This window comes from Saccopteryx leptura, chromosome 4 (genome assembly GCF_036850995.1).
Source record: "Saccopteryx leptura isolate mSacLep1 chromosome 4, mSacLep1_pri_phased_curated, whole genome shotgun sequence".
NCBI lineage: Eukaryota > Metazoa > Chordata > Mammalia > Chiroptera > Emballonuridae > Saccopteryx > Saccopteryx leptura.
The window spans coordinates 60,451,643-60,595,821 of NC_089506.1; the positions used below are offsets into that span (position 1 = coordinate 60,451,643).

The window sequence follows — 144,179 nt, forward strand, 5'->3', positions numbered from 1 at the left end:
TTTGTTTCACTATGGTTACATATTTCTAGGCAATGGTTAATACATTTCTATAAGCTATAAATTAGGTGGTAAGTCATTCTAAGTACAATATAAAATAATTTGAGCAGCAATAACAATATTGGCACAAACTTCTAAAAGGTCAGTATTGATTCATAACTCTACCTTACCTAATGTCCTATTGTCTAGTCAAATTTTATTTGTCTACTAATTTCATACACTTGTTAAATTCTAAACTTATTTTTCTCAGAGTGTTCCACTACCTGCAGGTCAGGTATGCAAGAAGAAAGGAAAGTTTCTCTACCACATGAAAAGGCTAAGGAGGTAAAGTAATGGATTAAGTGAAGGCTGAAAGGTGCTTTTGTGTATAGTTACTGTTTCCTACCTAATCATAAGTCACAATCTAATTTTTTCTAACATGATTTATAGAGGGAATTTTTCTACAGATTTAACCCTTTTGGGGGGATATCATAGCTAGCCTTCTATATCTATGAGCCTAGGTAAAGAGGCTTATAGGCTTTTCTCTAGACTCACACTCTGTCTCATTTCCAAAGAAATTACTACGAATCTGCAGGGAAAGCATGGTGCTGTTATCCCTGTGCCATAAATGATAGCACACACATCCAGAAAAGGGGGGATAAAAAACCAAATTAATTCAAAAAGTTAAAGGGGTAAGTATTGTTGTGCCTCTTCTTTCTGTGACTGTGTCAACCAGCAGTTGTTAATCTTTTTTGCTGTGATTATCTCAACCAGCAGCTGTTGATCGGCTTCCGACAGAAAAGGATGATAGGTGGTGTTAAAATATCGGTTATTAATTCACTATACATGCAAATATATATTTGTATGTGTGCTGAATATATATATTTATATTTATATATTAATTATACATCTGTAATATATAACTAATAATATAATATATAATTGTATATATAATATACATATATTAATATATAATTAATTATCTATAAATATATATATATTCAGGGCTTAAACCCTGATATTTATATATCAATATATAAAACTATTAGTTTTTTTTTTAAACTATTAGTTTTAAGGAGAGAAGAAGGGGAGACAGAGAGACAGGAACATAAATCTATTCCTGTATGTTCTTTGACCAGGGATCATTTGAACTGGTAATTTCTGAGCTTTGGGCGGAAGCTCCAACCAAGCATGCTATCTGGCCAAGGCACACATAAAAAACATTAAAGACCTGTCACAAGAAACTAAAAGGTTAAAATTAATTACATAAAAGAAAAAGTATAAAAATATATTATTTGAGGGAATATTAGAGATAGGTATATGACATCATATTGAGAAAAGTCTAAGACAATATAAAAAATCAAATACAATAATGAAAGTATTTGTTTTAAATCAAATCCTACCTAAAATTAAATTTTGTGATAAAGGAGAATGAAGTAAAGGGATTGTTTGTTCTTGACAAAAATAAAAACAATAAAATCACAAAGAAAACTTATAGTCTGAGATATGGATTTTTTTTTCCTGAGAGAGACAGAGACAGAGAGAGAGAAAAATAGACAAGGACAGATAGACAGAGAGGGAGAGAGATGAGAAGAATCAACTGAGAGTTGCGGCACTTTTGTTGTTCATTGATTGCTTTCTCATAATTCTTTGACTGGGGGGGCTATAGCTGAGCCAGTGACCCCTTGATCAAACAAGCTAAAACTTTGGATTAAAAAGCAGTGACCTTTGTCCTCAAACCAGTGACCATGGGGTCATGTCTATGTTCCTACTCTCAGGCTGGCAATCCTGTGCTCAGGCCGGTGACCCCATGCTCAAACTGAATGACCCTGTGCACAAACCGGGGACCTCAGGGTTTTGAACCTGGGTCAAGCATCCCAAGTTGACAGTCTATCCACTGCACCACCACCTACTCAGGCTGTGGGGAATATTTTTAAATGCAATTTTCAGAAATAAAAAATAATCTCAAGCATAAGGCAAATTAACAATAAACATAGTCAGCCATTGTTCCAGACAGTAAAATATTAATAAAATTGCTGATTACGGTTTTTTTATTGTCAACTCTCCCCAAACTAAATTTCAAGGATAAATAATAATAAATAATTAACATTGGTCCTATTTATACTTGGTAAAAAATAACAAATAAAAATATTAAATGAAATACGACTCAAGAAAACAGACCATACCCTGGAAGAGTTCATAATTTAATGTAGGAAAGAATAAAATGCAGACATAGAAGTTGCATTAGAACTAACAGAACTAGAATATACACAATATAAAAACTGTAGAAGGCATAGAAGGAATCATACACACACAATAAGAACAAAATTATAAAACTGATTGTTAAAAAGATGAGAGATAAGAAGACAGTCTATCCTGTGTATGAGTAATTTGTTATTGAAATAACAGGACATTTAAAATTGAAGAATATCCTGAAAGACACAAGATGCAAAATTGGGAAGAAAAAAATTAAACTGTTTATGAGTAGGAAAATATTATTCCCAGAGAATTTGTTTCAACAACAACATTTCCACCTGAATTTATTAACTCAAGTGTCTGTATATCATATATGAACATCAAACGTAAAGAGGAAATTATATTTAAATTGTAGTATGCAGCTTTAGTTAATTGTCATAAATGAGAATTTAACTTAGAGTTCAAGATTTTATCTTCCAGCATTACTAGTGTGGACATCATAAACAGCCTCTCTATATGAACCCTTTTTTGTAATTTTAAATGAATTTAACAAAATACGACTTAAGGGCACCTTCTGAACAGAACATTATATAATGGGTATTAGGACTTGGAATTTATGGCAGAAATTAACCATTCTCTAAGGCGGCTATTTTTACCTTGTGTGCCACAAGATTTTCCAAAACATGCTATATCTAACTAGTCAAAGAAGTTGACATCCTGTCCCTTAGATTGTCAAATAAAAAATGACAATAGCCAACACAGCAATAGCCTTCCAGTGTCAATAAATAAAAATTATACCTATTTTTTGTCAGATTGGCAAATAAATACATTTATGGTGTGCCACAGAATTTTAATAGTTTATGTGTTCCATGAGATGAGAAAGATTGAAAATTGTTTTTTCAAGTTATTGTACACAGATTTTCAAGAACTCTGAGAGTAAAGCATCCATGATTGCTTTAGGCTTTGTAGGAGAAAATATATTAGACTAAATTCTTAAGAAAAATATGACTCTACATCAACATACTAGAAATGGAGAAGATACCAAAGAAATAGTGGTAAATATTAAATCTACTAAACTAAAAGGAATTATGTTTAATTGCTGTGCTTATGGTACTGCAACAGATATAAATATTAAAAAAATAATGCTGTAATGGTAATGTTATAATTATGGAAGATAGGAAAACAGCTATACTAGTAGGTTTTCAGCTTTTTTGTATTGAGGAGTCACTAGATACTGCTCAATCAAAACAAAAATCAAAAATACTCCAACCAGTTCCTATGATTCATGATATTTTTCTAAAGTTAAATGGAGTTTAGAAACTATGATCTCTTGCTCTGAAGAAATAATTATAGAAACTCATTGATATCTCTTGCTTTGTATCTATTTTGTTTATAAGAAAAAAAATTATAAGTAACAATATAGGCTATTTTGTTAGATACTATCTCTCTATGAACTTTAATCTATTATATATTTAATATGTACATATATGTATACAAATAGGAAGGATTAAAATATTGTAAACAATGATTCTTTTTAAAATTTATTTATATATTTTATTTATTTATTCATTTATTTATTTATTTTTTGAGAGCAAGAGGGAGACAAGAAAGGAGATAGATGAGATGAGCCAAGTCAAAGTTGCTGTACTTCAGTTGTCCATTTATTGCTTCTCATACATGCCTTGAAACGGAAGTGTTCAAGCCAAGTCAGTGACCCCTTGCTCAAGCCAGTTACCTTGAGCTTTAAGACAGTGACCCTTTGGCTCAAGCCAACAACCTGGGGATCATATTGACGGTTCAGCACATAGGCCAATGACTTGTACTCAACCTGGTGAGCCATGCTCATGCCAACAAGCCTGCACTTGTGACTTTGTGACTTTGAGGTTTCAAACCAGGGACCTCAGCATCTCAAGTCAATGCATTATCCACTGCACCACCATCAGTCAACAATGATTCTTTAAGAGTTATAATATTTGGTGGTTGTTTTTTTCTTTCTTTTTTTGTATTCTTGATTTCTTTGCCAGTGTGGTTAAAGGGTTTTAGGGCAAAATGTATCCTCAGGGCTCAAAAATGCCCTACTCCCTACCCTTCCTCAGTCAGTATGTAATGAACTGTACTTAACCTTTAACTTGACCAAACAGGAGCCCTCCCACAGGAACCTGTTACCAACAGAGGCAGGAACAGAAACAGACCCATTACCAACGGAGGCAGGAATGAAGCAGAAGAATACCACAAGCCCAGTCTGGAGGCCTAGTAACTGGCATCAACAGAAATTGCCAGAAAAAAGCAGCAGAATGTAAAACTAACCCTCTCACACCTTCCAAGGGCTGATTCTCTTATCAGAATCAGCCCACCTACACCCAGATGTTTGCAATAAATCTTTTCTACACTTTGGCCTCTGCGTGGTTGATGCAACTCCTGCCTGTTCCCGGACCTTTCAAAGGGTACACATCATTTATTTATTTTAGCTGTGAGATCCATCCATGGTGTGCTGTATATTATCTCATTACACAAAAATTACTTAATACATTATACTATTGATGGATATTTGGAATTTAATTAGGTATATTTTTCTCTGCATAATGCTGAATAAAAACAATCAGGAAAAACTCAGTGATTTCCCACAACAAATGCTTATGTCACACTTTTGTGTCTTGGGCTCCCATTGATTAAGCTGGATCCACGACTCAGTTTAAGTCTACTCAATCGGTGACTGAGGGACCAAGGCTGAAAAAACAGCTGATATCTGGGGATTGTTTTTTCATAATTGAGGATGAGTTGAGGTGCACTTGAAGTTATGCACTAAATCTCATAAGCTTTAGCTTGGACCTCTTACACTATCAACATGCTCATGTGATATATGTAAAGCAAGTCATTTGGCCAATTTGAAAATCAATTAGGAGGTAATAGATCTCATTTGCATTACTGGGAATCCCTGAAATGTCACATTACAAAAAAAATTATGTAATTTAATTTATAAATAAGTAAGAAAAAGAAACTAATATATTCTACTTCTGGGTGATTTTCTACCAACCTTTGACTGTAATAGTCAATCTTTTAGTACTATGAATAATGCTAGTATAAACATTCTTATATAGGTCTTTTGATAAAAAATGTGAATGCCTTTCTGTTCAATATGTAAATGGAAATTGGGTTGTTGGATAATGAGTTACACAAAAATTCAGCTATAATATATAATGTCAACTTTCGAAAGAGGTTGTACCAATTTATACCAATAATTAGAGCTGCTAATATTTTATTTAGGACATTTTATTTAACATTCAAAAATAAGAGTAGTCTACAATTTGTTCTTCATAAGATAGCTGTTTTGTTTTAATCAAGATAAATTTGAGCTCATTAAAAGAGTGGAGAATGTATTCTTTGGAAGAGTTTGTATAATGTCAGTCAAGTTTTCAATCATCTTATCATTATTTGGGTTACGTGCATCTGTATCTATTGCTTGTTGTTTCTTTGGATTTTTAGTTTTATGGTTCTTGCTTGCCTGGTAATTGCTGAATAAATGTTACACATTATTTCTGAAAAAAATGTAAATTATTAGTATTTTATTTCCTCCAAAGAGGATTTGGTTAATTTATAGCTCACAGTTAGAGAATGTCCAAAACACCTTAATTCTGTCCAAGGTTGTCATGTTTCATGGCTATTTTTCACTGTGACAAACTAAGACTTGTTGGAGAAATGGTTGATTTGAGGGTTGAGGCAGTAAAAAGTAAGCCTGAAATAACTCATGCCAAAAAGAAATACAGTGATTAAAAATATGATTTCATATATATAATTCACAATTCAATGCTAAAAAAGTGATTATTCCTGTTAATGGAAACTGAGGGTCAAATGCCTTCTCTAATGACTAGTTTAATCTCTAGTCTGATTTAAAATGTCACTTTTCCTTCTTGCATTTACTCATCCATTTATTCAATAAAATTTATTGAGTAATTTTTGTGTGCCAGGAATGATATTATCTGTGGGAAATATAGAAGTTTAGGCTGCTCTAGAGATATTCAGAAGTAATTTGTTCATTTTGAAATTACTTAAAATATATTACTGTAAAAAAACTCTGATTTTTGGACAAGACACAAACCATATATATCAGGATAGTAAAAATATAGTTAGATCATAGCTGGAATGTTACGGGGTTACCTTTAGTTTTAATTGTGTGGGTGGGTATTCAATTAGAAAGCATATGCTATATCAAGAAAATCTAGTATGTTTGATGTAATTCTCAATCACCACACTAGAAGGCTTGACTCTTTTAGCCTGGCCTTGGGGCAGAGAGCAGGGCCTTGTTCCTGTGGTCATCATGAGCCAAATCCATTTTGCTGGACTGCTTGAGGCTACCTGCCAGGATGTGTGCACTAAGATCAAACCTATGCTAAGCTTGCCCATGGTCAGGCTGGGTTTTGTGCCCAACAAAGCCCAGTACTTCTGGCCATTTGAGAACTGCTGAACATGGTTCCTTCCAGGAATAATAATAATAATAATAATAATATCAACACAGAAGCTATAATTCTAAGTAATTAAGTACATTATTATTTCAATTGTGATAAAAATATTTAGGAATGTTGTAACTATCTTAGATTTTTTTTAAAAATAGAGACATTGATAAGAGTGTGGTGGTTACGGGGGGAGGGGGAATGGGAGAGGGAAAGGGGGTGGGGAGGGGCACAAAGAAAACAAGATAGAAGGTGACAGAGGACAATCTGACTTTGGGTGGTGGGTATGCAACATAATTGAACGACAAGATAACCTGGACTTGTTATCTTTGAATATATGTATCCTGATTTATTGATGTCACCCCATTAAAAAAATAAAATTATTAAAAAAAAATAGATATAATTTATATGTGTCTTGGAGCTGATGGCGCCTATTAGTAAACATCTAGACGATTTTAAAGTATATTGTTCTGCAGCCAAAAGGTTTTATGATGCTATTGTAGGTTAAAGGTGTACTTATATCTATTTGGAAATAAAAGATAAACTGGAAAAACCTTGAGAATTAGTATATATTCAGTCAACTGTAGAATTCAAGAAACATTTTTAAAATATCATACTGTTGAATCTAGTCTCCATCTAAAATAATTTTAGATTCCACTAAAAACAAATCCAATAACATCTTATTATGAACATTAAAATAACAGTTTTTATAAATATCCCCAATTTTATCTGTATTTTATTCCCTTTAAAGTATATAATAGTGCTAATTCAACACTGATGAAGAATTGTTCTTAATAAAAATACTTTAACCATTTCAATTATGAGAAATAGTGTGTTCATTCCATGTATATTTTATATTTTTAAAAGAAAGTTACGAGTCTGAGACTTCTGCTTTTCTGATCTTATAACTGCTTTCAACAAGACTACACAGACCACAGTTGATTTTACCAGAAATTGACCTTGATCCAAATCAGAACAATTGGATTATTTTTGTCAAAATTTGGAATTGGTAAAAATAATTAATTTAAATCATTTTTATTTACTTGAACCGAGGACTCAGGAATTCTTTAATGGTGAAGCTGAAATGTTTTCAATAAGAATATTAAAGAAGTAGAACTCTGTTCCCAGGAAAGAGGGTTGAATTAGATACACAAAAAAGCAAAGGTGTTTCTGGCTTGGTAGCTCAGTTGGTTAGAGCATTGTCTGACATACTGAGGTTGAGGGTTTTAACCCTTGTCAAGGAACATACAAGAGCCAATCAATGACAGCATGAATAATTGGAAAACAACAGATCGATATTTCTCTCTCTGTCTTTGTTTCTCTCCCTTTCTCTCTCTAAAAATCAATTTTAAAAAACCTGCTTAAAAAATGTGTATATCTGTGTCCATGCAAGTTAAACAAAAGCAAATTTAACAAAAACTTCTATTAGCTTCCTGAAAAACCCCCTTCTCCCGTTGCCAGCCTATAAGATTCCTGCTGACAGTTCTTGGTCTTTAGTTCTATAAGATACTACAGAACCTCTATGCTCAATTTTAGTTTCTGCTTCTGCTCTTTCAAAATGGTGTGCTGTTACATGAGAAATCAAAAAAGTATCTTGCCTTTCAAATTAGAGACTAGTATAGAATATGAAAGGAATTGTTACATAATAAAGAAACAAAAATAATGAGTATATTCTTAGCATGGATAATAATGTGTTAAAAGTACTGTAGATAATTTCTGTATCAATCAAATTATATTATTTGCAGTAAGACATTGTACTCTATTACTTAATTTCAAAGTTATTATTTAAATAGTTTTGAATATAGCAACTTTTTACAGATAAGAACATTTTTTTAAAAGACAAAAAAGAAACTAAATTTATTATGAAAAATTTCAAATAAACACAATAGTAAAAAACATAGTTCAATGAATTTCCATATACCCATCATCCAGATTTATTTATTTATTTATTTATTTTTTATTAATTTTACTAGGGTGACATCAATAAATCAGGGTACATATGTTCAAAGAAAACATGTCCAGGTTATCTTGTCAATCAATTATGTTGCATACCCATCACCCAAAGTCAGATTGTCCTCTGTCACCTTCTATCTAGTTTTCTTTGTGCCCCTCCCCTCCCCCTTTTTCTCTCCCTCCCCCCTCAACCACCACACTCTTATCAATGTCTCTTAGTCTCGTTTTTATGTCCCACCTACGTATGGAATAATACAGTTCTTAGTTTTTCTGATAATGTTATCAAGATCCCACCATTTTGTTGTAAATGATCTGATGTCATCATTTCTTATGGCTGAGTAGTATTCCATAGTGTATATGTGCCACATCTTCTTTATCCAGTCATCTATTGAAGGGCTTTTTGGTTGTGTCCATGTCTTGGCCACTGTGAACAATGCTGCAATGAACATGGGGCTGCATGTATCTTTACATATCAATGTTTCTGAGTTTTGGGGGTATATACCCAGTAGAGGGATTTCTGGGTCATAAGGTAGTTCTATTTTCAGTTTTTTGAGGAACCACCATACTTTCTTCTATAATGGTTGTACTACTTTACATTCCCACCAACAGTGGATGAGGGTTTCTTTTTCTCCACAGCCTCTCCAGCATTTGCTATTACCTGTCTTGTTAATAATAGCTAATCTAACAGGTGTGAGGTGGTATCTCATTGCAGTTTTAATTTGCATTTCTCTAATAACTAATGAAGATGAACATCTTTTCATATATCTGTTGTATTTCATATATCTGTCATTTGTATTTCTTCCTGAGAGTAATGTCTGTTCATGTCCTCTTCCCATTTTTTTATTGGGTTGTCTGTTTGTTTGTTGTGGAGTTTTATGAGTTCTTTGTATATTTTGATTATTAGACCCTTATCTGAGCAGTTGTTTGAAAATATCATTTCCCATTTACTTGTTTGTGTGTTTATTTTGTTGTCAGTTTCTCTTGCTGAGCAAAAACTTCTTAGTCTGATGTAGTCCCATTCATTTATTTTTGCCTTCACTTCCCTTGCCTTTGGAGTCAAATTCATAAAATGCTTTTAAAACCCAGGTCCATGAGTTTAGAGCCTATGTCTTCTTCTATGTACTTTATTGTTTCAGGTCTTATATTTAGGTCTTTGATTCATTTTGAATTTTAGTACAAGGGGACAAACTGTAGTCGAGTTTTATTCTTTTGCATGTGACTTTCCAATGTTCCATTGGTCTGAGTGTCTATTTTTCTGACAATACCATTCTGTTTTGATTGTCATGGCTCTATAATATAGTTTGAAGTCAGGTATTGTAATACCCGCAGCTTCATTTTTTTTCTTTAGGATTGCTTTGGCTATTCGGGGTTTTTTATAGTTCCATATAAAGCTGATAATTTTTGTTCCATTTTTTAAAAAAATGTCATTGGAATTTTGATGGGAATTGCATTAAATTTGTATATTGCTTTGGGTAATATGGCCATCTTGATTATATTTATTCTTTCTATCCAGGAACAAGGAATATTCTTCCATGTCATTGTATCTTTTTCGATTTCCCTTAACAGTGGTTTGTAGTTCTCATTGTATAAGTCCTTTACATTCTTTGTTATGTTTATTTCTAGGTGTTTTATTTTTTTTGTTGTAATCATGAAGGGGATTATTTTTTTTTTAGTTCGTTCTCAGATGTTTCATTGTTGGCATATAGAAAGGCTATGGACTTTTGTATATTAATTTTTTATCCTGCGACCTTACTGTTTTGGTTTATTTTTTCTAATAGTCTTTTTGTAGATTCTTTAGGGTTTTTGATGTTTAGGATTATATCATCTGCAAAAAGTGATACCTTTACTTCTTCTTTTCTGATATGGATGCCTTTTATTTCTTTGTCTTGTCTGATTGCTCTGGCTAGAACCTCTAGCACCACAAGAAATGAGAGTGGAGAGAGTGGACAGCCCTGTCTTGTTTCTGATTTAAGGGGGAAAGCCTTCAGTTTTGTGGCATTTAATATGATGTTAGCTGATGGTTTATCATATATGGCCTTTATCATGTTGAGATATTTTCCTTCTATACCTATTTTGTTGAGAGTCTTAAACATAAATTGTGTTGTACTTTATCGAATGCCTTTTCTGCATCTATTGATAAGATCATGTGGTTTTTAAAGAACATTTTCTAAATAAATTTATCCAGGTAAATTTTTAATGCAGTGATATATTTATAATAAAAATTCATATTCAAATAAGTAAAATAATGAGATAAATTCTAGAAGTACAAACAAATCTGGTCAATAACATAGAAGATGTGTATTCATTTCTCTGTAAAATTAATACAATTTAAGTATATGATAAAATAAATTAGATAACTTACATGATGTTAAATCAAATGCAGCATGTATTTAGAAGGGAACAATACATATTAATCGTCATGAGAAACATTACAATGATTAAATTAAACATATGATATGAACATTTCTTTTAGACATGTTGAATAAAACTTCCATTAATTTAAAAAATATAAATCATTGATTAAATGATTTCTACACACTTCCATTTTAAATAGTTTTATAACCATTAATACCATATCCTAATTAAGACATCCTTTAAATCTCTATAATAGTTGCCTCAGAGTTAATGTTAAATTTACTAGAGTTTTAAATAATAAGTTCATGTGATAGGATTTTAATGTACATTTAAGAAGTTAATATTTGAAAGAAGTAATCGTTGCTTCTATGTTCAATCAATACTAAGTTTTTGCATTATACTTCGTTAAAAATTTTACTATTTCTAGTATTTAGTAAATATTTGTAAGTGTTCTTTATGAAAAAGGATATATTACCTTAGTGAAACTTCTTTACTTAAGAATTATTTATACTCATTCATCTCAATATAAAATATGACTGATATAAATTTGTTCTACTTCTTTGTAAAATGTAACCTCTTATGACTTTTACTTTATCACTATTTTTTCATGCCTTATCCTCAAAATGCAAAATTTGCAGATTATATAGTTTATACTTATAAAAATAATAATATTTTAAAGAAATTGGGGATATCTGTGAATCATAAACTATGTTGACAAACTGGAGAACTAAATGTAAGCCCTGGGTCTCCTACAAATTGTCTGTGTTATATTATCCATTCATGCCAAAAGCTCTCTTTAGGAATCTGTTTCTTCATCTGTACAATAAAGAACTTCCAAAGACTGAGTTATCTTTCATCGCTTAAAAGATAAAAACCTATTACTCACCTAGTTGAATACATTTTTTATGCTGTTAAAAAAGGTGTATGTAATCCATTAGTTCAATCATGTTCTGAATTAGTTTTTCAAACCATCATCAAACATATTTAAAATAAAACTTGAAGAACATACTTTAATTAAATTCATTTTATATACTAAATTTTTTGTATATGTAACTTAGAAAAGGTACCGTATTTTCTGCTCCATAAGACACACTTTTCCCCCACAAAAGTGAAGGGGGAAATACCCATGCATCTTATAAAGCAAATGTTCATTTTTTTTTAGCTTCTGAGGAGCATTGTCTATAAACATATGTAGAATGAGTGCCAGCGAGAGCGTAATTATAACCGCCACGGTAGCGGTAGCGTGTAGAACCCTGGCATCTGCTGAGTGATCTCCTGGTTCCGGATTTCACAATTGCATGCAGCTCAGGAGGAAAGGCAAGCAATGTTGTGGTTGTGTGGGCGCATTCATCCAGCATCATCCAGGGCAGATGTGAGAGGCACGCTGCAGCAGTGGACGGCTGCGCTGCAACTGCTGGAGCTCTGTGTGGGGTGCTGACATCACTTGTTGCCCTATTTATGCTTGACCAGTTTAGAGCACATATTAGCAAAACCACAAAAAAATAGAAATTAAAGAAGTGTAGACTCATCAAGCTGTAATTCCTGGGGGTTTTACCAGCCAGTTACAATCTCTCAACATTTCCATCAACAAACTGTTTAAAGTCTTCATGCAAGAAGAGTGGACCAAATGGATGGCTGCTGGTAATCATGATTTGACACCAACTGGACGAATGAAGAGACCCACTGTCACTCAAGTTTGTGAATGGGTGAAAACATCATGGCAGTCAGTGAAGAATTAAACTGTGGTATGGTAATTCAAAAATGTGGCATTAGCAATGCCTTAGATGGCACTGAAGATGGTATCATATATAAAAATATCAAAGAAAGTGATACCAGTGATTATGAGCAACTGAGTTTCTTAAATTCTGACACTGGTGATGATGAGTTCCTGGGGTTCCTGGACAACTAGATGAGTATTTGAAGATTAAAGTTTCTTCTCATTTGTTAATAACAGTGCTAATGGCTGTTAATGCTGCTGAGCTTATATTGCTGAAATATTACTGTGGTATATTTTATTAAATATTTTAATATACCATTTGTTTCAGAATATTTTTTTTCTTTTTTTCTTTCTTATAACCCTAGGTGTGTCTTATGATCAGGTGCATCTTATGGAGTGAAAAATATGGTAATTTAATATTGATATAAAAATCCAACTAATTTTTAAAACTCAGTTGGTTCATTTGTAATTTTATCACTAAAAAGATTTGAAAATAGTCTGAAGGGGGAGGGAAGGAAATATATAATTATTGTCATAAGACAAGATACTCAGCAGATAATTTCTATGCAATATTTTAAAACCTGTAAGCCAGAAAATAAGAGCAAGAAAGACTTTGCAACTAGAGTAGAATAAACAAAGGAAGAACATAAGTTTCACAATACACTTATGTCCTTTTGAATCCAAGTGTCCAATTCAAGATGCCATGTCATCATGTCTCTTAAGTATTCTTTAGTTGGTTAACATTTCTTAGTTTTCCCTTGATGTTCATGATTGCATAAATATTACATAAAATGTTTCTTAGTTTAGATTTATTTAATATTTTATCATACTGGTGTTGGTTTATGGATTTGGGGGAGAAATACCAGAGAGATGGCATGTTCTCATGATGGTATAAAATGTAGAGAAATGCCATGATATTAGCATGACTTACTATTGGTGATGTTAACCTTGATTGCATGGAAAAGCTGGTGTTGGGTTTCTTTATACAATTTCCCCCTTTCTAGATACTATAGTTATTAGAAGCAAGTTACTAAATCCAGACCATGGAAAAGAGAATAAAATTGGGCTCCATCCCTCTGAAAGGAGAAATATCAAAGAATTTCAGATACTTAAATACCACTAGATTATTAAATGAATATTCCTGAGTGACATTTTTTGGTTGTGCAAATTTCTTGTTTTTCCTTAAAGTTTTGCCCACTAATATTATCATTCACTTGTGGATATTGCCTATAGCAGCTATTACTGTATTTTACTATGCACATACACAGATAGTTATAATTATTTCAAATTCTTTCTATCTACTTGTATTAAAATAAACACAATTTCACAGATATTTCTATGCATAATCCACTACCCTGGGTACTTCCATATCATATCATAAGGTTTGTTCACTCTATCATAACTTCTGTCTCAGACAGCACAAAACCTGGCACGTATTGTCAACAATTCATTTATTTGTGTAGATACATGAATTGTTAACCCTATTACTGTGAGAAATAACTTAACCAATTAAAGAATAGTCTTTAGCTTCTTTTTGCTTTTTAACTTTACAGTCTGTCAAAATGTCTTTTTCTAGAGTAACTTAAATTAACTTTTCTTCCTTCTCCCACTCCTTTGGATGAGATTATGTCACACATTTATAATACAGCTAGTTTCATTTGTCAGCTTCTGCATTTGCTCCTGGAATTTTCTAATATCTTGGTTATTTTATTTCAATATGTGTAAGGTTTTATGTGTTTATGATATATACAGCGGACCCTTGTCTATCATGAGGTTAGGTTCCAGAAACCTCTGTGATAGGTGAAAATCCACGAAGTAGCAACCTTATATTTATTTTATTATTTATATATATTTTAAGGCTTTATAAACCTTCCCCACACTCTTATAAATACTTCTTATACTCTTAAACACTTTCTGTACTCTTAAACCTAGGAAATTTTAACAACACATAAAATTATATATAGGTACTCACCAGTGAATATAAATGCAAGTCTTTGTCTACTAATCTGCTATATGCTATGTATTTTATTTTGATTTATTATTCTCTTAATATGTTTAAATTAATTTTTTTATATTGTTTTCAATTTTTTAGGCTAGAAAATGCTTCTTTTACTACAGAAATAATTAAAATAACAAATATATAAAACTACCTATATACTGCAAAATCCTGCGATATAGTGAAAAATCTGCAATACAAAATTAGATATATACAATTAAAAAATCTGTGATACAGTGAGACCACAAAATGTGAATTGCAATATAGCGAGGGATGACTGTAGTTCTATGGGCTTTAACAAATACATAAGGATTATTATTATTTTCTATATTGTTGTAGCTATACTCATCAATAAGTTGGAGCAAGGAAGAAGAGTTATGGGCAAATTGGTAGCAGTGAAAACAGTTACAAAAGCTATTTGCCACTAAGTGTGGGAGAAATGTGATTTTAACAAGAATGACTTTCTTTGGATTTTGTATATGATTAATATTATTATCTTTTATACAATTTTAATGTGATTATGAGATACATTTTTATGAGATTTTTTATGATAGATTTTTAAAAATTACAATAAAAATTTTATTTTTTATTCTGAATATAAAAATATCTTAAGGGTAGTATGTTAGATATAACTTCATACTATGTGTTAAGATTAATGTGTATTTCAAAATAGAGCTAATATACTTAACAGATTAACTGGTTGTTAGACTTGAGGTAAAATAACAATTTAAGAATAAATCTAAAGTTTTTATTGTAAGTAAATGGCAGTCTCACTTAAAAGACCTGGTAAATATCTTTGTAAATTTAGTAATCACATTTTGTTCCCTTATACAACAAAAACAAAAATTATATAAATAAAATAATTTTAAATTAAATGTTTATTTTTCTAAGTAGATGTAAAAAAGAAAAACATCCTTATTTTGTAAGAACTTATTATCTCAAGAATTTTCTTCTATAAATATAGAATAATGAGCTTGATGTGATAAAATTCCATTTAATAATTTTATTAACAGTAGAGGGTTCTCTTATATGTAATGTTTGCAAACCTTGCTCTTAAAAGTCATGAAACATAAATATAATTTAATTAGAAAGCAGAAAAGGTACTAATATAGTACTTTGAAAATATGAAATTCTCTTAAGATTTTTTTTCAAAGACTAAACAAATATTATTATTTTTTTCTTCTCATTTAAATAAAAACTGAATCTGACGGACTTGAGTTAATAATTTTCTTTTCTTAATCACTATTAAACCATCAAACATGAATAGAATAGCAGAGATCTGTTTGTAATCTAGTACCTACCATTCTCAGGTCGCTAGTAAACTATTGCCTATTTTTTCATTTTCTTATCATTTATAGTTCTCTAGCCTGTATAATTGGTAGCAAAGTTTAAGATAAAAATAAAGTGTCATATAACAACCTGCCTTATTGTTTTAACTATCCATTTTATTAATTAATATTGTTAATATTTACTTTCAATTATATAGTAAATATTTGTAAAGTTTTTCTTCATTTGATTCTTTCTTGAGATAGCTAATTTTACTCAAACCAGAAAAAATATCTAAAATATACTTATTTCTTTAAGACATTAAAATATATTTAACAATAAATTAAGAAATCTTCAGTTCAACCAAGCTTTTGAATTATCTAAACTAATTTTAAAATTTTTTGAACTCTGAGAAAGTGATTTGATATCAGGACATTAAATTAATAACTAAAGGTTAACATGGTTTATATAACTATAGTCTAAATAAATCCTTTTGAAATGAAAATCATGTGAGAACAATAAATTGTTACAAATAAAAAATCATGTCATGGTAACTGTAATGAAGAAAACAGAAAAAAATAGAAATTAAAAGGATGTTTTTTTGTATTCTATACTATAAACAAGGATACTTTAAATGTCACTTTCAAGAGAAATATTCATTCTGCTAATTAAATACAACATAGATATATATTCTTGAAGAATAAGTAATGCTTTTTGTCAGTTAATTCAATTAAATTACAGCACCGTTATTGGAAAAACTAAAGTAAAGGTGAGGGTCTATCTAGTATATTACTTTTAAATTATTTATATTTAAACTAGAAAATATATCTCTGTTCTAAATTTCATTTTTTTTTAAAAAATCTGCCTCATAAAAATAAAACATAATTGTCTGGGAGAGAGTATAATATTAAACATATTGAAAATACAGAAATTAATATACAGAATAAGTTCTCAGATAAATTATTGTATTATAAATAAATGACTACAAAAAATTTATCAGGGTAGAATAAAACTTTTTTTCTACTTTTTTATTTGTTTTTTTGGGTTTTTTTTTGTGAGATATAGACAGACAGACAGATAGGGAGACACAGGAAGGGAGACAGATGAGAAGCATCAACTCAGTCATGTCTAGGTCCCACACTCAAGGTAGCAAACCCAGCACTCAAGCTGGTGAACCTGCAATCAAGCCATATGAACCTGTACTCATGCCAGTTTGTCCCCCTGCACAAAAATTAATTCAAAATGAATCAAAGACCTAAATATAACAGCTGAAACTATAAATTACATAAAAGAAAACATGAGTACTAAGGTCATGGACCTTGGACATAGAGAACAATTGATGAATTTCACCCCAAAAGCAAGGGAAGTAAAGGCAAAAATAAGTGAATGGGACTGTATCAAATAAAAAAGCTTCTGCACAGTAAAAATACTGACAACAATACAAATAGACAGCTAACTAAATGGGAGAAAATATTTGCCAACAACAGCTTCAATAATGGGTTAATATACAAAACATATAGAGAACTCACAAAACTCGGCAACAAAAAAGCAAACAATTCCATTAAAAAATGGGGAGAGGACCTGAACAGACTGTTCTCCTAAGAGGACATACTAATTGCCAACCAATATATGAAAAGATGCTCATCTTCACTAGCTCTTCAAGAAATGTAAATCAAAACTATAATGAGATAACAACTCACATTTTTTAGATTGGCTATTAAAAGCAAGACAGATAATAACAAGTATTGGAGAGGTTATGGTGAAAAAGGAACCCTCAGTCTCTGCTAGTGAGAATGCAAATTAGTAAAACCACGATGGAAGAAAGTATGGTGGTTCCTCACACATTAAAAATAGAATTACCATATGACTCAGCAATCCTTATACTGGGTATCTACTCCTCAAAACTAAAAATGTTGTTTTGTAAAGACACATGCATCCCCATGTTCACTGCAATATTATTCACAGTGGCCAAGACATGGAAACAACAAAAATATCCTTTAATAGAGGATTGGATAAAGAATATGTGGTATATATATAATGAAATACTACTCAGCTATAAAAAAACGATGACATAGTGACATTTATAACAACTTGGATGGACCTTGAGAACATTATACTGAGTGAAATAAGTAAATCAGAAAGAGCTAAGAACTGTATGATTTCACACATAGATGGGATATAAAACTGAGACTTATGGACAAAAATAAATTGAAGTTGTTACCAAGGGGAAGGGAGCATGGAGGAGGAGAAAGGGGACTTGAGTAAATGGGAAGTATGTAAAGAGGGACAGATATAAGGTGACAGAAATAAATTGACTTTGGGTGATGGATATACAACAAAACCAATAGTTCAAATGCTATAGAAATGTTCACCTAAACCTATGTACATTTATTGATCAATGTCACCCTGCTAATGTTAGTTTTCTAAATAAAACTTTAAAATTAAATAAATAAATAAATAAATAAATAGTGGAATAATGAAATCAGGTTTGTGTTTAAGTATGTCATTTAATAAATTCATTTTTTGTAACTAATATTTGTTGAGTGATTATAATATCCAATGCATTATGAAGTGATAGTTTTCAAACAAAGAGAAGCACACCAAATGATAGTGAAAGGGGATAGAATATGTCATTCCAAAATATATCACTTTAGCATAAGTATTATTTTGAGCTAAAGGCACTTAAAAAAATAGATGCAATAAAAGCATACTAGGAGATCAAAAGTCCCATGTGAAAGATGCTTTTCCTGCACCAGGAAAAAAAAATGCATTCTTTGACAGGGAGTCAAAAGAAAGAGAATTCTATACAAAAAGACTTCATTAAAATATTTCTTGATTTCCTTTACCCTCTAGTATATATTTAATTACATTGTGCAATTGCCTTTTTTGTTCAACTCAATAGAAAACATTTACATTTTGACACTTCTTTGGGTTCTATTGTTTATGAGGGCTTAAATACAAGGAAAACATATATCCATATGCTTTACTCCTGTTAATCAGTGTTCTATCAGTTTAATTCTCATTCCATGCTGTAAAACCCTAAGAGGGTGGCGAGACAATTTTGTCTCTTCTATAGTAGAAGACGCTTAAGACTAATGTAATGGTCATACTGGAAATCATTGTGATATATTTCCTATCTAACATCTGCTTAAATCTGCTAAACAAGTTTTAGCAAAACTCTTGATATTTCAAGAAATACACCATCATTTTATTTTATGTTATTTTTTTAGTGAGAGACAGGGAGGCAGAGAGACCAACTCCCACATGCATCCTGACTGGGATCCACCTGGCAACCTCAGTCTGAGGCTGATGCTCTGCTCATCTGGGGCTGTTGTTTTGTTGCTCATCAACCGAGCTGTCCTAGTGCCGGTAGCAAGGCCATGGAGCCATCCTCAGCACCTGGGGCCAAATTGCTTGGTCTATTTGAAGCATGGCTGTGGAAAGGGGAAAGGAGAGATAGATAGATAGAGAGATAGAAAGAGAGAGAGAGAGAGAGGAGGGAGAGGGGTGCTGAAGCATATTATTGCTTCTCCTGTGTGTCCTTACCAGAAATTGAACCTGGAACTTAGACACACTGGGCTGTCACTCTACCACTGAGCCAAATGGCTGGACCTACAATCATTTTCAATCAATGCTAGGTCATAATTGCCAACAGAATAGATTTTTTGCACCTAAATTGAAATAGGAGAAACCTGTTTATTTGCTTTTTATTTTTGGCTAATCTTGTTTCTTTGCCTTTAAATTTCTGCACCAGATTCAAAATGTTTTTAAATTATTTCCTTTCCAATGGCTCATCTCTCTTTTATACAGGAAAGAGAAATGCATATTCTAATATAAGATATATTGGAAAGTACCAAGAAAATGTTTAATATCCCTTCATTTTTTACTTACTTACTCAACATTATGTAAGTATGAGATTCAGTGTTCCACACTTTGGGTGATATAATGAGCAGGACAGATGGACACCTGCCATGGAGGAGTTACATTTTGATGTAGGAAACAGAAAATAATAAAGAAATGACTCAAATAAATAGAGAGTATTTAAGTGCTACGAAGGAAATATGATTCTGTGGTACAGAATAACAAGGAGAATGGCCTCCGGGAACGCATGACATTTCAGTTGAGACCTGCAGGATGCTCCAGGCCAGGAATGCCAGGTGGCAGGGGAAAAGAGCAAATAATAAATGTAAAGGCTTTGAAATTGGGAGAATGTGGCATGTGTGTTCTTACAATTGCCAAAAGCTATTGTGATCATAAGAGAGCAAGTGAGTTTCAGAGTTCTAAGAGATGAAGTCAGTAAAGTGTGCTAGATCATGTAAGGATTTATAGGTCCCTGGAAAAGGTTGTAATTGTTTTATGAGTAGAATATAAGAAGAAATTATTGAATTTGAGCTGGGAATAACATACTTTGGTTTTAAAAAAAATATTCTTTCATATGTGAAGTGGAGGGGCTGGAGAAAGAGCAGAGAAACCAGGAAAGAAGCCAGTACACTCACTTAAACAAAAAACAATAGTGGCTTTACTAAAATTGTGGAGATAAAAAAATGAGAATGCCTCAGAGATGTAGTTTGAAGATGAAATGAACAAGATTTGAAAATTGATGGCACATAAATGTCTATGAATTTGAGGATAAAATTTAGGTCTGGTTATACTGACTTCAAGAACAAAATTTCTTTTTCCTAACTTATAAAATTAATTTTCTTAAATCTACAGTGTAGATTTTTCTGGGAAAGACAACAGCAATGGCATATGGAGATCTCATGTTGTAAGGTTGGTGGTTGTGGCCATACACGTTCACATTGGAATTGGGCTGACAGTAGAGAATGGGCCATTCCATTATTAGAGTCTCACAATAGTGGATGATCAAGCAGGCAGAGAAAACAGCTTCTTTCTCTCAGGGCTGATAAGCAAATATACTGAAGAAAAAACCCTCCTCTGGCAAACAATAGCAAAAAAGGACCAGTCCCCAGGGGACTGCAATTAACAATTTGCCACTCTAAAGGCAAGAACCTTCAACCTAACATCTTTATTATATGCGGCTTAAGTGTCTGTTTGTCGCTGATAGCTTATTGGTTACTTGCATAACTGTACTAGCCAATGGGGTGAAGTTGCCACGGCTGAACGCAAATCGAGCGGGTCAGGGGGAAGGTGAACATTTGTTTGCATTGGCAATCATTTGTTTTACATAAAAACTACGTCTTAATGTAATTTCTTTTAAGAATGCCTCCTAGAAAATATAGCACTGAAGAGGAGAGAAAAGGAGCTAAAGCTGCTCAAAAACGGCTTCTTGACAAAAAGAAACCATTGAGCAGAGAAAGACAAGGCTTGCTTCAGTCGCAGAGCAAATGCATCTTTCTCGGCAAAAATGAGACTGATGAGCATAGAGAAACAAGGCTTGCCTCAGATGCAAGACAAAAAAAGCCTGTCTCGACAAAATGAGTCCCTTGAACAAAGGCAGGAGAGAAATGCAAAAAAATGACAGAGTAATGCTGACCGAAACGCAAAAAGGATTAAAACAGTTTCAAATGGAGAAACTTTAATTTTTGAGCATTCCTCTGGTGACATGAATATTAAATGTGAACACTGTCAGTCCTTAAACTTCAAGTTAGAAACTAATCGATTTGACCGTGGCAAGAAAGGATTTTCTCAATGTTGCAAGTACGGAAACATTGTAGTTCCACTAATTGAGAATTATCCACCACTCTTGAATAAATTATTGACTAATCAGCATCCAAATAGCAAACAGTACATGGATAGCATTTGATCCATTAATAGTTCATTTGCTTTTGTGTCCATGGGAAACAAACCAATTGACTTGCCTGGACCAGGACTTTATTGCTTTCGACTTCATGGTCAAGTTTACCATCAAACTGGAACTTTGCATCCTTCTGACGGGAAAAGAAAGTTTGCTCAATTATATATACTTGATCCCTCAGTTCGGCACATTTAGAATGAAATAAAAGAGTTCCTGAGACCTTACTTAATGAAATGGGGGAATTATTTCAAGACATTAACCCATTTTGAGCAAAGGGATGTCCTCGCCGCCTGCCCTGGGTAATTCAGTTTGAATAAGCAGATACCTTTGCACAAATCATTTTAATTACAATTTATAATATCTAGAACAGCGGTCATTTCATATGACCGCCAGGCTTTCTAGTAGACTATAAACAAGTGGTGCTTCCCAGTGCTCATCCACCAATCAAACAGATTACAAGTGAGCAAGCCTAACATGTTTGTTTGCCCAACACATGCCTACCACCATATATTAATAAACATCGTGAAGGACCAATGATATCCCAAAACACTTCAATTGAAATAGGAATTGGAACAAAGTATATCCTCAATGAACTACAAATGATTCTGTTGTCTACAGTGTGGAAAATAGACTGCAAGAGATAGCTTACAGTTTCGGGGGACAGAGACATGGTGGACTGGCAGTAAGCTGATAAGGTCCTTGCTGCCCATCCACCCACTTCACTTGCTTGATTAGGTTGCTAGAGGCTGTGGGAGATTATAAACTGACAAAGATCCTTGCAGTTTAATGTTTAAGTTGCTAAAGGCTATGCCCTTCCCCACACTTCCATGTTAGCTGTGATGTTGATGGTTTCTACTCATCTCATCCCCCATGTCCCTCAAAGAGATAGGAGGCAGTTTTCTTTTTACACTTTGTTTTGTGATGTTAAGCTGTTATGCATGGTGGAGGGTTTTCTGCACTTGGGAAAATTCTTGGTTTGCTTCAGAAATTTGACTTTGTATCTGAGTTCTCTTTGTTTTGAAAATGATTTTGCTCTCTGCACTATAAATAAAGTGTTTTGGAGGTGCACGCTCACTCTTGCAAGCTAATATGCTTGGCAAGGAGGTCTCTGAATCCCATCCTTTTTCTTTCTGTGTTTATTTTCTAATTCTCCACAGTTTCCACTTGAAACCTTCAAAATTACATGTCATGCTGGCTTACAACACTATAGTACTAAATGAATGAAACAGAAAAGAGAGCAAGAGTTAAAAATAATTTTTTTTACCTGAAATAACAATGACCTATCTCAGAAAGAAAATAGAGAAATTTGGGTAGACCCTATTGATAGTCCATAAAATTTCAAAATAAAATCTGAGGTCTAGCCATGGAAAAATGGAAATCTCTTTTCTGGGAACCTCATTCCTTACAACAGCATATTATGAGCCTACCATGACTCAATAAAAGGCTTCTAATTTTATTCTGATAAAATTTTTTAATATTAGCATGAAGTCTATTTAATTAAATAAAAAATTGATTTCTCTAATAAGTTCTCTCATTTGTAATTTTCTTTCTTTTTTCCCCCCTAACATTTGTCTGCATTGACTTTTCTTTTTTTCCTAGATTTCTTTTGTTGTTATTATAACTTTTAATTTTGGAGTGAAATGATTCATTCATTTTTATTATTTATTTTAATTAATAAAATTATAAAGTAATTGATATACTCCAGGCATAGATTTGGTCAAATAATTTAGATATTTCTTTGTACTTTTCTCATGGTTGATACTTTTTAATATTCTATTAAAACCACTTTGATTTTTTCATTGAAACAAAAGCTATCCTCTGAGAGTATATTTTTTATATTATTAATATTTATGGCCCGACTTGTTGTGGTGCAATGGATAAAGCATTGATCTGAAACACTGAGGTCACTGGTTAGAAACCCTGGACTTGCCTGGTAAAGGCACTTATGAGAGTTGATGCTTCTTGCCCCTCCCCTTCTCTCTCTTTCTGTCTCTCTCTTTGTTTCTCCTCTCTAAAATAAATGAATGAATAAATTAATTAATTAATTATTTTAAAATTTAATATTTTTGAATCAATATCTTAATTTTTAATTCTATTTAAATCTTTATATAATTTCTAAAGATTATTTCTGATATTTTTATTTTTAATTATTTTTTTTAGGTAAGTTTTATTCTGAAAATACTGTGAGGTGTATATTCATGATGATTTAATATCACTTCACTTCTTTAAATAGTCTAGAAATATCAAGCTATCATTTAAAATATATTTAAAAGTCATACAATTATACTTTCTCCCCTACATTTTCAGTCATTTGCTCCTACTTAATATTGCTAGTATACTGTGTTATATTTTTCTTCCATGGTTTATGGCTTGAGACAATTTATTATAAATTTTTTTCCATTATATTTCCTTGGGGAATACATTCAGAAGGATTGATGGGTCACATGGTAGTTCTATTTTTAATCTTTTTAAGAACCTTCACTTTTCTTTTTTTTTTTTTTTTTACAGAGGCAGAGATAGACAGGGACAGACAGACAGGAACGGAGAGAGATGAGAAGCATCAATCATTAGTTTTTCGTTGCGCGTTGCGACTTCTTAGTTGTTCATTGATTGCTTTCTCACATGTGCCTTGACCACGGGCCTTCAGCAGACCGAGTAACCCCCTGCTGGAGCCAGCGACCTTGGGTCTAAGCTGGTGAGCTCTTTGCTCAAGCCAGATGAGTCCGCGCTCAAGCTGGCGACCTCGGGGTCTCGAACCTGGGTCCTTCCGCATCCCAGTCCGACGCTCTATCCACTGCGCCACCACCTGGTCAGGCCCTTCACTTTTTTTTAAAGCATCTTCACAATTTTATATTCTCATTACAGTGTATAAGGGTTCTCTTTTTCAACATCCTGGCCAAACCTTTGTTTTGACAACAGTCATCATAACACATGTAAGGTGATAACTCACTGTGCTTTTTTGTTGTTGTTGTTTTTATTTTTTTTCAGGGACAGAGAGAGAGTCAGAGAGAGGGATAGATAGGAAAGGAGAGAGATGAGAAGCATCAATCATCAGTTTTTCGTTGAGACACCTTAGTTGTTCATTGATTGTTTTCTCATATGTGCCTTGACCGCGGGCCTTCAGCAGACCGAGTAACCCCTTGCTCGAGCCAGTGACCTTGGATCCAAGCTGGCGAGCTTTTTGCTCAAGCCAGATGAGCCCACCCTCAAGCTGGCAACCTCGGGGTCTCGAACCTGTGTCCTCCACATCCCAGTCCGATGCTCTATCCACTGCTCCACTGCCTGGTCAGGCCTCATTGTGGTTTTGACTAGTATTTCCCTGATGATAAGTGATGTTGACCATGTTGCATGAATTTGTAGGCTATTTATATATGTTCCTTGGAAAATTATTCTAATCAGGTTCTTTGTTTTGTTTTTGTTTGGCTATTGGTCATATGTATTTCCTTATGTGATTTGTATATTAACTCTTTTTCATATATATCATTTGCTAATATATTCTCTCAGCCTGTACATTGTTTTTTCATTTACTTGATTGTTTCCTTTACTGCTTGGCCTTGAGCTTTGGGTGTCGTATCAATCATTGCTAAGTCTATGTCAAAGTAGTTGTCCCCATTGTCTTCTTCTTAGAGATTTACGGTTTCCTGTGTTAAACTTAATTCTTTAATCAATTTTAATTAGGTTTTTGTGCATGGTGTAAGGTAAATTTTCAGATTTATTTTCTTGTATGTGGATATCCAGTGTTCCCAACACTATTCATTCTGTTCCATTGATATATGTGACCTTTTTTATGCCAGTACATTACTATTTTGATTAGTGCAGCTTTGTAATATAATTTTTATGTCATTTATTTCTGCTCTAATCTTTTTTCTTTAATTACTTTATTTATTAATTTTAAAGAGAGAGAAGGTGGGGAGGAGCATCAACTCCCATATGTGCCTTTACCAGGGAAGCCCAGGGTTTTGAACCGGTGACCTCAGCATTTCAGGTCAATGCTTGATCCACTGTGCCACCACAGGTCAGGCTATAATATAATTTAAAATCAGGAAATAAAATGTCTCTAACTCTGTTTTGTTTTCAAGATTGTTTTGATTATTCAAAGTCTATTGTAGATGAATATACATTTTTAAATTATTTTTTTGAATATTCTTTTTCAAATAAAAACCAAAGTTATAAACATCACTCATATATTATTTATATATTTTCTAGTATTCAGCTTCAATAATTTAAAAGTATAAGTACTATAAAGTAACCAAAATTACTTTGAATACTTCTTATAAAATTTAAAAAAAAATTCTAAACTTATTCTGTTTTGAAAGATAATTTTCAATTTTAGTTTTTAATTAGTTTTGGCCATCTTCACCATGACACTGTAACAGAACTTTAAAATTTAGCACTTATTATTCTAAATTAAAGAATATTATATCTTTATGTTTTTTGTATGGATAGAAACATAAAAAATCATTTTTTGCAATGTTTATTTAAATCAAAGGTAAAATTTTTTCATTCAGGGATTTTTGGATTAAATTTATTTGATATAAAAATATTAACTTACTTTAAATTTGTTCTCTACACAAACAAGCAAGTTTCAAAAGTAATTCCATCAGTTACTAAGTAGAATAATCATGATACCATACATTCATTAATAAGTTTTATAAAAGATGTGCTAACAAAAGAGTAATGCAAAAATAATTTTTAAGATGTCAACACACTTGCAAATATTACAAGACAAATCATGCACCAAATAAAGAGTGAGCCATAAGGCTAAATTTACAATTACTAGGAATCACCCTCAAAGTGTGCATTATATCTCTAGCATCCTTCTGATATATTGCTTGGAATCCTTTTACTAATTATTTCTTCTTTTTATTAAGTTTTAGACAACAAGGAGTATTTATTATACTCATTAAATTCAGCCTGAATTAGAGTCCTAAAAGATTTCTCATCAGTAACTATCATATCATTTTCCCATTACATTTTTAATATTTTTAAATTCAATAGCTAAAGGAATTTAAAGAACACAAATAGGAAGCTTAAAGACATGAAATTCTCTATTTTGAAATATCTCAATACCTTAATGTTTTCTAATGAAAGATAATCTCTTAGAGGAAAGATAATGCTTTTAGATGAGTAACTCAGGATCTTGAAAACTGTGCTGTAACAATTGAATTGAATTATTTCTACAAAAATGGTTCAGTGCTACTTTATGTACATCAACAATTTAAAAAGATTTATGTTCATAATGTCCATTTTTTCAAATTAATCTAATGCTTTTAACATTAATTTAACATTGTGAATAATTAGATTAAAAATATTTCTACTATTTTATTACAACTCTAAGAAATATTTTTTTAAAACAGAAACTTTAGTTTTTAGCTCTATAATTGAATCAACAAGTATAGTTGATAAACCACGTTCCATGCTTTCATTCAATTGCAGAAATATTAATGAAACATCAAGAAACCTGCTGAGATGATAAAGAGGTTAATTAGTTCATGAACAGAAAGTTATTTTTTTGCAACTTGTCTTTGAAAAGATTTGAAAATGCTTATCAGTATTATTAAAGCAATTGCACTAAGAAACATGTATTTAAATTCTAGAAAATATAAATTTATTCATTAACCTAATGAGAAGTATGTAAATAATTTTAGAAGTAAAATACTAAAGCTATGTATAGCAAACCACCAAATGATAATAATTATAGTAGGCAGAATATGTAATATCTGTATAAAAACATGTTAACAAAAATTTTTAAGCAATCAAAATTGATGTTTACAATCTGTCAAATAATTTTTTTTTTATTTTGTAAGCAAGAATTAGCAATCTTTCTCAAATTAAGAGGGTTTTTTTATGACTATAACATCCATAGAATTTTAATTGAAAAACACATGGAACATTCTGGAGAAAATACAAATAAATAACATTTCTTTTTTTTTTTTTTTTTTTTTTTTTATTATATAATTTTATTTTTTTAATGGGGTGACATCAATAAATCAGGATACATATATTCAAAGATAACAAGTCCAGGTTATCTTGTCGTTCAATTATGTTGCATACCCACCACCCAAAGTCAGATTGTCCTCTGTCACCTTCTATCTTGTTTTCTTTGTGCCCCTCCCCACCCCCTATCCCTCTCCCATTCCCCCCTCCCCCCTGTAACCACCACACTCTTATAAATGTCTCTTAGTTTCACTATTATGTCTTCCACTGTTGCTCTCTTTTTTATCTCATGTGCTTCTGTGGTGGTTTTTTCAATGGTGGTTACCTTTGAATAATGAAAAGGGTCCCTACCCTGTTCATTGTAGCGAACTATTTTGTGAGTACTTTTGCACTCCATCGTCCTTTGCTACTGTTAATCTCCATCTTCTCCCCCTCTTTCTTTTTGTTGTTGTCACAGTTTAAATTTGGTTTTATTGTGTTCTTCTTGGAGCTTTTACTTGTGGCTCTGTTTTTTTTTGTTCTTTGTATCTGATTGGAGAACCCCCTTTAGTAATTCCTGGAGTGGGGGTTTTCTGATGATAAATTCCCTCATCTTTTCTGTATCTGTGAATGTTTTTATTTCTCCTTCATATTTGAAGGATAGCTTTGATGGGTATAGTATTCGTGACTGAAAGTTCCTCTCTTTCAGGACTTTAAATATTGGGGTCCATTCTCTTCTAGCTTGTAGAGTTTCTGCTGAGAAATCTGATGATAATCTAATGGGCCTTCCTTTATATGTTGTATTCTTCTTTTCCCTGGCTGCCTTGAGAATTTTTTCTTTGCTGTTGGTTTGTGTCAATTTCATTATGATATGCCTTGGAGTAGGTTTGTTGGGGTTAAGAAAACTCGGAGTTCTGTTTGCTTCTTGAACTTGAGGCTTTAGTTCTTTCCACAGGCTTGGGAAGTTCTCATCTATTATTTGTTTGAGTATGTTCTCCATTCCATTTTCTCTCTCTTCTCCCTCTGATATACCTATTATTCTTATGTTATTCTTTTTGATGGAGTCAGATAATTCTTGTAGGGCTATCTCATTTTTTTTAATTTTTGAGTCTCTTTCTTCTTCTCTCTGTTGTGCCTCAAGTTGCTTGTCTTCTATTTCACTAATCCTCTCTTCTATCTGACCTGTTCTATTAGCTAAGCTTGTTACTTCGTTTTTCAGCTCGTGAATTGAGTTTTTCATCTCTGTTTGATTTGTTTTTATAGTTTCAATTTCCTTGGACATATATTCTTTGTGTTCATTGAGTTGTTTTCTGAGCTCCCTAAATTGCCTTTCTGTGTTTTCTTGTATATCTCGGAGGATTTTTAGGATTTCTATCTTGAATTCTCTGTCATTTAGCTCCAAGGTTTCCAATATATTAAATTTTTTCTCCATAGATTTTTCCTCATCTAGCTGTGTTACCTCTCTTTCTTTTGTATCCATGATATTCGATTTTCTCTTCCTTAATGGCATCTGAGGGTGGTTTTGTTGATAGTATTAATGAGATTTAATAAAGAATAAAAAGTTTAAAAAAATAATTAAAAAAAATCGAAAAAAGTTGTTTTTTTTTAAAAAAAATTAATAATGAAATAAAGAAAAATAAAATAAAATAAAAATTAAAAAAAAAAAAAAAAAAAGGAAATTATTCCCCCCCTCCTTTTTTCCTCTCCTCTCCTCTCCCCTCTTTCTTGATAAAATCTTGTGGTGGACTGTGAATTATAACAAACAATGCCTGTGATGGAGGGCCTGAATTGGGGAAAAGTAATAAAGGGGCAAACAAAAAAAAAAAAAAAAAAAAAAAAGAGCGTATGGACCCACAAAAAGCAAATAAGGAAAAAATTTGGGTCAAGAATAAAATGATTTGCTTTTAGGTGTTGGTTGTCTAAGAGTTATGATGAGAGGATTAAGAGGAAAATGGAAAAATGGGGGGACAAATTAAAAAATTACTATTGTATTTAGTGGAACAAGAACTAGATAATATGGAGAGCCAGGGATGGGAGCACTGCTAGTGAGTTAAAAAGGTGAAGTAAAAACCCCCCAGAATGCCAGAAACATAAGTTTGAGTCCCAGATAAGATAATTTGTTTGTTATTGAGGTTTGAGTGAGAGGAGATGTAAAGGAGAAAGGAAGAAACTAATATAGAGGGAGAAAAGAAAGAGAGAGAGAGAGAAAAAAAAAAAAGAGGGAACCACTAAAAGAAGAAAAAAGAAAGGAGAGAGAGAGAGAGAGTTAAGGGTTTTGGAGTGCAACCCTCATAGAGAGAAAGGAAGAGAAGAGAAAAGATAATGGGAGATGTAACACTTATGGGTAGTGTAGTTCAAGGAGAGGAGAGAGTAAGACCGGCAGAGAGTTAATCGGCCAAATTGGAGGAGGAAAAAAAAAAGTATCAAGAATGAAGATAAGAGAAACAAACGAACAAATATAATAAAATGGGATAGGTTATAAAGTCTGCAGATTATTCTTGATTTTGAGAGGTTATCTTCTTGCTTTTTCTTTTCTCTCCCTCTTCCTGGTCGGTGACTCTGTACCCCGGGTTTTGCCCCTTTGCCACGCTCAGGTGGAGGTTTGCAGTTGATAAGTCTCTATGGCAATGTCATGTATTGTGCTTTAGTCTCGTTGGCAGTCTAGGCTATTAGCATTTATAGGCTCCGACACTGAGAGAGTCCGTGTTCCTAGAGCCTTTCTCCTAGTCTTTCCTTCCTCAATTAGTAGCCTGATAATCCAGCTATGGGGTTGCTGCTGCCTCTGCCTGGATAGTAAGAGGCTCAAAGAGCTGGCAACTCCCCACTCTATTTCCACTCAGCACAGGGCTCTGGGTAAGGCTCAGTCAGTCAGAGCTGCTAGCATAATCAGGCGGACTTTCCGGCCATTCAAAGACCTCTGGCTCTGCCACTCTGTCCGGTAACACAAGCGGGTGCCCACTTCCGGGGCGCTTGGAGGAAACTCTCACTCACTGGCTGCGCGCGCAGACCAGGATATCCGGCCAGCAGTCTCACGCTCTGAGTGAAACCCCCAACCGCAGGGAAAAGTTGCAGCGTTGGAATTGAGTCTCGCTCCGTCCCCGTGCGCGGCTTTTGCAAGGCGCTGGGGCGGCCCGAGATTCCGCTTTGGCCCACAGAAAGGCCCCTGACTCTGCTCCTCTGTGCGATAACACGGGCGCGCACTGCCGAGGCACTCGGAGGAATCGCTCACTCCTTATCTGCGCGCGCAAACCAGGATATGAGGCCGGCCGCGATTCCCTCTGAGTGAAACACCCTCGGCAAGGAAAATCTCCACCGTTGGAATTAGTTCTCACTCCCTCCCGTGCGTGGCTTTCCCAGGGCGCTGGGGCTGCCCAGAGACTCTGCCCTCGGCCCACAGAAAGGCCTCTGACCCTGCCTCTCCGTGAGGCAACACGGGCACTGACTCCCGGGGCCTAGGAAGAAATCTCTCGCCCACTAACTGCGCACCAGCCAGGAGACCGGGTAAAATGGCCGCGCCGCTTGTCTTTCTTTGTTTGGGTTTGGCGCGAGTGTTAGCTTGTATTGCCCGGGTTGCTACAGGATCAGATTTTCCTTGGCTTGGATCTCCGTGCCACAGCCTGGTTCGGCCGTTTGTATTCACCCCCTTTGCCCGCCTCAGTTTCTATATTCACAGTTACCAGAGAAAGTCGCCCTGTTTAGGTTAGTGAGGAAGGCGGAGCATTTCTTACTCCCTATTTCCTTCGGGGTTTGGTTATATATTTAGCCAATTTTTCACTCAATCATACCTTTGGGTGTATTGCGAAGCATCTGGAAGCTCCAATTATAGGTTTTTCTGTTTCTGGTTGAAGATCTTGTTGAGTTTTGGGGGAGATTTATCGGTATCGCTTCCTACCCCGCCATTACTCTGACGTCATCTCTCAATAACTTATTTCTTGACAACACAATTAGATCTGCTTAACATCAAGAAGACTTGGAGAGAATATAATTAGATGTATCTTTATCACTTGATAATGATACTCATTATATGATATAAATTATTATCATTTTATTTGCATACATATAATGAATATCTTATGTCATTGCTCTTAATAAACACATCACATTTGAAATGTGATGTTGTAGGCTAAATAACATCTCCTCCACTTCAACGTATACATATCTTAATCCTCAAACCTGTCTTTTTTATAGCAAAAAGACTTTACAGATATGATTATTTATAAAATTTGTAAAATATATTTTAAAATCCCTTTTTTTATAGCACAAGGACTTCACAGATGTGATTATTTATAAAATCTTGAGGTGAGAGCGTGAGCCAGATTATCAGGTGAGCACTACATAATTGTTAGTGTCCTGACAAAAAATAGGCAGTAGAGTTAGAGGCAGAGTGAAAAGACAATGTGATGATGAAAGGAAAAAGAAGGAGAAAAGAAGATGTAACACATGGCTGCATGCAAGGAATGAGTATAGTCTCTAGAATTTGACAAAACAAATAAATGGATTGTTCCTAACCTCCAGAAGGAAATAGCTTTATTGAAATTTTGATTTTCCTTCAGTCAAGATTTCTTATTTTAGAAATCAAAATCTATGCTACTAGGTTTGTGTTAGTTTGCCAAAGTGGCAATAGAAAACTAGTACAGATTCTGGTACCAGGAGTGGGGTTCTAATCTATCAAATATGTCCAAATGTGTAAGTGGCTTTCAATAGGGTAATGAGTAAAAGCCGAATGAATTTTGAGAAGAATTATAGAAAAAGCTTATTATGCTTTTAATGAGCTGTTACTAAAAATATGGTTATAAAAGATTGCTTATTAGGGCTAGAAATAAATGAGGGATATGGTAACAAAACCTTATATAATCTTAGAGAATAACTAAATTGTCATAAACTAACTATGCTTAGAAACATAGACATTAAAGGTGTTATTAATGAAGCCTCAGAAGTAAGTGAGAAACGTAATAGATCCAGCCTATGATGTGATAAATATTTCTTAAATGACTCTAAAAAGATTTTTGGTAGAATATATATGTTAAGCATACTGTTAATTAAGAATCAGAATGAAATGTAGAACATAGTATTGGGAAAGAGAATAAGGTTGATTGTTATTGATAGATACGTGAATTTACCAGGAATTTCAAACTGCCCTCTTGATGTTCCTCTTATCTGTCAGACCTCACAGATAATCCTTATTGGATTATCGCCCCTGAGACAGAGGAATTCCAAGAAGCTGGCAAGCCCCCCAAGGAGAAGTATTCTGGACATACCAGAACTTTTGATTCAATACCCACATACTCGAAATTTTTCCTTACCCTATAACATTTGTTCCCCTATCTTGTACTGGTGCTCTTCTCCCCAGGAGAAGTGCCTGGCAGGGTTCCTTTCTTTCTTTCAATAAAGCCTGTTACTCTGGTCTTTTTGGACTCCCATGGATTCCAACAGTTATGTAGTAACTAAAAGCATGGCTAATTTGAATCCTTACAGTTCCACTAAGTAAAGTTGTAACTGATAAACTTAAATATTTGCTGAGGTTTTCTAACAAAGTTGAAGGTGAAATTTGGTTCTCTCTAGCTAATCATAATAAAATGGAAGAGGAAAGATATATTAAACAAATGTAACCAGGACTACATTTGAGAAACAATCAGCTTATACAAATTGAAAAAAAGCTAAAATTAGGTGACTCACTATAAGGAAAAGGTAATCTTAAGACAAAGACAAGGATGTGCCTGGACAACATTTTTTTCTTTGTCGCATAAGAAAGAAAAGTGTACATTATTCAATCACACAGATGGTTCTTTACAGATGTTAAGTATAAGTCTTCTATTTAATGGATTGAATCTCCTAGTTGTAATTGGGAGAGCCACAAGATTGCCAAAGATGTGGTACCAACAGACACACTGTGGCTTGGACTGAGACAGAGAAGGCAAATGAAAAAAGGTTATTAGACTCCAAAAATTCGACTGGCAGGAAACAGTCTGATAAAACCACTCAATGGCAACTTCATGAAAAAGGAAACGTGACCCATAGAGTAGAGCTGAGAGTTCAGACACAAAGCTGAAGGATCACAGTGTGGATCCTAATGCTGCAATGCATTTTCCCCAGGTTTTGAAACCAGCAAAGTATGTTTAATTGATTATTAAATATTTTTTAATCTGGTGACATGATTTTTTTCCCTTTTAATTTCTTTTTGAAAGGAACTATAGCTGGTACCCAATGCTTACAATACCGGATATATTGTTTTTTAGTTTCTCAAGTATACATTTGGCAAAAAATTCTGACCAATATAGATCACACCCAGAGTCTCACCTGATTCAAATGATGAAATTTGGAACTTTTGAGCTGATAAGACTTATATGAGGTTTTGGAATTGAGTTGATTATGTAATATTTTGAGACTGCTGGGAACCATGGGGTGAATGTATTTTGAGTATGAAATTAAAGTGAGTATTTGAGGGCCAGAGATCATACTGTAGTAGGCTGAATAATACCTCCCTGTCCCCTCCCCACAAAGATATATACATCTAATCTAGAAACCTGGTAACATGTTACTTTATATGACTAAAGAGACTTGCAGATTTGATTTATTTAAGGGCATCAATATGATGAGATTATCTTGCATTATATGGGTGAGTCCACTGTTATAAGAACAATAAGAACAATGGTAAACTTATATGTGTGACAAACTTTTCTCATGGCATCCATCATGATCATTAACAATTTTTCTTGACTATTTACTGAACACATAGAGTTCCAGACTTTTTCAATATTCTTATATCTTATTAAATTATTTAAAATGGATTATTATAAAAATAAGATAATGAATTCTTATTTAATTAATATTACCTTATATCATTATCTTATTTAAATTACAGTTTAAGATAGATATCATCACCTTCATTTATAAACAAGAAAGCAGGAACTCCCAATTACACATAGGTCTATACTAGAGATTAAGTTTAAAGAGGTTGTTGTGTTTATGTAAATGTATAAGGTTATAGAGCAATAGAGAAGGAACTAGGGAATAAGAATGTAAAAAAGCTAAATATAAACATTAGAGAATATGAATAATAATCAGTAGAAAATAAGGATGAATCAACATAAGTGACTGAGTGACCACAGCAGTCAGTAGTAGCAACAAAACAAGAGTTAAAAAAAAATCCAAGTAAGAAGACAAATTTAAAGGAGAGGCCATGGACAATAACTATCTGAATTTGACAATTAGAAATTATATATACAATGGAATGCTACTCAGCCATAAGAAATGATGACATAGGATCATTTACAACAACATGGATGGACCTTGAGAACATTATACTGAGTAAAATAAGTAAATCAGAAAAAACTAAAAAACTATATGATTTCACACATGGGTGGTTTAAGGCCAGTGGCCGCTGCCATGGCCATGCAGGTGCAGGTTCATATTGGATTCAGGAAGATGGCAAAGGAACTGTGGAGCCAGAAAATGGTGGGTCATTCCACTTATTAAAGTCTCATAATGGTGGATAAGCAAATAGGCAGGGAGGACTGCTTCCCTTTCTCTCTGCACCCACCAACCTCAGCACTCCCCAGCCTAACAGACCAGGCTTAAAATACCCCCTCTCTGGCAAGCAATAGCAAGCAATCACTCCTCCTCATGGAAGCAGGTAATCCACAATTTGCAATCTGCCTCCCTGAGTGCAAGCACTCACAGCCTTCCACAGACCACATGCACATGGCGCTGCCCTGCACCAATGCAAAATACAAGCGAGCAAACCTAAACACACTTTACAAACTTGTTTGCACAACAGAAGGGATACAAAACTGGGACTCATGGACATAGATAAGAGTGCAATGGTTATCAGGAGGAAGGGGATATGAGGGTGGGGATTTCACTACAAATGTAAGGTGACAGAAAATGATTTGACTTTGAATGATGAATATACAACATAATCGACTGTTCAAATGATGTGAAGATGTTTACCTGAAATCTATGTATTCTTGTTGGTCAATGCCATTCTGTTAAATTTAATTTTCCAAATAAATAATTAAGAAGAAATTATTGATCATAATTTTTAAGAGAAATTTATTAAACTTTCTATCAGATTCCTAGTTATAATATTAAGAAATATTTGGATTTTTTATATGCAATTAACAGAAAAGTCTCAAGTATTATCTGCCCCATCTAATAAAATACTTATTCTTCAATGTAGTAATCTTAGTTAATAAAGTCTAAAGAAAAATATACTTAACTTTAAAGACAAACAAAATGTAAAATAAAACATTTGAAATTTAATTTCCTTTATTTTTATGTTGTTTATTTTCTGAACAATGTGTGATCTACTCTTCATCAGTTTCTAGGAAAAGAAAAACTATGAGATGGTCTAACATAATTAGGACACATTTTACAGTTTTTGTATAAAATATCTTAGTCACATATGTAATTTGATAAAACTCACTGAACTGCTACTAAGAACCAAGAACAAAAAATAGAAAATACTATAGTCAGCTGTGTGTGAAAGCTCTATGTCTATTTAGGAAGATAGAAGTTAATTGTGTAGGTTCATGAAATAAATATAAAATTACCACTGTGATAAATAACTTGAAGTAAACACATCTAAATCCTTATAAGACCATTTGATAAATCATGCCTTTACTCATTAGCATAGCTGCAAGAAGTAGCAAGCAGTAAAATGTTAGGGGAGCCCAAAAGTGAAACAATTAACTTCAGTAATAGTAACTTTTTAGTTATAATGACTAGGAGATATGTAAGGGTTAGGAAATAGTTAATCTGCTTACTATTCTTTTTAAATGGCTCCCTGGCCCTTACTTTGAAATGTAGCTAAAAATTTACCTTTGCAGAAATGTCAGGGAAAGCTCACATTGGGGAGAGACATGACAATTAAGGGAGTTTAAATCATAATAGTTGTTCATAAAGTCTAGCCACAAGATTTACTATGAAAAGTTAAAGCCTATAAAATAATTAAAAACTCAATTCATAAATCTCAAATCTTTACTTTGTATCCTAAGAAATTAGGGAGTCTTTTCAAGATAATTCCCAGAGGTAGATGGTCCCAGAGGCACCAAATCCTGGCTGTTCTTGGGAGACATCTGATCCCACCTGCCTTGAAGATTTACCAAGGACACCAGATAGGACCATGCTGATTAGGCCAGTGCTACACCAGAAGGACTTGTAGAGAAGATATTTCTACAGCTGAACCCCCATTCCTGTACATTGTTATATGACTAACTGCACAGACTTTTACCTTTTTTATTTTCCCCTTAACCGCATCAATACTGGCAGCACCAGTAAAGTGTTAAGGTAGCTTTGTGGACAGGGCTCCCCTGCCCTCTCAGGGTACAGGTATTTCTGAATTAAAGACACTCTTATACACTCAGTCCAGTTGTCTATTGGACTGTGACAGGCTGCTCTGAACCCAGCCTGTTCCAGTAAAAAAAGAGTGCTTCAAAATGCATCTAATTCATAAGTATGTTTGTCATTTAAGAGGACTACTGTATTCTCTTGTAAAAACATATTTAAGATATATTGTCAGACATAAATCTTTGATTTGCATTTACCTTTTGATTTACTTTCAATATTTTACTGTAAAATTCTTTCATTTATTCCCTGAAATATTCTGAAAGAATCATGTTTATTTTTATAATAAAAAGTAATAGCAAAATATATTAAATTTGTATAATTTTACAATATACACAACTGTTGAGCTTTGCTCTTTAAAACCCAAGATGCTGTTTTGTAGATATCACAAATTACCCTCTACTGTTAATTGAAATAAGATGGTGTTACTGTTACAAACCATAATGTTACTGAAATGAGCCATGTTCAGGGCAGCTCCTCATAATCGGAGACATGAATTTAACTGAGTGTACTTAAGTGTCCCAGTACAACCCAAACTCCACGTTGATCAGGTGTCCCAGATTTGGGACACTCTTACTTAACAGCAGGGCTGGCAGCTTCTTCAAGACTACTCTTGAGGCAGCTATAAGGCTCTACTTATCAGTGCCGAGACCCACTGCCACTGGAGGAAAGACATGACCAACTCACAAGTTAGTTGCAAGAATCACACAGGCAATTTATTACTCACAAATCCTTTTGGTGTGCTTCGTGCTCCTCTCTGTTTTCTTTGGTCAGAGAGTCATGGAGACAGTCCATGTTAAATGTTGGAGTCTGGGTGCCTACCACAGCAGGGGGGCCCTTAACTTTAGTACATTTTCTGCCTGAGCCTTCTAGCAAGTGTTAATCTACAGGATGATCACAGCAAACCACCTATGGGAGAGTTCCTCGCAGGGAACCCCTTTATGTTAATCTACTGAAATGTCACATCAAGTCACCTTTAAGATGTTCCTAAGGAAGCTTCTTGTTTACGTTAACCTACAGAGCTATGGCATCAAGCCACTTTTTATCTATGTATAACTTCACACACACACGAACTGGGTCCTGTGGGAAAGGCGGAGTCTGCCTATCATATCTGTACACATTAGATTAATTCCTATCCAGACAGCATAACTTTATATACTTTCCTTAATTACTTTTAATATTATATCCTAATTATTTCTATATATATTCCATATTTTTCTATATTTTAATTTTTATAACATTCTATTACTGCAACAATAATAGTGTTTTTAATTCAGAAATACCAGTACACTGGAAGGTAGGGGAGTCTTGTCCACAAAGCTAAAATTCTCCAGCTGCTGGAAGTTTCTACAGGTTCAAGAGAAAAAGAAATAAATAAAAGTAAAAAGTCCATGCAGTTAATCATATAGCAATGTGAAGGAGGTGGGTGTTCAGCTACAGAAATAGTAGATGAAGTATTTCTTAACCCTTACATATCTCCTATTCATTACAAGTAAATAGCTGCTATTACTGAAGCAAAACATCTCACTTTTGGGCTCCCTTATCAATAATAATACCAAAAAGTAATTTATTATTTGCCAACCACTGTTCTTTATACACATTAAGTACTCTAATAAAATAATAAGGTAATTTTTAAAATGACACTAAAGTTCACATGAAGATATTGTGCAGTACATTCACCAGTCTTTTCTTGAGAATCACTATTCTACATGTGCAGCAGTAAAATAATCCCTTGAAAACTGAAATTACACATACCTGGCAATCTTTTTTCACTATTAAATGTTCCTATGGAAGAACAAGAATAATGATGCTTTATTGTCATTCAAGAAGACAAGAAATTTTAACTAGTGCCTTTTTATATGAAATGATAACATTGTGAAGTAACTTTATTCTTTTAAAAAAGCTACTATAACTGTGTGCAATAGACACTATTTTAGCTAACTATAATTTTCCACAGCTAAGAAATGAAATATCTTATTTCTACTAAGAAATTTAAGGATGTTTCCTTCTCACTGAGGCAGGTAGACCATTTTAAGGTAGCTTCTAAGGTAAATAAATAAATAATTAAAACTTACAATCATTAGGTTACAGAAGAATAGTGTAAACCTTTTATTTATATCCACTCATTTAAAATTATGAATCACATATAATGTGCCAGATGTGATGCTAGATAGTGGGGAAGACAAGATTCAGCAAGATTTTTTCTTCAAAGAGCTCTTAGTTCAAGAGAAGAAAGATAAGAAAGAAAACGGTAACACTACTCTAGGAATAATGAAAGCATGAACGAAGGTATCCTTTGCAAGTATTGTTACCCACCTCACTATTCTTTTAACACTATTTCTGTGAATAGTGACCTGTTAACTAATAGGTGACTAGAGATAAACAGCCTGTTGGGTTACAAGAATTTTAAGAACTAACTTCAAAAGAAGTAAAATCTGACCTTCAGACATTATAGCCCCTGGTTATTTGCCAACTTTCATCCAGTTATCTGAACAGACTGTGTGGACTTGCATATAGTTCCCTCAAGGGAGAGCTCTCAATGCCCCCACCAATTTTTTAATTATTTGCTTTTTTCCCCCTCCTTTTTCCTCACCCTGCCTGCCCTGAGATGCTGTGATGCTTTTTGCTATGAGAGCTCGCCATTTTCTCAAGCTCTGGGCTCTTGAATAAACTTACTTTCCTCCTGCCAGCTTCTGTCTCTTGATTATTGGCTTTCCAGCAGCAGGCAGCTGAACCTGAGTGTGGTATCAGTATCAACTAACAGCATGAAGAACCACTAACCAGCGAGGTAAAGGTAAATGGGATTTGAGAGTAATTTAAAGATGTGGTAGAAAGTATGTTAGATAATTTATCCTGTGGTGTTTATGTCTTATTCAGTGTTCATATAATTCTTCATTATGAACTCCACAAGTTTTAGTTTATCTCCCAATTATAAATTCATTAAAGCCAGAGACTCGTTTTAACTTGACTAGTTTTGAACTGTTACATTCAGAATAATTAAATGAATTTTAGACACTAATATTTTCAAAGCTTCACCTTAGGAGATTCTGATTTTTTAAGTGGATCTTTCAAAGTGGGAAACTAATTGGAATGGGAAAAAATTATGACAGAATAGTTTAGAATTGATGGACACAGAGGAGCTAGAATCCTAAAGCAAGTGTATATGTAAAATGTCGGAAAGAGCTGTTTGAGTGGAAGAGATGTTACCTGGGTAGGCAAACCCTTTCTCAAATAGATAGGTTTGCAGAAATTTCCTGAAGCAATGAGTGAAATTATATTTTGATTTATGGTTTTATCTTGCTGGGCAGGAATTTCCTGGAACTAAATATTAAGTTATGTTGACACAAACTACCTCAGTTTTCAATCTTTCTTCAACTCTGTGAACAGAGGTGGTCTTGGTTTTTAACACTTGAATGGGATTTTATATTTTTTAATGAGAATTTTAATTACTGCACCAATATGGATTTTAACAATAGCTGCATTCTAATAACACTTTTTCTTAGTAATATATAATATTGGCTACATATTTCTTTATCGCATTATTACATTTAAACATTCATTACACTTTACAAGTTGCTTGACATATTGGTTCACCAGGAGCATGTAAGAGGACCCGTTTCTCCATATATCTCAAGGCTTTATGTTGTGTTTCTTTGATTGCAATCAGTTTTCATACTTCATATTTTAAATAAATATACCTTTTATAGTTCTTTCTCTGGAAATGTATTATTGTGAATATTTTAATATATTTCAGATTTTCTTTCTGTTAGGTTTGCTAAGCAGAATCACATGAGGCCAAGGAGGTAAAACAATGGACTTTATTAGTGCATCTGAGTGCAGATGAGCTGAGAAAAAAAGACATCAGCCTCCGATAGGAGGGAGTCTGGAGATTTATAGGGCTTAAAAGTTCCTGCTGTCATGTGCGTAGCTAAGGAACTAATAAATCTTGGTTCGCTCCTTAGAATTCAAGTGGGTCATTCTGCGGTTAGTTGGTTCCAGGAACACCATAAAGGTGTTTACAGCCTTTAGGTCTCTCAACCATGTTCGTTTCTCTTGGTTTAGACCAAGGGTCCCCAAACTACGGCCCCCAGAGACCATTTATGCGGCACCTGCTGCACTTCCGGAAGGGGCACCTCTTTCATTGGTGGTCAGTGAGAGGAGCACAGGATGAGCAAAGCACGGCGTCATTCATGTACAGACCTACTTCCGGTGATGCGAGATGCACGCATCAGGACTCTGGACGCGCGTCATATCACTTGTTACGGCTAGCAGTGACAAATATGGAACCGGACATTGACCATCTCATTAGCCAAAAGCAGGTCCATAGTTCCCATTGAAATACTGGTTAGTTTGTTGATTTAAATTTACTTGTTCTTTATTTTAAATATTGTATTTGTTCCCGTTTTGTTTTTTACTTTAAAATAAGATATGTGCAGTGTGCCTAGGGATTTGTTCATCGTTTTTTTTTATAGGTCGGCCCTGCAACAGTCTGAGGGATAGTGAACTGGCCCCCTCTGTAAAAAGTTTGGGGACCCCTGGTTTAGACTGTAGTTATTGTGATCTGCAAAGTCCTAACAAAAATGGGTGATATGAAGGCAAAATGGCGCTGCCTTTGTTCTACTTAACACTTTCATTGAAGTTTGTGTGTGTTTGCGTGTTTGTGTGTGTGCACATGTATTATTGTCACAGATATTTTAAGCTTTTCCTAGCAGATTGTTTTTCTATACTTATATAGTATTGAGTCATATAAATTTTACTTTAGATATAATTAAATTTGTCACTCTTTGGTTATTCATGATTTCTAGGGTTTTTTGCCTTTTCAAAAAATCCTTTCCTATCTTGATGTAATTTTTAATTTTTAATTTTCTTTCTCATGTTTTAAAATGTTGTTTAATATATGTATGTTTCTCATATTTTACTCTTTTTTAAGTCAAAGATGTAATTTTAATATTTATTTTAATAAATGCACCTAAAGCTATGTATTTTTCTTCAAATGCTGTTGACTTTTATCCCATGAATTTTGATATGATGTATTTTTATGTGTAATCCAATTTAAATATTTAAAACCTACATTTGTGAGTTTCTTTTTAACTTCTGATATACAGAAGAGAATGTATGCATTTAATATTCATAGATGTTATTGTTTTGTTAGTTTTGTTGATGTGATATTTCTGGGTTGGTCTTTTTCATTTATATATTATCTAATTCTAAATTTACTTGATATTATCTATTCACTCTCAACTTCTAGAGAAGAACTTTATCAAGGTCTATCTCCCAACTTAACCATATTGTTTTCTCTTACTGTTTATTTCAATTCTGTGCTGTTGGGGACCAAATAAATAATCAGGGTATTTTTGCAATCTGGACAGAGATACTGGGCTCAAACCCCACCTCATTTGCATGGTTAACAAAGAGCTACACCTGATTCTTATTTATCTCACCCATGTTCTCCAGAGGAGGCTGGAAACTAGTTTCTTATTAGTTTAAAGTAGATTTGGATGGTATGGTGGGGGGTTGTCTTTGAGTTGACTTGGAAACTTAATTGAATTCCTGATGGACCACATTTTTTTCTATGAATAAAAGTGGATGTGCTTCTGGGAGCAGGGAGGGGGGATGGGTTATAGCTATGGAACAGTAGAAACTGTTGGCCGTGGCATCCTCCAGAACCCATCTTTAAGTTCCTGTTTCTCATTTATTTTAATTCCATACCTTTTCCTGTTTGGGACTCTGGTATATATATATACTTGTTGTGGCTGGACCCCAACACTGTGTGGCCAGTGTTTTATCTTTTTTTTTTTTAAGGTGAAAGGAGGAGATATAGAGAGACAGACTTTTACATGCACTCTGACAGGGATCCACCCAGCATCACCTGTCTGGGATGATGATACTTGAGTACTGAGTTATTTTTAGCACCCAAGGTTGTTGCTCTGGGGCCAACCAAACTATGCTTAGTATCCAGGACCACGTTCGAATCAATCGAGCCATTGGCTGTAGGAGGGGAAGTGAGAGATAAAGGGGAACAGGAGGAAGAGAGAAGCAGATGGTCTCTTCTCCTGTGTGCCCAAGACGTTCATATACTGGACCAAGGCTCTATCCACTTAGCCACTGGCTAGGGCAAGTGTTGAATCTTAATCCTCCTTTAAACGCCAATTGTATGAATTTAGTATTTGTTTATGTTCTCCAAAATACATATGTTGAAAGCCTAACCTCAGTTGTGGTTGTATTTGAAGTCAGATGTTTAAGGAAGTGATTAAAATTCAATGAGGTCAAAAGAACTGGGCTTACCCTGCCAGGAGAGCTCAGTTGGTGAGAGTGTTGTCTGGAAGAGTAGAGGTTGCTGGTGCAATCCCTGGTCAGGGAACATACAGGAATAGATGAAATTCCCTCTTGCACACTCTCCCTCTGTTCTTTCCTCTTTCCCTAAAATTAAAAAAGAAAAAAAAAAGGAAAGAAAGAAAGAAAAAAGAATTGGGCTCTGAAATGATACCATTAGTGTCCTTATAAGAAGAGAAATTAAAGAACTAAGTTGCACTATTTGTATGCATGCACCAAAGGAAAGCTATGTAAGAACAAAGCTAAAAGGTGGCCCTCTATAAGTTGAAAGACAACTCTCACCAAAACCTGAATAAGCCAAACTTTGACCTAAAACTTCAGGCCTTTAGAACTCTGAGAAAATAAATTTCTGTTCTCTAAGCCACCAAGTTTATAGTACATATCAGGGAAACAAGATCAGATTTATACATGAATACATTATTTTTGTCAATAAGAGTTAAAGTTTTTCAATATATTTTACTAATTCATATGCTGAAAATTTAGTCATCAATCTTTTTTTATTTTTATTTTTCTGAAGTGAGAAGTGAGGAGACAGACAGACTTTCACATGTGGCCAACCAGGATCCACCCAGCATGCCTGCTAGGGGGTGATGTTTTGCCCATCTGGGGCATTGCTCCATTGCAACTGGAGCCATTCTTGTGCCTGAGGCAGAGGCCATGATGTCATCCTCAACACCAGGGGCAACTTTTGCTCCAGTGAAGCCTTGGCTGTGGAAGGAGAAGAGAGAGATAGAGAGAAAGAAGAGAGGGAAGGATGGAAGAGTAGATGGGCGCTTCTCCTGTGTGCCTTGGCCGGGAATCAAACCAAGGACTTCCACACACTGGGTTGATGCTCTATCACTGAGCCAGCCAGCCAGGGCTTGTCATCAATTTTTAGAGCAGTATAACTTGTTTTTTCTTGGCATAATTCTTTTAGTATTTATTTCTTCTACAAATGTTCTTGAAAGCTAATTTCTACAAGTTATTTGTTTCTTCCACATCCAAAACCACAGACCTATACCTATTTCACACTCATTTCTGAATGATTTTGCATCTGAGTTTGAAAATAACCTTCATCAATGTGGCTACCTTTCCTAATCAGACAAACTAAAATAGCTTTGTCTTTGTTGTTATTATATAATACATGTTGAAGAGCACTTCTCAATCTTTGTCTCTGAAATTATTTAAATATTTCCCTACCATTCTCTTGGAGTTTCTTTTAAATGTTTCTAGGTTTATGCTACAGTCATTCAAATATAAATCCCTTAATTTCATACTTCCTTTTTTTTTTTTTTTTTTTTTACAGAGACAGAGAGAGAGTCAGAGAGAGGGATAGACAGGGACAGACAGACAGGAACAGAGAGATGAGAAGCATCAATCATTAGTTTTTCGTTGTGCATTGCAACACCTTAGTTGTTCATTGATTGCTTTCTCATATGTGCCTTCACCGCAGGCCTTCAGCAGACCGAGTAACCCCTTGCTCGAGCCAGTGACCTTGGGCTCAAGCTGGTGAGCTTTTGCTCAAACCAGATGAGCCCGCACTCAAGCTGGTGACCTCAGGGTCTTGAACCTGGGTCTTCCGCATCCCAGTCCGATGCTCTATCCACTGCGCCACTGCCTGGTCAGGCCATACTTTCTCTTTTGTTCTCTGTGCAGTGTTATTACTTTTATAAGTGTTGTCTTATCATTTTTTCCTTCACTGTGTTCAACATAAAAATTATCTTATCAGATACATTGCATTTGTTTAGCTTCTCTTTAATAAAGAGGCTTTTTCATCATCTAATTATTTAATCTGTGTATGTATACAAATATTTTTGTCTCACATGCATATGTTTTTATTAATTTATTTTTTAAATCTTTTATAATCTAACGATTTTTTAATTAAGTCTTTTATATATTATTTTCCTTAATAACATTGGTCAGTTATTTTAAAAATTTATCTTTCTACATATACAAGGTTGGCAAAAAGAAATTTACTGTTGTGACCATGTGAAAGTTTATATATTATTTACTAATATTGCATTATTATATTATATTGACTGTAAAGCCACTTTTGCCAACCCCTATATATGAATAAGATCTAGCTTATTGTCTATATATAATATATATGTATTATAGATATATGTTACACACATACATATATAAAAATATATATATACCTATATAGTTTATTTTATAATTTTTATTTGCTTGCTTATTGCTTTCTATCCTTCTGTCATGGAAGAGCCCAATTCAGACCACGTTTTCATCAGTAACTCACAATATCCATTTGGCAACTATATTGTAATTTCAGAGACTGGTGGCTAAACCCAAGTTTACTTGGCTATCTCATTTTTCCTACCACTTTTTTTTTTTTTTGTATTTTTCTGAAGCTGGAAACGGGGAGAGACAGTCAGACAGACTCCCGCATGCCCACCAGGGGGCAACGCTCTGCTCACCAGGGGACGATGCTCTGCCCCTCTGGGACGTCACTCTGTTGCCACCAGAGCCACTCTAGCGCCTGGGGCGAGGCCAAGGAGCCATCCCCAGCGCCCGGGCCATCTTTGCTCCAATGGAGCCTCACTGCGGGAGGGGAAGAGAGAGACAGAGAGGAAGGAGAGGGTGAGGGGTGGAGAAGCAAATGGGCGCCTCTCCTGTGTGCCCTGGCCAGGAATTGAACCCGGGACTTCTACACGCCAGGCCGACGCTCTACCACTGAGCCAACCGGCCACCTACCACTTTTGTGTACAAGTACAACTTTATACACGCCATGTGTGACAGTCTCAGCAATTTTAGGCTATAATTTCACTCAGAGTGTAGTTCTCTTACTATTTGTCAGGTAATCTTGTTTTTTGAAATCTAACACCAAGCTATCATCGTTTACATCTGGTGTTAATGCTCCATGAGATCTGGCTATATATATATATATATATATATTTTTAAACAGGGACAGAGAGAGTCAGAGAGAGGGATAGATAGGGACAGACAGACAGGAATGGAGAGAGATAAGAAGCATCAATCATCAATTTCTCGTTGAGGCACTTTAGTTGTTCATTGATTGTTTTCTCATATGTGCCTTGACTGTGGGGCTACAACAGACCTAGTAACCCCTTGCTCAAGCCAGTGACCTTGGGTCCAAGCTGGTGAGCTTTGCTCAAACCAGATAAGCCCACGCTCAAGGGTCTTGAACCTGGGTCCTCTGCATCCTAGTCTAACGCTCTATCCACTGCACCATCGCCTGGTCAGGCGTGGCTTAATTTTTGACCAACAATTGTGTGTACTATTTCACACTAGAAACAAATTGGCCTTATTTTGTTTTGAGAGCAGCAATATCTTTTTTTTCCCCATCCACAAGTGTCCTTAGGTTTATTCATATTAGCCAACTGGCAATGGCTCTGCTGTTCATCAACAGAAAAATGGATAAACTCTGTGGTATAATCATACAACAGAACACCAGTCAGTATAAAAAGAAACAAACTATAGATATAGGCAACAATGTGCGTGAGTCTCAAAAATATCATGCTAATTGAAAGAAGTCAGACACTATAAAATTATTAATTTTTAAATTTAAATTTTTACTGATTTTAAAATTTTTATCAAATTTTAAATATCTGAAATTGCTATAGGTTTTCAGTATGTTTTATTTATGTATTTGTTTTATCAGATAAAGCATGAAGTCTATGTGAACCTTGATTAAGATGAATGCTCACTGACTTTCTTGTAGGACAAAGCCATGACATAAACGAAATAAATTCTACTTCTTTCCAGTTGTTCACAACCTTATTAACAAAGAAAATGTCAAACATAAGATATAATGTAGAAAAACGTGAGCAACATGACCAGGTGGTGGTGCAGTGGATAGAACATCAGACTGGGACACAGGGGATTCAGGTTCGAAACCCCAAGGTCACTGGCTTGGGCATGGGTTGCTGGCTTGAGCGTAGGATTATAGACATGACTCCATGGTAGCTGAAATGAGCCCAAGGTCACTGGCTTGAGCAAGAGGTCACTTACTCTGCTGTAGCACTCTGGTCAAAGCACATATGAGAAAGCAGTCAATGAACAGTTCAGGTTCTTCAAGGGAGAGTTGATGCTTCTCATCTCTCTCCCTTCCTGTCTGTCTGCCCCTATCTGTCCTTCTCTCTGTCTTTCTCTCTGTCATACGTGACCAAAAAGGAAAACAATATTATTGTCCACATTTATCTTTTGTAGTATTTCAATTCTGTAATAAAAAGGAAATGTTACTTATTTATGTAATAATTTATTTAACGACATAGACATGTCGTAGAAAGCAATACTAAAATCTATGAACTACATATTAAATTGAATCATTTTTTAAAAATATTTTTGTATTTTTCTGAAGCTGGAAATGGGGAGGCAGTCAGACAGACTCCCGCATGCACCCAATCGGGATCCACCAGGCATGCCCACCAGGGGCGATGCTCTGCCCATTTGGGCCGTTGCTCTGTTGCAACCAGAGCCACTCTAGCGCCTGAGGCATCCCCAGCACCCGCCCGGGCCATCTTTGCTCCAATGGAGCCTTGGCTGCAGGAGGGGAAGAAAGAGACAGAGAGGAAGGAGAGGAGGAGGGGTGGAGAAGCAGATGGGTGCTTCTCCTGTGTGCCCTGGCCGGGAATCGAACCCGGGACTTCCGCACGCCAGGTCGACACTCTACCACTGAGCCAACTGGCCAGATCTTAAATTGAATCATTTTTTTCATAATTAATAATCCCTGAAATGAATTTTAAGCCTAAATACATGAATAGCTCAAAATTTATGGTCATAATATTAAATCTTTATAATAAAATTTAGCAAATTTATAACAAGCTGATAAAATAATCTGCTAAATTATTGATTTATAAGTTATATTTCCAATCCATAATACCATGAATTACAATTTAAATAATATTTTTAATTTTAAACTATTTTCATTTATAGCTTAATTTTATTTTAGTATTTTTTTAATTGTCAAACATACAAAAAAACCCTTTAAAATACTTAATTTTTTAAGTGCTGAACATTTTGTGAAATTTGTATACTTTCAAACTCAAGCATATATTATTTCTAAGAGATTGTGCTTGAATTATTGTCTAAATTGCATTTTCTCCATAGCTGCTAAGTTTGCCCTTATAATCCATTGGTCCATATAAAACATCCAAATATATCTGGTTAAGCACTTCAATTAATAATAAATAGGAAGTTACTTAGTTTTCTACCTACCATGGTTAAATATGTGTAATTTTTTTGATATTGTTCAGCACTAAGAATACAACTGTGATTTTCACTGATATATTGTATACCTGAAATGAATTTATTTTGAACAACCATACACATATTGCCATATAAATAAATAATAAGTAAATATACAACCAAAAATTAAAGCTTTTTTAATATCACAGACAAGGGAGTAATAATGTTAACACATCATTATGAAAATATTATGTATATGCACATCAAATTTAAAAATATTTATGACTATTTTTAATTAACAATTCCTACAACATATTAGCTATAAATGATGTTATTAGCCTAACAATATATTGCTATGCAAAATTAAAGTAATATTTTAGAATGCAAGTGTGCAGTAAGCTATATATGTTTGTGAATTTAGGTTAACTTCATACAAAATTTGCCTCTCTTTTCTGTATATAAAAATTTATATATTTTTAATATTAATGTATATATTTTCTCTACTGCATGACACAGTGATTCAGTAAATATTTGTTGAAAGCATATTTGCATTATTCTCTGCTGTGAATTTTTTTATGAAGTTAATATATGTGTGAGTATTTTTGTTAATAATTAAGTTGAAAATATATAATATCTTTGTTTAATATATTGTTAATATCTGTCTCTACATTTATAATAAATCTTTCTCAGGAATAGCCCTGGCTTTGAAGTTTTAATTTTGAAAGATGTCACTCTGTCCAAAAACAGCTTTCAGGCTCCCACAAGGGGCAGACCTTGTTAAGAATAACTACACTCAGAAAAACTTAAAGTCATGTCTTAGAGTTCTCCCAGGACAGATGCAAATTACTTCTTAGGTATCTTTTTTACCAAATACAAACTTACTTAGTTACTTAGTTTTAGTAGCCCCATATCAGATTATCAGAGGAACAGAGATAATTAGTTAACCAAAGATCCACTGTGCATATAGAAATGAAAAAGTTAGGCTAACTTCCCACAGCTATTTTGCTTTTTTATAGATTTTGGTCTCCATATCCTTCCTTTATATAGGAAGGATATATATATAAAAAGAATAAGGTGTAGCCCTGGCCGGTTGGCTCAGCGGTAGAGCATCGGCCTGGCGTGCGGGGGACCCGGGTTCGATTCCCGGCCAGGGCACATAGGAGAAGCACCCATTTGCTTCTCCACCCCCACCCCCTCCTTCCTCTCTGTCTCTCTCTTCCCCTCCCGCAGCCAAGGCTCCATTGGAGCAAAGATGGCCCGGGTGCTGGGGATGGCTCCTTGGCCTCTGCCCCAGGCGCTAGAGTGGCTCTGGTCGAGGCAGAGCGACGCCCCTGAGGGGCAGAGCATCGCCCCTGGTGGGCGTGCCGGGTGGATCCCGGTCGGGCGCATGCGTGAGTCTGTCTGACTGTCTCTCCCCATTTCCAGCTTCAGAAAAAAAAAAATAATAATAAGGTGTAGTAAAGGGTTAAAGGGGTCAAATATATACTGATGAAAGATTTGTCTTTGAATGTCAGGCATACAATACAATATACAGATGTATATCATAGAATTATATATTTGAAACCTTTATAATTTTACTAACTTATTTCACTCCAATAAATTTAACTAAAAAATAAAAATTGAATTAAAAAACAAATTTTGTCTGCATTCATAAGTGTATATATAATTAAACAATTATATATAATATTTATGGAAATGAAGGCATAGAGTAGAGCTTCATTTGCTTTTTTTTTTTCACCAGCTTTATTGAATTATAATTAGTTACGCAAGATGAACAAATTCTGGAGCAAAAATTGTATATATTTAAGGAGTACAACTTACTTATTATCCACATACATTGTAAAACATTCACCACAGTCAAGCTAATTAGCATATCCTTCACTTCATATAGTTATAATTTCCTTTACTTTTTTTGTGATGATGGTGATACTTAAAATCTACTCTAGAAAATTTCAAGTACACAATACCATATTTTAGACTATGGCTACATTGTTGTATATCAGAACTCCAAAATTTGTTCACCTTGCATAACTAATAACTAAAATTTAGTAAACCTTGACCAACTTATCCCTATTTCCACCCCTGTTCTACCATTCTATTCTATTTCTATGAGTTTGACTATTTTAGATTCCATATTTAAGGAAAATTATGTAGTATTTGTTTTTTAGTGTCTGGCTTCTTTTATTTATTATAATGTTCTACAGGTGTATCCATATTGCAATATGTAATCCATATGTATCCATATGGCAATTTTTTTTTCTGGCTGTTGAAAATTCTATTGTGTGTGTGTGTGTGTGTGTGTGTGTGTATACACACACACACACACACACACAAATGGGTGGGCAAATTTAGGTTTATAGTTGTTTGTGTGGAAAATAATACAATAATTTATAAATAATAAAACTAGAATAAACTATTTGCTCACAACTCTAAACTTATTTTTGCCCATCTATGTATACCACATTTTATTTATCCATTCATCTGTTCTTACATATTTAGATTGTTTTCATACATTGGCTGTTGTAAATAATACTGAAACGAACATTGGTCTTGCAGCTGATGGCCTGGATTGTAGCTCCAAAGCCAGAAGTGGTTGCTGCACTGAAGGAAAAATAGCTGTGATGCTGCCAAAGGTGGCTGTGGTTGGCCCTGGAATTGCAGCTAGGTTTGAGGCTGTAGTTTCCAAAAGTGAAAAGAGCTGCCAAAGCTGGGAGCCAGTGCTATTTTGCTACCTTGTTGCTGCCCATCAATGGTCCCAAATGCAGGCTGTGGGTTGGCTCTTGGATATAAGGTAAGAGAAGCCTTGGAACTTGAACCAAAGAGAATGGTAAATGCTGAGTTGGTAGTGCTACTGACGTAAGGGTGAGCTAGTTGGTGGTAACCAGAGCTGAGGTTGTAAAGGTGTTGCAAAACCATTCAAGATAACGAGCGGTTGTGCTGCTGCTGGTTGGAAGTATAGCACTGGGTAGGGACTGGCCAAAGCTAGTAATTATTGTTGAAGTAAGCAGGGCAGGAGACTTGAGGTTTGCCAAATTGGAATATGAGCCCATGGCTGGGGTAAAGCTGGCACCAGAAGCAGGGAGATTTGCAAAGAAGAAAGGCTGGGTGGTGGAAGTGGTGACACTAGTGCTGGTCACATTGCTCACACTAAAGGGGAAGACAGACTTCACAGCCAAGTATGTGATGATGCTGGCTGTTGAGGTTATATTGGCCTGGCCAGTGAATGGGGGGGCATGATTGTGGATGGAGTAGTTGATTGATTGAAGGAGAAGGGAGTTGACAAGGGCACAGATGTAGGTGCTCCATGCTGCCAAAAAATAGGGTTTAAATGATGGGTGAGGTGCTGGTAGTTGTGGGGAGGGCAGAGTTGGAAGATTCTATGGCTGTGGCCTTAGAAAAGCTAGATGGCAATGGGTTCTCACTTCTGGGGACCATGAAAACGGACTTGAACATGAAAGATGCTGAAGACTCAGCAGGGGGCGCAGAGACAGACTGGTTAGCAGGTGGAGTGTTCAGCATTCCAAACAGAACAGTTGACCTGGGGGTGGGGGATGGGGAAGATAGGTCTTAAGATTTGGCATATGTCTCAGCCTAAGCCACTAGGGGTGACAGAGTGGTGTGACTGATATCATGGAAGAAGTAGGAGTCTACCCCAAAAAAGTGACTGTGAATCTTGAATCTGAGGAGGTACCTGAAATGAGTACTGACCAGGAAGAACTAAGAGGGCCCAGAAGGCCCAGAGTCTTTGGAGGCAAATGGGTCACAATTGTTGTCACTCCAGCAGATCCTAGGAAGGATAGTAGGCACAGAGAATACTGCATCTTCTTCACACTCTATGAGTGGGTCAGTACTTGGGGCCAAGAGGGAGGCCGGGGAGAAAGCAGTCCTAGAAGCAGGGAGGGCAAAACTTAAAGAAAGAATATTGTTAACTGGGTTCTTCACTTGCCCTGAGTTTGAGACAGCACCAGTCTTATCCTCTAAAACCATGTTAAATCATTGTAAGGAAGCTTTCTTTTCCAAGTCTAGGTTTCCAGTAGTGGTTGAACCAAGTTTGGCAGGTGAAGTCAAGGTAAGGTGGTCCCCTCTCCTGGATGCAGTAGATAAATCTTTCATTTATATGGCATCAAACTGCCATTTGTAAATGGGGTATTCTATGTGTTCTGAGTTTTTCAATTGGTTGTATGCACGACCATTTCTCCCTGGGACTCCCTGTTGGTTACTAATGGAGTTAAAGAAATATAAGCAAGAGAAAGTTCCTCTTCTCATTTTGTATTTACTTTTGCAGGCCTCTGGCATCTGGGAGTGAGATGAGGCTGAGCTGAAGAAAGGTGATGACCTGGGATCACATCACAATTACATCAGTGTAAACAATATCTACTGACTCAAAAGCAATGCCAGGTGTAAACAACTTTATAGATGATTTCAAATACAATTTCAAAAATCAGAGTCCTTTCTTACATAGAGCATTCTAAAAAAAAAAAAAAAAAAAAAAACGACAAAAGTAAGAAACGTGCTCCAAATTATTTATGAAACAAAACAACTAATATTTAAAACAGTGACTATATTATAAGAAAGAACAATCTTCTTATTGTAAAATGTATAACCTAATTTTTTTATTTGCAAAGTTACTCTTGCATGTATTATATATCATGCCCACAGGATCCAAAGACAATAGATGGACATCTTTAGGGGCTATCATTCTGTTTATTAATCTAGAATCTAGTGGAGGCTGCTTTGATAATTGCATTGTGTGAACATAGTATAGGGATTCTACATGGCTTTTTCTTTTTCTTTTTTTTTTTACTGTGGCCTTCAAGATCCTATATAATTTGACCTTCTTCTACGTCCCAGACCTCCTTTCAGGTATTTTTTCCCTCACACCCTATTCTTTCTAAACAATAAATACATGTGTTCTGCAGGGTCTTCTCTGCTCTTTTCTGTATTTCAAACATTTTCTCCATTTTATATAGTAAACATCCTCATTATTGTATAATGCTATTAATGTAAGTAGGATTATCTACCCATGATATATAAATTATCTGTTCTCCATTCACTATCATATTATCCCAGTGTTACCCCAATTTATTGCATTTACACATTTATTATTTTCTAAAATTAACTAGGAAAGTGAGAATTAATTTAGTGAATAACATTTATTTACAGGGAAAAAAAGCATCAACTACAATGTATACAATTCTTACTGGAATTGAATGAACAAGAAAGCTATTTGGTATTCTTATGAAAGATGGAATAGAAAAGGGCTACATGGAAAAATCAATCCATGTAAGAAAAAAAGTCCAATATAAAATGTGTCATACAGACAATCTATTGTAATAAATGTGTATTAAAATAGCAATGGCACTGGAGTTATGTTAGAAGAACCAGGCAAATATTAGTAAATCTGCTCTTAAAGATACAATTGAAATAGCAGGTCCCATATGGTGTTACCATACCCACAGAGAAGTGGAAACTTTCTACTGGCAATCCTTTTTTCAAATGCTTGTTTTTATCTTTTAACCAATGAATTAGACATTTAAGATCCTAATTTTACAGAATATGATTTACAACTTAAATATAGATAATTGCATGCTTTCAAATTCACCTCTTATATGCAAAAAAAAGTAGGTACATTGTAAGTAAAATGTTCTATACCCCTATGGCTAAGTGGAAATTTTTCTTGAGTCTGAGTCTTCCAGAAGTTCTTTGGTCCTCATACTGGGCCATTTAGAGCATTTGAATAACTTGTTAAAATTATATATATATAATTTTTATGCATGTATTTTAAGGAATATGTCATCCTAGTTCTATAAAAAAGAAAAACAAATGCTTGCCTTCTACCCTGAAAGCACAGAAACTTCTGGTAATATTCTCAATTTATTTTCCTTTGACAAATATTTTGTAGTGATAGGCTTGTGCCTAGCTTATGTTAATGTCTTTCTTGTCTTCCTTCCCTTATCCCTGTGTATTTTTAAAATTTTCCATTTTAACTTAAAATTTCATATACATATATCCATATATAGGTGAAGAAAGTATTCCAAACTATTTATGAAATAAAATCTAACTATGATATTTAAAACAGTGAACATATAAGAAAAGTTATAAATCAACCTAAATAATGTCTATTTATCGAAAATGTAAGCATCCCCAAATTTAAAAATGCATTTTCTGCTATATAACTCATAAGTTATATATATATATATATATATATATAATCTCCCAGACAAAATTTATTTTGGGTTGTCATTACTTTTAAGTGTCTAAAGGAGTTCTAAGACCATGTCTGAAAACAAATACTCTGCTGCATATGTCTTCCTTGTGAGTCTTACAAAATTTATAAGTTGTGTTTTATTCTCTCCATCAGTTTAGGTGTCAGGAATGATATATGTTGTAATTTGTAGAGTAGTAGACCAAACATTGATGAGCTGACAGGTGTTAGATATATGCTACCTTTTTAAAGATGCTGTATTGCATCTGATTAAATTCACATTTCTTGTTTAGCAAGGTATCTGTCTGTATGGACAAGAATGAAAAAAAAAATGTCTGTAATGAGAATGTTAAGTCTGTGTACCCTGAGGCTGTCACTGAAGAGCTGAAGTAAGACTGGTTTTAACAAGTAATTTATAAATATTTGAGCCTCTAATCAGCAGTGCCATAGTGACAAAGTTTAATGCTGGTATATGTAAATCTGAACATAGTATATATTATTTTTCATGCTTTCCATCAAAATCACTGACATATGACTGTGAGAATTCTCTATGAATAAAGCAGGATGTGGAAGGTACTCAAAGCAATTTTAACTTACTATGAATCAATGATCTTTCTGATGCCTTCAGCTGGTGCCTTCTTAGCACAGAATCCTATCTCCCTTTCCAGGAAATGGCATGAGGTACAACTGTTGTTGTAAGTAAATGAGGCCCTGGGTAGTTGGCTCCAGTCGATAAAGCATTGCCCAGCATATGGACATTCTGGGTTTGTTTCTGGACAAGACACAGAGAGAGGCAACCATCTGCTTCTCTCCCTCTCCATCTCCTCCTTCTCTACCTCTTTTTCTCCCTCAGCCAATGACATGATTCTTTGGCCAGGTGCTGAGCATAGCTTGGTTGGACCCATTGTGTCAGCCTCAAGTGCTAAAAGTAGCTCAATTGATTCCAGCTTGGGTCCCAGAGGAGATTGTAGGGGGCAGAGGATCCTGGCTTGTCGTGACAACTGTGGGAATCTGTCTCACTATCTCCTCTCTTAAAAACAAAAAAGGTAAATGAAATGCTTCTATCCCCTGTAGCCAAGGTTTCAGAAACTTCTCTCTAATATATGTATACTGCTTACTGTGCTGAGAACCTCACATCACATTTTGTACTTGAGATTGGAATTGTAATCTGCTCACTAAATATATTCAATATTGAAATTATTTAATGTGATGTGGTCATTGATTACCAGATGGTCAGACCATAAAAAAATGGAGTTAAGATTATTAATTTAGTTTAAATATTGAATAAATTTTAAAAATAAAAATATATATTACAAGATATGAAGCAAACTTTTTGAGTTCTGTCTCAGCAGTAAGGTATAAATTCTTTGGTGATTAATTACAATTAATATATTTCTTTTCTATTATATTATGATAATGGCATTTAATGAGTTTTAAAGATTTAAGCTTTATCATGGATATTTACTTTTATGGATTTATGTGTTTTCATGAAGTTTTGTCTTAAAATTGGTGGTAAGCTAGTGAATAAAATATATCTTAATTGGTTTCTTAATAACTATTTAGATGTATATATACTTAGTCAGTTAGTTAGTTAGTTAGTTAGTTAGTTAGGAAAACAATAACCTACCTTCAACTTCCAGTACATTTCTCTGGAGTTCTCACTAACTTCATCATTATGATTAATTTCCATGTTTAATTTTTTAACCCAGGTCCCAAATTTTAAGAAAGCCTTAACTGAACATACACATAATTTCTTTTTGCTACAGTTTAAAATCTATGATCTTTTTCCCCTTTATTAAATGTCTCCTGAAGAGCATTATCAATTCATGCATTATCAATTCATTAATTTAACTTGTATAAGACAGACTTATTTACCTACGCCAATCACTTCATTAAACATTTATTTTGTTTCTAATTTGTTGCGATTTTAAATAGTATGTAAGAATTGTAAATGTTATCTATTTTAGGTATTTTCCCTTGAGTTAAATTATAGCTGCAGAAGCACAGGGCTGTAAATTATCTCTTCAGATTAAATCCATACAAATGAAATTGTTTTGTCAATTCACTTAAATTGTTAAAGTGTTCCCCCAAAAAGTGATGGCAATTTATACCTGTGAAAAAACAATATTAGAATCTTAGTATATTAATATGATTTAATGCATATTTCAATTACTTTAAAATTTTTTTAGTTTTCTTAATTTCTGTTTATTGTGTGCTTTTATCTGCAATTTGAATTATATATTGTTACTTCTGACATTTTTCATCATGTATATTTTTCTCATTTATATTTTAAAGTGTCATAAAAAGATAATCCAGATTTAAAAAGGCATATTTTTTCTACTTATCTTATTTTTATAACATGATTATTAATAATGTGATAATATAAAAAATGTCAAATATATAAAATGAGAAAGTAACAATAATCCTAATATTTATTCACAAATTCTTCTAATTATTTCAATGACAATAAACCAAAATGGCCTTCTGTGTATTATTTTAAATACAGAAAAATTCCAAACCATATTATATATAGGAATTTACAGGCAGTAAAAATTTGTGTTTCATGCAGCAATTTGGATGCAATAACAATCCATAAAAGAATTTAAATGTAGTAATTTAAATTAAATTAAATTAAATTAAATTAAAAAAGAATGATGGGAGAAAAATATGACTAGATTCCAGACAAGGGAAGAGGAGGAAAGAAGGAGAGACATAAAAGATTAAGAAGGAACATGAGCCCTGGCTGGTTTGCTCAGTAGTAGAGCGTTGACCTGGCGTGCAGGGATCCCGGGTTTGATTCCCGGCCAGGGCACACAGGAGAGGCACCCATCTGCTTCTCCACCCCTCCCCCTCTCCTTCCTCTCTCTTCCCCTCCCGCAGCTAAGGCTCCATTGGAGCAAAGATGGCCCGGGCGCTGAGGATGGCTCTGTAGCCTCTGCCTCAGGCGCTAGAGTAGCTCTGGTCGCAACATAGCGATGCCCAGGATGGGCAGAGCATCGCCCCCTGGTGGGCAGAGCTTCTCCCCTGGTGGGCGTGCCGGGTGGATCCCGGTCGGGCTCATGCGGGAGTCTGTCTGGCTGTCTCTCCCCGTTTTCAGCTTCAGAAAAATACAAAAAAAAAAGGAAGAAGGAACATGAGATTATGGGTCTGGACTCCCTGGTTCCAGGGGCTCTATGTTTCTAGAAGGAATTTCAACTCTTAAGTGAGAGGAAAATAAATGAGAAGAGGCCCCAGATATGGAAGGAGAGTCAGGTAGATCCTTAAACCTGTTTGGGAGGGCCCAAAACATAGATAGAAAACTGACATTTCATACAGTTTGGACTCAACCAAAAGATATAGGTGAGTGAGAGAGCTACTCGCTTAAGAGAAGCAACACACTGATACTCTAGAGTTCTAATACACTCAGTCAGTGGTCAACTTCAGAAACAAAGCCAGAATAATAACAAGAAAATTAGACCACAAAACAATGACCACATCACATTAAATAATAACTTCAATATTGAATATAACAGTCTGGGAGATATTAGTGAGCAGATTACAATTCCAATCTCAAGTACAAAAATATGACGTGAGGTTCACAGAGATTAATATACCTTAGAGGGAGACTGTCTTCCCATGCCTGTTGAACACTTAAAACTGGTCTGTTTTGCAAGCCAATACCATCCCAATAAATTCAATATAAAAAATAATTTACAATTTAACTGACAAAATAGATCCACATTAATGGAAATGTGCATTTAAACACATGATTTTTGCTAGATAAGAAATGAACAAGTGGTGAAGAATGGGTATAATAATATAAATAAAAAATGTTGAACTTATACCATTAGACTTGCTTCTAATAATACTATTTCTAACAAATGTATTATATATTGTTGGCTATAACTGAAATGCATAGCTTATTATGGCATCTTTCTATTCCCATTGTTAATATACATTTTTCATATACAGAGGGGGTGGGAGAAAAGAGAGCTTAACAACTCTTCTGATCATGTCTCAATTGTTAGCAATAATTTTTATTTTTTTTTAATTTATTCATTTTAGAGAGGAGAGAGAGACAGAGAGAGAATGGGAGAGGAGCTTCAAGCATCAACTCCCATATGTGCCTTGACCAGGCAAGCCCAGGGTTTTGAACGTTAGCAATAATTTTTATCCTCACTTATAGCATGAGTTGTTTGTTCGGTCTAATGCACCAACATGACTGCATGGAATGTTGGAAAGTCTCACTTCTTCTCAGTCATGTTTTACTGATTCCCACTGTGCTTCACTGTGCCCCCAGTAACTTTTCTTCAGGCTCTATGCATGCATCAGTGTCACTTTCATCTTTCTGTGGTTTTGCACTGTTATCATTCCTTCCCCATATCCAAGCCAGATCAATTATTCCAAGGGCTTCTTTGATACCAATGGATTGAGTGTGATGGAAAGCAATCTAGAGGTCTTTACATTTATTCATTAATAGAAATTAGCAAAACTCTTGCATAAAAGCTTTGGGATTTTGATAATATCCTCAAAGGAATGTAATAAAAGCAAGATAAATTTAGTCTGTCATTTTATCCCTGACAATTTTCAATTCTATCAGTTTTACTCCCTAATTTTTTTTGCACTTGGCTTCTTCCTAATACATTTTAAAGAGGTTGTAATAGATGATCAAAACAGGAAAAGAATGCAATCAGTGTCTCAGAGCTACTCGATACTAGACTTGTATCCTAACCTTGCTTCAACTACTCTCTCATACTTTTGTTACTCTAGAGTCTAGTCGGTCTTGATATTTAGCCTGCTTGCTCATTAGGTATACAATATGTGTGTGAATGCGGAATATGAGTATCTTTATCAAGCAAATGATATTTTACTCATCTCTCTCCTCCTATACAAGATTAACTGATTAATATTTCAGGCATTCTATGATTATATAGCTTATATTTGTATTAAATTATTGGCTAGGTGATCATAGACAAGTAATTTTCTCAAATTTAAAAATTTTCAAATTTATTAAATAAGAATAATGATAATAGTAATAATACACAATTGATAATATAAATGTTGAAATAATAATTCAGTTTAATAATATATCTTAAAATTCTGATACATGGGTTAGTGCTCCAGAAATGCCACAGTGTGCTTACTGCATCCTTTTACTGTGCCTATAGTATCAGTATGTCTCCACCTTTTAGCCATTCTTTCTTCTTACACCATTATCCTAGCTTTCTACTTTATTCAATAAGTAAACATCTTGAAATTTCTACATTCTATCTTTTTAACTCTGGATATTCTTTATAAACATTTTCAAGATGGTTTCAACATGTAAGTTTTTTTAAAAAAATTTAATTTATTGTGTTTACATAGATTCTAGTGTCCCCTTGAGTGCATTCCCCCTCCCCCGTTTTCCCCACATCTTCTGTTCCCCCCTCCCCGCAACGCCCTCCCGTTTTCCCTCCAGGATTAGCTTTTCTGCTCTTTATTACGCTGTGTTATGTGTATATAAGTTCACCAATGTCTTCAACATGTAAGTTTTAAATCAAACTTTACAAAATCTTTGAAGTATTTGACAGGGCATTTTACCTAATTCTTATAAAAACATTGTTATCTCTGACCTCAACCTCAAGCTAGATCAAAATTGTTTGATGAGATGACAAGCTAGGAGGCATACTTCCTCTCAAAGGTTGGAGATGGTTGAGCTCCCAGCATCTGAAATAAGATTTCATGAGATTCCACATGAAAACTGTAACAGGTACTAACTCCTTGAAAATGTGTTTACACCAAGGTGAAACTCACCAACCCCAAGCTTCCACCCAGAAAAAAAAAACAACAAAAAAAACAAAAAACAGCAACAACAACAAAGTGCTCATGGAAAAAAGGGTGATCATTTAGGTTAATTTTTAAATACATCCTGGTGAAGGGATTAGTGAAATTATATATTGATATATATAACACAGAGAAACAGATAACAGAACAGCAAATCCCAGAGGGAAGGGGGGAGGGAGTTAAGAAGAGAGTGGCAAAGGGGGTAATGGGGGATAGGAGGGTGGGAGTGAGGGTGTTATATTCAGTGAGACACTTGAATCCATGTAAAGACAATAAATTAAAATTAATAAAAAAATTAAAAATAAATAAATAAATATTTGCTGTTCTCCATGTTATCACAAAGCAGAAGTCATAAATTGTAAATAAACTAACTTCTTCAGGATTTCAGAACACATGATCTTTATGGAGAAAACTTCAAAACCTATTAAACTGGAGAGTAAATACATAGACAAAAATGGTAAAAGGAGAATTCAAGTCAAGATAAGCTAATCAGATGAAAAAAATATAAAATAAAAATAGCTGTGAATACAAGTTAAATAAATCTGTCTTCAGATGAATTTATTCCAGAAGAAATAAAAATGATTGGTATCAGGCTGATGCTCTAACCACTGAGAAACCTGGCCAGAGTTGCTCTATTTTTCTAATTGAACACGAACTAATAGAGAATTTGCTACCAAAAATGTTTTGAGAAAACAGGACCTTGGTGAATAAGTCCTGTGAATTGAATCTTAGTTATGTAGAGGCGTTCCCCAAATTTGATTTTATTTAAGTTATTATTGACCCTATTTCTAGTACTAAAAGGGCATAAAGTAGCAATATATTTATGAAGATATTCACATATTAACTAACTAATAAAATGTTTGTTCTTTTATTCCTGCAATGTTGGGCTCTGGTGATGTTAGAGTTATTAATTACAAATCAGAGCTGCTTCCACTGGAGTCCATGGCAATGGTTTCTTTTATGTAGAAGTTGAGACTGCCACATAAACACTTTGGGAAAGAAGGAGGTTATTGTACTGGTCATTGATTTTGATAATTGAGGTAGACTTAGATTACTACTATTCAATAGGGTTAATGAAGAATGTGTTTGGTATAAAGAAAAAACTTCAAGGAGTGTTATTTAATTCCCATGTACTCTGATTAAGGTCGATAGAAACTATAATGACCAAAGTAGACAGACTATGGTTCATGCTCTAAGAATGAAGGCTTGATTTATCACTACTGGCAAAAAATAACCATAGTTAACTGAAGAGCTTTCTAAAGGCAAAAATATCTAGAATAAATAGTTAAAGAATGAAGTTAGAAATACCAGCTATAACTATGAAAATAGTTGCAGAGCCCTGGCCGGTTGGCTCAGTGGTAGAACATCGGCCTGGCGTGCAGGAGTCCCGGGTTTGGTTCCCGGCCAGGGCACTCAGGAGAGGCACCCATCTGCTTCTCCAACCCTCCCCCTCTCCTTCCTCCCTGTCTCTCTCTTCCCCTCCCAAAGCCAAGGCTCCAGTGGAGCAAAGATGGCCCAGGCGCTGGGGATGGCTCCATGGCCTCTGCCTCAGGCACTAGAGTGGCTCTGGTGTCAACAGAGCGACGCCCCGGATGGGCAGAGCATCGCCCCTTGGTGGGCATGCTGGGTGGATCCCGGTCGGGCGCATGTGGGAGTCTGTCTGACTGCCTCCCCATTTCCAGCTTCAGAAAAATACAAAAAAACAAACCAAAAAAAAGAAAATAGTTGCAGAAACCAAAACTGCAATATTTATCAGTAGTTTCTTCTTATTTTGATATGAATACATTTATTTGTGAATAAATGAGTCATGATTTTGTTAAACCAACATTTGTTAAGTAGAACCCTGAGATGTCAGCTGATGAGCCATGGATTAAAACAGGGGTCCCCAAACTACGGCCCGCGGGCCACATGCGGCCCCCTGAGGCCATTTATCTGGCCCCCGCTGCACTTCTGGAAGGGGCACCTCTTTCATAGGTGGTCAGTGGAGGAGCATAGTTCCCATTGAAATACTGGTCAATTTGTTGATTTAAATTTACTTGTTTGTTATTTTAAATATTATATTTCTTCCTGTTTTGTTTTTTTACTTTAAAATAAGATATGTGCAGTGTGCATAGGGATTTGTTCATAGTTTTTTTTTGTAGTCCGGCCCTCCAACGGTCTGAGGGACGGTGAACTGGCCCCCTGTGTAAAAAGTTTGGGGACCCCTGGATTAAAAAAAGGTCACAAGAGAAATTGAAATGGAGAGGTTTATTACTCATAGGTTCTGGAGCAGTTACATGACAAGTCCCAAGGGGCCACACAGGGAGGTCAAGGCAGAATCTAGACAGAGCAAGAGACAGGACCTAAGTAAAACACCTGTGTTAGGGCTGATGGGTGCAGTTGTTTGGTGTCCTGAGCTAAGGCTGGATAGATCAAACAAAAAAAATAGTTTTCATAATCTCTACATTTGTCTCATTTAAGGGACATGCAATGGAAAGGCCCTGAGGGGTGAGGGGGACAGTTGATCACAAGAGATGTTGGGGAAGTCATTTCAGGAATTTACTTTGGTAGTGGGCTAGTGTCGCAGGCATTTGCTTACATGAGGGGAATAGTATCAGTTTAAGGCCCGACAGGCCACTTGGCCACACAAAATGGATGGTGAGGCTCCAATGCCTTGAAATAATTTAGGTAAATGCTCAATATAAGTATGTAAAAAAAGGCCTCCCTAAGTTTCCCCACCAACTACAATAAAGTATGTTTATAGTAGTTAACTTTATATCTTAGCATTTAAATTATAGAGTAGTGAGATTTAAGTAGAAAAATAATGAACATCAACTAAGGTAGAAGAGAACTTTAAATCTTCTTTTGGGGAAAGTTTAAGTTTATTTTCAGTTGTATGTGGGGCAGTTGCATCAGGCTTACTAGTACATGTCTCCATTATTGTTTCTTTAGAAGCTGCATATGGATTCAGGAGCCACATTTGCATGCTGGGTTTATGAGTTATACTGTGGTGCTTTATTGTAGATCCATGTGGCTCTGTTAAATTGTACTTTCTACAGTTTCCTTTCCTATATATTATAATTAGGGTAGGTCACAAGAAATATTCTGAGTGCAAGTTGAAGCAGCATCCTTATTGCTTTCAGAATCAGAGGCCTATGAAGAAGCACCAGGTTCTATTTCAACTCATGCGTCTTGATATTTATTTGCCGGCTCACCTCATTGGCATGGGGCAGCAGCTTGCCAAAAAAGTATTCTACTTTCCCCAACTTTTGAGCTAGATGTGTATTTAGGTTCATGGTGAAGTTTGCCAACTTTGCTGCAGGACAGCAACACCACCCAATTGAAAGATGGTGAGAGACTAACAAAATTTCTAGTTATTTCTGTTCCAATTTGTCCTAGGTCTTCCACACTTTACATCCATCTTCTTTTCCTGATTGCCTTCCCTTCATATTTCAAGGTTCAGCATCAATGAAAAATAAGCACTGTGTCTACTTGGCTCAGTGTATAGAGTACCAGTCTGGCATATGTACGTCCAGGTTCAATTCCTCATTAGGGCACACAGGAGATGCAACCATCTGCTTCTCTCCCTTCCCCTCTCCCGCTAGTGGCTTGATTGGTTTAAACACTGGCCCCAGATGCTGAGAATGGTTCAGTTGGTTCAAGGCTCTGCCTCAGTCACTAAAAATAGCTTGGCTGATTCAAGCATTGGCCCAAGATAGGGGTTGCCAGGTGGATCCTGGTCATGGTGCATGCAGGAGTCTCTTTCACTATCTTCCTGCCTCTCACTTAAAAAAAAAAAAAAAGATATAAGACCTACAGAGTCTTTTCACCCATCTTACACAGTTACATAGAGTCAAATTTCTGCCACATTGCATATGAACATTCTGCTTCCTTGATGGACTCCTGACTGATATGCAGGCCTACCATATATTAAACCTTATTACAAAACTTTTATATCTTCACTAACAATTTGCTGTACTATTAATATACATGGGTACATAACGGAAAATTTAGATGTGGATTATTTATTCATTTATTTATTCATGCATTTATTAAGAGATAGAGAAAGGGAAGGGAAAAGGGAGAAAGCGAGCTATCAACTCATTGCTCTACTTAGTTGTGCATTGATTGATTCTCATATATGGACTCATTTTATGGGGAAATTTAATATAGGCTAAAAGTGGCATCTCAAAGTTAAAGAAAAAATGATGAACTAAAACTGTATGATGTTAAAATAACTAGACAATTATTTGGGAAGGAAGATAAAATGAGACCCATATGTCACTTTTGGTTATAAGGTTAATATGAAATGGATTAGGAAACTAAATTCTAAAATAGAATTTATACACACACTGAAAAAAGAAAGCATATGAGCATTCACTGGATGATACATTCACTAGGATTTTAATCATTATATCGCAGAAATAGGAAAAGCATTCTTAACTCTGTCCTAAAAATTCAGAATCTATGAAAGACTATAAATAAATTCAATGACTTACTATCAACCACTTCTCTGTGTGAAAGTGAGCAATGATACTTTCCTATATATAAGTATGATTACTATGATTATGACTAATACACATTATAAAAATAAAATGCCTTATTGCATGTCAAGTATATACGGGCATAAAGCATGGGCAGAGAAAGAACAGATTTTTTTTTACTGTTATTTTGATAGTTATTATCTGTTGTATCAATAATAACAACATTAGTATTAGCCTGGGTACAAGTTCCAGTAATAAGTGATACTATTAGAGGTTTAAGACAATTTTATCCTAAGGAGAATTAAGGACTGAGATTGTGAATATGTGCCTAGGAAAAATATGGCTTAAAACCATGATCATGAAATATCTAAACATTTCTGAGTTAAAGTATGAGTGCTATTTGATTAGTCTTAATGGCCTATCAAATAAAATTTAAAAGATTTAAAGAAATTGTAATAACATTTTGAAAGGCACATGGAACAGTTTTTATGAGTTTTTAATTAAAATCACTCAGTGGAAGATACAAAATTTTAAAAACATTATTAAAATTCTCTAGTAATAATAGCTCACACTAATTAAAGCACAAGAGACAGAAAAAACACTTTCATATTTAACTCTCCTGTTTAAAAGAAGCCAAACATAATTTTGCAGTACTAATTACAAAAGTTTTATATACCTATGACAAAACAAGTTAATATACTTTAATGCTTTTCTTTCTAGACTAACAATATGCTTACAATTTTGAAATCATTGTACTTCCTCCTCAACAGTTTTTAATGAAGATGTATCACTGCTAATCACTCATGATGCTGTCTTCCATGTCATCAAATTGTGTCAAAGATTTAATACATAAGGATCCGTCATTAAAGATGCTTGTACAACTATAGCTTGATTCCTCTAAATATTCCTGTTATAACAAGAAAAAGTAAACATGCCTTATTTGATAAAATACTTTTAAAATTAGGTAAAATTTCGTTAAGAACAATAAAGAAATATGGAAAAATGACACTTTGAATTAAGATCAAAGTCTGAGTAAACAAATATTCTGATACTGTAATGAAGCACAGGATATAGGACTGTATTTATGGTCATTTTAATTTAGCTAAAAAATGTTTTGCTTGGATTTTATGATGCATATATTTTTTTAAAAAGGCATGTCATTTTTTAGAGCATGCACTGTTATTGGTGTTTATTCTTTAGAGATATAAATTCCATCAAATATCAAACATTTCTATACAAGAGAAAAATTGATAGAAATGAGTGGTAGGTTCAGGCCTTTCTGTACTAGGACTTTTTCTAATTATGTGTCTGTTTCTGTCTCTGTTTCACGCTCTCTCTCTCTCTCATTTTAATAGAGTACGATTTGTCTGGGATGAATGTAAATGCAGCTTGGCATTAGATTGCCTGTAATTGGTGTTGGCTCTTTATGATACTAATCAGGGGGAGCCAGCTTCCTTGTGCCAGGGGACCTTGAGAACAATAAGAAGGTGTAGTTTTACCTTCTGGAAGAAAACTCTTCTCATTCTGATAGGTAATTGAGCTTAGTATAGTCTTTCCTCTCAAAGATAGAGAAAGCTTGTGCCAAATAGATCATTGTACAGGAAAATCTGGGTGAGTGTCTGAGTGATTTTTAAATAATAGTGCTTTCTACATACATCTCTTTTCCCCATTGTCATCTCAATCAACTATGACCCACACTGCATACCCCTCACAAACTAGTGAGGTTATTTATGTCTCTTATGCTCTTTGTTGTATTGGCCAAGTCCTATTCTTCAGTTGTTCTTGAGATATCTGCATGCAAAACAACAAAGTCAGAATGAGGTGGACTGGTGTATGTTGGGGGAGTGTGTATAGTAATATATTAGTATGCGGACTTTACAGAATAGAAGATTGATTATCATTTAATTTAATCTCTTTCCTAACAATAATAGTGCCTTCCTAAATCATTTTCTGCACACTGGTAGAAAGATATCTTGAAACCTGTTCTCTAAGGTGTCATCCTTTATGGGAAATATTTCAATTGTAACCCCTCAAAAACAAGAATATTAATAATTAAGAAAAAAAAGTCTGAGCTGAATTACAGAAAGGAATTAATATTTTAATTTATTATATTGATTATGAATTGAATGCCAGTTAAAGAAGAAAGTACTTTATGCATCTTATGTCTTATGCAAATTTGAAAACATGCTTATTAAGTTCTTATCCTGTGATGTTTTTATTTTTTATAGTTGATTTGCACATTTGTTTTATGAATGACAAGAATTATACGATTAAAAATGTTATATTTAATGCATCTCTGAATATTTTAGAGTCCTTAATACTATTTTACTATATCTTTTCCACATGTACATCTCATTCTCCACACCATTTGATTTATTTTTGCCATTCTTTAGTAAACAGAAGCTTATATGAATTAAGATTTATATGTTATCATCTAAAGTAAGAAACAGAAGGCTTTGCTGATTTTTAATGTCTAAACATCTCCAGATGTTTTATGTCAGATGAAAACCATAATATAATGCCTTGTTAAATATAGCACATCCATTTGATTATAATCACTTCCCTTGGAATATATTTTAATCAGTTTTAACAATATAAGCAAAGCAAAAACACTAAAACATCTATGACTCATCTTTCAATTCATAAAACTTCAATTAAAAACAGTATGTTACCTTTTTCATTTATATAAATTTAAAATAAATATAACTTAATTCACATAGTAAATATAGTTTATACATGCTCTTTCAACCTAAATTATTTTATAATATTTTATATCTATAATTTAAAAGTTATTTTAGATTGAGTTTTACTTTTTTAAATGTTTTCCCAATATATCTTAGATTCTTTTTAATATTTTTATAATATCTAATATATGGATGCAGAAGTATTTCTTTTTGTTGATATATTTTAGGACACAATATTATATTGTCTTCTCTAGGTTAAAGATCTATTGATTTTTATGAAAAGAGCAATTATAATTTAAAAAAATACAGAAAATGATGCTTAAATTGGTAAAAATGTTTAGTATTTTTTAAGTCATATTAACGTGAGTTGGTGATTACCTAATATGTGCAAGATTGACAGTATTTCAGGAAAATCTTTCAGACTTATTTTGAATCCAGGAGGGCTATTCTTGCTCTCCCCCCCCCCCCCCCCCCCCCGTTCTCCCTATTACAATGGCTGACTCACATTTAGCTTGTTCCTCACATGGAGCTACCAGATTCTTCATTGCTTGTCACCAACATTTGCACTGTTTTTGAAAGCATTCTTAGGTTGGACCTTTCCTATACTTTGTCCTTAATAAAGTCAGGTCACATGGGGAGAGCTTCAGGCCCTCTCTGCTGTAATGGCCTGTCTCTCTTCCTGGGGAAAATTTCTAAAGCACTGCTCCAGAGCTGGGTGCAATAACAGGGGGCCACCAATCTTATAGTGATGTCTCTGCTTTGTGAGGAATGAGCTGGTCAGGAGTGGGGGCTCTGTTCAGGGCTTGCTTGTCTGGCTGAGATAACTCTACCCTACAAGTGAGTTGAAGGAAAAATAATTATGATTTCAGCTTCTTTGCCTGCTATGTTTGGTGTGGAGTTTTTATCCTATGAGTGGGGTTTGAATGGAGAAACAAGTCCCCTGTACCATCAGGTACTACTGAATGTAATTGAGCAGATTTGGGAAGGTTAGAAATGCTGATGCCCTGCTCCCCTGGGCAGACACTGCTGTCATTCATTGACTGCTTCTCTTCTGCACTATCAATATGGTCAACTCAGTGCCTTCCAGTTCTCAATATGGAAGCCTCTAATTATGTCCACTCTGGCCTGTGAAATTAGATGTTCTGCTTAAACTCTCTCAGAGTCTGTGGACTGATATTGATTTAAAAAAACTGCAGATGTTACATGACCAGTCCTCAGAAAATCATAGAGGAATGATATTTTTTCTTATAAAAAGACATCATTAACAATCAAAGGCACCAAAATATGAGCTTCACGTAGTTGAAAATTGACACTATGATTTAGACTGATGCAAATGTTCTCAAAAATAATTACTTATTCTGTTACCAACCTTTTTCTCTTGGCCTTCTTGTGTGAGGAGTGGTGAAATTTCTACTGACAAAACTTTAACGACTTCATATGGAAGCATAGAAAAAATGAACAAATAAAATGCCAGATTGTTGGCTCTGCTGCCACTGTTGTCTTTTCTTAACGTGGTTGCTGACAGCCCAAATTGAAAACGTGCTGAGTATCCTCAGCACCTGATGTTCTGTAGACACTGTGTCAGAGGCAGAGATGCTGTGACAGGTTGGGAGATCATGACAGGGAAAACAGAAGGGTACAAAAACATCTGAGGCCAAGGCCACTTGTCTATTGCCAGGAAAATTGAGAAAACAGTGCTTACAATTACTCCTTTCCCCTCTGTTAATACAGCATGGTCTAAGAATTTCTCCCAATGACTGCTACATCATGTAGGAGGAAATTTTTTTCAAAGCATAAGAGGTTTAGATTTTTACTGCAGAGGTGTTATTTCATTGTAAACTAGCTGTACTACTACTACTACTACTACTACTACTAATAATAATAATAAACCACAGGAAGGATTTATAGAATGTGAATGATTCTAGATGTATGGAGACATGGACTAGACATATGATCTTTTCATTGCTGCTTACTCAGACTGCACATTAATTAGTATATTTTTGTTCACTTAAAAAATAAATTGCAATTTTTAGAAATCTTTTGTGGCTCTTGAAGTTTGATTGAGGACATTTTATAAAATAAATTTGGCTTAGTAAGGGTAGTGGGATCTGATAATGTATTTTTTCATTGGGATGATGGGAAGTTTTAAATAGCAGTTGAAAAACTCATCTGTCAATATATCAGGTCTTTATGTCACAAGGTGGCATCAGGTATAAGCATACCTTCAAACAAATGACAAAATAAAGATAGGAAGGGGAAAAGTCAGAAAGAATTGTAACAAAAACTAAACTCAAAAGTAGACAGCTAATCTCATGTTTCTGAATTTAAGACAGAAGATACAAATTATTTTGGTCAGGGAAAACAAGAATTAACTTGGCTAAGATCTGTGACAGTTGTAGAACTAAAACTATCCTTTAATACCCAAATGTGTCTATCTAGATTATTTAGTATTTCTACTGAATCTTTAATATACAGATGTCTGATTATATTTACATTCTCATTGTAAATGTTTTAAGTTCAGATTGAAATTTTATTAGCAAAAATTGCTTTTATTCTACTTAAAACATAAAAAGTGAGCTCTAACTCTTCTACACTCTATTTTAATTTGAATTCACATACATTTTTATTCACCATTCACATTCATTGCCAATCCAAACAAATTTTAGTGTATCTTTTCGATAGAATAATTTGCTTATCAACAGTTTACAAAGGGGATACTTTATAATTCACCTTAGATATGAGACACAATTAAAAAAATCAAATATTTATTCTATTATATACAGAGAAGTCAATAATTACCATAACAGTGATTCTTATCATTTGAAGGCCATCTTTTCTCATATGTCCTAAGAAAACCAATATAAAATAGTATTATTAAAAAAGAGTTTCTTATGGAATAATACAAAAAGATAAAATATATGATTGAAATTAAACTGATGAATTAGAAATTTTAAAGCCTCTTATTTTATTAACCTCTCTTGCTAGAGATAATAAAAATTCAATTTGTGAGAGTTTAATCTCCCAAATGTTAATTCTTTTTTTAACATTTTACAGACAACTAATCTTATTCTCCAGCAACTATTCTAAACATTTATGGGGTAGGCAAATTTCTGTCCGCAGAACAACTGAGGCCAATCCGATGTTTTTATATGATCCTTAAACTAGAAATTATATCTTTACATTATAAAGCAGTTGAAAAAGAAAATATAACCACAAGTATCCCATAAAATATTATTATCTGGTTCTTAACCAAAAAAGTTTTCAGAATTTAGCTTAGACCAGTATTTGTCATTATTGGTTTTCAGTTTCATGAGGAACAAGCAAGAAAAACAGTCTGAACTCTCATATTACACTATCCGTATTCCTAAGTTTCTCAGTTACTATATAAAATGTTGTGTTTTTCAATTTTAGGGTATCATAGCACACATAATTTATATACACACATGCAGTTCCGTTCCCATGATGGGGATATAACCTGAATTTTGGTGTAAGTCATATATGCATCTATGACATGCATAAACTATATTGAAAATATAAAGATGCCTCTATGTAAAATATATACATATATAATTTTAAGTAAGTACAGTTTTTTAGGATTTGTGATTTTTTTTTACTAAGGACATGATCAAATATGTTTTGAAGACCAAAGAGCACCAATTATTTAGCAAATTTGCAAGGAAAGTGATTTTTCAAAATTATTCCATATCTACAAATGACTTGCATTGTTCTTCACATACTAATGGTAATTTGAGATATTATAGATTAACAAACTCTTTACCTCATCCTTCCCTGAAGCTTGTAAATATAATTCTTCTTTCGTTAGTATGTGAAAACATGTTTTTGCCAAAACAAATGCTGAAATTGGTTTTTTTCCTATTTAGAATTTTATATTCTGAAATTTTTTGTCTTTATTTACAAATGCAATCTAACATGTACATCTACATTTTTCTAAATAATATTTTTCTTGAATGTGACTACTCTCAACTTTCAGAATCGTGTCCTTTGTAAATTTTTCAATACTAATTATAAAAATTAGTTTTTGACTAGTGTTTCTGAACAATCTGCTGTGTTTTCTAATATAGAAATACATACTAATAAAAGTTGAAAAATTTTTAATAGCCATCTTTTAATTAGAAGCTATTATGTTGTACAAGAACATTGTACAAGTTCTTGTAATACTATCTCTGGTTCTCAAGAAAATTTAACATCCTTTGCTTTATTATATAAATAGGTATTCAAACCCATACAATTGATAGACTTAATACCCAGACCTTTTGTCTCTGAAAGGCCATATAATCCCCTCTATACCTTTATTGAGATACAACTGACATGTAACATTGTGTAAATTTAAGATATAAAATATGTTTATTTGATTCACATATATTGCAAAATGGTTACCACCATAACATTAGTTAACATATCAATCATGTCACATAATTACTATTCATTTTTTTATGTTGAGAACATTTAATATCTACTGTCTAAGAAACTTTCAAATATATAGTGCAGTATTTTTAATAATACGCACCATTCTCTACATTAGATTCTTAGAACTTATTTATCTTGTAACTAGAAGTTTGTACCCTTTGATCACTACATTTCCCATTTCTTCCGTTCTCCAACTTCTGGCAAGCACCATTTTACTTTTTATTTCTATGAGTTTGGCTTTTTTATTTTAAAGTAGATCTATGAATCTACATTCCCATCAACAGTGCACAAGGGTTGTTTTTTTTCTTCTACATCCTAACAGCTGTGAGGTAATATTTTATTGTTACTTTTTAAAGTTTATTTATTGATATTAGAGAGAGAAGAATGGAGAAAGAGACAGAGAAGCATTCATTTGTTCCTATATGTGCCCTGACTGGGATCAAATCTGCAACTGTTACTTGTCTGGATGATACTCTAACCAACTGAGGTATATGGCCAGGACTACTTCACTGTGATTTTGATTTCTATTTCTCTGATGAGTAGTGATATTGAGCATCTTTTCAATTATCTGTTAGCCATTTGGATATCCTCCTCAGAAAAGTGTCTATTAAGGTCCACTGCTATTTTTAAAATTTAATTATTTGGATTTTTTTGTTATGTTGTAAATAAACTCCTTATATATTTTGGATATTAACCCCTTATTAGATAGACCAAATACTTTCTATTAATCATTATAATCAAATAAACAGTATCTAATTATTGCCTCTATTATTTCTGCCACTACACTGACATTTCCTTTCTTTCTTTTATTTTATTTTTTCATTCACCCTCCATCACTGCCTTCACTAAATATTCACATGATATTTTCTTTCTATACATTGCAATACAGTAGCTACTGGTCATATATGTCTACTGAGCACGTGAAGTATGGCTAGCCCAAATCTTGAGGTATCATAAATGTGATATACACATATTTCCAGGACAATATGAAAAATACAATGTGAAATATAAGATAAATACTTTTTAAATACTAAGTTCCAAGTCAATGTTTTTCAGGTAGATGTAGCAATTTTTACTCTTCTTCCTTTATCTTTGTCAACTCTTTAAAAAATAAACTGGTAAGACAGTGTAAGATATAATACAGAGGAATCCTATGTTCACTTTAACAAGAACTTTACAACAGTAAAATCTTAATAAACTATAATACAATATCACAGTCAAGATGTTGACAAATACTAGCTTTGTATTTCTATAAATTGCCATTTCAAAGGGATTATATAAATGGCATTATAGAATATGTAATTGTTTGGGGTTGGCTTTTTTCACTCAGCATAATTCTTTGGAGGTTTTTTTCAAGTCATTGGAAATAGTAAGCAGTACTCCAGGCTGTAGATATATTAATTTATCTAATGATGTTCAAGTATATCTTATTTCTTTTAAAGGTTTGTTCTTACTGTAAAACTGCTATAAATTTTCACAAGCAGGCTTTTGATTAAACATAAATCTTCATGCCTTTGGGATAAATGCCAAAGAGTTCAATTGTTATGTTATATAGTAAGCCCATATTTAGCTTAATGAACAAACAACAAATCCTGTAAAATTGTTTTTAGAAAGTTCTTTACCTACAGTAAGACATAAGTGATCCAGTTTTTGCAAATTCTCAACAGCAATTAAAGTTGTCAAGATTTTTTACTTTTGCCATACAAATAGGTGCTAACTCATTGTTGTTCTAATTTGCACTTCCCAAATGGTTAATGATGTAGAACCATTTTTCTGTGACCATTTGCCAATTGTTCATCCTAACCAATAAGATGTCTGTCTTTTGCTCATTTTCAAATAGAAATTTTTTTTTTTACTATTGGGTTTTGAGGATTCTTTATATATTATATTTTAGATATAAATATGTTGCTGGATATGCAGTTTACAAATATTTCTCCCACTTTCTAACTTATCTTTTTATGTTTTTAATAATATCTTTCAAAAAGCAAGTTAATGATCCATTTTAATTTTTTGTTTAAGGTATATGACTTAGATTTAGGTTAAAATTTATTAATTGCTTAAGGGATTTATTGAGGAAGTTTTGGCTCCAGATTGTTTGGTGTATATTTCTATGTCTTCCAGATAGTTTGGTCCTTTTATCATTATAGAGTATTGTTCTTTGTTTCTGATAATTTTATTTGCTATGAAGTCAACATTATCTGATATAGCAACTTCTAATTTACTTTAAAATTTTGTGATATATGTTTTTTCATGCTTTTATTTTCAAACGGCTTAAATCACTGCATTTGAAGTGAGCTCATTGTAGATAGTATATTTGGGTCATGATTCTTAATTTCCTCTGTCAATTTCTGTCTATCTCTCTCTCTCTCTCTCTCTCTCTCTCTCTTTTTTTTTTTCCTTAATGAAATGAGGGAGGCAAAGAAACATATCTACATGCGTCCAGACTGGGATCCACCGGGCAAGCCCATTAAGACGTGATGCTCTCCCCATCTGAAGCTGTTGCTCCATTGCTCAGCAATAGATCAAATTTTTAGCTCCTAAGGCAGAGGGCTGAGAGGCAGCCTCAGAGGCTGAGGATGACTTGCTGAAACCAAGGCATGGCTGCAGAAGAGGAAAAGAGACAGTGAGAGAAAGAAGGAAGAGGGATGCAGAAGCAGAGGGTTGCTTCTCTTGTTTGCCCTGACTGGGAATCGAAACGGACATTCACATTCTGGGCCAATGCTCTACTACTGAACCAACTGGCCAGTGCCTCATTTTCTGTCTGTTAATTGCTGTATATATACCAAGGCATTTAACATTCTTTTAGAGCTTAAATCTTCCATTTTATTTTTCTGTTATTTGTTTGTTCTCTGTATGTGGAGTGCAGAGTGCATTCCTAGCAGCCATGGTTGATTCAATGCTATGAGAATACTCCAGCTTCTAGAAGCCTCCTGGGCATACCCAGGAAGGGAGCTTGCCTGTTATAAGGAAGTGACTTAGTGCCAACCACGCAGCTCCCTGATCTTTTCAGCCATTGGCTATGAAGGACACAATGTAACATCGTATTGGCTGAACCCGTGTATATAAGCTAGCTTACTTCCTGAATAAAGTGGATCTGCGTCACTGAACCTGGTCTCTGGAGTAGGGTCTTTGCATCTCCAATGTCCTCACCCCCAACAGGACTTGTCTACGACTGGCACCCAACTGGCAGGGACCTAACTGGCATCCAAGGGAGGGGTGAGTGACCCTCTGCACTGGGAAACCTTCTCCCCCACTCTCAAGCCCTGCAGGCTTGAGCTCTGCACATCCTATTGCAGAGTAGGCGAGTTGAAGTTTATGAAAAGGATCTCTGTACTTATTGGGAGATCCTCTCTGGTCTCAATCCCTGGATTGAGGATGCACCGCTGTGGGACCCGGATACTTGGGCTCAAACACTCTGATGTGTTCGTTTGGCCGAAGTACATGAGGGATGGGCCTTCCCTCTCAGCCTCATTCCTACCTTATTGGCAATATATGCCTGCTTGGCTGGTGCTCCTGCTGGGGACCCTCCGCCAGAGCCAAAGATATTGCAGGCTGCCTCTCTCTGAGGAGCCCCTACCTCCCTATTCGCCCCCCTCCACTGAGGAGGAAAGTAGTTTAGCCTCTGAGTTTGACAAAATCGAGGCTGAGCACGCAGAAATGAAACCAACTGAATTGCTAACTGCGCCATCAGCTCTGCCACCGGAAAAAGCAGAAGTCACTACTTCCACATTCACTGCCAGGGTTCAATGTCCCACCCCAGCCGCTCAGACGCCATTTTCTCCAACACATGTTCTACTGCAGTCCCACGGGCCAGCCTATACGCCCCCATGTGGCTTTTTTTCTTTCTGTCTGTCTGTTTTGTCTACTTTTCTGTATCTCTCGCTCTCTCTCTCCCCTGCCCCTCTCTCTGAAATGATGATGGAAAGACCCAGCCAAGGCACAGTGGCGGGGATTACACCCTCTTCTAAAGCAAGGGAAAGTTATGCTTGTGTTTTTCAGCCAATTTGGGTCCCAGGAACCCCTCAACCTGCATGAAGGGTTTCTTGGGCACCCACTGAATGGTTCAGTCTTGTCTTCACTCATCCAAAGCCACAGCCCTGGCCTTCTCCACACCGACTACACCTGAGGGGAAGAGGTCCTCAGTGCTCCAGAAGAACTCACGGCCAGTGTGCATGCCCCATCACCTGGGGGGATGTGGAGGCTTTGGTGGGGCAGGCCCAGAGAATTGCCCCTGACAGGCCCCCCAGGCCCTGGCGCTCTGTTCTTGCTTACGTGTGCTATAGTAACCGCTGACTCTCAGACACAGGCAGCAGCAGCCCGGAGCTCGAGCTCCACAGTGCGAGCTGGTGTTTTCAGTTCATCTTTGGAGGATGAGGAGAATTGGGCCGGAGTTGTGATTCGCAGATGTCAGAAGGTAAACGGTGGCAGCTGCAGCAGGAGGATGAACAGACATCCTGGAAGCGAGGCTTGCATCACTGAGTGGTCACTGAAATGGCAGGGAGTGCCTTCTAAGTTGCTGGTGGGATCACTAACTTTTTAGGACATAGGCGGGAATGCCATCATGCTGTCCAGAGCAGATATGGAAATGCTGACTGCCATTGCCACGTGCTTCTCTTTGGGACAGTATAAGACCTGCCAGGATGGCAGGAATGAGGGGGTTGGCTGATGCCCCATGTGCGTGGACTGATTTCCCTGACCATGACCCGAGTGAGCACTGGCTCTTTTGTTGGATGGACTTACAGATTTTGGACAAGGGGCGGCTTTGCTGGAGGCCCTTCCCCTGCCCCAGGAAGCTTTTCCCATGGCTAGAAAGAAGGCCAAGGACAGTCTGTGATTTTGGAAATGTGCTCAGAGACTGGTGAAATGTACCTTTGTAATTGTTGAAATTGTATGATTTGTCATGTTGTTGTAATTTATGTAATGTGCCTTGCAACCATATGCAGCCCACGACAAGCCATCCGTTCTGTGTTGGATGCTAGGACCTTTGTGGGAAGGGGGCATGCATTGACCTACATCCATTTTTTACAATCAAAATGGAACTGTGTTTAATGGCTCCTAGAAGGTCTCTGTACACAATGGGAGGGAAATGACATCCTGACCCCTAGGAGGAATTCTGTTTAAGACCCCCATTCTATATTTTAACTAGTCAAACAATATAGAAGCTTGCCTCATTGTTTAATCCAGCTAATCTATTAGCATATAGTATAATAGATATTATAGTTGTTTTAGTTCTACTAGGGTTCCATTGCATAATGCATAGCATTCAGAAGCTACAACAGCAAGCGGTCATTCATCAAGTCCAATTGGCATTAATTAAAAGGGAAGGGGGAGATGTGGGTGGAGCACAGAGCACATTCCTAGCAGCTGTGGCTGATGCAATGCTGTGAGAATACTCCAGCTCCCAGAAGACTCCTGGGCATACCCAGGAAGGGAGCTCGCCTGTTATAAGGAAGTGACTTAGCGCCAACCATGCAGCTCCCTGATCTTTTCAGCCATTGGCTATTAAGGACACACTGTAACACCCTATAGGCTGAACCCATATATATAAGCTAACTTACTTCCTGAATAAAGTGGATCTGCATCACTGAACCTGGTCCCCAGAATCGGGTCTTTGCGTCTCCGTCATCCTCACCCCTGGCAGGACTTGTCCACAGTTCTTCCTCTGTATTTATTTCTGTTTTCATTTTTCTACTGTCTTATGGTTACTTAAACATATTTAGAATTGAGTTTTACTTATACTTTTCTGCGGTTATGCTAAGTGTGAAGAATACACATAACTCGGCCTACTGGTGTCATCTTGTTATCAGTAGATATAAATGTTATCTCATTTTACACCCTTCAGTCCCATCCCCCATTTTAGAATATAAATCTCACAAATTTTTCGTATACATATATTTAGAACTGCATCACACAGTGTTAAAATTTTACTTCAGCTGTCAAACTTCATTTAGAACCTCAAGAAAAGAAAATCTTATTGCACTTACCCACATTTTTGCTTACCATATTCATTTTTTTGTTCTGACATTTTAATGTACCTTTTTTTAAAGGCAACAACAATAATTTCCTTTCTTTTCAGAGAACTTCTTTTGTAAGTCACTCTTTTAGGGTAGATCTGCTGATGACAAGTTCTTTATCTGCAGAAATATAGATTTTCCCTTCATTTCTGGAGTACATTTTTGCTGAATATAAGGTTCTGGGTGAAGAGTTACTAGTCAGCCCTTAAAAAAGCTTTGTTCCTATTCCTTCTGGCTGTCTTGATTTCTAATGAGGAAGTTGCTGTCATTCAAGTTGCTTTTCCCTTATATGTAAAGTGTCATTTTGCACTAGCTGCTATCCAGATTTTTGTCTTGTCTTTAGATTCTAAAGTTTTACTAAAATGGGTCTTGTTATAACTTATTTGGTTTTTATGTTTGGGATTTTTTTTATTTATTCATTTTAGAGAGGAGAGGGAGAGAGAGAGAGAGAGAGAGAGAGGAGAGAGAGAGAGAGAGAGAGAGAGAGGAGAGACAGAGAGAGGGGGAGGGAGCTGGAAGCATCAACTCCCATATGTGCCTTGACCAGGCAAGCCCAGGGCTTCGAACCAACAACCTCAGCATTTCCAGGTTGACGCCCCATCCACTGCGCCACCACAGGTCAGGCTGGATTTTTGTTTCTTTAATGTATAGGTTTACAGTATTTCCAAGTTTGGGGAGTTTCAGCTGTAATTTTTTCAGGTACTTTTTAAACTTGCCCTTTTTTTCTTCCTTTTACTGGGACTCTAATATCCTGAATTATAAGTGTTTTGTTATATTCTCACAGGTTTCTCAGGCTCTATTCATTTATTTATTTTTATTCTCTTTTCACACGGTTGTGTATATTGTGTAATTTCTTTTGTTCTATTTTCCCATTGTTCTTTGTGCCCTCTCAATTCTTATTTATCCCATTCATGGAGGTTTTTCAAAATTTGTTATTATATATTATGTTGGTAATTATATTTTTTTTAGTTTGAAACTTTCTATTTGATATTTCTTTAGATACTTTTTCTTGCTGATACTCTTTAATTTTTGGTATTTCAGGTATGTACATAATTGCTCATTGAAGCATTTTTATCATGACTGTTTTAATTGTCTTAACATCTCTGTTATCTCAAGTTTTGCATGTATTGATTTTTCTCTTTTATTTTTTCATTTGCTTTGCAATCTCGCTGATTCTTGGTATGATAAATGATTTTTACTGACACCAGGGTATTTTCATATTATTTCAGGAGATACTCAATTTTATTTGAAGCTTTATTTAAGCTGGTTTTATCTGCTATTATTCCTTCATAGGAAAAGGGCAGTTTGCTGCCTCATTACTTCCAGGTGGAGACTGAATTCTAGGTTCCCACTAAGAATGAATATGGTGATGTCTGTTAAGCTTCCTCTGACTCTAAAAGGAGGGCTAAGAGGGACCTCATTATTACAAGTTGGAGCTATAAATTCAGGCTATACTTATAATTTGCATTGACACTGTGGAAAAGTAAGACTTATTAGCAGCTAGTGGAGATAAATGTTTGACTCTTACTTGGCTTTCTTGACATCCACACTTTCCATGCAGCTGGACATATTGTAATTTTTTTTCTTCTTAAAGAAGAAGTTCTCTAAACTTCAATGGGAAAATATAAAAACTCACTCTTACTTGGCTTTCTTGCCACTCATAAAGGGGTGTTTATCGAGTGGTTATAGCTTTGTCAGGGTGGATACCAAGGCCCCACACTTGGCATTTGCTGACGTGGTTAGGAGTGGGACCACTGATGTTTCTGTGGTATTTGGCTGCTCTTGATTATTTACTGCCTTGTCTATGCCTTCTTTGCAGAAGCAGAGGTTTCAATGCAGTAGGTTTTTAAGGTCCTGAGTTAGGCAGAGGACATGACATGCAGGACATATGTGTTTGGTTTTAATTTGAGTGCAATCAGAGATGTCCTGAAATATTCCCATTACAATATCTTTAGTTATGTAGCATATGGTGCAACTAGTTGCTGAAATGAGCTTGAAGGAGCATAAGGTATATAGAAAAATCGAGTGTTTATTATTAAATGTGTATGATATATAGATAAACCCCTTACAGATATGGAGTTTAGAAATAAGGATATCTGAATTTAAAATAATTGATATATTACATTATGGACACTACTTAACACATGAAGAAGGATGGCATTTATTAGGTGTAGAGTGTAATGATAAGAAAAATGCAGACCTAGAAAATTGTCTTGGGATAAATGAAAATATGGAAATTGAGCATTATAATAGGACTCAGCAAAAGACAATGATGAGAAGAAATGAGAGTTGTTTGTATATGGGGGATGAACATCATTGTTGTATATAGGAGATGGATGTCATTGAGTGTTGAAGACTTAAAGAAGCCAGTTGCAATGAACTAGAAATAGAAGCTTAAAATATAAATTTTGAAATATGGCTGCTAGGTTTAGCAACATAGAAATTACTATTTATTTTACAAAGAGGTGTTTTGGTTTGATTGTCATCAACAAATAAGTGGATATATTTGGGGATGACTTAGAAAGTGAAAGGCAACTGATGAAGTATGTGTCATATGAGAGAATTATTCAAATTACTGTGTGAGAAGGTGAGCCCAATATATGACAGTAGCTAGAATAAAAGAAGGTGACTTTTCAAGGCAGTTTAAAATGTGAGAATATGCATTTGTTGATAGAAATGATATAGTAGAGAAGAGATGTTAAAATGCACAAGGGTGTTAAATATATATATAGCAAAGTAGGAGAAATCCAATTTCAAGCACTAGAAATATATAAAAGACTTTGGCAGGACAAACCTTTTTCCTGTTCTAACAAGAAGGAATTAGAAGATAACATAGAACTGTTGGATGCTTAATGATGGAGAAATACACAGATTATTAATTGCCATACTTTATTTTTGAAGCAAACAATAAGAAAATTCATTTTCTGAAAGGAAAGGCAAAGGAGGAAGTATATTAGAAGACCTGAAAAAAAGAAGAAAAGTATGAAATGAGCCATAAGGATAAATAAAAATGAGGTTATTCAGGAAACTCACTAGGATATGTTGAGGACCCATTTTTACATCAAAGTTTTTGGAGAAAGTTATTGACTACGATTTATGAATCTTATAGTTAGAGCTTTTATATATTTTAAAGTTACTTTTATTATATAGTTTTCTTGTGCATTATGCCTTTTTTCTACTGAAGAATTTTGGCCATATAAAGGGAGATCAGAAAATATTAAATAAATTTCTTAAATATTCAAACATAGATACATTTTTATATATTTAGTATAGATACAGATAAGTAGCAAAATATTTGTATGTACATTTTTGTTGTTTTTTAAAAGAACTATTATTTGGCTAGTTACATGATCTGGTTCATAAACAGTATCAATAAAAAATAAATACAAAATGTTACTTTGAACTATAAGTCTTATTTAATGTGCTTCTAAATATCACTTTATAAATCTTTGTGTGCTTCTAAATATCACTTTATAAATCTTTGTGTGCACAAAATAATAAACAATTTTCTTTACCCAGAGAGTATAATATGTACTAAGTTTAAAAAAATTCTGGCTTCCATTTAGAAATTTTGTTTATTTAAGATCTTACTTGACCACCTACAACATGTGTTTCTAAATCTCTATATACAACTTTGTGTTTTACATGAGGCTTTTTATTCGAGTAAGAACAGCTGGTGAAATTAAGGTTACTGTCCTAAATTTCAATTAGAAACCATTCATGTAAAGCTTTTTCAGGATCATTTACTTGGCACTGGAATAAACTCCTTTTAGTTGTTAGAAACATAATTTGAGCATTTGATAATGCTCAAATCATGGATGGATATTATCACAAAGTTCTGAAAAGTCAGTTTATACTAGTGGTTAAAATGTAGTAAATTTTTAAAAATTAATTTGATCCATATAATTTTGGACATCAGTAACATTGGTGGTACTATCGGTTAAAATATAGATTTGTTTTATTATTTTAATTTTTATTTTTCTATTTACTTTTATTTACAGTAGGTTTTTTCAGTTTTAGTCTAAGAAAGATTATATTGAGATTTATAAAAGACTTAAGAATTTTATAAAACTGAAGATCAACTTGTCTAACCCCTTCATTTTACAAATAAAGTCATTAGAAACATAATAATCAGAAAACACAAATACTAAGTGCCAATTAGTAACATTATAAAATGACAGACTCACATTTTTAAATCCTTGATATTTGCCTTTTCCAATATACTATTCCTTTTATTGTTATCTAAAGGGACATTATTGAGCAGTTGTATACTCTTATAGCAGAAGTGACTGAAAGAAAAGAGAACTAATTTTCTATCCTAAAATTAAATATGATGTGTTAGAGTTTTAAGAGTTTAATAGATAATTTCTTCCATATTTTTCTCTCATTCAAGTTTGAAATTGAATGCTGAATAAAAAAAAAATAGGAAATAAATATAGCATCTTCTGATCTTGAAGATATTTGAAAATGTGTCTTAGGTTTTTGCACATCTTCAAATTAAAATTATGCTCCCTGTCATTGACTTAGATATTTGTTGACTATACATGTAAAATTAGAGCACAAAACTGCAAAATTGTTTTCAGAAGACAAATTACAAAAAGAAGCAGAATGGCTTGAATATTAAGTCTCCATTCATGTTACCAAACTAATTCATAAGATAAATTATTTCTCACCTAATGGACTTTAAGGAAGAGACATGGCAATGCCAAGGATAACACTCTAATGAAAGCTCCTATCCATGAAAAAGTGAAGAATAGAAAAGAAATAGCCCAGAAAAACCTATCAGATAGTATGAAAAAATGGTATTATTAATTAAGCCCTCTTCAATTCCAACAATATTGTACTAAGCATGACTGTGGCTATTGTTGAATAATTTGAAAGTATAATTTCTATATCACTAGATTCTAGAAAACTGTTAAGCTAGAAAATTGAAAATGAAAAAAAAATCATATCTGCTGCAAAATCTCATTCATCACCTATCTTTGCCAAACATAAAATGTATTTTAACATGATGGAAATTAAGCCATGGTTACAAACCTGGCAATATCAACCAACAATTTATTAAGTAATAAAATTAGCACTTTTAAAAATAAAAATTATAACTTAAACTAATGCTGTTGTTTTAAGTTTTAAATATTCCAAACACTTATATTATGGACTGATTCCAGAATATATTACAAGATTAAAATTAGAAGCAAAATTACTGACCAGAGAGTTAACCAATAATTAACTCAACTTGCAAGATTTCTTTTTTTTATTATTTATTTATTTATTTATTCATTTTTAGAGAGGAGAGAGAGAGGGAGAGAGAGAAACAGAGAGAGAGAGAAGGGGGGAGGAGCTGGAAGCATCAACTCCCATATGTTCCTTGAGCAGGCAAGCCCAGGGTTTCAAACCGGCGACCTCAGCATTTCCAGGTCGATGCTTTATCCACTGCACCACCACAGGTCAGGCCTCAACTTGCAAGATTTCTAATAAATATTGAAAAATTTATCAAAATTCAGTTTGTTTTTTGAACTTCTAGATATGTTTATTTTATATAGCCATCATCAAAGGAGAACCACAAGTCAATTTTTAATAGTTTATATTTTTCTTTCTCTTGGTGTAATTATTAAATTTCATAGCTTTTCAGAGATACTCTTCAGAGATACTTTTGTTTTCAGAGATACTTTTAGAGTTATATTATTGAACACTTTGTATTAGAAAAGTAATGTTATAGACTAAATACTTGTATCTCCTCCCCAATTCATTTGTTAAAACTCTGTCTCCCAATGTGATAGTATAAGTGGTGGGGCATTTGGAAGGTAATTAAGATACATGAGATCTCAAGGTGAAACCCTCCTGAGTGGGATTAGTGCCTTTATGAGAAAGGTTGCTTCCTCTCTTGGCTTCTACCATGTGAGGAAACAGCCAGAACTCCACAGAAACAACCCAGAAAAGGACTCTCATTAGAACCTCACCATTTGAAACCCTTATTTAGACTTCAGCTTCCAGAATTGTGAGAAATAAATTTCTGTATTTAAAGCCTGCCAATATATGGTACTTTGTTATAGCAGCCCAAATTAAGACATAATGACTAGAGATTAAATAATAAGATATTGGGTTTATATAGCTTTAATAATTTAATCCTATTTACAAATTACTTTTTAAAAAACCATGTTGTTATGAACATTACCATTTCCCATATTCAATGAATGACACAATTCTACTCATATCTAATGTATTTTCAACTTCTGTTTCTCACAACCACTGTCTCCATACAAACCCTATTTCTACGTTAATCCCATATGGCCAACAGAATTTTTCACGTGTATTATTTCCACTATTCAATATACCAAAATTTTTATTGTAATGTTTCTAAAAGTTTACTGTAAATCATTTTACACTAAAAATCTTCAAAGACTTTAAAATGAACAGGAGCACTCGCAACAAACAAGTTGATTCAAATAATTTACTACAATTGATACATGTACATTTCTGGGAGATATACTGTTAGAGATTACCTTCCCATGTTCATTCAAGTAAATGCCACATATTTTTTAATTGTTTGGATTATAAATTGAAGACAACTAATCTTAACGAAGGCAATATAGGACTGTAAATTAAACACAACCTATTATAGTGTAAAACATATTGAAGATGCCAACAAAAATACGCACAAAACACAGAATTAGACCAGAAACCAAAATAAAAAATGAAAAAAAGAAACTCGAGAATCCTCAACATATATTAAGCAGGATTAACAGGGATAGATCAAAGCAATACAAAATAAAGGAAATAAAAATCATCTTTTGTATATAGTAAGTTCATAACTCAAAAATACAGAAGGATAAGTGAGGAAGACATATCATGTCTTTCCTTTCTAATCTATCTAATCAAAGACTTGGGTCCTGCACCAGAAAATTAGATCTTAGTCTTTTCTAAAACATCCAAAAAATACAGAGTGAAAGAATAAGGAAGACAGTCATTTTAGCTCTGATTTCTATTCTTGAAGATGAAGACTCCATGAGAAATAGAGGTAGTAATGGGAAGAGAAGTGCAAAAAGACTTTCAGCTCTACAAAATGTAGTTTATTTGTTGATGTTTTCCATCAGTTCAAATTGCTTGATAACAATGCAGTGAGACTCTAAGAAACCATTACCGTGTGTGTGTGTGTGTGTGTGTGTGTGTGTGTGTGTGTGTGTGTGTGTAAGTACATGGAGTGAGGGCCTCAGGAAAATAAGAATTTGAATGGAAGTTTTAGGCACCAGTCTGACATCTACCTCAACTGGAACTGTTAAATACAATACTATATGGATGCTTGGGGTGATATGTTCAAGATGCAGTGTGCAGATGTTTTATTGAGTTGTACACTTGAAACCTTTATGATTTTCAAACCAACATTATCACAATGAAGTCAACTAGTTAATAAAAAATAAAATGAAAATGAAAATTTTAAATATGTAGTATCAGGGAAAGGGTAATTCATTCATATGAGCCATTATAAATACCTTGAAGTTGGACCAGTACTCAATATGGTATGATGTTGGTTTAGGAAACAAATAAAACATGAGACATACTCATTGAATTCAACACATTTCACAGGAGTGTCTAATAAAGGAAAGAAAGAAACATAAATGTAAACAAACAAAATGATACATCTGAAAAGATGAAGAATGCAGAAGAATATTCCACAAATCTTAATTAAGCTTCAGCCATAGAATGTAAAAAGAATTGGTCAATATGAAACAGGAATATACAGAGATAAGAACAGTGTTCAGATAACAAAATAAAAAAAATAAAAAGAGAATAGTTTACAATGAAAATAAAATAAAAGATAAATGAGTAAGATATGGCAGGTTTACAAGGGAATTAAATTTGTGCTGCATAAATCTGATTGAGTGAAATAAACAACAGATTTAATTATTCTGAGGAAAAGGCAAAAGTATTAATAGAGATGACAGATAATAAAGAAACAATAAACCACAGACTTGTTTACCTGAAAAAGAGAAAACCAGTAGATCAGAAACAAGAATTTCATTAAGGAAAAAAACCTCTGAGGGAAAAAAGACCAACGTGTATGTAGATGAAATGCAATTGCCACATTGATGGCAAATTTTAATTTTTCTAAACTGAGCCTGTAAAATCTTTAAAAAAGGTTTTAAAAACTAAGAATAATATTTTTACTAAGTAATAAAGTTTTCCTTAGAGATTTACCTATTTTTTTTATTGGAATCTATGTGCCTCTCACAGCCCAAAATTCTGGTGGAAAATGTCTAAAACTTGAGTAAGTACACTATGTGCAGGACACAAAGAAGATGCATAAATTACTACAAGATATTACAGTCATGTTAATTAATTTTGAATTTGTTAATTATATCCCAATCATTCAAGTAAGATACGTACTCTATTCATAGAAAATTTGTAAACAATGACATATGTAGTTCTTCATGAATATTACTGAAATAAAAAATATGACACATTTAAAATAAAATACTTCCAAAAGTAATTAAGATTATTAAATTAAAATGATATGTTTTATTAAAATAAGTTTATATTTTTTGAGTGATATTGTTTTTCTGTCTGATTTCAGGTTACGTTAAAATAATTTGTTGAATTTTTTTCTTCTACTCTTCCAGGCAGGGCTGCTCATAGGCATGAGGCCTATTCAATCACATAGGATTCATTTCTTTGTCGTTGGCATTGTACAGTTCTTAATAAATTGGGGCCTTGTGTTTTCATTGTGTATTCCCTGGGCCTTGTAAACAATGCCATCAGTATTAGTGCTGCATTTAGGTTCTCTAATTATGTTTATTTACTTCCCTTTCTTCCTTCTTTATTCCTTTTCTTTCTTTAATGATACAGTTATAATTATTTGAGAAGGCAGATATTTTGATCAACTGGAAAATTGTAGCAAATAATAAGATGAACACACATATACTCACACCCCAGCAAGTATTAAATAACCACATAATCTCATGAAAGGAAGCAGACAGAACAAAGTAAGTAGAAGGATATTAATTAAAAAGATTTTTATAAAGATGTATAAAGGAGAATTTCTTCAAAAACTATTGTTAAAATGCTGTGTACATCTACTCTTTTTACCATAATGTAGATAAGTGCTCCTCACCTCAAGCCTAGAGACCGTGTTAAGAGATAAATGGTTAGAGAGTTTGACTGTGCCCATTGTTCTTTAAAACAGTGGTCCCCAACCTTTTTTGGGCCATGGGCCAGTTTAATGACAGAAAATATTTTCACAGACCGGCCTTTAGGATGGGACAGATAAATGTATCACATGACCAAGACAAGCATCAAGAGTGAGTCCTAGACGGATATAACAGAGGGAATCTGGTCTTTTTTTTAAAAAAAAATAAAACATCGTTCAGACTTAATTATAAATAAAACGGAAACAATGTAAGTTAGTTATTCTTTCTCTGCGGACTGGTTCCAAATGGCCCACAGACCTGTACTGGTCCACGGCCTGGGGGTTGGGGATCACTGTTTTAAGAGATACAGATTTGGTGTCTTGACCTCATTTGAAAGAACAAGATATGAAAGAGTGGCCTGACCAACCCTGTAACTATAAGCAGAGAGAAAAGCATGCATACTTAAGGTAAGGATAGGGATTTTTCTTATGCTTAGTGATTCTGTAAAAAATCTTACCCTAGATTTTTCTCTCAGTGGTAAGACTACCCAACAAACACAACATATAAAACTTGAAAGGCAACAAAGGACACAAAGGGTAGGTTAGCTTTGAGGGAGCAGATCACGTCACCATTGCCAGAGAGCTCAGCAGTTGTCCCTAGCAGAGAGAATTCCTTGTAGAATCCATAAATTTCGTACACTGGTTATTTGAATCTTTCTCAAATATCTCCATGTTCTTGCTAATTTTTTTGAGTTTACAGTGCTTAGCAATAATATTTTTTATTATTTTTCTTAATTTATGTTTTTATTTTCTGTTGTTATTTATAAGTTTAAGGGGGAGGAAACTCTTTGACATACCAGTCTCTGGCTTACAGCCCTTACTCCTCAATTATAGGGAACAAAATCATAAATTTGACTTTGCAGCACTGAATTCCTAGCATCAACTTTCTAACCTGGGACAGTCCAATTTTGTGCAAATATGTAGAAGAGGAAACATCAATTATCTGAATTGCTGGTACAAGAAAGGAAAGAGCATGACCAGGATGTGGCACAGTGCATAGTGTTTGGGACATGGAAGACACAGGTTCAAAACCCGAGGTTGCCAGCTTGAGCATGCAATCATAGACATGACTCCATGATCACTGGCTTGAGCCCAGGGTTGCAGACTTGAGCAAGGAGTCACTGGTTTTGTTGTAGTCTCCCTGTCAAGACAAGGCACATATGAGAAAACAACTGATGAACAACTAAGGTGCTGCAATAAAGAATAGATGTTTCTCATCTCTCTCCCTTCCTGTCTGTCTGTCTTATTTATCCCTCTCTCTGACTCTCTCTCTCTCTGTTTCTATAAAAAGAAAAATAAATAAAAAGAATAGGACATAGTAAATTGATTTCAAATGTACTTCTTTAATATTCTAAACTTATATTATTTTTAAAAAGTCTTCTGAGACATAAAACTGAAGAACAGGGCTGTGCATACTTCCTAGATTACATGCATTATATTTTTTAAGACTGCAGAATCACTGTTCATCTCCCATCCAAACTATGTGGTGAAGATAATGATGGTGGGGTATGTAAAATGCAGTAGTTCATTGCTGTTTGCCCCACCCCCAGAAATTACTGTATATATTGCTTTATATCTTTTAGTCTATTTTTCAAAATCCTTATTCTACCTTTCTCTCAATCAGTGTATTTTCTCTACTGGCTTCCTTCTTCTGCTACCATTATGTGACCCCTAGCCTTTCCTTCCTCTGTGTTCGAGGGTTTCAAATTTTTTGAAAGAGAATATGCATATAATCATGCCTGATGTTGGGCCAGTTCACCAAATCCAAAAGGATCAGAGTAAATACCAAGTTACAAGGTCAGAAAGTTTTCATCTCTGGAGCTGATTTCTGCATGAACAGAACTAAAGGAAGTCTTTTTTAAAAAAAAAACAAAAAAACCCCCACACATTCTAGGTTAAAGGTTACAACAAAAAGCAAAGAATACCTACCAAATCTTTACTTCCCAGCCTTAATTCTTATACAGATTACTATTTTAAATCAAAGAAACATATTATATCAAATTTCTGAGTTTAAGTTTAAAATAAGTAACTTTTTTTCAAAAGAATTAAGTTTGTGAAGGTGATATTTACCCACATCAGAAAAGATATTTTATTGAGACTAAATAATGTATTTCAAAGGAAATATTTTATTCTACTTAATTTTTTTTCTTAAGTTATGTGATTCTTATCTATTGTTCACTTTGTGGCTAGCAACCCTGTTAAAGAAAAAATATTCTCAAAAACATGGATGTTAAGAACAGATGCACCTCCATGTTCATCGTAGCATTATTTACAGTGGCCAAGACATAGAAACAACCAAAGTGTCCTTCAGTAGAGAATTAGGTAAAGAAGATGTGGTACACTCATAAAATGGCATACATTCAGTCATAAGAAATGATGACATAGTGACATTTATGACTGCATGGATGGACTTTGAGAACATTATACTGGGTGAAATAAGTAAATCAGAAAAAGCTAAGAACTGTATGATTTCACACTTAGGTGGGATATAAAACTGAGAATCATGGACATAGATAAAAGTGAAATGGTTGCCAGGAAGAGGGGGACATGTGGGGAACACATTTAAAGAAGGACAAATACAAGGCGACAGAAAATGATTTGACTTTGTGTGATGGGTATGCAACATAATCAACAGTTCAAATGCTATAGAAATATTCACCTGAAACCTATGTACACATATTGATAAATGTCACCCTGTTAGATTTAATTTTCTAAATAAAATTTTTTTAAAAAGAAAAAAATATCCCAATGCTTGGTAAAACAGTAAGTCAGACTTTCTTCAGGAAGGCTTCTACAGTGGTTTTTGTAGGAGGAAAGTAGAACTCAACCTCTGTCCGTTATGACAAAATCTCATTGCAGGAATCCCTATAGAGGGCATCATAGCCACCTTTGTCCTACCAACACATTAGAAGAGAGTTCTCAAATCTGAATATATTTCAAAATGGACTCAGTCCTGAGCGTCAAAATTGATCAAAGTGTTATAATTTTATTGCTCCTTTTCTTATATCTAGCTGTTTTTAAATGATTATCATGTGAAAATCTTTATGTTCCTTTTTTATTAGACAATATTTTCTTATGCTACAATTATCACTACTACTATTATCTAATAACACTTCATAATTACTATTAGTAGTGCTTATTAATGTTAATATTAGCTAATATCTATATATTTTTAAGTAATTTAAACTCATTCTCAAATATCAGCTTATTTAATTTTTAATAATATATCAGTGAAATTATTATTCCAAATTTTAGGTTAATACATGTGCTGACTGGAAGCATCAAGTAATTTTTTTTCAACACCAAAATTCTACCTTGTAGGCTAAAATTCTCAACAAAATATTAGCAAACTGGATTCAGCAATACATTATAAAGATGATACATCATGATCAACTGGAATTTATTCCTGTGAGGCAGGCTGGTACAATATTCCCAAATCAATAAATGTGATTTATCACATAAACAAAATGAAAGCTAAAAATCACATGATTATATCAATAGATACAGGAAAAGCATTTGATAAAATCCAGCACCCATTTATGATCAAAACTCTGAGCAAAGTGGAAATATGGGGAAAATACTTCAACATAATAAAGACCATCTATGACTAATTCACAGCCAACATCACATTCAATGGACAAATTAAAAACAATCTCCTAAGATCAGGAAGAAGACAGGGATGCCCCCTTTCACCATTGTTATTCAACATAACAACCAGAAATAAAAGGCATCCAAATTGGAAAAGAAGAAGTAAAACTGTCATTATTTGCTGCTGACATAATACTGCTCACAAAAAACCCTTAAGTCTCAGTCAAAAAACTACTAAACCTGATAAATGAATTTGGCATGGTGGCAGAATATAAAATTAATATTTAGAAATCAGTGACATTTTTATATACCAACAATAAACTGTCAGAAAGAAAAATTAAGAAAACAATCCCCTACACTACCGCAACAAAAAAATAAAGTACCTAAGAATAAACTTATCCAAGGAGATAAAAGTCTTGTACTCAGAAAATTAGAAGACATTGAAAAAAGAAATCAAGGAAGATCCAAATGAGTGGAAGCATATACTGTGCTCATGGATAAGAAGAATTAACATCATTAAAATGTCTATATTACCCAAAGAAATTTATAAATTCAGTGCAATTCTTATTAAAATACCAATGGCATACTTCAAAGATGTATTAATAGAAGAAGTATTCCAAAAATTTATTTGGAACCAAAAAAGAATGCAAATAGACTCAGCAATCTTGAAAATAAAGAACAAAGTCAGAGATATCACACTTACTGATAACAAGTTATACAACAAGGACATTGTAATCAAAATAGCTTGGTATTGGCTTAAGAAGAAGCATACAGATCAATGAAATAGAATAGAGAACCCCAAAATAAACCCACACCTTTACAGCCAATTGATATTTGACAAAGAAGGCAAGAGTATAAAGTCAGTCTTGTTAATAAATGGTTTTGAAAAAATTTAACAGATACATGAAAAAAAAAAGTAGACCACCAACTTACATCATTCACTAAAATAAACTCAAAATGGATAAAAAACTTAAATGTAAGTTGTGAAACCATAAAAGTCTTGGAATAAAATATGGGTAGCAAACTCTGATATTTCTAATAGCAATATTTTTGCCAATGTATCTCCATGGGCAAGTCAAATAAAAGGCAGAATAAACAAATGGGACTATATAAAATTAAAATGCTTTTGCACAGCAAAAGACACCATTACCAAAATAAAAAGACAACCCACACAATGAGAGAACATATTCACCTTTATGTCTGATAAGGGTTTAATAACCAGAATTTATAAAAAACTTCTAAAACTCAACACCAGGAAGGTAAACGATCCAACTAAGAAATGGGAAAAGAAACTGAGTAAACACTTCACTAAAAAGGACATGCAGATGTCCAAAAAACATATGAAAAAACGTTTAATGCCACTAATATTCAGAGAAATGTAACTTAAAACCACAATGATATACCACCTCACACCTGTCAGAATGGCGCTCATTAACAAATCAACACACAACAAATGCTGGCGAGACTGTGGAGAAAAGGAAACCCTCCTGCACTGCTGTTGGGAATGTAGACTTGTGCTGCCACTGTGGAAATCAGTATGGAACAGCTTTTTGACCCAGCTATCCCACTTTAAGGAATATATCTCAAGAATCGAAAACACTGATTCAAAAGGAGATATGCACCTACATGTTTACTGCAACATTGTTTACAATAGCCAAGATCTGGAAATAGCCCAAGTGTCCATCAGTGGATGAGTGAATAAAAAAGCTATGGTACATATACACAATAAAATACTATGTGGCCATAAAAAAGGAAATCTTACCTTTGTGATGGCTTGGATGGACCCGGATATAATTATAATAAGTGAAATAAGTCAGGCAGAGAAAAACAAGTATCATATTATTTCATTTTTATGTGAAATCTAATGAAGGTAAACTGAGAAACGGAATAGAGGCAAAGGTCAGGTTGCAGGCAGCAGAGGGGCAACTATCAGAGGAAAGGGTTTGAGGAGACAGGATCAGAGAAAGTGAAGGGATTAGTGAAATAACATATACATAACACATAGATACATATAACAGGACAACAAATCCAGATGGAAGAGGGAGAGGGAGTCCAGAGAAGGGAGGCAAAGGATGTGTAATGTAATGGAGGCAAGTTGTTGGGGGGTGAGGGTGTTATATCGACTGAGACACTGGAATCCATGTTAACACAATAAATTTAAAAAATTTAATAAAAAAAAGAATTTTAAAACATGCTACCTTGTGACTAAGCCTAGACTTGAACCAATAAATTAAGAACTGTTGTTATTAGTTAGTACATTCTATTGTTTCTTATACAAAACAATGAAAATCTTAGGTTTCAGAAATTTTTATTAGTACTAATTCTCAGACACCTCATATAGACATTTTTTTAAATGTAAACCTAAATTAGAAATGTTTTTTTTATCAAGGGAATAACAAGAAATCGTATAGCAAATGAATTTCTTCTTTGTTGTAAACTCATTCTAGTTGCTTTAATAAGTATCATCTCAATTGTTTATCTTCACAAAAAAGTTTGGAGTTATGTATTATCTATTTTTTTTCATATAAGAAAACTAAGGTACAAGGAGGTTAATGGGCAATTATCTTTTTAAAAGCCTGTGATGCTTATCTAATAAGGATGATGAATAACCACTTACTTAGTGGTAAGACACAATAAATAAATGAGAGGATAAAAGGAATTTAGTTGAATAAAAAAAGTTCAAAATTTTATCAAAGTAATATTCTTTAGAAAATATTATAATTAGAAAACCTAATTTCTCCTTTGTTTTACCCTGGATGATTGCAATTCAATGAGAGTCTTTGATATTTCCTGTTTATTTTAGGCATTTTTAATGCAATACATAAATACATAAATATTCTTTCTTTTTTGTTTATTTAATTTTTTAGTGAGAGGAAGGGAAGCAGAGAGACAGACTCTCACCCACACCCTCACCAGGATACACCCAGCAAGTCCAGCTAGGGAGGGGCCAATGCTTGGCCCTACTGGAGCCGTTGCCCAGCAACCTAGCAATTTTTTTTTTTTTTTTTTTTTTTTTTAGCAGCTGAGGTGGAGGCCACAGAGCTATCCTCAGCACATAGGACTAAATCACTCAAATTAATCTAGCCATAGCTGCAGGATGGTAAGAGAGAGACACACACACAAAGAGAGAGAGAGAGAGAGAGAGAGAGAGAGAGAAGGGGAGGAGAAGGAGGAGGTGTGGAGAAACAGATAGCCACGTCTCCTGTGTACCCTGACCAGAAATCGAACCTGGGACATCCACACACTGGGCCAACTTTTTACCATTGACCCAGCTGGCTAGGGCCATATGTATGTTCTTTAATAATGGTGTTTTTCTTGTATCTATATTGAGTTTATTTTTCAGATTCTTACATTTTATAACATCAACTCTGTTAGATGAGAACAGGTTCCCCAAATCTGGCAATGCTTTCAAAATGACACAAGAGTTTAAGTTATTATATATAAAATGTACTAGTATTTTATTAGTTATGTCATAACTTTACAATTTTTTAATAAAAAGTTATATCTTCAATAAAAAGTAGAGATAGAGTGTGTAGTTATTTTTCAAACCACTATAGTAATCCCTCTATATCAGGGAGAAGAAAAGGTGGTGTTGGGTACAGGAGCCCAGTAGATACCAAAATTCATTAATGCTCAAATCTCTTATGTAAAAATGTGGAACAATGCATGCAGTGATTCTCTGCATTTGCAGATTCCCAACCGCAGTTGAAAAATACTGTTTACCCTGGAGACAGGTTTTAATAATTTTAGAGAGCAGAGACAGAGAGAGTGAGAGACAAGGTGGGAGAGCAGGAAGCATCAACTCCCCACATGTGCCTTGAAGATGCAAGGCCAGGGCTCTGAACCAGCCACCTCAAGTGTCCCAAGTCGATGCTTTATCCACTGTACCACCACAGGTCACTGACTACTTTTCATGCTATTATTTTCCCTTGTATGGTTTATATGTAATTCTTACATATACATTGAAAATATCTGGTCATATATTTTTGTTGTAAGCTCTTCTAAAACTTTGTGGTGTTAGAGATGCCCACACATATTTGTACATGTTTATATTAACCACGTTAACATCTCTCCTCTCTGTACAGTTCTATAGTAATTACTCTTGATTCTTTTTTCCCTCATATGTTTTAATTTATAAACACTATTTTCTCTTTCATTTCTTTTTAATCTCTTGTTTCTTTATTAAAATATTATTTTAATGGTTAAGTATTAGAAAATGTGCATATTTAAAAATCAAAGCAAACAAATAATTACTATGATGGAGTTCAAAATTTACAAGTCATAGCACTAAATTAAAAAAAATCTATGATGAAGCAAATGTTTCTATTTTTATTTTTTAACATTTTTATAAAAATTATTCAGTTTATGCATATACTGTAAATCCAATGTATGTTTAGTAATAAGCAATGTCCAAATATCCCAGAGTTAAGAATACTTTTAAAAGACATTATCATGCATTAAGAAAAAGTGTTCAACACTATCACTTATAGGCTTTGACTCATGACAGATGAAATAAACCAATCTATTTTTAAAGACTTAGAGGGAATCAGTAATTTCCTTTTTAATTCATATATTGCTGTCTATTCTAATATGCAGTTAATTAACTAAGAAAATATTTAGACTTAACTCTTCAAAACTTTCTCAATTTATTCAAAGGTCACCAATATTGAAAGAAAAGTCATTAATTTATTCCCTACCCTTTCTTCTTCCTTTTTCTCCCTATTTTCAAGAATTGTTTATAAGATTTACATACTGTCTTTATAATTGAATTGTATGCAATTAAATAATTGTTACAACTTTACTGCTGAATCTAAGAGCTCTTCCATATCAAGTTATGTTAAGACATATTTCAGCTGAGAGAGTTAAGTAATTTACATAAAATTATTTCTCTCCCATATAAAATGGCCAAGGTGGAGTCTTCCATCATGCGCCAACTCAGTTCCCAGTGTTACTCAAGTGACTGCTCCACCTCCAGATTTTTTTATCAACATTCCAAATAGTAGGAGGAAGTTTCCTCTTAATGGAAACTCTTGCAAATCGTATTCACACTTTTGTTTATATTCCATGGCCAGTGTCACACTAAGTTTTAAAAGTGTTGGCAAAATGAGGCAATTGCTGTATATCACCAAGTCCCCAACTAAACACTGGCAATTATTCGTCTCTATAAACATGTAAGACAGATTTTGTTTGACTCACCCCATCTCTATCAAAACATCAAACTGTTTAATTAATTCTAGTAAATAAAATTGTTATACAGCTTTAGTTAATCCTGATTGATAAATTACATTCTTCTAATCCTAAAGCTGTAACAGCCAGCCATTTGTTTTATAAGTTTAGCTCTAAGATAAATTTTCTAAATGTGTAATTGATTGTGCTAAAGGCACAAAAAAAAAATCCTTATTTAAAAATTAACAGTTACTTCAGTAAACTAGAGTATTATCTACAATCTTAACATTTAGGTTTAGATTTCTATGTCAATAATTAATCTTTCTAAGGCCAGAAATGTCATTAGATTTTAGTTTTTGAAAATGGTAATTTTTTTGGAAATTGCATAAGTATTTATTTTTCATTGTGATTTCTCACCAGCAACTTAATCTACTGAGAAGACTATACTGTGATTTCAACATTTTAAAAACAATACACAAATCAATGTCATTGCCATCAGATAAACAAATAAAAATTAACATAATGAGTCATCATACTTTCACACTAAGTTTCTGGCTTTTCTGTAGTTATTCTGGATTTTACTATGCATTGAGTCAAAACGACTAATGCAAACAGATATAATAAATGGCAGCTTCAAACAAAAGTATAAGAAATTAGATTTGCTGTGCCTAGTGTAATCATTTTATATGAGAATTAACCTAAACATAAAAACTGGCTTGTTACTATATACTAATGGATTTTAAAAGTGTATTTTTCTGTGTAAAATTTTTTTTTACATTTTATTTATTGATTTTTAGAGAGAGAAGGGGGAGGAGCAGGAAGCATCAACTCCCATATGTGCCTTGACCAGGCAAGCCCAAGGTTTTGAACCGGCAACCTCAGTGTTCCAGGTCGATGCTTTATCCCACTGCGCCACCGCAGGTCAGGCTTTCTGTGTAAAATTTTACTAGTTAGAATGATAATTTATTTTCTATCATATAATTTTCCAGTATAAATAAAATAATGAGAAAAATTAAAAAATAGGGAAAAACACCTTATACTTTAAAATATATTAACTATCTCTGAGACTAATCTCTTTATGATATATTAAATATTACATATGAATATTAATACAAAGAAAACTAATTTAAATCCCCTATAGGCTAAATTATACCTGGTTGTCCTTATTAAGATGCTTTACTTCTGGTACCCGTGTGGTATAATTTCCATGGCAATCCTGCTTGAGAAAGATTTTTTTACTTTTTAATCATCATTATTACAAATTTTAATCCTGCTGCTACTTTGGACTCCACTTTGGGATAAACATTAGGTCCCATATACTTACAAATTAGTTGTCAGTGGATATTGACAGCTATTCAACATAAACTAGATGCTACTCTTTTTATTAGCACATAGTCTCACTTACAATGTGTTTCACCATGCTACAAAATCAAGCCAAAAGAATGTGAGACATATTTTATGAATTATCCAAACGAATATGTTGAAGAAGGTGTGCCTCCTCCACACTTTCTCTTTCTTTCTCTGAGCAGATAATTCTTTTTTTTTTTTTTAATATTTTTTAATTTTATTTATTCATTTTAGAGAGGAGAGAGAGGGAGAGAGAGAGAGAGAGAGAGGAGAGAGAGACAGGGGAGGAGCTGGAAGCATCAACTCCCATATGTGCCTTGACCAGGCAAGCCCAGGGTTTCGAACCGGCGACCTCAGTATTTCCAGGTCGATGCTTTATCCACTGCGCCACCACAGGTCAGGCGCTGAGCAGATAATTCTAAGAATAAGTTACAGTGATTGACAAAGCCTTAAGATGAAAAGTACTTCAATACCTAAAGTGGCTCCAACCACCACCCCATGGAGAAGATCCACCAGCTACCCTGTAGCATGATTCTATATCAATGGAGTGGAAATGTACTTCATCATGTTCAGGGTTTATACTATATAGGTTTATTTGTCACTGCCTATTCTACTCTAGCTATACAGAGCCAAATTTATTCTCTTTAAGGTTAATCTTTTATTTCAATTCTCTTTTTACAAGCTCCTCATGCATTTATACCACTCCTAATGGACCAAAGTATGATTTTCTAAGATAAAAAATAATATGATTAAACAAAGTAAAAATAAAGATTTCTAGTGTAAGAAATATACACTATAAAAATATGGTATTAAATGATAAATATTTATCTACCAATTACTTGGATTAATATATACATACATGTTAATACTGCTAATTTAATGTGGAAAACAAGTCTGTCTGCATTTTGATGTTTGATAACAGGTTTAAAGCCTACCTCTCCCCCTTTGTCTCCACATTTAAGCAAGTCAATAAAAATGTCTGGGTCCTCTCTCATTTGACACTGACAATCCTTTGACACTGATTCAGACCACACAACCATGGCCAGTGTGAGAATTGTCACCATGGCCCTACTCTTTAAACACAATAAAAGCCAAAAGCAGTTTCTCCTCTTGGGTTTTTCTAACCTTTTATAGACCATCTTGAGTTTTGCCTTGCTTTCTCCAGAAAATCTTATTATATAAATCATACAAAATTCTCTTGTGTTTGTGTATTGTAATCAGTATCAAATCCAATGTACTGACTAAAAGGAAGTCGATTTCACATCCGCAGGGTGACCACAAAACAACATGTTTTATTTTATTCATAAAAACAAATACCCATATATAACGTAGTCTTTAAATTGATTGCACGTTTTGGCTACAAGCTTACTCTTATTTTGCTTGTTCTCTTAGTTACATAAAATTTCACTTCCCAGCTTGTACAACATGAGAAAAATATAACTTATTTTGAAATAACTAAGTACAATATTTAATTTTTATCATTGTGTTCATTTATTGTCAATTTTCTAAGTATGTTAAAAATATATATTACCACCTGACTAGGTGGTGGTATGGTGGATAGAACATTGCCTTGACTTGAGCCCAAGGTTGCTGGCTTGAGCAAGGGGTCACTAGCTCATAACCCCCCCCATTCAAGGCACATATGAGAAAGCAATCAATGAATAACTAAGGTGCTGCAACACGAATTGATGCTTCTCCTACCTCTCTCTTCCTATCTGTTTGTATCTTTCTTTTCTTCTCTCTCTCTTTCTCTCTGGCAAAAAAAAAGACTATTACCAACATAGAGAGTCCTCAGATTATGGCAGAGTTCCATTTCAATGTAAGTCAAAATACACCATAGCCTAGGTCACTTACCTATCATAACACAGTTATAAAATCATAATCTAGAACATAAAAACACAACTAAGCCACAGTAAAAGGAAAAGGACATAAATATACTGTACTATACACTGTACTGTAGTAACAGAAAAAAAATAAGTGTAAAAAAAAATTCCTTACCTTCATTCCTGTGGTTGGTTTGCACACTGAAAGGGCATTGCAAGGTAGGAGAGGATGACATATTGGAAGAAGGAAGCTGGAGAGGCAGGAGAACCTGCAGAAAATGCTGGAGATACTGGGTCAGGTGAATCAGGATTGTATAAGGAACATGCAGGAGATGCTGGAAATTATTCTACCTGAACTATAGGTGTTCCGTCTTGAGAAGCAGCTGGTGGAGAGGGCACAAGATCTGTTGCAGGCATCTCTACCTTCTTGAAGAATGGTTCCAGGCTAGTTTGGAAGGATGACTTCTTCTCTTCCAAGATCTGTTTATAGCACTGCAAGGCATCCCCTACAGCTCTGTAGACCTTAATAAATCTGTCATTGCTGGGGTCCTCAGCCTGAAATTTTGGCAACCCATCCTCTACCATAGAAAAACCTACACTGACAGTGTAAGCCAAAGCACTTTCATCTCAATTTTTTTTTAAGTTTTTATGGGAATGAGCATCATAAACTCGAAACACTGCATGTCGTGACTATCATAACCTGAGGACCTCCTGTATACTAGAGCTTCTTTCACTAAAGTTAGATATACTTTATCTGTCATAGAAAAATACCGGTGTTACTAGCCCATTTACTCCTAAACAAGTATTATTGACCTATATCTGTCTGCATCTCCTAAGGGCTATATAAAGTAGAAATAATAATTTCAAGTATATCAATCTGTGTTCAAACCACTTTGCAATGAAAATAGTTTTATATAAGTTAAATTCAATGTAAGAGTTAATGCTCTATCTAAGGAAAAACAAAAACAAATGGAAGATGAGCTTTTCTACTAATAGTATCTAGCTAAAGTATTATTCTTTGAATAAGAAACAATTTTAATGTCTTATTATTTGGGTGTTGATATATTTTATGGTCTAAATTAGGACAGTTTGAATAGTGAAATGGAATGTTAACTCTTATGCCAAGATTACATGTATAAACTAAGACATTTTTTATAAACTATTCCCTACATTCACTTTACGTACAGTAAAGTAAATAGAAAGAGATCAGCTGATCTTCAGCCAGATCTAAATGTAAAACTCAGAATTATAAATTTTCTAGAAGAAAGCAACAAAAAAGTAATTAAATAGCTACCAATAGGAAATTTAATAAGTGCAAGATATGTTTACATGATGGAGTAATTTACTACTCTTCAGATGAATTAAGAGAATTAAATGTATCTTCAGAGGTGGATATCAAAAACATGATAATGAGTGAAAATAAGTGAATTAACAGGTTGAATAATGATAACACATATTGTATTGTATAATAACTTCATGTTTTAAAAATGTCTAAAAAATAAATGTATATAATCATTAGGAGAAAAGAAATTTTGATAATTGTCAAATATAAGCTTAGAAATGTTATTACCAATTAAAATTACATTGATAGGTGCAGACAGCCACTACCTGTTTAGTTGGAAAGAAACTTGACTACATTGATAGCAATAAAGTTCAATGTTAGGTAGAAATTAGTTTTATAACTTAGTGGTGAACTCACTTTCCAAGACAGATTTTAAAACTCTGTAATTATTTGAACACCTCATGTTTATGTATCTGAGAATTTGCACCTAATTTTACCCCTCCTAGAATCACATTTGCAGTCTTGGTCACCTGGTAAACTAAGTGAGGCTTTAACATAACCTCGTCGTTGTTAATATTTCTAAAGCCTTTCCTGAATGGATCTTTCATTTTCTCTGCTCCTATGATAAGCACCAAGTGCCGATAATACTTGGTGCACTGTACTACTCAGATTTTCTACTAAAACCTGAGATCTTTTGCAGAAGAATTCTTTTTTTTTTATCTTTTTTTTTTTTTTTGTATTTTTCTGAAGCTGGAAACGGGGATAGACAGCAGACAGACTCCCGCATGCGCCCGACCGGGCTCCACCCGGCACGCCCACCAGGGGGCAACGCTCTGCCCACCAGGGGGCGATGCTCTGCCCCTCTGGGGCGTCACTCTGCCCTGATCAGAGCCACCCCAGCGCCTGGGGCAGAGGCCAAGGAGCCATCCCCAGCGCTCGGCCGTCTTTCCTCCAATTGAGCCTGGGCTGCGGGAGGGGAAGAGAGAGACAGAGAGGAAGGAGAGGGGGAGGGGTGGAGAAGCAGATGGGTGCCTCTCCTGTGTGCCCTGGCCGGGAATCAAACCCGGGACTCCCGCACACCAGGCTGACGCTCCACCACTGAGCCAACCGGCCAGGGCAGAAGAATTCTGATGTACAATTTTTATGAGACAGTACAATATTTAGTATGTATTGATAAATATTGATAATAATAAATTACAGTTTTATAATGAGATAAATATATTATTGATTCTGATAAAAGATTTTATGTACATCTGAATCACTAGACTTTAGTAAAATGAGGTAGATAGTATCAGGATGAGCCAGAATTATGCTTTAATATACTAGTAACTTGCTGGAGAAAATAATTCTTAAGTAAACTATAAATTAGCTGTCAATGTTTATTTCATTGTATAATTTATTATATTCTGTTGCACAGAATATTGCACATAAATATTCTCTAGGTACTATTAAAGAGTAGATTCAAAATGTTCAGATAAGAAAGCCAAGAATGCATATTCTACAAATCTGAAAAAAAGAGACAGTTGTTTTCTAACTATGTAAAATTTTATAAATTTTATTTTATAAATTATAAAATTTTGTGGGAAATGTTCTTTCTACTCACTCTTATAATAATCCTATGTTTCAAGCTATTCCAAATTTTAGTATCTTTTAAATACTGGAATTAAATTTTTTCTTTTTTTATTTATTTTTTTATCTTATATTTATTCATTTTAATGCAGTGACATTGATAAATCAGAGTACATATGTTCAGAAAAAACATCTTCAGATTATTTTGATATTTGATTAAGTTGCATACCCCTCACCCAAAGTCAAATTGTCTTCCGTCACCTATATCTTCTTTTCTTTGTGCCCCTCCCCTCTCCCAACCTCGCCCTCTCCTTCTTCGCCCCCCTCCCATCACTCCACCGTCCATTACCATCACATTCTTGTCCATGTCTCTGAGTCTCATTTTTATGTCCCATCTATTTATGGATACATATAGTTCTTAGTTTTTTCTGATTTACTTATTTCACTCCATATAATGTTATCAACTTCCATCCATATTATTGTAAATGATCCGATGTCATCATTTCTTATGGCTGAGTAGTATTCCATAGTAAATATGTACCAAAGCTTTTTAATCCTCTCGTCCTCTGATGAACACATGGGCTGTTTCCAGATCTTCGCTATTGTGCACAGTGCTACCATAAACATGGGGGTGCATTTCTCCTTTTGGAACAGTGCTATGGTGTTCTTAGGGTATATTCCTAAAAGTGGAATAGCTGGGTCAAAAGGCAGTTCGATTTTAAATTTTTTGAGGAATCTCCATACTGTTTTCCACAGAGGCTGAACCAGTCTGCATTCCCACCAGCAGTGCAGGAGGGTTCCCTTTTTTCCACTTCATCGCCAGCACTTATTCTGTGTTGTTTTGTTGATGAACGCCATTTTGACTGGTGTGAGGTGATAACTCATTGTGGTTTTAATTTGCATTTTGCTAATGATTAGTGATGTTGAGCATTTTTTCATATGCCTTTTGGCCATCTGTATGTCCTTTCTGGAGAAGTGTCTATTCATTTCTTGTGCCCGTTTTTGACTGGATTGTTTGTCTTCCTGGTGTTGAGATTTACAAGTTCTTTATAAAATTTGGTTATTAACCCCTTATCAGACGTATTGTCAAATATATTCTCCCATTTTGTCGTTTGTCTTTTTATCTATTCTTATTGCCTTTAGCCATGCAAAAGCTTTTTAGTTTGATATAGTCCCTTTTGTTTATCCTGTCTTTTAACTCACTTGCCCGTGGAGATAAATCAGCAAATATATCGGTGCTAGAGATGTCGGAGAGCTTACTGCCTATGTTTTCGACTAAGATGCTTATGGTTTCATGGCTTATATTTAAGTCCTTTATCCATTTTGAGTTTATTTTTGTGAATGGTCTACGTTGGTGGTCTAGTTTCATTTTTTTTGCAGGTAGCTGTCCCATTTTCCCAACACAATTTATTGAAGAGGCTTTCTTTACTCCATTGTATGCCCTTACCTCCTTTGTAAAATATCAGTTGTCCACAGAGCTGTGGGTTTCTTTCTGGGTTCTCTGTTCTGTTCCATTTATCTATATGCCTGTTCTTATGCCAGTACCAGGCTATTTTAAGTATAATGACCTTGTAGTATAACATAATATCCGGAAGTGTGATGCCTCCCACTTTATTTTTCTTTTTTAAGATTGCTGAGGCTATTCGTGTTCTTTTTTGGTTCCATATTAATTTTTGGAATATTTGATCTATATCTTTAAAGTATGACATTGTTATTTAATTGGTATTGTATTTAATTTATAGATTGCTTTGGGTAATATAGACATTTTAATGATGTTTATTATTCCTATCCATGAGCACAGTATATACCTCCACTTGTTTGAATCTTTCCTGATTTCTTTTATCAATGTTTTATAATTTTTTGAATACAAGTCTTTAGTCTCCAGGTTAAAATACTCCATGGTTCTTTATTTTTTTGGTTGTAATAGTGGAGGGGATAGTTTCCTTAATTCTCTTTCTGACTGTTCATTGTTGGTGTATAAAAATGCCTCTGATTTCTGAGTATTAATTTTATATCATGCCACATTGCTGAATTTATTTATCAGGTCCAGTAGTTTTTTGACTGAGACTTTAGGGTTTTCTATATACAATATCATATCATCTGCAAATAATGATAATTTTACTTCTTCTTTTCCAACATGAATGCCTTTAATTTCTTCTACTTGTCTGATTGCTGTGGCTAGGACATCCAAGACTGTGTTAAATAAGAGTGGTGAAATGGGGCACCCCTGCCTTTTTCCTGATCTTAAAGGGATTGCTTTTAAGTTTTGCCCATTGAGTATGATGTCGGCTGTGGGTTTGTCATAGATGGCTTCTATCATCTTGAGGTATGCTCCCTGTATTCCCATTCTGCTGAGAGTTTTGATCATGAATGGGTGCTGGATTTTATCAAATGCTTTTTCTGCATCTATGGAAATTATCATATGGTTTTTCTCCTTCTTTTTGTTTATGTGATGAATCACATTGATTGATTTGCGAATATTGTACTAGCCTTACCTCCCCAAAATAAATACCACTTGATCATGGTGTATGGTTTTTTTCATATATTGTTGGATCCGGTATGCTAATATTTTGTTAAGGATTTTAGCATCTATATTCATCAGAGATATTGGCCTATAATTTTCTTTCTTTGTGTTGTCTCTTCCTCATTTTGGAAACAGAATTGTACTCGCCTCATAAAAGGAGCTTAGAAGTATTCCTTCCTCTTGAACATTTTGAAATAGCTTGAGAAGGATAGGAGTTAGTTCTTCTTTGAATATTTGGTAGAATTCACTTGTGAAGCCATCAGGCCCAGGACATTTCTTTGTTGGGAGTTTTTGATAACTGTTTCGATTTCATTTGTTGTAATCTGTCTGTTTAGGTTTTCTGATTCTTCCAGATTGATTTTTGGAAGATTGTATGTTTCAAGGAATTTGTCCATTTCATCTAGGTTGTCTAGTTTTTTGGCATACAGTTCTTCATAGTATTTACCTACAATATTTTGTATTTCTGTTGTGTCAGTTGTTATTTCTCCATTCACATTTCTAATGTTATTTATTTGAGTCCTCTCTCTCTTTTTCTTGGTTAGTCTACTTAAAGGTTTATCAATCTTATTTACCTTTTCAAAGAACCAGCCCCTAGTTTCATTGATCCTCTGTATTGTTTCTTTACCTCTATGTCATTTATTTCTGTTTTGATCTTTATTATTTCCTTCCTTCTACTTTATTTGGGCTTTACTTGTTGTTGTTTTTTTCTTGTAGTTCTTTTAGATGCAAGGTTAAGTTGTTTATATGAGCTTTTTCTAGTTTCTTAAAGTGTGCCTGTAGTGCTATGAACTTCCCTCTCAGTACTGCTTTTGCTCTGTCCCATAAATTTTGAGTTGTTGTATGCTCATTGTCATTCGTTTCTAGAAATTATTTTATTTATTTTCTTGATCTCAGCCTTAATCCATTCATTATTTAACAACCTGCTATTTAGTTTCCATGTGTTTGAGAATTTTTGAGTTTTTCTGTTGTGGTTGATTTCTAGTTTCATGCCATTGTGATCAGAGAAAGTGCTTGATATGATTCCAATCTTCTTAAATTTGTTGCGACTACTTTTGTGCCCTAACATGTGGTCTATCCTAGAGAATGTACCATGAGCACTTGAAAAGAATGTATATTCTGCTGCTTTAGGGTGAATGGTTCTGAAGATATCTATTAAATCGAGTTGATCTAGTGTTTCTTTTAAGTCTGCTGTTTTTTTGTTAATTTTCTTTCTTGAGGATCTATCTAGTGATGTTAGTGGGGTATTGAAATCCCCTAGTATTATAGTATTGCTGTTGATCTTGCCCTTTAAATCCATCAAAGTCTGCTTTATATATTTTGGTGTTCCTATATTAGGTGCATAGTTATTTATAATAGTTATATCTTCCTGTTCGACTACTCCCTTTATCATTATGCAGTGTCTTTCTTTATCTCTTGCTATATCCTTCCTTTGTGTTAAAGTCCATTTCATCTGATATAAATATTGCTACCCCTGCTTTTTTTTCCATTTCCATTTGCATGAAATGGTTTTTTTCATCCTTTTACCTCAAATCTATGTGCATCTTTTGTTTTAAGGTGTGTCTCTTGTAGACAGCATATGTACGGGTCCTGTTTTCTTATCCATGCAGCTACCCTATGTCTTTTGATTGGATCATTTAATCCATTGACATTTAAAATTATTATTGATATATAGTTGATTATTGCCATTTTATTCTTTAAAGCTGTATTCCTTTCTTGCTGTATTCTTTTCCCATTTTAATCTGTTTAGAACAGGCCCCTTAACATTTCCTGAAGCATTGGTTTGGTTGTAATGAATTTTTTGAGCTGTTTTTTGTCTGGGAGGCTTTTTATTTCTCCTTCAATTTAAACGATAGCCTTGCTGGATAAAGTAATCTTGGTTGTAGGTTCTTGTTCTGCATTACTTTGAATATTTCTTGCCATTCCCTTGTGGCCTCAAGTGTTTATGTTGAGAAGTCAGATGTCATCCTTATGGGGTCTCCTTTGTAGGTGATAGCTTTTTTTTCTCTTGCAGCTTTTAATACTTTCTTTTTATCACTTAGCTTTGGTATTTTAATTAGGATGTGTCTTGGTGTAGGTTTCTTTGGGTTTCTCCTTAATGGAGTTTTCTGTGCTTCTTGAACTTGTGAGAGTTTCTCCTGCATTAATTTAGGGAAGTTTTCAGCTATGATATGATTGAACAAAGTCTTTATCCCTTTTTCTTTCTCTTCTTCTTCAGGAACCCTTATGATGTGGATGTTATTTCTCTTCATGTTGTCACAGAGCTCTCTAAGAGTTTCCTCGACTTTTTGAGTCTCTTTTCTTTTTTCTTCTCTGCTTTCTTGCCTTCATTGAAGTTGTCCTCCAACTCACTGATTCAATCCTCAGCTCTATCCATCCTGTTTTTAATTCCTTCCATTGTGGTCTTCATTTCTGATATGTATTTCTCACCTCTGATTCTTTTTTAATATTTCAATATCCTTTTTTATACTTGCTATTTTTAGTTTAGGTGTTCATAATGATCATCCATTATTGTTCTACGATCCCTAAGCATTCTTACAATCATTATTTTGAACTCTGCATCTGGAAGTTTGATTATTTCGATATCACTCAGTTCATCTCTTGAAGGTTTCTCTTGTGGTTTTATTTGGATTGTACTTTTTTGTTTTCCAATTATGTCTGTGTGTTTGGGTGTTTTGTTTGTAGAGCTGGTTGAGTCTAGGCTTTGTGTTGTTTGCCTACAGTTTTCAATTGTGTTATTTTTAGGTCTTTTTTGGTTGGCATTAGCTATTATTTGTAATTCACTTTTGGATTTGGGTTGCTTTATAGTCTTGATTTGTTTGTTTTCTTAACAGGTAATAGTCTTGTTTAGTTATCTCAGCAGGGGACTTCCTTGAAACTGTATTCAGGAATTCGATGGGTATAACCTGTGACTCTGAAGGCCTCTTCCACCAACTAATCTCACTGGGGGCAGGGTGTTTTCTCAGCTTCAGTAGGGGGAGGTGTATCTCAGATCTCCATGGAGACCTGAGTTACTGCCTTCCTCCTCACTTCTTGTTTTCATCTGTGTCTTGTTGCACTGATTGGAGCTGGACAAATGTCTGGAGATCTGTGATCTGGAAGTAATTCAGTTCTGTTTTGTGGATGGATCAGTCCCTCCCCCAGCTATGGCCACCTTCAGCACAAATGAGTCTGCTTTTTAGGTCATTTCCTGCATTCCTTTGCCCTTCACAGTCTGTCCCTCTCTTTTCCACTTGGGAGATAAGCCGGTCCTTTCAACATATCTTGCTCCCTGGTCACCAGGCAAGTGGCTGTGAGCAGTATTTTCTGCTCTTTTCCCTGGAGTGAGATCCCATCTGGGCTCTCAGCCTCAACCCCCCCCCCCCTGTTTCTGTAAGAAGGGGAGATTCAGGCACTCCCTACCAGGTTTTTTGTGGCTTCTTCTTTGTTCCTTGGTTTTTGAGAGCTGTTCTTGTAGTCTACAGTTGGTTTTTCATGCTGATTTTTCCTAAATTGATTTATATTCCAGTTTGGTGGTGAGAGATGGGCGTCTGTGAGTCTGCTTACTCTGCTGCCATCTTCGGGTCTCTTAATGTAGTTGTTTATTGCTATTTTATTCTTTAAAGCTGTGTTCCTCTTTTGCCATATTATTTTCCCACTTTGATCTGTTTACAACAGGCCTCTTAACATTTCCTGCAGCACTGGTTTGGTTGTAACAAATTCCTTGAGTTTTTGTTGTTGTTGTTGTTTTTTTTTGTTTGTTTGTTTTTTGTCTGGAAAGCTTTTTATTTCTTCTTCAATTTTAAATGATAGCCTTGCTGGATAAAGTAGTCTTGGTTGTAGGTTCTTGTTCTGCATTACTTTGAATATTTTTTGCATTCCCTTCTGGTCTCAGGTGTTTCTGTTGAGAAATCTGATATCATCCTTATGGGGGTTCCTTTGTAGGTGATAGCCTTTTCTTCTCTAGCAGCTTTTAATATCCTCTTTTTATCACTTAGCTTTGATATTTTAATGATGATGTGTCTTGGTGTAGGTTTCTTTGGGTTTCTCTTTAATGGAGTTTTCTATGCTTCTTGAACTTGTGAGAGTTTCTTCTGCATTAATTTAGGAAAGTTTTCAGCTATGATATGATTGAATAAAGTCTCTATCTCTTGTTCTTTTTCTTCTTCTTCAGGAACTCCTATGATGCAGATGTTATTTCTGTTCATGTTGTCACAGAGCTCTTTAAGAGTTTCCTCAGACTTTTTGAGTCCCCTCTTTTCTTTTTTCTTCTCTGCTTTCATGCCTTCATTCCAGTTGTCCTCCAACTTGCTGATTTAATCCCCAGCTCCATCCATCCTGTTTTTAATTCCTTCCATTGTGGTGTTCATTTCTGATATTGTATTTGTCATCTCTGATTGATTCTTTTTTAATATTTCAATATCCTTTTTTATACTTGCTGTTTCTTTACTTAGGTGTTTGTAATGACCACCCATTGTTGTTCTACGATTCCTAAGCATCCTTACAATCATTATTTTGAACACCACATCTGAAAGTTTAGTTATTTCCGTATCACTCAGTTCATTTCCTGGAGGTTTCTCTTGTGAGAAATAAATTTGGATTGCACTTCTCTGTTTTCTCATTATGTCTGTGCGTTTGGGTATTTTGTTTGTAGAGCTGGTTGAGTCTAGGCTTGGTGTTGTCTGCCTCCAGTTATCAATTGTGTTATTTCTAGGTCTTTTTCGGTTGGCATCAGCTATTATTTGTAATTCACTTTTGGATTTGGGCTTCTTTGAAGTCTTGATTTGTTTGTTTTCTTAACAGGTGATAGTCTTGTTTACTGATCTCAGCAGGGGGTTTCTTTGAAACTGTATCCAGTAATGTGGTGGCTATAACCTGAGACTTTGAAGGCCTCTTCTACCAGTTAATCTCTCTGGGGGCAGTGTGTTTTCTCAGCTCCAGTAGGGAGAGGTGTATCTCATATATCCATGGAGACCTGAATTACTGCCCGTCCTCTCCACTTCTTGTTTTCAGCTGTGTCTTGTTGTGCTGATTGGAGCTGGAGAGATGTCTGGAGGTCTGTGACCCAGAAGCACTTAAGTCTTTTGTTTTGTGGAATAATCAGCCCCTCCTCCAGCTATGGCCACCTCCAGCACTGGATGATTCAGCTTCTCAGGTCATCCCCTGCATTTCTCTGCTCCTCACTGTCTGTTTCTCTCTCTCCCCTTCCTTTTTGGAAGACAAGCCAGCCCTTTCAATACACCTTGTTCCTTGGTCACCAGGCAAGTGGCTGTGAGCAGTATTTTCTGCTCTTTTTTTTTTTGGAGTGAAAGCCCCTCTGGTCTCTCAGCCTCATCCTCACTCTGTTCCTGTAAGCAGGGGAGATTCAGGTGCTCACTACCAGGTTTGTTGTGGCTTCTTCTTTGCTCCTTATTTTTTTAGAGCTGTTATTGTAGTCCAGAGTTAGTTTTTCATGCTGATTGTTCATAAATTAGTTTGTAATCCAGTTTGCTGTTATGAGCTCAGAGTCCATGCATCTGCCTACTCCGCTGCCATCTTGAAAACAATACTGGAATTAATTAAAAGTAATATTTCTCTTAAATTTCAAGTGTAGAAAGTAAAGTTTAGCAATATTAAGGGCTTTCCAAACCACACACTAAATTGGTGTAGATAAGATTAAGAGAGAAGGTGAATGATTTTAATTAGGTTCAGTTTGCATTTCAAATATTGCATTGTTTCTCTTTCTTTAATACAGTAAATGTAAATGTTTACAAAAATGTTGAAATGTGTGCTTAGAATCAGAATAATAATACTACTGATAAGATATTTACTGAGCAATAGCCATGTGGCAGTGTACACTCATTCGGTTCTTTATAAAGTTTTATGAGCTATTGATATAACTATAGATATAGATATTATCAAATAGCTACTCTCAGCAGCTCTTTTTCTGAGTTGCTGATTGCTTTATTTACCGAAGCTAATATCTTGATAACACATCGATATTGTAGTTAGTATATGATCTAATTTCAAGTTTCCTATTTTTATTTATTGGGAAACAAAATAGATGAGGCCTTATTTGGTCTCTGGATGGGGTCAGAAAGATACATATGTGGGAAATCCTTATCTTTCATTGGAATTTAGAGTTCTTGTGTTATATTTGCTTTTTGCTATTTTGGCCAACATGACCTCTGAACATAAGAAGCACAGGCCTATTGGTAGGGATCATCAGTAAAAAGCATTTAAGTAAGAAAAAGCCAAATAGAGATCAACGGGTCTTGCTAATGTTTTCTTGTGTAAGTACATGCCCTGTTGCTAATTATCATAATAACCTTGCTTTACAATTTTACAGTACAGTGATTCTTTATCTGTAAGAGGATATCAACACACTGTCCAGTTTGCCTACACACATACTTATGAAAAATTTGTGCTGTTTCAGTTTGAAGTTGCTCAAATCAAAATGGGAAGAGCTCCATGGAGCTGGAGTTTTAGACATGAGCTGGCAAGGCAAGTAGTGTCTTCACTTTAGCTCAGTTAGGATTTTTACAGTTTTGATAACATAAGTAACTCAGAGTGTATAAAATAGCTACATAATTTGCTTCATATAACATACATTCACTGATAAGTAAATGTGTATATAGCAAATCTAATTTATGTAAATTATAAAATTTTCATAATCATTAATAATAATACAACACTAGTTATATGGAGAACACAGAATCAAAACTAACTTACTCTGAGATTATATTAAAAATATTATAAAGCAAAAACAAGTAGGAAATTCTAAAATCAGCAAGATATCAATGAGTATTCAGAGAAAAAAATTGTTCACATTAAATGGACATAAATCTCAATAATGATACTGTGGAAAATAAAGTAACAGATTAATAATTGTTTTCCATATTAAAGATAACATGTGAGCCTAAAATTTCATGTCTAGGCAAATTGTCATTTAAAAGGAGGAGTATAATATTTTCAAACAAATAATGCCTAAGAAATATTGTACAACAAAAAAAAAACATTTTGGAAACATTCTTAAGAAAAAATATCATCTAGACAGATAGTGCAAGAGATATGGGAAGCAAAAATGATAACTTAATATAAAAATAAAAGAGGAGAGTATATTTATAACAACCAAGAATTAAAATTCTAAAGAATACCAATCCAGTTATGTGTATATGATTAAAACAGACCAAAAAATAAACAGAGAAACTCAGAGATAATGAAAACACACCCACACACATACACATAGTATCAACAAAATTATTTAAGCACACCTAACAAAATAGCTATGAAAAGTTGAAAATTAAAGGTTGGGAAAGATATACTAGACAAATATAAAACGTAAGAATACTGGGGTGGAAATATAATCTAACAATTACAAGCCTAGCTACTTAGGCATCAGCAGATTAGGCCAGAGAAAAGGATCTTGGTGAAGTCAGACAATATCCACTATAATCCTATCCAATCTCAATCATATATTTTTACTTCCATAGTAAATTAACCTATCTGTAAATAGGATTATTGTTCATCTGTTTTTGAAAAACTTATAAGATAACAACTAATGAAACAAAGTTGACCACAAGGTAATACCTGAAATTCAACATCTCATTCTATCATCTATTTTAGGTTTCTCTCACCATTAGCCAGCACTTACACTGGTCTAGGTTGAACGCCTGGGCTAAAACTCAAGAATGTATCTTTGGGGAGTACAAGACTCTGAATAGGTTTATTTACTCCTGTCATAGTTATTATATGTGTGTGTGAATTGACAATGAAAACTGGGCATGTGAGGTCAAAATATGCCCCCAGTGGATCACATGAGCAAAACATTCCTCCCTTGCCCCATTGTATAGCAACAGCCCTGCTTTTCTCTGATGATGATAGTTATAACCCTTATCATTATGGTGACTATATTTCCTACCAAATGGTCTTCTGGTAGGAGGAGACTGAAGTGACCAGGAAGCAGCCACAGTTCACAATTAAGTAATACTCTTAAAATGCTTTTCAGTGAGAATGTTTTCTCTTTGGAAATCAGAACATCTAGTACTTTATTGCCTAGAGTTTCAGAATAATAACAATCTGTTTGGACAGTTATAACAAAAATCTGGGTGATTTATAAACAAAAAAAAATTATTTCTTATAGTTCTGGTGACTGAGAACTTTAGGACCAAGGCACTAGCAGATTTGACATCTAGTGAGAGTCTGTTTTCTCTTTGAGTCACTATAATCTTATAAAATGGAAGGGGCAAGTGAGCTTTCTCAATTTGCTTTTATGAGGACACTAATATAATTCTTTATGGCTCCACTCTTATGACCTATTTGACTCCCAAATTCTACATCTTCTTATATGGAAGGATTTCAATATATGGATATAGAGGGGAACAAAAACATTCAATATATAGCAAATGGGAAACACAATTCTTTAATGAATCAACAGAATGATGGTGACTAATCTTACTCTTACTTCTACCCAATTGGTTTATTATGATTTAAATTTTTGAGTGGAAGAGACTCAATCTAACCCCAATGAGTTAATTTCAGCCAAGGTAAAAAACTGGTAAAGATAGGTGGGATCTTTAGTCTTGTCATTAATGTACCAGAGTCCCCTGAGCATGTTAGACCCAAGGAAGAGTACACTTTGTAGTGATGGAACGTGGTGGCTCCTCATACTGAAATATGCACAGGCCTTAAATAAGACAAATTCCTTATAAGACAATCTTCTCCACCTCCCTTGCTGGTAACCAGGTCAATTATAAGAGTCCAATCTTAGTTTAATTCAACTGGGGTATGAAAACGGATTATATGATATATCAAAAGAGATAAAAAATTTCTCTATATACAAGGGACATCTGAGAAAATAAGGGATTGTGCTTGAGGATGATGTATCAAGGAATAAAGAATATAAATTTGGATAAGAGAGCTTTTGACAATATACTATTTGTGATATAAGATTTAACACTCTGGATAGAGCCTCCCTTGTAGATAGTGCTAATAAACAGCTGAGATAATTATCAGAAGTGAGGAAAATATGGTCATCCACATTAAAAGGAATAGAAATGTTAGACTTACTCATGCACAGGAGAAATGGGTCTAAAGCAGGGGTCCCCAAACTATGGCCCGCGGGCCACATGCGGCCCCCTGAGGCCATTTATCTGGCCCCCACCGCACTTCTGGAAGGGGCACCTGTTTCATTAGTGGTCAGTGAGAGGAGCATAGTTCCTCTTGAAATACTGGTCAGTTTGTTGATTTAAATTTACTTGTTCTTTATTTTAAATATTGTATTTGTTCCCATTTTGTTTTTTTACTTAAAAATAAGATATGTGCAGTGTGCATAGGGATTTGTTCATAGGTTTTTTTTTATAGTCCAGCCCTCCAACGGTCTGAGGGACAGAGAACTGGCCCCCTATGTAAAAAGTTTGGGGACCCCTGGTCTAAAGGCAATAAACAAATAAAATGGGGATGTTAATGTAGATATTCTACCAAATGTTAGAAAATCTCAGTAGTTTACAGATTTCTGTTGATGGGCCAAGAGGATAGATATTCCATTTGTCAAAGTAATAAGGAATGCACTGATGTCAAGGCAACAGTTTTATTAAGATATTAAGCTATCATTGGAGGTTGGGTGAAAAAGCTGATGGGATTGACAAAAAAAGATCTTATAGATAACAGTGTACAGATTGTAGGAGAAAAAAGATGTTGGGGAAGGTAGAGAAATAAAGAGGGGGAAGAGACAGTGATGGAAGGATAATTGACTTCAGGGTGTAAATACATAATTCAGTGTACAAATGTGTTACAGTATTATAAACCTGAACTTGTTTAATTTTAATAATCAATGCCACCCCAATAAACTCAATAAAACTTTTTTAAAAATAAAAATAAATTGTTATGATAGTTCTCTAAAGTTCAGTGCTAATGTTAAGGGATGCTATTACAGAATTTGGGCATTTGAATCTAAGTGCAATAATAAAACCTGGATTAAAAAAATAAATGATGAGACTTAACTCGCAGAAGCAATAATAAAACCTGGATTAAAAAAAATAAATGATGAAACTTAACTCGCAGAAGCAAAATGGGCAAAAATTTTGAAATCAACGGCAAAATCTACGTGGCATTGAGTCCTAAACATAAATATTTATGGAGATAGTTTATAGAATATGGTCTCTCCAAGATATAATAAATGAGTAGTCATCAATGGTATTACTTAATTTATGCAATAAAAATATTACAGAGGATAATTAGGATACTAATTTTAAAAGTAATAATGCTTGATTGGTTTCCAACCTGAGCTATTTTGCGTATTTATACTTATTATCTGAAGGTGGGAACTCCACTCTGTTCATCTTCTGGTTAGTGAAGGTTAGAACTTTCTGAAACACTGTCAGGGATGTTTTCTGGTTTTTACATTTTTCCCTTAAAATGATGATTTGAACATGATAATTTTCTTTTTTAGTGGATCTGCTCAAGATGAGACATCAACTTACATAGATATAATTAAATTTCTCCATCTTATCCATACTTAAAGATGTTTCTACAACCAATATTTGTCCTTCCTTTCATAAAAAAACTTAATAACTGTCCTGCTAGAGCATTGCAGGAACCCCTATATACTCCAATTACCATCCGTGATTGAAGAGATCTAGCCAAGTGATATATTCTTAAGATCTCATTGTAAAATTTGCTTTCTAAGATCTAATATACCCCAAATGTGGTACCAATTATTTTAAAATCAGTTTCTGGAAAACAGACTCTGTTGTGTGAAATACCAACAGAAGTTAAATTGAAGAGTACTCTTAGCAGATATACCTAAAGGGAAATCAGGAACGCAGGAGGAGCTAGAGAGAGAAGCGGTCACATAGTGCAATGCCATGTGAAGCTGTGAAGTTTTGGTGGTTCTTCTGAGTTGACACAAATTAGCGGAAAAAGACAGACTTTTGTATCTGTCATTGGCCTTGTTGTCTCCAGGAAGCAAGAGAAGGGTTTCTCAGCTAGTAGGGTGTCTGAAGAGAGCATCATAGTAGCCACTACAATAGTGATATTTCTGCCTTTAATTTGTATTTTCATATTGATTTATGAATTTTACCACTTTATCAGAAATTTTACTTTTTAAAAAGATTCTCTACATGTTAATTAGTTTGTTGTCTCTTTTTTCTATCACTTATATTTGAGATGTATAAAAGTATTAAACTATGATTATGAATTTATTATTTCTTAATTCTGTTAAATTTTGCTTTATATAATTTCAAGCTGTTTTGAGTGCGTGAGTTTTCAATATTGTTAATATTCTGGTTGAACTGATGTTTTTATAATTTATTAATATCATATAGATACACTTAACAATGACCAATAATTTGCTTCATTCTTTGTAATAGAAATGATTTCAATTGTGTTGTTTGTAAGTTGGAACAGAAATAAAATGATGAACATCTGGTCAACATTAATAAGACTGTGGTATTGATTCAGTCATTTAAAGTCTTTTAATTAGCCTGACCAGGTAGTGGTGCAGTGGATAGAGCATTGAACTGAGACGCAGAGGACCCAGGTTCAAAACCCCGGGGTTGCTGGCTTGAGAGCAGACTTATTTAGTTTGAATGCAGACTCACCAGCTTGAGGGTGGAGTTGTTGTCTTGAATGGAGGCTCATCAGGGTGAGCACAGGTTGCTGGCTTGAGCCCAAATGTTGCTGGCTTGAAGACCAAGGTTGCTGGCTTGAGCAAGGGGTCACTCTGTTCTGCTGTAAACCCCCACTCCCAGTCAAGACACATATGAGAAAGCAATTACTGAACAACTAAAGAGCTACAATGAAGAATTGATGCTTGTCATCTATCTCCATTCCTGTCTGACTGTCCCTATCTGGCCTTCTTTCTGTATCTGTCTCTGTCACACACACACAAAAAGAGTGTTTTAAATTATAGTTGACTATAAGAAAGGTCACTCATAACAAAGTAAATAAAAAGATGCACTCATTTTTCCTACAAGATTATGAAAAAATATATTCAGATTAATCTTCTCAAATTGCCTCAGTTGTTAAATATATACCATAATTAACTTTTTTATTTATTTCTGAATATTTCTGAGACATATAGGTCTATAGTTTGACATCTTTGAACTGTTACAAATAGAATAAAAATAAAATTAACTTTAATAATTTACTAGATAGATTTATGCATCTTTGAGTTTTTGAAAATTAGAAATGGCCTGACCTGTGGTGGTGCTGTGGATAAAGCATCAACCTGGAATGCTGAGGTTGCCATTTCAAAACTCTGAGCTTACCCTGTCAAGACATATGGGAGTTGATGCTTCCTGCTCCTCAGCCCTTATCTCTCTCTTTCTCTCTCTCCCTCCCTCTTACCTCTTTAAAGTGAATAAATAAATTAAAAAATATATTTTTTAAAAAATTAAAAATTTCTAGAAACTTATTAATTCAAATTAAATGAAAAATAATATAAAGGCTATTTCAGAGCACCACAGAAAAGCAATAGAGGATAATAAATCTTGAAGATGTGCATTTCTACATTTTCTTCTATTTTGTAATAAATAAATAAATAAATAAATACAGAATGTTGACTATAAATCGACAGGTCATGAGTTATTTGAGTGGCAAAAATAGGTCCAGGATCCATGTCATGTGATTCCAACTCACTAAGTATTTAATAAAAGTTTATTTTAATTTGATTTCTTTCACTCATCAACACTGAACTTGTTTCTCTAAAGAGAAATTGGGCATTGATATATTATGTGACAGTAAATATCCATTATATTTTCATATAATTAAATAATTCATTGAGCATAAAATTACTGAATCATGTTATGTAGTGATCGTTTAGAGTACATTGATTTGGAAATGTTTATCACTTATATTAAAAAGTAGTTGAAAGTAATCTGAATTTATTTTTGAACTGTATTTTACCCTGTAGAGCTGTACTGCATATGCAGGAGAAAATAAGACTAGGAAGACTTCATATTATTTTGATCAAGGAGCAATAATTTTGAAAATATAAACATGAATTTTATATCTAGATGAAATAATTCCAACACTAAGTAGAACACTGGAGGGGGGAAGGGCAAAGTATACTCTCAACAGTTAAATTTAAGAGATATAAAAACCACCAAAAACAAATAAAAGAATAGATATAATCCCTTTTGATTTCTGCCAGCAGCTAAGGTTAAATTGCCACACGTTTAAAAAAATGCACAAAAGGGAGTGAAACGTTGATTAGAGCATAAGTACATAAGAAACAATTCTATACCTTAATTGAGAAACTAAACATGTTTATCTATGTTTCAGCAATAGGTACATACTGGTTCAACAAAGGTAATTTTGTATTCTTTAAGTGAATAGCTACGAGAAAAAATAAAGACTAGAAATGATGGTTTAGTGTTCAAATTAGAATGTAGGAGATAGATCTATGACTTTTATTAGTGTTCATTTGAATTATCTTGTTGAAAAATCAGTACTGTACCATTGACTTTGAATGTTTCATATTCTTCCTGTTGAAAACACATTGAAAATATTTTCTCTACTCTCAATATCTTTGAAATCCCACACAAAAATCAAATCTTAATAAAGAGAGTAAAATCTCTGGCATTAATTAGGTTAGAATTCCAAATAACTGGTTATATAATCTGTTTCATGGGAATTGATACCAAATTAACTCAATTTAAAGACATCCATCTCAGATATTTGTTATATTTAATAAAATTGATACACAGTAAGCATCTACTCTTCTCTCTTTTGAAGAGTAGTACAAAAAGTTATAAAATATTGAACACTTTGATCTAATTGAAAACCATAGCATCAGTATAACATCTGAAGAATTCAGAAATGTATTATGGCTGAGATCTGAAAATACATCGCTCAGTTCTCTTTCCAAGAGAAAGAATTCTGTGAAGCAGAATTAACCATCAGTTCAGCTGCTATGCCTTTGGAATTCATTGCAGCACTCAAGCAAAGGGCATGCTATCCAAGGGATGCTCCAGGCCAATGACTGAGAATGGTAGCAATTCTAGATCTGATACTTTCCTGTCCAATGAAGGAATCCTCTAACAGCCAATCTTAGTTATACACTTTGCCATTAGCCCGGCTAAACTCCCTCAGAGATATACCACAGTCTCTGAGGCTTTCAATATCCTCTTCTTCTTCCTTCCCAATTTCTTTTTAGTGAAGCAAAACCTGAACCATGATCAGAGGCTTTCCTTGCCTATGTCTTTACAGAGTGCCCAATAAACCTTTTATATTCTGATTCAGCCTTGTCATCTAATTTCTGGAGAATCGAAACTCTCACATACACATTAGATTTAAATCAAAATTGGAAAACCTTTTAAAGCTTGCAATGGATGCAGACACAAAACAGAACCAACAACAACAACATATGCAAACAATAAGTGAGGAACCTAAATAAACAGAGCTGGCAGTAATTGCAAGACAATTAGCTTTAAAAAAAAAAAGGAAAGGTGGAGGTATTCTTGTGTGTCACTTCTTCATTTGCAAATAGTCTTATGCATTTGAATTTGGACTAATACACTTGAAAGCAGTTTGGTAAATAAATAATTGTTCTGGATGTTCTAGAGCAGTGGTAGTCAACCTGGTTTCTACCGCCCACTAGTGGCATTCCAGCTTTCATGGTGGGCGGTAACGGAGCAACCAAAGTATAAATAAAAAGATAGATTTAACTATAGTAAGTTGTTTTATAAAGATTTATTCTGCCAAACTTAGCGAAAATCTGACATAAAGTACTTGGTAAGTAATTATTATTATATGCTTTAACTTGCTGTAACTCTGCTTTATAAATTTTATAAAGTTACTTTTCTACTTTATAAATCACCATTACTGTAGAACTGGTGGGCGGTTAGAAAATTTTACTACTAATGGAGATACAAAACTGGGCGATAGGTATAAAAAAGTTGACTATCCCTGTTCTAGAGTAAATTTTTAATACTGAAGAAGAATTAAGAGTGTCTTAAATAAGATTGACTGCCCTGATAGACAAAGAACCATTTCTTCCAAAATTATAGTGTCATACATAATCTAATACAAAGCATGACCAGCTTCATTTCTCTTTGAATTGCATTTTTTAATTTTAATCTATTGTGTTTACATAGATTCTAGTGTTCCTCCAAATGACTACCCCCCCAACCCCGTGTTCCCCACAACATCCCCCTTTCTCGCCTTCCTGCAACGCCTTCACCCTTTCCATTCAGGATTAGCTTTTCTGCTCTCTATAACATTGTGTTATGTGTGTATAATTTCACCAATCTCTTTCCCTTTTCTGTTCCCTTCTTATCATCCCCTTTCCCTCTGTCTGCTTTTCCTCTGGACCCTTTGACCCTGCTTCTGTCTCTATTCTGTTCCTCAGTTCATATTGTTCATTGGATTCCTCAAATGAGTGAGGTCATATTATATTTTCTTTCTCTGCCTGGCTTATTTCACTTAACATAATAGTTTCCAGGTCCATCCATGTTGTCGCTAAAGGTAAGATTGCCTTCTTTTTCATGGCCCCATAGTATTCCATTGTGTATATATACCACTGCTTTTTAATCCACTTGTCCACTGATGAACACTTGGGCTGTTTCCATATCTTGGCTATTGTAAACAATGCTGCCATAAACATGGGGGTGCATTTATTCTTTTGAATCATTGATGTGGTGCTCTTGGGATGTATTCCTAAAAGTGGCATGGCTGGTTCTAAAGGCAGCTCCATTTTTAATTTTTTGAGGAATCTCCATACTGTTTTCAGCAGTGGCTGTACCAGTCTGCATTCTCACCAGCAGTGCAGGAGGGTTCCCTTTTCTCCACATCCTCGCCAGCATTTATTATGTGTTGTTTTCTTAATGAGCACCATTCTGAATGGTATGAGGTAATATCTCATTGTGGTTTTAATTTGCATTTCTCTAAAGATTAGTAATGTTGAGAATTTTTTAGCTGCCTATTGGCCATCTATATGTCCTCTTTAAAGAAATGTCTATTCATTTCTTGTGCCCATTTTTAATTGTATTGTTTATTTTCCTGTTGTTGAGTTTTACAATTTTTTTATAAATTTTGGTTATTAATTCCTTATCAGACATATTGTCAAATGTGTTTTCCCATTGTGTGGTTTGTCTTTTTGTTTTGTTCATATTGTCTTTAGCTGTGCAAAAGCTTTTTAGTTTGATAAAGTCTTATTTGTTTATCCTGTTCTTTATTTCCCTTGCTCCTGGAGATAAATCAGCAAATATATTACTGTGAGTGATGTGGGAAAGCTTATTTCCTATGTTTTCTTTTAGGATACTTATGGTTTCAAAACTTACATTTAAGCAGAAATACAAAGGATAGTAAGAAAATACTATGAGGAACAATATGCCAGAAAATTAAACAATATAGGTGAAATGGACAAATTCCTTGAAATATATAATCTCTCAAAAATCAATCAGAAAACCTAAATAGACTGATTACAAATAATGAGAGTGAAACAGTTATCAAAAACCTCCCAACAAACAAAAGCCCTGAGCCAGATGGTTTCACAGGTGAATGCTACTGAACATTAAAAGAAGAATTATCTCCTACCCTTCTCAAGCTATTTCAAAAAATTCAAGAGAAGGGAAGACATCCGAACTCCTTTTATGAGGTGAGCATAATTCTGATCCCAAAACCAGGCAAAGACAACACAAAAAAAGAAAAGTTAGGCCAATATCCCTAATGAATTTAGATGCTAAAATTCTAAATCAAATATTAGCAAACTGTATCCAGCAATACATAAAAAAAATCATACATCATGATCAAGTAGAATTTATTTGGGGGAGGCAAGGCTGGTACAATATTCAGAAATCAGTCAATGTGATTCATCACATAAAGTAAAGGAAGGAGAAAAACCACATGATAATATCAATAGATGCAGAAAAAGCATTTGATAAAATCCAGCACCCATTTATGATCGAAACTCTCAACAAAGTGGGAATACAGGGAACATACCTCAACATGATAAAGGCTATCTATGACAGACCCACAGCCAACATCATACTCCATGGGCAAAAGTTAAAAGCAATCCCAAGTCTTGGAGTGACGTCACGGAAATGGCGCCGTGAGCAGCGCGTCCGACAGCTCTCCCCTAAATCACAACAAATTTATCAACTAGAAACAGAAAAATTTATCCTCGGAGCATTCCGGAATTCCACACAAACTGATAGCGAAAGGACTGTTATCACTTGAATCTGAGAGACGAGGGTGTGGAGGAAGCTACCGCAGGGACGTTCATTCAAGCCGTGAGGAAGTGCGCCTGTGGTGAGTCAGCCCACACTCGAGCAGCCGCGAGCAGCCGCGAGCAGCCGCGCGCGCGCCCGGTCCGGTCGCAGAGCGAGCACCGCTTACGTTCCCAGCGGCCCGCGCACTGCGAGTGAGAAATAAACCTGCACCTTTATGGACAATTGATATTTGACAAAGGAAGTAAAGTAATAGCATCCAATGGAGTAAAGACAGTCTCTTTAACAAATGATGTTGGGAAAATTGGACAGTTACCTGAAAAAAAATAAAACTAGACCACCAGCTTAAACCATTCACACACACACACACACAAATGAATTCCATTTTATATCAGCCACTTTAAAACATCAGTCTCTCCCAAGGAAAAAGTGATTTCCACTTAATCTGTTTACTAAGAATTAAAAAATATCTCAGAAAATTACAACATAGAAAAACAAAACTAGACTGGATAAATAAAAGAAAAAAGGACTTAAAGTCAGATATAATACAAATTATGTGTGCATGTTCATTTAAGTATATATGTACTTATTGCAAAAATTTATTAGTTGATTAGTAAATAACATTATCTTCAGAGAGATGATAAGCTATTGCTTCAATTAATCCTAGCAAGATTGCTTTGCAGTATAAAAAAAACTAGAGGCTAAAGTATACACTAAAACTAAAGGCTAAAGTATATAACAACACCAAGTTTTGAATAGGCTAAAAATAAAACAATTTCTTTTTTTATAATCTATCCAGATTTCCCCAATATCTGTAAATGATTCCCATATTAAGAAGTGATTTCTAAGCAAAAATCACATTAAGCTTGCTGTCATGAAAAACATAGGAAAAAGATACCAATTATGTGAACCTAAAATCCTTGGTTGAGTTCTCAAAAAATTTACAATGGTATCTCATAAACCCTTCAAACAAAGAGCAATTGATACACAAAGGGTGTGCTGCACAAATCTCTTTTATTTAATTATTGATTTATTTATTTTTGACTGAGACAGAGAGATAGAGAAAAGGACAGTAGGGATAGACCGACAGGAAGAGAGAGAAATAAGAAGCATCAATTCTTTGTGGCACCTTAGTTGTTCATTGATTGCTCCCATATGTGCCTAGACCAGAGGGCTTCAGCAGAATGAGTGACCCCTTGCTCAAGCCAGCAACCTTGGACTTAAACCAGTGATCTAGGGTTTCAAACCAGTGACCCCGCTCTCAAGCTGGTGAGCCCATACTCCAGCCTGATGAGCCGACGCTCAATCCGGGACCTTGGGTTTTGAACCTGGGTCCTCTGCATCTCAGTCTCATGCGCTATCCACTGTGCCACTGCCTGGTCAGGTTGCACACATCTCTATTAATATAATGTTTCTAAGAATTCTATAATTGAACAAGTTACAATGAGACATAGAATAGTCACAGAGTATTTAAGAAAGTTTCATTACTGAGAACACTGCAACTTAGACTGAAAGAGAAAGAGACAGTGCAAAATAAAAGGGTATTTTGAGCCTCCACACTACAAAAGGCAGGAAGCAAACCAAGACAAATCACCTATAAACCTAAGTTACATTTAATACTAAAGAAAGTCTCACCTGACCAGGCGGAAGCACAGTGGATACAGCGTTGGACTGGGATGCGGAGGACCCGGGTTCAAAACCCCGAGGTCGCCAGCTTGAGCATGGGCTCATCTGGTTTGAGCAAAGCTCACCAGCTCGAACCCAAGGTCACTGGCTCAAGCAAGGGGTTACTCGGTCTGCTGTAGCCCCACGGTCAAGGTACATATGAGAAAGCAATCAATGAACAATTAAGGTGTTGCAACAAAACACTAATGATTGATGCTTCTCATCTCTCTCCATTTTTGTCTCTATCTATCTATCTATCTATCTATCTATCTATCTATCTATCTATCCCTCTCTCTCTGACTCTCTCTCTGTCTCTGTAAAAAAAAGAAAGGAAAAAAAAAAGTCTAATTCAAAGGGTGGAAACCAAAGCCCTGAAAGTAGAACCAACATTCATGAAAAACTTTCCCAGGCAATAGGATTGAGCACTAACTAAGAAACTGCCAACATATGCCAGGCTGGATTTCAGAATTGCTATAGACTAGTAGTTCTCTGTGCCTTTCCCCCCTCCCTCTTTAGAATGGAAGTGTCTATAGTAGTTTGTATTAATCCTACTATTGAATGTTGAAATTGACAGGGGTCAATACCTTGATAGAACGTCAATACCTTGACAGGACATCTCATTAAGAATAATGATACTCTGCTCTACCAGGTGGTGGTGTAGTGGATAGAATGTCGGACTGGGACATGGAGGCTTAAGTATGGGCTCACCAGCTTGAGCGTGGGTTCACTGGCTTGAGTTTGGGATCACAGACGTTACCCCATGGTCACTATCTTGAGCCCAAACATCACTGGCTTGAAACTCAAGGTCACTGGCTTGAGCCCAATTTCACTTTCTTGAGTAAGGGGTTACTCACTCTGCTGCAGCCACCTCCCAACCCCCATCAACAGACATATGTGAAAGCAATCAATGAACAACTAAAGAGAGTAAGGAGTTGCACAAAGAATTGATTCTTCTCATCTCTTTCCTTTTCTGCCTGCCCCATCTGCCCCCCCGTCTCTTTCACACACACACACAAAAAGTAATAATAATATTCAAGAAGTAGTACTCTGAATATTGTACCCAGGAAACCTCATCTGTATCTGAATTTAAATTAATGACAAGACCCTAAAGCTCAAAACTGATACTAATGATGTAATAAATGAAACTTTAGAAAACATTGGGAAGTGCAAAGTTGAATATGCATGTGGGAGGAAAGTAAATAATTTGTAGTCAGAAACTAACTGTGATTATTTAAAAATATTTCAGTAAATCACTTGATATACCTTTCATCAAGATCAGGGTCTAATTCCTTTTCTTGAATGTGAGCTGGCCTTGGAAACTCATTTTTAACCGATGAAAGATAGCAGGACTGACGTGCTACTTGCCAGATTGTGTTACCAATGGTGAGACAGATTTTACCTGGTTCCTATACTATTCAGATGTATAAATATATTTTTCCTTTTCAAGAGGGCATGAATTATACATGGTGGGGCAAAAGTATTTTTATAGATGTTCATATGAAAAATAATACAATCATTACCCTATTTCCTCATAAAATGATAATACATCATAACTCAGAACAGCCAGCAAACTCACAGGTTTTTCTGAGTATCACTCATAAATTTTTCTATTTGCACACCTGGAGATATCAAAAACAAAAGAGATTAAATAAAGTAAATAATATCTTCACATGAAATAGACAATATAATCTGAGTGTTTAGCACAAGTTTCTAATTCTGACAAAGATACACTTAAAACAAGAAGCTCTTTCTTTGGAATTATATAAAAATCAAATAAAATGAGCAAACCTTTGTATGTTCATTTTCTTCTTAAATGGGAACTGATTTTTCTACTTTTGATTGTTTCCCATTATGTAGAAAGAATACTACAGAGAAATGAAAAGATTTCTAGTACAAAGTACACGGCATGTGTCCATTCAACTGACCACAGGATGCTGCTACATCTCTGCTGGATTCAAACTTCAAATCCATTAAAGAGGGATGAAGCACTATAACTTCCAAAGTCAAAAGTTCAGCAGGGAGTGTTTCAGAATGCTTCTCACCTCTAATTTTCTCTAATAATCTAGATATGGTTGTCATCTCTCAGGGCACAGTGGTCAATAACAGCAGTGGTATTCTGTCTACAGTTGGTCAGATAAGAAGCTAATTTCCCCATTAATTGGTGGAAGCAGCAGCAACTCTTAATGAAAAAAAAAAAAGTAAAAAGAAATAAAAACTTATTTATAATATACTGTGATAAATTTTCATTCTGAAGTCAGATGAGGAAGCTATGTATAATACTGTTGCCTTTCACCCCTTACCTTTCCCCGCTGATTATAGCTTTAAAGTAAAAATAAAATAAAATAAAATAAAAAATGAATCAGTCCCATTTTGTGAGACTGACGCTTTCTTCTCTAACCATGTAGGAAAACTGAAGAAATAACTAGGGCATGATTTCTAATTTCCTAACCATGTATCTAGCAAGCAGTTTTCCTAAAGCAAGAATTTTTTAAACCCATATAATGGTCACATTTTTCTGAATAACTTTTACAGACAAAATGCTATAGAAAAATAACAATGTTTATGTCTTCATAAAATACTCAATTTTAATACCTCTATAATAATTTACATATATCTGTATGTTTTTATGTGTATAGTTTCTATCTAATCTAAGAAAAATATACTGATTATTGATATCTGGAACTTACTGCCAAATCCCTAAGTTTCCTACAGTTGAATTACTCAAGTAGTTTTTGGCAATGGTTTAATAGATAATCAGATAGATAGATAGATAGATAGATAGATAGATAGATAGATAGATAGATGATAGATAGGTGCATTTCAGTGAATATTGGTCCCAAAAATTTGAAAACAATTTTTTTATTTTGATTTATACATAAATATATATATATATATATATATACATTAGGATATCTATATAACTTAAGTTTCAGAAATATCAGAAAGAATGGGTATTTTTTCATGTGTTCTTATTTTTTGGATGGTGAAAATATTTACTAATAAAATAAAATTAATTTTATAAAATAGTTGTGTGCAAATTTTGAAACAAAGTGTTGGTAGTTATGTATATAAAGTATACTTTTTAAAATTTTATATTTAGATTAAGAAGTTAAGGTTTTCTTAAGTAGTACATATAGATAAAATACCAAATCTAATTAAAAGGTAATAATAAATAACAGAATACTCTTCTTATCTACCACTATATTTATAAGTATTTTCCAGAGACAAGTTCAACTTTTTATTTTTAAATGCATAGACTTGCTCAATTCTTCACTTAGTTTTTAATTTTAGCTTTTTTTTTCTCCTGTGGAACATCTCCATTAAAAATTGAAAATTTACCTATCTGAAACCACTTCTTTTTATACTCCCCACATTTCACATTATATATTTTTTATTAGGCTAGATTTTAAATGCTTTAGGTTAAACTGAAGTAGTGAATTATGAACTGAAATCTTTATAGTCTTTTGTTTATCTTAGAGTTAATGCTTGCTGTAGCTTTTTTTTTTCCCCTCTGGTATTTTGAATTCTTCTAGTCTCCTTCTCATTTTCTCCAAAACATTAACAATTAATCATATAAAACAACAAATACAATCATATATTTAGACACATAACTTCTATTATTCTCCAGTGAGTATGCTTTCTGGAACCATCCAGTTTCTTGTCATACATTCTTTTTTCTCTCTTTTCTTTTTGTCTGATAGTTTTCTGGAACTTCTTTCTATCTTTTCCATGACATATTATCTGTTTTATTGATTTTCTATCTTTATTGATAATAATAAATATAACATTTTCTATAACTGGTCAATGAAATCCTGACTAAATTTACATAAGTCATGACAAAAGATACATGACAAAATTTTGGAGATTTTTTTTTGTTATATTTATCAGATGTAAAGAATAATACCACTTCAGGGTCATAAACTGGTAGATGATCCAGTTATCTTATTATTAGACACAAGATAATGAGTTATTTGACCCCAATATTTCTCAAAAAAAAATATATATATATATTCTTTATGTAATTCTCATACTGTTTCTGTACACTGGGTAAAGTGAAAAGCACACATAGGTAAAAATATATTTCTTATGTAATTACATGCATTTCTTACTTATGGAGAATATGCTTTTTAAATAAAATCAACCACCTTTTATAATGCTTAAATAGTACCAACATTCAGTCTTTTAACACAATATTAGATCTCAAAAATCACACCATTAAAATTTCAAATGGCCTAAATATGTATATAATGTAAATTTATATATAAATATATGTTATTATAATAATATACATAATATTTCATATGTATACACACTTGCTATTTCAATTCAGAACTTCAACAAATGCACATTTATAATAACATATTTAATGACAGTCTTTAAACAGAAATTGGCTCTGTTGAATAAATTCCATTTATAGAGCCATTCAGAGAGGTATTGCTGTATTAATTTTCCATCAGGTTTTCTTCCAATGAATTGTAATATCAATGTATTGAAAAATAATATTCTAGTTTCCCATAAAATACCATAGCAATCCAACACTTTTAAACTATTTTCAAGTCTAATATAAATACTTCCTCAGATTTTACCAGTTCCAAATCCTGATAACTGTATTATGCTTATTATTTCACCTATAGAAGAAGGTAACACTACTACACAGTACCTTTGTCGATATATTAACTATATTTGTATGTGAAATTTAAAGAAATCACAGATTCCAAGATGGCAGAAAAGTAGGCAGATGCACAGACTGCCACCTCCAATGACCAAACTGGATTACAAATTAATTTAAGAAAAATCATCATGAAAAACTAACTCTCAACTAAAAAAACAGGACTCAAAAACCAAGGAGCACAGAAGAATCCAAACTCAGCCTGGTAGGGAGTGTGGGGACATGGTGGGGGCTCCCTTGCTCTCAGGAGTGAGGTAAGGCTATGGCTGAAGGTCCAGAAGGTCTCTCATTGTGAGGCAAGAGACCCTGAGAGGCAAGGATCCTTAGTCCCAGGACTGGAGCCCCAGCCTAGAAACCTAGGGACTGGAGGAGACAGCCTGACAATATTGAGTGGGGAGAAGAATGAGAGTTCTGTGTGTGGGAAGCAGTTGGTGAAAGAAGTTACAGCCTTAAAGGACCAGTGTGGAAAATATTGCTCTCAGCCACTTGCTTAGGGTTTTGAGGGCAAGAAGGGCTGAGAGAACTGGTCTTGTATGAGGAGAATGGGAAGATTGAGACAGAGGGACACAAATGGCAATGGGGAAAAGAATACCTAAGCTGAGTCATTCTCCAGTTCTGAGGCGGCCATAGCTAGGGGAGTGGTCATTCCCTGCATCCTGCACAAGCCTAGCATGGAACCAGTTGACCCACTCCAAAAAGCTCTCTAGCGCTAAACAGTGCAAAAGGTTGTTCAGAAAAAAGAAAGTAAAGGGGAGGGGAAGTAACTTAGGTTTCCAGGGAGACCTGAGCTACACCTCCTTCTTCCGATATGGAGAACACATACTCCCCCAGAGAGTCACTGGGCAGACCACACATTCAGATTTGCAGAGGTCACACCCACTGCATTTCTGGATAAGAGTTTCAACTGGGGTAAAAAAACAAGATACACCCACTTTCCCTCTCCTAAACACAGAAGCTCCCTGCTGGGCTCAGCAAACAAACAGCAAGGAAATTAAAACATTTAAGTGGCTCTACTAGTTAAGAAGAATTAAAGTCTGAGCAACCAGCAGAGGCTGAGGGATAAAGTCCTGGAGGAGAAGCCATATTCCATAAACCAACCTCAATCCCACAACTCTAACAAGCTTGCAAACCTCACACAGAAAAAATAGGAAGACAGGGGAATGTAAACTACAGGAATCAACAAGAGAAATTCCTAGAAAGAGAACTGAATGAGATGGAAGTAACCAAATTGCTGGATGCAGAGTTTAAAATAGTGATTGTAAGGATGCTTAAGGATCTCAGAGCTATAATGGATGGACTTCATAAGTACCTAAATAAAGAAATTGCAATCATCAAAAAGGACACTGAAATCATAAGAAAGAATTAATCAGAAATGGCAATTATAATATCAGAAATGAAGACTACACTAGAAGGAAGCAACAGTAGGCTGAATGAAGCAGAGGATTGAATCAGTGAATTAGAGGACAAGATAAATAAAAACACAGAAACAGAGCAGCAAAAAGAAAAGAAGCTCAAAGAGTCTGAGGAAAAGATAACAGAACTCTGTGACAATTTGAAGAGAAATAACATCTGTATCATAGGGGTTCCTCAAGGAGAAGAGAAAGAACAAGGGATAAAGAACCTGTTTGAAGAAATTATAGCTGAAAACTTTCCTAAATTAATAAAGAAAAAAGTCACACAAGTTCAAGAAGCACAGAGAGTCCCAATTAAGAAAATCTCAATGAGGCCTACATCAAGACATTTCATAATTAAAATATCAAAATTAAGAGATGAAGAAAAAATACTAAAAAGAGCAAAAAAAAAGAAGTCAATTACCTATAGAGGAGCCCCCATAAAGATGATATCCGACTTCTTAACGGAAACACTTGAGGCCAGAAGGTAATGGCAAGAGATATATTCAAAGTAATGCAAAACAAGAGCCTATAATCAAGACTTCTTGATAGAGCATCAAACTGAGATGTGGAGGACCCAGATTCAATACCCTGAGGTTGCCAGCTTGAGCAAAAGCTTATCTGGTTTGAGCAAGGCTCACCAGCTTGACCCCAAGGTTGCTGGCTCAAGCAAGGGGTCACTTGGTCTGCTGTAGCGCCTCATTCAAGGCACATATGAGAAATCAATCAATAAACAACTAAAGAACTGTAACAAAGAATTGATGTTTCTCATCTCTCTCCCTTCCTGTCTGTCTGTTTATATCTGTCCCTCTCTTTGACTCTCTCTGTCTCTCTTACAAAAAAATAAATAAATAAAAATAAAAAATAAAAAAAAAGACTTCTTTATCCAGCAGGATTCTTGTTTAAAATTGAAGGAGAAATAAAAAGCTCTCCAGACAAAACAAAACAAAAGAAAACTCAAGTAATTCATTGCAACCAAACAAGTACTGCAGGAAATGTTAAGGAGCTTGTTGTAAAAAAAAGCAAAAGAAAACAAAATCGAGAAAAAGAGGAGTATAGATGTAAAGAATAAAATGGCAGTAAACAACTACATATCAATAATAGCCTTAAATATAAACAATTAAATTCTTCAAGCAAAACACATAGAGTAGCTGCATGGATAAGAAAACAGGACCTGTACATATGCTGTCTCCAAGAGACCCACCTCAGAACAAAAGATACACACAGACTGAGAGTATAGCAATTGAAAAAAATATTTCACACAAAGAGAAATGAAATAAAAACCCCTGGGGTAGCAATACTAATATCTGACAAAATTAACTTTAAAACAAAGGCTGTAGTACGACATAAAAAAGGTCACTACAGCCTGACCTGTGGTGGCGCAGTGGATAAAAGTGTCGACCTGGAAATGCTGAGGTCGCCGGTTCGAAACCCTGGGCTTGCCTGGTCAAGGCACATAGGGGAGTTGATGCTTCCAGCTCCTCCCCCCTTCTCTCTCTCTGTCTGTCTCTCCCTCTCTGTCTCTCTCTCTCCTCTCTAAAAAATGAATTAAAAAATAATAATAAAAAGGTCACTACATAATAAAAAAAGGAGCATTACAATAGGAAGATATAACTATTATAAATATATATGTGCCTAATATAGGAGCAACTAACTATGTAAAACAGATTTTGATGGACAAAAGGATGAGATCAACAGCAATACTATAATATTAGGAAATTTTAATAACCCACTAACATCAATGGATAGAACCTCCAGAAAGAAAATTAACAAAGAAACAGCAGACTTAAAAGACATACTAGATCAATTGAATTTAATAGATATCTTCAGAACCTTTCACTACAAAGCAGCAGAATATACATTTTTTTCAAGTGCTCATGGTACATTCTCTAGGATAGACCACATGATAGGGCATAAAACAAGTCTTAATAAATTTAAGAAGAATGAAATCATATCAAGCACTTTCTCTGACCACAATGCATAAAACTATAAATCAACTACAATAGAAAAACTAAAAAACATTCAAACCCTTAGAGACTAAATAGCATGCCATTAAACAATGAATGGTTTAACAATGAAATCAAGGAAGAAATAAAATCTTCCTTGAAACAAATGAAAATGAACATACAACACCTCAAAATTTATGGGACACAGCTAAAGCAGTCCTGAGAGGGAAGTTCATAGCATTACAGGCATACCATAAGACGCAAAGAAAATCTCTAATTAACAAATTAACCTTGCACCTAAAAGAACTAGAAAAAGAACAGCTAGTAAAGCCCAGAGGAAGTAGAAGGAAAGAAATAATAAAGATCAGAGTGGAAATAAATGACATAAAGGCAAGAAAAAATATACAGATCCATGAAACCAAGAACTGGTTCCTTGAAAAGGCAAACAAAATTGATGAACCTTTAACCAGATTCACTAAGAAAAAAAGAGAGAGGGCTCAAATAAATAAAATTAGAAATGATAGAGGAGAAGTAACAATGACACAGTAGAAATTCAAAGAATTGTAAAAAAATACTATGAAAAACTGTATGCCCAAAAATGGGACAACCTAGATGAAATAGATAAATTACTTGAAAACTTTAATCATTCAAAAATCAATTTGGAAGAATTAGAAAATATAAAGTGACTGGTTACACCAAAAGAGATTGCAACAGTTATAAAAAAATTCCCAAAAAACAAAAGTTCTGGGCCTCATGGTTTCACAGGCAAAATTTACCAAATATTCAAATAAGAACTAAAGCCTGTCTTTCTCAAGCTATTTCAAAAAATTCAAGAGGAGGGAAAACACCCAAACTCTTTCTTTTTTTTTTCTTTTTTTATCTATTTAATTTTTTTTTAATTTTATTTTTTTAATGGGGCGACATCAATAAATTAGGATACATATATTCAAAGATAACAAGTCCAGGTTATCTTGTCGTTCAATTATGTTGCATACCCATCACCCAAAGTCAGATTGTCCTCTGTCACTTTCTATCTAGTTTTCTTTGTGCCCCTCCCCCTCCCCCTTTCCCTCTCCCTTTCCCCCCTACCCCCGTAACCACCACACTCTTATCAATGTCTCTTAGTTTCACTTTTATGTCCCACCTACGTATGGAATAATGCAGTTCTTGTTTTTTTCTGATCTACTTATTTCACTTCAAACTCTTTCTATGAAGCGGACATAATCCTCATTCCAAAACCAGGCAAAGACACTACAAAGAAAAAAAACTATAGGCCAATATCCCTGATGAACGTAGATGCTAAAATTCTAAACAAAATTTAGCAAATCAGTTCCAGCAATATATGAAAAAATTATACATCATGATCAACTGAGATTTATTCTGGGGAGGCAAGGCTGGTACAATATTCACAAATCAATCAATGTGATTTATCACATTTTATAAAATCCAATGCCCATTCATGATTAAAACTCTCAGCAAAGTGGGAATACAGAGAACATATCTCAATATGATGAAGGTCATCTATGACTAACACAAGCCAACATCATACTCAATGGGCAAAAATTAAAAGCAATTCCCTTAAAAACAGGAAAAGGCAGGAGTGCCCCCCTTTCACCACTCTTATTCAACATAGTTATAGAAGTCCTAGCTACAGCCATCAGACAAGAAGAAGAAATAAAGGGCATTCAAATTAGAAAAGAAGTAAAACTATCATTATTTGCTAATGACTTGATTCTGTACATAGAAAACCCAAAGTCTCAGTCAAAAAACTACTAGAACTGATAAATGAATCCAGCAAGGTGTCAGGGTATAAAATCAATATTCAGAAATCAGTGGCATTTATATACACCAACAATGAACTGTCAAAAGAGAAATTAAAAAAAAATCCCCTTCACTATTACAACAACAAAAAATAAAGTACTTAGAAGTGAATTTAACCAAGGACATTAAAGACTTGTTCTCAGAAAACTATAAAACATTGATAAAAAAAAATCAAGGAAGATACAAACAACTGAAAGCACATACCATGTTCATGGACAGGAAGAATAAATATAATTAAAATGTCTATACTACTCAAAGCAATATATAAATTCAATGCAATTCCTATTAAATTACCAATGGCATACTTCAAAGTTATAGAACACATACCAAAAATTTATATGGGACCGAAAGAAAAACATGAATAGCCTCAGCAATCTTGAAAGAAAAAAAATGAAGTGGTGGATATCACACTTGCTTATATCAAGTTATACTACAAGATCATTGTACTTAAAACAGCTTGTTACTGGCATAAGAACAGGCATGGAACAGAACAGAAAACCCAGAAGTAAACCCACACTTTAATGGTCAATTGATATTTGACTAAGGAGATAAAAGCATACAATGGAGTGAAGATAGTCTCTTTAACAAATGGTGCTGGAAAAATTAGATAAATGCAAAAAATGAAAGTAGACCACCAACTTACACAATTTACAAAAATAAACTCAAAATGAATAAAAGACTTGAATGTAAGTCATGAAACCATGATAATCTTGGAAGAAAACATAGTCAGTAAGCTCTCCGACATTTCTCACAGCAATATATAATATTTGCTGATTTAATTCTACAGCTAAGTAAAATAAAGGACAGGATGAACAAATGGGATTATATCAAACTAAAAAGCTTTTGCACAGCAAAAGACAACATGAACAAAATAAAAAGACAACCCACATAATGGGAGCACATATTCCCCAATACATCTGATAAGGGGTTAATAACCAAAATCTACACAGAAATTGTAAAACTCAAGACCAAGAAATAAAAAATTCAATAAAAAATTGGGCAAAAGAACTGAATAGGCACTTCTCCAAAGAGGACATACAGATTGCCAATGGGCAGATGAAAAAATGCTCAACATCGCTAATCATTAGAGAAATGCAGATTAAAACCAAAACGAGATACCACCTCACACCAGTCAGAATGGCGCTCGTTAACAAAACAACACATAATAAGTGCTGGCGTGGATATGAAGAAAAGGGAACCCTCCTACACTGCTGGTGGGAATGCAGACTGGTGCAGTCACTGTGGAAAAACAATATGGAGATTCCTCAAAAAAATTAAAAATGGAACTGCCTTTTGACCCAGCTATCCCACTTCCAGGAATATATCCTAAGAATAAAAAATCACTGATTCAAAATTAGAAATGCATCCCCATGTTTATGGCAGCATTGTTTACAATAGTCAAGATCTAGAAACGCCCAAGTGTTCATCAGTAGATGAAAGTATTAGAAAGCAGTGGTACATATACAGTATGGACTTCTATGTGGCCATGAAAAAAAAAGGAAATCTTACCCTTTGCAACAACATGGATAAACCTGGAGTCTATTACCTAAGTGAAATAAGCCAGGCAGAGAAAGAAAAATATCATATGACTTCAGTCATATGAGGAATGGAAAGAACAATGTGAACTGAGGAATGGAAGAGAGGCAGAGAATGGATCAGAGAGTCCAGAGGGAAAGAGGCAGAGGGAAACGGGATGAGTGGAGGGGATCAAAGAAAGGAAAGACATTAGTGAAAATATATAAAGAGAACACAGAGAGATAGAGGGCAGGATAGTAAATTATAGAGGAAACGGGGGAAGGCAGTGGGGGGAGGGGGCAAAGGAGGTATCAAGGAGAACAAGGGGGGTTGGAGAGAGATATATTCAAGGGTACACTTTTAACTATGCAAACACAACAAATTAAAATCAATTAAAAATTTAAAGAAAACACTGCTAATAAACTAAAAATGTACAAAAATTACCAGAAAAGCTCTGGAATATATTTTAAAAAATTCATATTAAGTAATTGCTCTGGTGTGTGCATTTTCACAAGCTCTGAAAATCCACTAAAATTATAGTAAAAAATAAAAAAAGAATATTAATGTATAAAGGCAGATACCATGAGGCAAAAGATAATAATGAATTAGTGAGACTGACAATTTTTTAGAAGATGGAAACAAGTAAAACTGGACAAATTACTTCACCAAATGTAGAACTTGAAAAGGCTAATGGCTAAGAGGCCCAAGAGTATAGGGTGAGTAACAACGTCTGGCATAAATTATGTTTAAAGCTATTTAAAGAGTTAGGATCCTCAGGTTTGTATTACATCCTCTTTATCTTGAAAATAAAAAGAACATTTGTTCCTGAGGAACTGAAGAGCCTTCCACTCAATTTATAGCAGGAAGTGAATATGCATGTTGTTTCATAGAAACCCATAATATCATTCTTTCTCTATTCTATCTAGAATTCTGATAGCCAAGTTCATACAAGTACTTGTGCACATTCACCTATACACAAACACATGTCTAGGAAGAGACTGGCGTACCTTCTCATCCAGGGAGGATCTGAATTATCCTTGAAAAAAGATTTAGAATTATTGGCATGAAGTTCTTTTAACAATAAAAGTAGCTTGTTACAGTCATTTTGCAAAGACCAATCACTCTATAATTTTCAATATTCACATAATTTTCCAATCTCCTTGTAATAAATTTTCGTTAATGTATACTGGGGCAGCAGCAGATCATCAAATGTTACAGGAAAAGTTAACACTTGAAAAAGAGGACAAAATAAATAAAACAGAAATCAGGCAAAAAAACTTAGATGATTCTGGAAGCAGGCAAAAATATCTTTTAAAACATTATGAGTAAACCAGAGCTATGAAAGGAAGTGTGTGTGTGTGTGTGTGTGTGTGTATATATGAAATAAGAACATAAACTTATTTTTTTCTTATTTTCAAAGAAAAATGTTAAAGATCCATTTGTAAGATTCAAATAAGATAAAAATAGAGGTGGAAAATAGAGCTAAGAAAATTTTTCTCTCTTAGAAAGTAGAACAAAATGACAAATAATGAAGAATATAGAAAAAATTAAAGATTTATTCAGAAAATTCTAATTATCAAGAACTGAAGTTTTGAATATAGGAAAAGGTTAAATAAACAATCTAAGAACATTTTCCTCAGGTAAAAGCATGGATTTCAAAAATAAAACGGCATGAGATCCTAGCATGCTGAAAGAAATTTGACATGAAATGAGGTATATCAGTCTAATGGGGCACTGCTCATGTCAATCCTCCCTTCAAGACTGAATTATACACTCCCCCAGTGACTGTAAAGTTTGACAGCTGACAGTTTATATAATCTCAATATTTGGCAATTGCCCTTGGCAGAAGAGAATCACCATACAAAAATATACTCTATTCTCACTTTCTGCCTCTTCCTGGTGGCAGCTGGCATTCAATCATAGTCAATATAGAAGTTATAAAGACTTGTCCCTATTGCCACAGCTTGGGACCACTATGTAGGTCCAATTGTTGTAAAGAGAACTTCTTCCTCCTTTTCTTCTTTCTTTTTCCAAGAAGTATTGGATTAGAGAGTGTTCCTCAATACCTCTGCATGTAAATACTATTCTCAGAATTCATTTCCTAAAGAATTTATCCTGTGATTATCATCTGATGTTAGCAACATATGATCGACATTGATATTTTTTTAGCCTAACACATGACTTAACCAATTAGAAAAAGATCAATTTTCTTAATAAAAAAAAAATAAGGCCCTCGCCTGACCTGTGGTGGCGCAGTGGATAAAGCGTCGACCTGGAAATGCTGAGGTCGCCGGTTCAAAACCCTGGGCTTGCCTGGTCAAGGCACATATGGGAGTTGATATTTCCAGCTCCTCCCTCCCTTCTCTCTCTCTCTCTCTCTCTCTCTGTCTCTCCCTCTCCTCTCTAAAATGAATAAATAAAAAATAAATTTATATAAAAAAAATAAGGCCCTCAAAATTTCAAAGTGAAAATGACTTTCAAACTAGAAATCTATACTCAGCTTATATATAAATTCAGTGAAAATATAAAGTAAAAACAGTTTCAAATCAATATTAAAAAATAACATTTCATACATTTTTGTTAGAAAGTTAACATACATATGAATAAAATAAAGAAGATAAAAATTCAAGATAACATAAGAAAAGACTCAGAGTGGGAGAAAACATTTTTAGAAAAAGAAGTGAAGAGGACTGGTGTTATACACACATACATACAAACACACACATATATAACATTCCAATCTCAATAGTCAGTAAACAAGTAACATAATAAAAAATGGGAAAAAGATACTGACACTTTACCAAAGAGAATATATGGACAGCAAATAAGCACATAAAAAGTCAGAAAGAGCATGACCAGGCTGTGGCACAGTGGATAGAGTGTTGGACTGGGATGTGGAAGACCCAGGTTCGAGACCTCAAGCTCGCCAGCTTGCGTGTGGACTCATCTGGTTTGAGCAAGGCTCACCAGCTTGAGACTCAAGGTCCCTGGCTCGAGCAAGGGGTTACTCGGTCTGCTGTAGCCTCCCGGTCAAGGAACATATGAGAAGTCAATCAATGAACAACTAAGGAACCGCAACAAAGAATTGATGTTTCTCATCCCCCTCCCTTCCTGTCTGTCTGTCCCTATCTATCCCACTCTCTGACTTTCTTTATGTCTCTGCCACAAAAAAAGTCAGAAAGAAATAAAGATGCCAAATAAACATATTAAAAGATACTCTATGTTAAACGGTATCAGAAAAATGTAAATTAAAGCAACAATGAGACACCACTACATATCTATTAGAATGTTCAAAACCATTTAGCAAGAATGAACCGTAAGGTAAACTGCATAATTTGAGTGGTAATGATGTATGAGTGTAGGTTCAAATTTTAATATATATACAATCTAGATCAGGGGTCTCAAACTCAACTCAGCATGTGGGCCACAGAGCAAGATCACAGCCGTTCAGCGGGCCGCACGCACTAGGTCTACAAAAGGCAACTGTTACGCAACACTTTTCTCACTGCAGTTGAAAACAAAAAAAAATCAGTACAACAAGCACAATCGTACTTGCAGTTTACTCAGTGTCACAAAACGACCAGAAACTGTATTTTGCATCACAACTGCTGTTAACTAAGCTAATATCTAGCTAGGATGCTAGAGAAATGAAAAATATAAGTAGGCCCCTAGGCTTACTTAATTTTATCCAAAATATTTTGAACTTCGTGGATTAGTCTGCGGGCCGCACAAAATTGTTCGGTGGGCCGCATTCGGCCCGCGGGCCGCGAGTTTGAGACCCCTGATCTAGATGTTCTTCATTGGCTAAATAGATAAATGTTGTTAATTCATTCAATGGAATACTACTCAGCACAAAAAAGAATAAACAACAATGCACACATCAACTTGAGTGTATCATAAAGGCATGACAATGTAAAGGAAGCCAGTCTAAAAATAAATTACAAATTTATAATTCTATTTATGTAGAATTTTCAACATACTCAAAATAACCAAACCAGAGTGATAAAAAACATACCAGTGGTTTGGCTTGGATTAGGAATTCAGGAATATATTACTTATAAAGTGGTGACATGACAGGGATTTGTGGAATGGTGAAATTCTTTTATATTCTGATTGAATCAGCAGTTATACATATCTACTCATAATCTAAAATGTGTAGAATTGTACACTAAAAAGTCAACTTCAATAGAATTAGTTAAGATTACATTCACTTCACACCTGTCAGAATGGTTATCATCATTAAATCAACAAAAAACAAGTGTTGGTAAGGGTGTGCAGAAAAGGGAACCATGGTCACTGTTGGTGGCAGTGTGGATCAGTGCAGCCCCAGTAAACAATAGTATGGAGTTATTTCAGAAAATTGAAAATGTGACTGACTTTTGACCCAGCAACCTCACTTCTGGCAATATATCTTAAGAATACTGATGCTAAATATATATATATATATATATTTGCAACACTATGTTCATTACAGTGTTATTTACAATAGATAAATTTGGAAGCAGCCCTTGAGCCCATCAGTAGATGAATCGATAAAAAAGCTGTGGTACAGCCTGACAGGCAGTGGCACAGTGAATAGAGAATTTTTCTGGGATGCAGAGGACCCAGTTTCGAAACCCTAAGGTCACCGGTTTGAGTGTGGGCTCATCTGGCTTGAGCATGGGTTCAACAGCTTGAGCATGGGGTTGCTCGCTTGAGCATGGGATCATAGACATGACCCTATGGCATTGGCTTGAGCCCAAAGGTTGCTGGCTTGAGCAAGGGGTTACTCACTCTGCAGTAGCCCCCCATACCACTCCTAATTAAGAAACATATGAGAAAGCAATCAATGAACAACTAAGGTGCAGCAACAAAGAATTGATGCCTCTCATCTCTCTCCCTTCCTGTCTGTCTCTATCTTTCCTTCTCTCTGACTCTCTCTCTGTTTCTGTCAAAAAAAAAAAAAAAAAAAAAAAAGCTGTGGTACCTTTACAAAATGTGATACTACTTTTGGTCATAGAGAAGAAGGAAATCTTACCATCTGCAATAGTATGGGTGGACCTGGAGAATATTATGCTAAGTGAAATAAGCAGGTCAAAGAAAGGTAGTATATGATTTCACTTTTATGTAGAATCTAAAGAACAAAATGAACTAACAAGTAAAATAGAACAAACTCATACATAGAGTAGCTGACAGCTTTTAGGAAGTTGGACTGGCTGGAAGAAGGGAATGGAGGGATTGAGAAAAAAAGGACAAAAAATACTTCATGGACATGGACAACAGTGTGGTGATTGCAGGGGATGGGGAGGTGGAATAGAGAAAAAGGAGAATAAATTTTGATGGATGAAGACTTGACTTCAGGGTTGTGAACAAACGATATGGTGTACAGAGATATGTTGTAGAACTGGGCACCTGGAACCTCTATAATTGTTAATGAATTTCACTCATATAAAATTCAATTAAAATAAAATTTATTTTATTTTTTAAGTATAAGGTTTATTTTATTATTGTGTGTAACATAGATACAATTATTTAAAGTTAATAAATTTTCATTTAAGGAATTTCATGTGTTGTGAGTCCTTCCTTTGCCTTAGTTCCTCCCAAGTTTGAGTCTTAGCCCCTTATTTGCTTTAAAACAAGGTCAAAAGAGGAACAAAAAGACATAGAAGTACACAAATAAAATAAAAATCAAGTAGCAAGATGATAGGCTGAATCTAAAGCATTAATATTATGCTACGAGATAATGAAATAAACACTGTCATTTTTGGATAGAAAAAAAGACCAAATATATACTCCTTAGAAGACATGCCCCTAATATATACATATAACTAAGAAGTTTAAAGTAAAAATGGAAAACTAGACATCATTAAGCACAGACAGAAAAGCTGGTATAGCCTGACCAGGCGGTGGTGCAGTGTATAGAGCGTCAGACTGGGACCTGGAGAACCCAGGTTCGAGACCCCGAGGTTACCAGCTTGAGCGCGGGCTCATTTGGTTTGAGCAAAAGCTCACCAGCTTGGACAAAAGGTCGCTGGCTTGAGCAAGGGGTTACCTGGTCTGCTGAAGGCCCGCAGTCAGGGCACATATGAGAAAGCAATCAATGAACAACTAAGGTGTCAAAATGAAAACCTGATGATTGATGCTTCTCATCTCTCTCGTTCCTGTCTGTCCCTATCTATTCCTCTCGCTGACTCTATCTCTGTCCCTGTATGTGTGTGTATATATCTATATCATATATATACTAATATATATATATAAAAGCTGGTATGTATTTTGGTACACCATAGGTACTTGAAGGCATAACTATAAGAAAAGGATTCATAAAGATTAAAGGGTAATTTGACCAGAAGGTATAATTTGACCTCTACTCTATTTATAACTTCAAAACACATAAATAAATTTAACAATAAATTAAAGTAGAAATATATATACTTACAGCTATATTGGTGAGATAAGGCTTTGCCAATGACTGATTAGTCAAAAGATCAGTAAAATAAATAAAACATCTGCATTATGCAATTAACAAATTTATCCTGATTAACATACAGTTATCATTATATCAAATGAAAAAAATGCACATTGTTTCCAAGTTTGCTAGGCATCATTTACAAAAATGACCACAACATAAGACAGAACACAAGTCTCAGCAAATTACAAAATATGGTAATTAACTAGAGAAAATGGTCCACAGTGAAATTAGTCTAGCAGCCATTAACAGACAAGTAATATAAAAATTAATAAATATTTGTAATAAAACTATATGTCAAAATAATCTAAGGGACAAAGAAAAACCCATGATGAAAAATTGAAAATATTTTGAATTGAATAATAATAAAAATATAGTATATCAAAATTTATTGGCCCTGGCCGGTTGGCTCAGTGGTAGAGTGTCGGCCTGGCGTGCGGAAGTCCCAGGTTCAATTCCCAGTCAGGGCATACAGGAGAGGCGCCCATCTGCTTCTCCACCCCTCCCCCTCTCCTTCCTCTCTGTCTCTCTCTTCCCCTCCCGCAGCCGAGGCTCCATTGGAGCAAAGATGGCCCGGGCGCTGGGGATGGCTCCTTGGCCTCTGCCCCAGACGCTAGAGTGGCTCTGGTTGCGACAGAGCGACGCCCCGGATGGGCAGAGCATTGCCCCCTGGTGGGCGTGCCGGGTGGATCCCGGTCGGGCGCATGCGGGAGTCTGTCTGACTGCCTCCCTGTTTCCAGCTTCAGAAAAATACAAAAAAAAAATTATTATTTATGAATAAAAGAAAATTTATAGCCTTGCATGCCTATATCAGGAAAAAAGAAAAGTTAAATATTAACATACATACGTGTGTGTGTGTGTGTGTGTGTGTGTGTCTTAAGGTGTTGCAAAAGGCAAATTAAACAGGAAAAAATGTTTTGAAAAAATAAAAACATAGAAATATGTTTATAACCTTCCGACCACTCCTCATAACAGTCAACAACATAAAAACCAAATATTTATCTAGGATATATAATAAATTGTGGTATATTCCTGCACTGAGTTATAAAGAACAATGACAACAGATGGCTTCTATACACAATGAAGAGTTGAACCATGCAAAGATAACGTTGATTCAAACATAAAACTTACTCAAATTCTTTCATTTTAACTTGTATAATATTCTGGTGTGGTCAAAATTAACGCATGGTAAGAGAAATCAGAGTATTAATTAGCTATTTTGGTAATAACTGGGAAGGTAGGCAAGCTTCTGTTGGGTTGGAAATATAATTCTGGATCTGTGTCATATATATATGAAATATTTATGAGGTTGTACAATTAGAAATTATTTATGTACTCTTGCATATATATTATTTCTCAATCAAATAATTGTACATATTTCATAATTCATAATTCAATAAAAATCTTTACTTAAAGTGGAAAACCTATCAATGTTTTTCATTATTTTATGAATGAGCATTTGTTGATTTGAAATACTCTTTAAGGGTCTCTCCAAATGAATTTTGCATATGTTTAATACTATATTTTAAGGCAGATCATGTTAACAGACCATCTAAAATGTGGGGGAAATTTCTCTAGCTACATTTTGATAATAAGATTAAAAACAGAAACTAAGCAGTTATGTAAGCTATTTATGTAGTGTACACAAAATAATTACTATATAATATTACTGAACTACATTAAAATAAAATTACAGATTATATCAATATAATGCATTTTCAATTAGATCCCAAATAACCAATTAAAATAATTTGTCCTGTTAATGTGAAAAATATACGTATAATTTCTGAGATGCAGATTGTTTCTTCCTAGTAAAAAGAAACAGTATTGTTTTAACGGTAGGAAAACACTTAATTCTCTAATACTCCATGCCAAACAAACAATAAAAAAAAAGAAAAAAGTATAAAATGTGTCTCTAAGAGTAAACATTTTCAAGGGCCACACAACAGGCTATTTCATCATCGCCTATGCTTTCACAGCCCTTGTGGGTCAAGTAAGTGGAGCACGCTGTTTGCACTGGTCTGTTCTCGCATAAGGAGAGGTGGTTTCCAGCTGATGTGTTTGATTGCTTCTCTGTATACAATTTTTACCCTGGAATTTTGGAGCTTTTAAATAGCAACATAAAATAGATTATGTCTTCCCCAGTAAGACTGCGTATTTCAGTCTTTTTGAGAGGATAAGAGATAAGAGGTAGGGGCAAAAGCTAAGGGAAATCATCAAAGGAATGTAAAAGAGCCACAGCACAGAAAGAAGAGTGAAAAATAGAGATCCCAAGAAAAATAGTCTTCTTATGCATCAGCTGTTTCCAAAGTGGGTACATTTTCAACTTCAAATCATATATGAAATTTAATATTTTTTTCAGAGTTCTGTTTCCTGCTATGATATTCTTATTTCACTCTCCTGTTCCTGCTGAGTAAATTTTACATTTTTTATGCGGTCTAGTTATAAAATGAGTGACCATCCATTGCTACCAAGATAATCCTGCTAATGGGTTTAGTTTGAATTGCAGTAGTAATAAGAAAAATCCATTCAGTCATGTGTTTATACTTTTCTTCATTTCACTTTACATCTTATTGATAAAATTAAATTAAGTTGTTGGGCTACACAGTAAATGACCTGGTAATCAGGTTTCTCTACTTCTAAATATTAATGCCCTACATTTCAGAAGTATATTATTTTTTCTGACTAAATGAAATATGTTCAAAAGCATAAATCTTTTCAGAATATATGAAATTATTTTTCCCTAAAGTCCTCAGATAAAAAAATTAAATGTTTTTCATTGTTGATACATTCTCTTAAATCTGCTCCTTATATCTAAAGAAGATATCACATAACACAGTGATGTATGAATTTGCTGAGATGCTAACTTAATCAAATACTTGATCAAAATAGTAAAGGAAGCACAATGAACTATGTGGGGTTTAAGGTATGTAATCAATACAATTTTGGTCATTTTCTGAGTGGTGACTGCATATGCCAATCTTTTGTTACATATTAATCTTATTTTGTTTGTTTTCAGCAATATATTGTTATTCATGGTGAGAAACATCAGTTCAAATTGTGCTATATTATAACCAAGACACCCTTTAAGAAAAATAGACAGGATATTTTAGTGTCT

At 34.4% G+C, this 144,179-nt stretch overlaps 1 pseudogene; it reads right to left on the minus strand.

The window, feature by feature from the left end:
- Positions 1-41,123: 41,123 nt before the first annotated feature.
- LOC136404159 (putative nuclear envelope pore membrane protein POM 121B) lies at positions 41,124-99,693 on the minus strand (annotated as a pseudogene).
- Positions 99,694-144,179: the final 44,486 nt, after the last annotated feature.